A 144,179-nucleotide genomic window follows, 5' to 3' on the forward strand; every position below is an offset into this window, starting at 1 on the left:
GTAAGTAGTTACTTGACACTTCTAAGACAGCTTTCAGTGACCAGGGCCATTTGGCCAGGAGTGAAGGAGGGGGATAAAATCGTCTTAATAAACTCCTAATTAGTGCTTATTAATAGTTAGTAATTTAGTTGTTAAGTTTAGGTCTTGGGTAGGATTAAGGTTGAGAATATGATCATGAAAACACAATGCCCTACAAATGCTCAGTTAATTGTTCTGTAAAAGTCTTAATTCTTAAGTTTTACCCATTAAACACATAAAAACAATCAGCTGTTTCCTTATTGAATAATAGCTCATATGCAATTATTAGTTATGCCGTGGCTCTAGTTGATAAATGAATGAAGGGGTTTAAGAGGATGCAATAGATTGGAGGGGTCTAATTATCCTTGAGCTGATGGTGGCCCTCCAGAGGTCAATAGACTAGATGGGTCGTTTGATTAGACACATGATGCAGAGACCACTAAATATCCAACAATGTTTAGGGGCCATGCGGAAAATCAACAAAGCCAGTGAGTTCACGAGGGCGCGTTTTATGCATGCTTAACATTAATCTTGATCTTCATGATGGCACACTGGTGATGTATTTTAAAGCTACGGTCACATTTATTGATTTTATGGCATAAACAAGAGCAGGACAGCATTTGAAGAATGTCCAAAAAGTCCATATCTGGCTTATTCTGCAAAACTCAGCGTTAAGTCTCAGATGATTCTTTTAAAAGCCTGTACAAGAATAGTTCACCCAAAAATGAAAATATGAAAATGTACTCACCCTCAAGCCATCTAACATGTAGAGGTTTTTTTTTCTTCATGGGGACAGATTTGGAGAAATTTAGCATTAAATGACTTGCTCACCAATGGATCCTCTGCAGTGAATGGGTGCCGTCAGAATGAGAAACAAACAGCTGATAAAAACATCACAATAACCCACAAGTATTCCACACCACTTCAGTCCAACAATTAACAGCAGATTTGGCTGATTTCTTTTTTTCTTTTTCTTTTTTAGATTAGTATGCAGACAGACAGCAGCTGCAGTAATTGTTCATGTATTTAATGTGTTCGTAGTGTGTATGTTTTCATTTGCTGTGGGTTGGAGTTGCTGTAAACGTAATAGATGCTGATGCTCTGTAAAGCACACCACACACATCTCACCTTTCACAGCATTTTCTTACACCTATCATATTCCATGATTATCTCTACATTTGAACATAACCACAGTTCATCTGTTTCTCTAGCTCTCTGTTTCTGCACAACATGTGAGTCCACACATGGCTCTATGTGTCGACCGTGAAGCCGTCTCTGTCCTCACGCTCCATTAGCCTCGGCCGGTGACAGCTTCCTGTGCAAAGCAGAAGGCTGGAAACCATGGGTGTCACATTGTTTTAAAAAGTCCTGCAGAGTGGGGTGGGTATTTGCAGATGTGCTGATTTTGCTGTTATAAACTGGAGACAGATTGGCTCTTGAGTATTAAGTAATGCACAGACAACTGAATGTAATGTTTATTGCTTTGATAAACAGTTAGATCTAGAGTTCAGTCTGTACTAGAGAATTCACTCACTCCCAAATCAAATTTGAACATTCCAATTAAAAAAAAGAAGAAAAAAAAAGAAAAAAAAAACATTTTATGTCTAGCATTTTTAATTTGACTGCTTTGTCGCAACATCTGTCATCTGCTAGTCTTGGAGTTTGTAGGTCAGTAAATAAATCATTTTGATCAGCAGTCAAGTGACTGTGAATACACAACACAAGTTTTATGAGCTCATTAGTTTAAGTTGTCTAGTAACAGAGTCCAATATTTCTCTCTTAATTCCATTAACAAAAATCACAACATTTCAGTGGTGGAAATGACATTTGTTTGACTTATTTGTCTTGCTAAGGCTAATTTCATAGTATTTTGTGCATCAAGGTAGTATTTTATAAAAGCTATTATTTTATTTTAATATTTTAAATGCAAACAAATTAATAATATTTTGACTAGGATTCAATATCTCCCATAAAATGTCATGAATAAAAATATAATTTCCATCACATCTCAAATCACCACTCATTTTGTGTTGGAAATGACTTTACTCCCTTGTCTTGAACAAGGCATACTGTATTTCATAGCTAGTATCTTGTATGTTTTCCTAAATAGAAAAACTATTAAATAATATTTTAACTTGTCTGGTACTATTTTTCAATATTTCCCCCCTAAAATCTCATGATATATATCACTATTCTTTCTGTGGTGGAATTTTTTGGATTGTTGTTAATTATAATTATTGTATGTATTATGCTAGTATTTTATAAGTTGCAATATTTTTATTCTTAATAAATAAATAAACAACAAACAATGCGATTTGAATATGTCTATATTGTTTAATGTTAATTGTCATGAACAAATCACCATTCTCTGGGAGAAATTATAATTGTACAAACTTACAGCTTGAATGAAAATGATGCAGTTTTTTCATTTTATTTTATTTTTTTGCTAAAAAGTGATTTTACCTCTATTTTTCTTCACACAGTCAAACTCATTCCCTATCACAATTTAACATCCATATTTCTTAATATCAAGTTAATTTTAACGTATCAAGTTCTTTACTGAATTGTACAAGTCCACTAACTTTTGATAACAAAAGCTTAATTAGGGGTAATATTTAAAAAGGTGAAGTGACATTCAGCCAAGTATGGTGACCCATACTCAGAATTTGTGCTCTGCATTTAACCCATCTGAAATGCACACACACAGAGCAGTGAACACACACACACTGTGAACACACACCCGGAGCAGTGGGCAGCCATTTATGCTGCGGCGCCCGGGGAGCAGTTGGGGTTCGATGCCTTGCTCAAGGACACCTAAGTCGTGGTATTGAAGGTGGAGAGAGAGCTGTTCATGCACTCCCCCCACCCACAATTCCGTCCGGCCCGAGACTAGAACCCACACCCCTTCGATTGGGAGTCCAACCCTCTAACCATTAGGCCACGACTTCCCAATTAAGGCAATTAAATTGCTTTTTTATATAATATAATCATATGACATAAAACTCATTCTTGTAGCTCAAACAGTAGAGCAAATTCATGATTTTATTCATGGACTAATAAAGTCATAATAAAGACTAACATTGAATGCACTAACATTGAATGCACTTTGGATCAATGCATGTGATAGATGCATACGGTAAATGTATCTGTAGTTGAAGTTAGGGACACTTGTAGACTATGTTTCCACTGTAAGCGCTTTTGCATTGGTTGTATTCCTTTTCTCTGCTTCCTGTTGATTATCAGCATCATCCTTTGCTTGTTTGTGTTTGTTAGATATCAGTCCCCTCCAAAAGACCCACCGGACACAGAATGACAGCTGGAGGAAGAGCCGTTTTTGGGCCCGATGGAGAGGAATACAGTAGAGCAAATCATTTTACCCAGAACCCCCTCATGGAGCCCTGCACTCTGACAGGCGAGCACGCTCATTTTAACCTCACGCAAACACTGCGCTTATTCTGAATGTATCTCCACGACTGAGGGAGTCTGAGTGCGTGGCTCTTTCTGACAGCTGGTAGGAAGGGGAGGGAGTGTTAAATGGCTGCCACGGCGGATCCGGTGCCTGCTGAGCAGAACCATATTTTGGCATTTACTTGTCAGGCATATACAAACACAGATAACCTGGACAGAAATGGCAAAAGTTTGTTTGTCTGGAATTAATATATATATATGCTGTTGGCTGCATGATTTTATATTTTGTCTATTGCGTTATCTTTCCATTCATTATCTTATATCCATTCTATATATATATAAACATCTCATCCACGAATGCTTACATTTGAGTTCAGAAAATAAATGGATGACTGACCTTCATGACTCTGCTTTTGTAAGATCATGGGAGATAGTTTAGCTATGAAACTCATTTTTCCAAACTAACCTGCCAGTGGCTATTTTATACTGTAACTCATACTGTACGTCCATTGGCCTTTTGCCACCTTTCTTAATGACTGGTAGCTTTCCAACGCCAGCTTTATGGGTGGCCGGTGATGCAGCTCAAGCAACATCCTTATTAGTACAATAAGGTTAATTAGTGTGCGATGCTATTGAGCAAATTCCATTTTCTGTTTTAACCTTGGAGGATTTTTCATGCAGCTCACAAAACGAACGTGTCACACTGATGGCTGAATACCAGAGCTGAATTAGTCAGTGCAAAGGTATAATCATAAATCTGATTTTAAATTACTAGAGAGGTTCGTAATAAAAAAATAAAAATAATAATAATACAGCTGCATCTCAAAAAAATTTGAATGTTGGTGTGAACAAACTATAAGCCTTATTTATTTATTTATTTATTTATTTATTTATTTTATTATTTGTGCTGAGTAGATTATTTTATGTGGCTGAATGAAAGCAGATGCAATGATCAGCCTTTGTGATGCTTGAAGAATCATAAATGCAATTAAGGTTATTGGCATATGTATTGAAATACATATATCACTGTAAAACAGCCAGATTTCACTTCAGTCTTTGTGAATACAGCAACTTCATTATGCAGTACATAACAGTTCGGTCAAGTTTGCTATGAATAATATGCACTTTGTAGCTACAAAACAAATATTTAAAAAGTCATGCTGTATATCCTTTACATTTGGATTTAACAGTTTTACTTTATAGTGTTACAGCTATCAAGATATTTCTTTTAGCTGGTATGCATCAAATTAAAACATATTTCAGAGATGCTCACTTACAGGTTAGGTTTCTACAATTCAAATAAACACACATATATATTACATCACTTGCTCACCAATGGATCCTCTACAGTGGGTAGAGGATGGGTGCCATCAGAATGAGAGTCCAAACAAGTGATAAAAACATCACAATAATCCACAAGTGATCCACACCACTCCAGACCATCAGTCAACACCTTCTGAAGTCAAAAGTTGTTTACAAAAAAAAAAAAAAAAAAAAAAATCCATCAAGGCATTTTAACTTTAAACAGTCACTTCTAGCAAAATACAAATCCATAACCCATAATAATGTTTTCTCCAGTATTCATCCTCTTTTGTCCTCTCACATCAAAATCATGTTTAGAACTGTAAACGGTGCTTGATCTGCTCATATTTCTCTCCTGATTCAGACAAGATGACTTTTTCACTGGAAAAGCAATATTATGGAGAGAGGAATCAACAACATGCATTTTTTCACTTCACAAGACATTAATTGATGGACTGGAGTGGTGTGGATTACTTGTGAATTATTGTGATGTTTTAATCAGCTGTTTGGAATCTCATTCTGATGGCACCCATTCACTGCAGAAGATCCATTGGTGAGCAAGTGATGTAATGCTACATTTCTCCAAATCTGTTCTGATGAAGAAACAAACTCATCTACATCTTGGATGGCCTGAAGGTGAGTGCAAATTCATTTTAGGTTATTTTGTCTAATTTGTATCCCCCTGCTGTAAATTATGTTCTTGTTCTTCTCAAACAGCTCTAGTTGTGCATAACACCCATTAAGATGTGGATTTGACACTCGTTTGCATTTGTTTTCCATGCATCACCACAGTATGTCCTGAGCTCATCATCACAACAAATATCAGCCTTCTGTGAGGATGAATGCAGGAACAACAGATGCACAACACAAACACTCGGTTCCACTGAGGACTGAACCTGCTGTCGCCTTATTGTCCTTGATCATCTGTATCCTCAATAGCGATGGACAGATTCCCTCAGCGTCCAGCCTGTTGCTGAGTGCTGGAATTGGTGTGATTGGTGCTTCCCAGCTGTATTTTCTGGAGCCAAATGCGGCATATTACAGATATGAGCTCAAGTGTCCATTATCTCTAATTAGATGGACCGTACAGGGCAGATACAGACAGCCACTTTGAAAATTATGCTGTTGTCCCTGATGCAGAATGACATTAGGCGGTTATATTCTCTTGAACTGTTTCATAAGGTGAGAAGGATGTTTTATTTAATGTGGCTGACAAACAGAGATGAACTGTTTACGTAAACTACTGAACCCTTTAAAGATGCTCTCCCAATATTTAGCTTGCTTGCATGTCGATTAGTTGCTTCTAAAAAGGTTTTTATAATGAAGGATTGTCAGATAAATACCTTTTATGTTACAGCTGGGCAGTCTTTGTGAATCCAGACCTCCTGCTCTGTTTTGCAGGCTGATGTCACAACTTATAAAGGTCTTAGTGTTGTTTGGCAATCGTTTTCATCCTTCCAGACTGATGCATCCTTGTTCATGCTCTCAGCAGTTTGGTGAAATCTACAGTGGCCACAAATTGTATTCGGACACACGTTCTGTTTAAACTGTTTAAAAGAAGCATTGCAGAATAAATGCTATAAGGATCTTTAAACCTTACATTTATGCCTCTAAGTCATACTGAATCATGCGTAGCCATACAGTATATAAATGCAACTACGGCATGTTAATATTTTATGCCGTCATTTCAAAGACGCGCTCAAGAATACTTAGCCTCACTATTTACAGGCAAATACTATGAATGGGCGATGCATGTCTCCTTTTCCCACCAGAAGAGGGCAATCCGATGCATAGCACTTGCAAAAGAAGGTTAAGCAATGACTGCACCAGTGCTGAGTGCGATCACACTCGCACATTCCTCTTAAAACCTTCTTCTGTTTTTGATAGATGCTCGGGGAAAGAAAAGCGCCCTGGATGTGGCTTACAGCAGCAGCTTTGAGCTCCTGTGAGATCAGCAGATATCTGGAACACATCTCTGTTTACAGGACATAAGAAAGATGTTTGCATGCATCGCTTGGCTTTCTTTATAGCTGCGCACCTTGGCGAACATCCGATGGGGCGCTTTTGCGCAAATCTCTCCAAACTTTCCAACCTAGCGGAGGATATTTTGATGAGAAGGATATAGCTGATACGCACACGTACACTCTGGAAATGTTCTTTTATGGACATTCTCGCTAAGTATACCCTTAATGTTTCTCTTTTTCGCTGGAAAGAGCTCTTAGGATTTCTCCGTTGTTCACTTGGACATGTTGCGCAGCGGCGCAGCTGCGGGATTGAAATAACGCTGCTGTTGCCGGAGTTTTCCGAACCTCGCCAACATCTCGGGCACCGCAGCTTTGGGCAGGTGCTCCTTTCTGAGTGTGTTTGAAGACGGTGCCATGCGGAAACTGGAATCACACATCGAAAGGCTGTAAAAACCTCCTGGAAACGCGGCATTTATGCAGAGATGGGTACGTTTCCGTTGATTTGCACGAGTCGAAATTAATCCGTAGGTTGGTTTTCTGTGGTGTGTTGGCTCCTTGGATATAGTTAGGATATAAGGTGTATCGAAACCATAAGATCGCTTCTTAAAATGTTGTGGGATTTATTAGTGCGCTGCATGTGTCAAAATGAATGAAGCATCTTTGAGTCTGTTCTTGATAGCGTGCAACTTTCAACACGCATACCTCCAGACATCATATTGAAGGTTTTTTTTTTCTTTCTTTTTCTTCTTCAGTTTATTATATTTTGCATGAGTGTGTTATGATCAACAGGCTGTCTTTTTATTTGATGTTTTGGAGCCCTGGTTGCATTCTCTGGTGCTCGTAGATTCTTCTAACTCGCATATTTTGGAGAGAATCTGTGCTGCCTCATGTGTGCTTTCAGATTTTAGGAATCAGACATATGCATAGACATAGACATATGCATCGCATTTCCATAGTTCACTATAGGACCCAAATATTTGTGCATTTTGTGAAGGACAGGTAAAACCTGCAGTTATGCATCCAGAATGTGGTCTTGCATCCTTCAAGAAAAATAAAATAAAATAAAAAATCCAGATTTTGATTCATGCTTCAGAGCAAATGATACTGACATAGTGGAAAGCTGTGATTTACTGTTTTGTGATGAATGATTTTATGCAATCATTCCTGTTGCTTGGAGTGCAGAGGTCTTATTGTAGTCTCTTCACTGTTACTTGTTTTGCTGGCCCCTTTTCCTGTTGAAATTTGAGGAAAGAGGGGATATCGTTCCAAGTGATGCCTTTAAAATCATTCTGTAATAATTGAGATTTCAGATGGTTGTCCCCATCATAAATAATCATAATATGAACATAAATAACTCCCTGCCCCTTTTCCTTTTCCAGTGATTGCCCTGTGTATGGAAAAGTCGTTCATTCAAGTATGGCTTAAGGAGATGATGCTGGAAGTATGTAAGAGTGAATAGATGAAACAAATGTGATGCTTGTGTTCAGAATAAAGGTACTGTGATCATAATGGCTGGGTGTCGCACTGCCTTTGTGGCTGTTTACTGAGCAGATGATGTAGGAGGATGTTCACTTCTGTGCCTCACAGGTGTGCTGTTCACTCGACTCATTCTGGTGACATTTCACATGCTGGCTGTTAAGAATAACCCTTGACAAAATAATAAAAGATGTAAATGTTTAGGTGAACCTCACCATGAAAAGACCAGTTGCATGAAACAAAAAAAAAAAAAAAAAAAAAAAAAAATATATATATATATATATATATATATATATATATATATATATATATATATATATATATATATATATATATATATAGTACTTTAGGCTAGTGATGATGCATAAAAATGTCAGAATAAATAAAAAATATAATGGATTTTTTTCTTAATCCTTTTTATTTTATTAATTTAGTAACTAGTTATTAAATATTAAATTCAGTAATCAAAAAAAATATTTTTATGCTTATTTTAATTGTATAGTTTATTGAAATATTTTCTTTCTTTTTTCCACTTGATTTTTGGTTGAAACATGGCTTATGCACACACACACGCACGCATGCATACATGCACACACACACACACACACACACACACACAAACATATATATATATATATATATATATATATATATATACATTCATGAGATTAACTTATTTATGTAATTATATTTCTTCATTTATTTTTGTTTATATGTCATCTGCACTGCAAATGCTTTGTGTGGAAGTGAAATCCATGCCATAATATTTACCAGAATTGAACTGTCATGTCATGTAGCATGTTGCCGAATCTGTCACTCGGTGAAGATGATACCATTGTCCCACACTGGCATGCTCAAACAAGCTGTAAAGAAATATGATAATAGCACAGCATGAAGAACAACTACTTACTGTCATACTCCTGTTAAGTACCTCAGAAAGAATAAGACCCGGAGATAATTCCTCAGTCCCCCTCCTCTCGTTCTCACTACCTGTCTTGCATCACGGCAACACACCGAAAGACGTCTGGACACATCAAGTGTCCCTTATTAAATGGCTAAGAGCTTTTCCAGGTAATAGAGTGGAGAGGGTGTCAAAACAGATAACTGGGGACAGAGACGGAAAACATGTCAGTGAATGAGAAATAGCTGCAGGAAGTAGCCGTATCTGTTGGATTCTCAGTTATGAGAATTAGAAATTAAAATGTAGGTAATGGAAATATCATTATGTTTGATATTTGATATTTAGAAATAATAATGTAAATGTGAAATCTCTTTTGTGACTGTTGCACGTAGGCTTCTCTTTGAATGTGATGGGATTAGCTCAGAGCTGTTCAGTTTTGTGTCAGATTATCTTTGCGTGAGATTAGCACTGCTATTTTGGGATTATGCTTTTCCTGCTCAAACAGAAACAAATCACAGATGGGATTAATGTTCAAAAAGTTGTCCACCGTTACAGTGATCTTTTCTGCAGGGCTTTGGTGATCCTATATATGCTTTAAATTATGCTTGTGGTTTATTGTATGCACTATTCAGTGAAATTAATTGCATGAGGAAGTACATCATCATTGCATAAAAATAAAGAGAAAAATTGTGGTTTTCAGGTCCGCTCTGAAAATAGCAGATTATTAATTACAATAGTAATTGTTTTGGAGGAATGAAAACAGACATAAGTGAGTTAGCTGTTGCCATACAGTAGGAATATCAAGCTTTAAAGTCAATGTGAATAGGTGCATCATTTGTCGTTGGGAGAATTTGATGGGAATGCTTGTGTTTGACTTTTGATCACTTTTATATCTTAAGATGTTGAGACATAAAAGAGACAAATGTGAGATTACGGAGTTCTCTTTTTCTCTGCCAGAGACACAAAAAGTCTCTTTTTGCTCACCATTCCATCATTTTGCTGTGTAGAAAAAACAATTGCGATATTAAAAGGGATCTAATTTAGATTTTTCTTTCCCATGGGTATCTAGCATCCAGTCTGTATGATTGCTTTTACCACAAGAAAAGCTTTGCAGAAACTACAGTACTGACACCTGGATGCAGACGTGTTTTAATGTTGGTGGCATGATGAATGAGTTTTGAGATCAAGGGCTGGTTTACACGCACTATTTGACTGCATCTTGGCTGCCATTCCTTTATCGTGATGAATTGGATGTAGGAAGGTGGGGGAGGCCAAGATGCACTTATGTTATCATACATCTATGCAGAGGAAGACAAATTAAATGCAGGTTTTCAGGTCAGGTCTTTTTTGTACTTAAAGCGTGACTCATGAGGGTGACTCCAGCCGTTATGCAGTGAGAGTTAATTAAAACTTTGAGAATTTGCATGCGAACTCTATTGGGTTGTACAGTTGCTGCTTGTGTCCTTGCGTACTTTTGCATAACTTCATGTGATCTTGCCCAAGGTGTTCTGTGTGGCTGGTAATATTGCAGAGGCTAAATTGATTGACCCATCTCTCTTTTTCTAATTAGGCTGTTCTGGCCTTCCCAAGTGGCGTGTGGATCATTTTAAGCTTTACATTAACCTTAAAAGGGTGTTCTGGGTGGTCCATGAGATGGACCATGGTTTATAGATGGTTTATAACCGATTACATATAATAGTACATAGTAGTCAGATTCCAAAATGTTAGATAAATTAGATTATAATTACCTGTGATCAGACTACAGTTACTTTTTTTTATTGATTATATGTTATACACATGCTATTGCTATGTATATATATAGTACTTTAGGCTAGTGATGATGCATAAAAATGTCAGAATAAATAAAAAATATAATGGATTTTTTTCTTAATCCTTTTTATTTTATTAATTTAGTAACTAGTTATTAAATATTAAATTCAGTAATCAGAAATATGTATTTTTATGCTTACTTTAATTTTATAGTTTATTGAAATATTTTATTTCTTTTTCTCCACTTGATTTTTGGTTGAAACATGGCTTATGCACACACGCACGCACACACACACACACACACACACACACACACATATATATATATATATATATATATATATATATATATATATATATACATACATTCATTACATTCATGAGATTAACTTATTTATGTAATTATATTTCTTCACCCTTAAAAGGGTGTTCTGGGTGGTCCATGAGATCATGGTTTATAGATGGTTTATAACCGATTACATGTAATAGTACATAGTAGTCAGATTCCATAATTTAAGTACTTGTAATTATTGCAGGTAAACAGGTGTAATATTATATTATTTTATTAATTATTATTATTTAAAGGTTTTATTTTGATTTTTATAATAATAAAAAAAGACTTTAATTTAAAATGTTTATGATTTAATTAATTATAAGCTTCTCATTAAACTCACAAACTCCAGTTTGGGAAACTTTGATGTGATATTTAATGGACTTAATAACAACAAATTGAGTATTTCTCTATTTCTTTCTCTTTGTATTATTTTTATCAATATGGTACAATATTATCCTATTTATATCAATATAAAAAAAACAAGTGAGGTCAAAAGTAATCTAAAATGTTTCAAGTAGTAGTCTGAATATATGACCTGAAATGTGCAACTGAAACTGTTTGAATCTGTGAGTTCTTATTGAACTATTACCTTTGCTTGTGTGTGTGTTTGTCTTTGACCGAAACGTTGCTATTCTTTTTTGTTTTTGAATAAAGGTAGCGTAACAGTGTGCAGATATTTTTTCTATTTTCTGAAATGTGTAATGTAATGAATTACAATACCTACTACATTTTATTTTATTTTATTTTCATAAATGTAATTTGAAATCAGTAACAGATTACAGTTTGTAATCAATGCAGCACTGCTTGTTCAGTGACAAGCACCTCAGTTTCTTTGAAAAATGTACACATCTAGTTTAGGTAATTGTCCTAATGTCTTTAGGACATATGTCTTTCATATGAGCAAATGACCTTCATTGCCTTGTGTCTAGAGAAGCGCATCTGGAGGTAAAGCTACTTATCTTGTCCAGCTGTAAAGTTTTTATAAAGCTCTGTGCTCAAAACAGGCTATATTGTACTGAATGAAGCACTGTATTCTCATATTTTGGATTTACAAGCAGTGGTAACATGGACTTTTCTAGGAAAATTTTTTAATTTACTGAAAAGTAGGCCTTAAATTGTATAACTATAAATTGTGGCTACTTTGCACTGTAACACATTTACTCTTCACAAGAAAATTAGGGACTGTGTTTTTCTCTCATTATTTTAAATGAATTCAAAGGCAATTTGCAATGCCACACTGAACCGATTGTCCTGTAGATAACGTTGTTCAGCCAGCCTACGCTCTGTCTTCAAGACTATTAGATTAGCCCTTTCCATTCGATTGACCTACACAAAATCTTTCAGTTAGATCTAGATCTGGCGCTGGTAAACAGTGGTTGGGTCGGAAGATTCAAATGCATTGCTGCTCACCACTGTACATTTATACAATTACTTTTATATTTACTCAACAGTTGTAAAATGATTAAAGGTTCAGATGGTAAGCCTTTGTGCTGGCCACTCAAGATAAACCAATAATTTCCTCTTTTTGCTCCAAGAACAGCAGACAAAGGGCTGTTATCAATTTTGGCACACACTTAGCTCAAAAAAAGGGGAAAAAAAAGCCTTATCTCTGCCCAAACTGAGGAAAAAGCTCAATCAGATAACAGCATAAAGAGACACTGAGCCAGCCAATGAGGAAATGGACAGTTTTGCTGTCCTACATTGATTGGAAAAGATGTTTTCATTGATAAAAAAAAAAAAAAAGCCTGACTCATGCACTATATTCAAAATCTTTTGAAGTCATTTGATCGGTTTGTGTAATGAAAAGACCTAGATTTATATAATTATTCACTAATTATCTTCTTCTCCAGTGAGCTGTTAACCTCTACATCTGGCTCATTGAGTCAGTTAGTAGAGCTGAAGAACCAGTCCTACTTGTGAATTAATCAATTGAATCCCAAATTATTCAGATCATTTAGACGGATTTGGATTAACTGATTCATCAGACTCAAAATAATGATTCGCTCATGAATTGTGACATCACTGCTTCTGTCATAAACTCAGCAAAGAGAGCCAGGATTATTAGGGAGGTTATTTTTTATATGTGAATTTACCCAAACTAAAGTTTTTTGTATTGCACAATCAAGCACAATTGATCAGAGTTTGTATTATATAGCAATATTAGATTCCTCTTTTTTTTCATTTAGAAAACAAAACAGTCACAATCAGACATCTGGGCATCACTCGTCTCTCTCTCTCTCTCTCTCTCTCTCTCTTCTGTATGGTTGTGATACTTGCATCTCTAATTTTCATCTGTAGCTTATCTTGCTTTATCCAAAGATTTTCATGTTCTTTTTTTATAGTATGTTTTGATTTCATACAGTGAACCATGACAGATATTATTTTAAGTCAACAGTCTGGTTTCTTTACCTGTTTATTGGTTCCAATGTGTAATTACAGTTGTTAAAGAAACCTTATGGGAGATGTTTTTGCTCCCTTATTTGAATAGTTACTCTTGCTTAATGAGTTATTTTGGTTGCTAAGGTAAAGGTCTATATTTGCTTTCATTTTTAATTACAGTACATGAACTAGGAAAATCAACTGACATCTGCATATTTTATGAATGCCAAATACTGTTTTAGAGCAAAATTGTGTATAGTAATCCCATTAATGGAAAATGACGAGAAGGTAATAAAAATTCTGACTAAAAAGAATAGGTTCATACTTTCCTCTGTCATACAAGATTGTATTAAGTAAACATTGGCTATGTAATTTGATAACCTACTTTGTGCAAACTGTGCAGCGGGACTAATTAAGTATGTTAAGTAATTTTTTTGTAAAAAAAGCGCTATACAAATAAACTTGAATTGAATACTAATCCTTCTCAGTTATCATCAGTTTTTGACTAAATGCAAAGGACTAGGATTCAGCATTGACCGAATCATGGCTTATCCCTTCTTTCTCTTTGTGTTTAATGCAGGATCCCTGGTGAGATCCCGTTGGCTGATGATCCCCCTGCTCGTGCAGGCCTGGCTCTTGGCTTCCCAAGGCAGAGTCCGAGAGAAACCATGTCCCCGAAGCTGCCGCTGCGATGGCAAAATAGTGTATTGTGAGTCAAATGCCTTCCGTGATGTGCCAAAGAATGTTTCCGTGGGATGCCAGGGCCTCTCTCTGCGTTACAACAGCTTGGTGAACCTCAGGGCTGGTCAGTTTGCCGGCCTCAGTCAGTTGGTCTGGCTGTACCTAGACCACAATTACATCAATGCAGTGGACAAACAAGCCTTTCAGGGTGTTCGAAGACTAAAGGAGTTGATCCTCAGCTCCAACAAGATCACACATTTGGAAAACAGCACATTCCATTCAATCCCCAACCTACGCAATCTGGACCTCTCCTACAACAAACTTCAAGTCCTGCAGCTTAATCAGTTCCAAGGCTTGCGCAAACTGTTGAGTCTCCACATCAGATCAAATTCCCTCAAGACGGTTCCCATGCGAGTCTTTCAGGATTGCCGAAACCTTGAGTTCCTTGATTTGGGCTACAATCGACTGCGAAGTCTTACCCGTAACGCATTTGCGGGACTTCTCAAACTGACTGAGTTACACTTGGAGCACAACCAATTCTCAAAGATCAATTTTTCTCATTTCCCAAGGCTGAACAACCTTCGCGCTTTGTATCTGCAGTGGAATCGGATAAAGTCAATAACCCAGGGAATTACATGGACCTGGACCTCTTTGCAAAAACTGGATCTTTCTGGAAATGACCTGCAGGTGTTGGATTCAAGCATCTTCCAGTGTCTCCCTAACTTGCAGACTCTTAATCTGGACTCCAATAAGCTAAGCAACGTGTCTCAAGATGCCATATCAGCTTGGATCTCTCTTACTACCATCAGTCTTGCAGGTAATATTTGGGAATGTAGCCCCAGCTTATGTCCCCTTGTAGCTTGGCTGAGAAACTTCAAGGGGAACAAGGAGACCACCATGATTTGTGCTGCACCAAAGGAGGTTCAGGGTGAAAAAGTAATTGAAGCTGTTGACACACATGGAATCTGCAAGATGACCCCCACCCCTTACCAGCCACTCTCCTCAACTGTAAGCTCCCCATCCAAACCTGGACATTTCCCCCACCCTACCATGTTCAGGGTGAATGAGAAAATAGCACGCAACAACCCTGTTGCGCCTTCCCTGACGGCTGCATCCCCATCTGTCCCTGAGCAGGATTTTGAGCATGTTTCATTCCACAAGATAATTGCTGGCAGCGTTGCCCTCTTCCTGTCCGTGGCCATGATCTTGCTAGTGATCTATGTCTCTTGGAAGCGTTATCCCAGCAGCATGAAGCAACTGCAGCAGCATTCTATGGTGAGAAAACGCCGGAAAAAGGCACGGGAGACAGAGCGCACCCTCAGCTCTCCGCTCCAGGAATATTATGTGGACTACAAACCCACAAACTCTGAGACCATGGACGTACTGGTCAATGGGACAGGACCCTGTACCTACACCATTTCCGGCTCCCGAGAATGTGAGGTATGATCCGTCGCCCTCCTAAAATCCATTACCACTGCGGGGAATAAGAGGTAAATGTCCAGTCAATGTGAGGCGAAAAATTGTGTTGTCCCTCCCCCTCCCCTTTCTGCTGCTAGCTGTTCTAATGGGTAGGAAACATGGGTCAGTGCATGGCAACTTGAGTCATATGTTCTCAGGCTTGTAATCAAAGCTTTGTTTCCTCCTTTTACCTCAGGTATAGTAAGATAAAACATACTTGAGACAAAAACACCTTGTTATATATCAAACAGCAGCACCGGTTTGGGGATTTTTACTCTCTGCTGGCTTAAAGCAAAACATAAAGCAATGCTTTTAAAATACACCACTGATTGGTTACAAAAGAAATTGTGTAGTTTCAAATACTGGGTCAAGTATCTGTGCATTGCTCCTTTCCTATCCCCTGTGATTTTGCGTTATTATCAACATGCAACACCCCAGGCAATTGGCTGTTGAGTCAAATGGATTGCGGAGGCTTGCTTGTTTAAAGGAAATTGACCGAAAAAAAAGACATTGATGAAATGTGAGTGCTAATATTTTGGCCTGGTTCCCATATAAATATTTGCCTCATCTTGGATTTAAGGAAGCAGCGACTGGATTATTGAGGGGTTGGAGAGATTTCCCTTAATCATGCACTTAGTCAGACAAACCACCAATTCAGGACGTAATTAAAGGTACACATTGCTGATCCTTGTACGTAATCCTGCCACATGGCTACTCTTAGCTGCTAGCAATTGCATCCTATAATTTATGCAGTGTTATAGGTTGTTCCCATGAAATATGATAAGGCCCACGTCCAGATATAGAGGAGCTTGAGAAAATAAGTGTACAGCCTTTTGCCACAAAGCAGCTACTCAGGTCAAGTCAAAGTACACATAAACTATTGTACACATACAATACAAATTAAATTTCTATTCAGTCTGTAGAACAGCAAAAGCAACATCAATCTTCATGGTAGAAATATATGCAGTTCAGTTTTCACAGGTCTAATTATTTATGACTTTTAGCAAAGGTCATCTTGAGTTTTGTCTCCATCACATTGCCGGAAGTGTTAAAACAAGTGTGAGATCCATAGGGAGTCTAACTTAAGGACAGCCATTGTTTAGTTATGTTTTGTTGATTCAGTGGATTGTTGGTAAATCCACATGGCAGTTATATCCCCATTGTAAGTAATGATCAAGCCCACGGGATGTGTTTCAACAGCTTTCAAAAATGCTTTCAGCTTTACACAGTAAGTGATAACAGGAAGTATGTCCTTTGAAACAAGGTCAGAATAAATAATTATTGAGGTGAATAAATGAAATTCACAAATGGATAGAATTTACAAGTGGTTTGACTAAGAGGCTTAGCAATTTGTTTGGAACTTCTGTGGCAATTGCCTTTGCTTTCGCACCAGTAAAAGGTAATATTTAATTTTAGTGGTTTAATCTGCATTGTAAACAAGGTGCTGTGCTTTTCTGCTTGTGTACTGTTCCCGTGTTGATTCATTTGCTTTATGGTCTTTCTGTTGTTATCGTCCATCATGTCCTTTGCCCCCTTTTGTTGCTCCTGTTGTTGTGTCTTTTGACAGTTACCAATTTTTCTCAGTAAATGTAGAGCTGAACCCTGCATTTTATCAACTAACACTGTGTAAAACAGTGATATTGAGTAATATGTGTGTATGACTTTATGTGAAATGTGTTTTCCCTGTTGCTATGGACACAAAAGTGAAAGCATAACATTTAAAGTAAATGATTATGCGTTCTATGTAATGGTAGGATATTTTTGGGTTGATTTTAAGTCTAATCACTAAATCTTTTTTTTTCTGGTGCTAGCGTAGCATGCTAAACTACAGAGAATATGTGAAATGCACTATACACTTTTTGCAGGCTTTTATCAAGCATCAAACTGAACTTCCCACTTATAGTTTAAAATAAGATCTATTCACATTGACAGACACAGATGCTTCCTTTTTTAGTAAATCTGGCTGAATCCTGGTAATTTTAGCACATTATAGCTACAGTGTAATATTTTATATAATTGGTATGTAAATGTGTTTCCCCCTCACTCTTCAGTATTTGACGGTGTCCTTGTTTTGTCGGAATATATCTTTAGCTACAAGGTTTTATAGTCTGCCTGACTCGCCATCTCTCTCTTTAATCGTATAGTTGCTTTCCTGCTTGAATTAGATGAGTCCCTGACAGCTTTCTGTTGACAAGGCAGAACTGCAGGAAGTCCAGGCAGTGGGCCATTACTGAAGCCCCTTGATGTTGTGAGCAGTCAGGCTAGCGATATTTACAGCAAGAAGGACAGTGATTCTATCTCAGAAAATTGGAAGTGTCAAAGAGCAAGATCAGAGACATAAAGCTATGGCTGTCAGAAAGCAATTTTTATTGAACGGTGATAACCTGTGACCTCCTGTGACCGTGGTCAGTGGAATTGCTCATACGCACATATCTGCAGAAGAGAAGAGGTATAGAATAACATTGGGCTGATAATACAGTGCGATTGTGGACCGGACTGTTTTCTACACTCACAACAATTAAATGGATGGAAAATAACAGATGAAGGCTCTTTTTTGTTTTGAAATGGATGCTTTGCACAGTCAGTATTTGGAAATATGAGATTTCACGTCTTAATGATGACCGAATTTTCATTTTCGGGTACAGCTCCTCTGCAGAAATGCTGGGAAATTCCTTTGACACTTTTGTTAATGATGTAAGTTTCATAAGTAACTAACTAGGAGCAGCTTCAGCTATGAACTCTTTGACCAGATCCAAAAAAAAAAAAAAAAAAAAAAGCGAGGATGTAGAAATAGTTTGACTCTACAACTTCCTATCTGTCATTGCAGATAAATTTGTGATTCGTTGGTAACACTGCTGTGAAGTCCCTGCTTAATAATTGTGACTGTGTTTTGGTATTCCACCAGAATAAGAGCTACTGTAAAAAGCCAATGTGATTTGGCAGCATTGTTTCAGCGTATTAAAATGAACAACAGCTTTCCTGAAACTACAAATGTCCTCTTTAGCAGAGCAGGGCCCTCCCAGAGCTCTCTGTTGGGTCAGCTCCTTTCGCTCCAAATGGCGAAGCCTTCGTCCTTGAGTTCTGGATGTCTTCCCAGTGTTTCTGGCCCAAGCAGCGGTGCTTCACCTTTTCCACCACGACTGTCCTCAGTCTACCCATCTTAACATGGATGTTTTATACAAACACAGAGCTGGGACTTAGAGATTAATGTGTGTGTTTTCTCTATGTGGTGGTACAGTACATCTCTGTTTCAAGGACTTTATGAATATTCAGTCTAATTATATGATTCTGCAGGGATTTCAGGCAACGAAACAGTTCTCTTCCAAGACTTACCTAGGAAGCTTCCTAAAGAGCTTGAGTGTGTGTGTGTGTGTGTGTGCGTATGTTTGTGTGCACACTGCCAGTCAAATTTTTGAATAATTATGTTTTTTTATATTTTATATAATTTCTTATGTGTAATAAAGCTGCATTTATTTGATAAAATATACAGAAAAAATGGAATATTGTGAAATATTATTATAATTTAAAGTAACTGATTTCTAATTGAATATATTTTAAAATGTAATTTATTCCTGTGATCAAAGCTGAATTTTCAGCATTATTAGTTCAGTCTTCAGTGTCACATGAAACTGATTTAAAAATGGAGCTACACACACACACACACACACACAAACACAGTATGTGCATACAAAAGGACTATAAAGCTATTTGTGTGTGCTATCCTTAGAGTATGGTGATGTTAAATTAGCAACATGCTACTACCAAACTAGTGTCCTGCATGTTGTGCACACAAAAATGTTTCAGATCATACATTTTTATGGTTTCAATTTAGTCAGACATCTGCTTGGGCAGGCAGTAGACAGCAGGACAGCTCGTGAGGTTTTGGAACAGAGCTGATGTGTATTTGTAATAAAAGTGACATTCTCAGGGAAGAGATGGCATGTGAATGAATAAAGAGTATGTTCACTCACTTGACATCTGGGATGCAGTGCTAAATGAGCATATGTCAGCTACAAACAGTCCTTTATGAACACAAAGTCAGAGCGATCCTGCTGCAGTGAAAAAGTTGGAAGGAAGCATCTGAACAGATGTCTTAAATTTCATGAACTTTAAATGTATAAAACTAAGCCGCAAGGTAACAAAATATAACCTGGAGGCAATGCAGTTTGGGTTGTTAGTGTCTTGTTAAATGAAACAGGCCAGTGAAGGATGCTGAAGGCTTTCCTGTGAATTGGAAGAACAAATTGCTAAGAAATCGAAAGCAGAATCATTTAGGACTTAGTCACTGACCTTGATTGTATGATTAATGCAGGGTACAAACAGTCATAAAGCATCTTTAGGTCAAATGTGTGTCTGTATGTTATACTGTAAGTTGGTGGAATGTAGGGCAGGACCAGGATTTGTTTGGATTATTTGATTTTAATTGATTTGATTTTTTGTATTATTATTTATTATTATTTTATTATTTTAGTGTAGCTTTTACTGATAAATTGTGTTCAATACGGCCAGAAACATTTATTATTAAAGTCAGTTGTGCTCTTTATAAGCTTTATAATAGTTACTTTTTTTCATACTTTTTGGTCTTTTAAATTATGGGGTTTTAGATGATTTGTAGTAGTCTGAAATCATTTCTCACAGGTTTAGTCTGATTTTAAGTAAAACAAATTTTACTTCCATTTCTGTGTGGGGGAAAAAATGGCCAGGATTTAATACAATTCAGTAGGAATTGATTGGATTGTAAATGCCTCAAAATGACTTGAGTTGAAGAGGTTGAATGTATACTTTTAAAAGTGGAGTATGACATTATATTTTGATGGAAACAAGGGGGATTTTATTATTATTATTATTATTATTTTTTATTATTATTGAAACAGCATGCACTGATGAACCATTCATAATATAAGACTAAAAATGTGAATTAAGGATGCAAATGGAGACCATTTTGTTGGCTTTCGTGATGTAATTACATGTTATGAGTACATTGCTTTGATCCCATTCTCAATTAATGGTCTTGATGGGCTGGGAAGAGTAGATAGCATTGTGAATATTTAATTTAGTGCAAATCTATATTATAGATTGAACTGGTTTACTTCAAAATAGCAAGGAAAACCTGTTTTTCTATTATGTGACCCCTTTTAAAGACCCATTAATGCACAAGGGACATGATAAGAAGTAAATGCACCCCCCTCCCATGCTGCTGCTTCTCTCCTGCGGCTGTCCTGGTTTTGGCAGTGTTTTTGGAGTGTGATAAACAGTGCGAGACACACACATGCACACGCACACACCAAGCAGACAGTGTGGTGGAGCTGCACCCTTGTCTGCCTGTGCTGTCTTTGCTGGCAGAGAGGCACGCAGCTGTGTGGAGGGCATCACGTTAGCCTTCATTGTTGCAGTTGAGTGTAAAAGCTTTGTTTTGGCTGGCCACATGGCTCAGGTGCCTTTATTGAGCGTGGGATTGAATCCAGACCCCAGCTGCACGAGTAAAGCAACTCAAGAGCAACCGATCCGTTTTTTAGCATGGTTTGATGGAAATTAGTTAGTTATATCCTGATTAGAGAATAACTATTCAGCAGTAATCTTCTAACTACGCTTCAACTTCAAGATAAAGAGTACATGTTGTTAAAATATTGCTCATCGTTCATTATAGTTAATTTTAGAACTGTACTGTAAATTGTTACTGAAATACTGTAGTCTTTAACCAAGAAACTATTTTAATGTCATATAACAAGAGCTACAACTGGTCAAAATCAACATTTACTTTTCATAATACATTGAAATGAAAGCTGATGAACTATTATCATTATAATGAATTTTTCATAAAACATATGCATGGATACCATAAAATACATAAAAGATACATCAAGTACTGGATCTGGATCTGGCTTGTTCTGGTACAAATGCAGTTCTGGTTCTCTTCATATAACACATCTTTCTTGGACTCTTTGCTCAAATGCTCTGAAATGTCATTTTCCCTCTTATATCAGCACCACATTCGTTTCTCTCTGCTGAGGTCCACTGGGTTGATTGACAGGAAGGTGATTTCATTTTAATTTAGGGCCCAAACCCCCAGTTGATCCAGTTCTGACCAGAGTAAGTCAAGCGCTAACCGCCTCTCGCGCTGCTAACCGCGGCGAGTCTTGACATGTTTCAGCTTGCACTCATTCTCTGGTTGCACAGTGTCTGTAAGATTGAATGCATCAGATATTTATGAAAGAGAATATGTATGTGTGATAAAGACAACTTGATGACAATATTATTAATTCATGCAGTGATTTTTCTATTGAGTAATATTTCATTTTGCTTCCTTAAAGAAACATCTCTCTCAGTGACTTAAGAGGCACATGATTATATCATGAACCATCAAACGCACTTTCAAGCCAATGCAGAAACCAGCACAAATGTGATAAAGATGTTTCTCGGTAATATCATCAATTATTTAACATCTAGGCAGCCGTCAAATGGGATGCAACGTGTTAGGAGTTTTTGGTGAGAAAGTGGAGCGTCTATCAATCTGGACTTTCTTTTGGGAATGCATCATGGGCCCAATGAACATGAGACCCTAATAGAATTTCCTCTGGCTAGAATAACTAATATCTCCATGTTTTTTACATCTTCTCCTTTTTTTCTGAGATCCAGCAGCCTTACGCCTCCTTAAGGGGCCGTTAAAACCTAATAAAATATATTTTTTTTATCCTGTGTGGTTGAAGCAACTCTCCCTAGTCTTGCTCTAAAATGAAGGAATTGGTGGGGTTTTCTGCCCCGGAAATGAGACGATTAAAGTTTGAACAGCACTTATGCATGCTTGACTGTCAGATAGACTGACTTCTTGTCATTGGTTCAACCTTTCCACTTTCTTCAGCCCACCTGTTCCTGATCCCACGTCTTCTAGCTGTAAAAAAAAAAAAAAAAACATCATTTTGTGGCTCAGAACCACTGTCGAATGTCAACGAGTGATGAGTCACTTTGCACCCGAGCACGTTTAATGATGCGGCCCGAAGAAGGGCAGCTAGACTCACTGCAAGAGTCACTTCTGCCTTTTATTCCTTTGTTTCTTCTCGTTTTTTTTTTTTTTTTAGGTGAGTCCTACAAATCTCCTGTTCCCTTTCTTCCATTTCTGTCCTTCTTTCCCCTCAGTCAGAGAGAGTGATTCTTAGATTTGTCTCTGAATTATTTAACTAGTTCAGCTTTTCAAGTTTTTATCCACTTTTCTTCAGGAATTTATGTATTTTAATCAGATCTTTGCACAAATGTTGTAGTAGGAGTATGTGTTGACCTTTAAAGTTAAAAGTTATCTTCCATCAGAACCTAACACAAAACATCTCTGGACTTTTATTTTATTTTATTTTATTTTATTTTATTTTATTTATTTTTTACATACATTGGTGAATTGTGTACAGTAAGACCAATAACATTTATTATTAAAGTTAATTTTTAAACTGACTTTGTATTTAATTTAATTTAATTTAATTTAATTTAATTTAATTTAATTTAATTTAATTGTATTATTATTATTATTATTATTATTATTATTATTGTTATTATTATTATTATTATTATTATAGCATACACAGATGAACTATATACAGTAACACCAAAAACATTTATTATTAAAGTCAGTTTTGGTCTTTATAATATTGATGTGCATTATTTTATTTTATTTTATTTTATTTTATACTATTTTATTTTTGCATACAGTGATAAATTGTGTATTTTTATTTATGCATTTATTTACCAGGCAGTATAGTATCTGGAATACAGACAGTAGCATTTTATTATTTTAATTTTATTTTTAAAAGAGCTTGGATTTTTCAGTCATTATAGCATCAGAAATGGACCCTTTTGACTTTTTCAATGCACATTTCTATTCATATTGTATATGTTTGAATTTAAGATGCTGTCAGCTAATTTCAAAGGAAGCAGAAGGAATGTGGATGAACGGCCCAAATTTAGGTGTTTTGTTTTTCATCTACAAAAATATTCTCACTTTAATTAGATCTGTCCAAGACACAAAGCAAAAATCTGATGAAGCGCCTGACGTTCGCTTTAAGCCCGAAGCACAAAAGGATAATTACCTGGCCTACTTTGCTCAAACCTGTGTTCCTTCTGAGCGCTCCGTGAGCATTTTGCATGCTGTAAACGCCTCACTTGTTTTTAAGTGCTGCCAAGCATTCTGACAAAACAATTCAACGTCTGCTCCACTTCATCTTTGTGCATATCCAGAGGTGAGGGAGCCCGGGCCGATACTTCACTTGCTCTCATTGTGCCGCTTCTTGATGTGGAGCAGCAATGCACTGGATATCATGAGGGCCTGAAAGTGGAGACAAGAGGCAAAGCTCTTCATTACACTGAGTTTTGGTCACCATTGTTTAAACCGCATGAGAGCCTGTTGTGCTCTGTGGAAACAAACAAATCACAGCTGCCACAAACCTCACCTAAAATTCTTGTGATTTATTGTAAAAATGCTTAGTGTTCAAAAAGTGATGGCCAATATGCTTTACTAATATAGTTTTATGAAATATAAAAAAAATATATTTGTTTATCCCAGCATGTACCCTTAACGTGACGACTAATATATTTTCATACCACTATTTTTTGACTATTAGTTGCATACATATGTAGATGTTTATTGGATTTATTGGTGTGCATCTTATCATTTTCCCTCGTGGCATTGCTAATAAGATATTGCACATATATAAATTTCCATTTAATTTTCTTTTCCCTTTGTATTTATTATATATTTTGGTAAATGTAGTACACAGTAAGCCATGCTCACAGAAAATGTGCAGACTATGAATACTATAATTTATACTGCAGAAAAAGTATGCATTCTGAACACATGAGCATTATATATATATATATATATATATATATATATATATATATATATATATATATATATATATATATATATATATATATATACAACAGAGCAATTTTAAGTGTGATGAAGTAACATCAGTCGAAATATTTAATCTTTTTACAGCAAGGTAGCATGCTGTTGTTTGAAATGTTTATTGTTATTGTGATTCACAAAGACAGTTGACATTATACATTATATGCTGGACAATATTCATAAAGCAGTACCCTAGTATCCCACTCCAAACGCAGCCAGTGACCCCAGAAAACACTCGACACAATCACACTGAGCACTTTCTTGCTCGCTGTTTTCAAACACATCTTAGAAAGATGAAGGCCATTAATTTCCATCCCTTTGGTGTATAAGAGGACACCATGCAGTGTATCACTTAATTCGTCGAATTCACACCACAGGCATCTTTTCAGAGGATTTTTTTAGGCTTTTATTCCTCTGTTTGGGGAGGATTCAAAGTTTTGGTGACAGGCCGGCTTTAAGGGATGCTGTCTGGCGTCCTTCTCAGTGAACTGATTCCTCCTGGCAGCTGGGAGAACATCAGTGCCAGCGCAGACAATGCAGTACAGATCACCAAGTGCTGCCTCGGAGATAACGGGGTGCTCGATCAGTTACTGTGGTTACCAGATCCCCTCAGCCAGAGGGTGTATTTAAGAATGAGTGTGTCGGTTCTTGAGAGGACATGTCAGCGCTGAGAATTCCTACAGTACATGTCACCATATCATTTGTGAGATTGCTTGACAGCCTGCATGATAAATATGAATTTGCTAAAGGAAAACCCTTCGAGTAGAAACCAGGGCAATTCATAGAAAATAAAACAGGAGACTATTTTACATACATTGAGGTTCATGTACATTCATATTAAATTCATAAACCTTTATATACAGGAGCCCTGTGTGTGTAAACAAAAATGTTGTCTTATGTGTCCATATTTAAAGATGTGTATTCAGTATAATATATATTTAATATCTAAAATATATTTTGTTAGTATATAAAATATATATATATATATATAATATATATATATATATATATATATATATATAATATATATATATATATATAATATATATATATATATATATATATATATATATATATATATATATATATATATATATATATATATATATATATATTAAAATATCAAATATTTGTATGCACATCAAAATCTGAATAAATATGTTTTTATAATTTTATAGATTTAAGTAAAATATCTGCAAACATTTTATGATGTTATTTTGGTGTGATAATACTTTAGAAATATCACTGCTATTGATTGGTTTAAAAGCTGACATGCAAGGCTGCTGAAACGTTGAATTAATTGTGTTTGATGGAGTGTTTGACAGATAGGGGTATAATGTATACTGTATGTTATATACATTTTCTCATCATCTTTTAATTGTGTGATGCACTTTACAAACCCTGATGTTTCTCCTTTACATATTTTACAATGCTAGTCTGTAATAGTTTTTGGGGTGTGTAGAGTGTACACTACAGTTGCATACTATACAGGTGCCTTTATGACACTCTTCCAAGGAGATTTAGGTTGCACAGAAATACATTTCTAAACAGTGAATGTCTTCAAGTGGTCTGAGAAGACCATAGGCCATTGCATCTCAAATGTTAATTTGGCCTCATGCGTATCCCACTGAAAGATGTATATATATTTAGTTTTAGTTTTAGCAGACATTGATTCTCGTGCAATAGCTCCATGAAGTTTGCACCATCCATTCTTCCTTCCACTTTAACAAGATGTCCAGTCCCTGCTGATGAAAGCCTCCCCACAGCAGGATGCTAACAGCTCCATACTTCATTGTACGGATGCTGTTTTTCTGTGTGGGCAGCACTGCAGTTTCACTGCACATATAGCTTTGAGTTTGTGGCTAAAATAAGCTCTATCCTGGCCTCATCGGAGCACAGATCTTTTCCCACAGTGCAGTTCGGTCACTGTTATGCTTTCCGGTAAACACTATAGGTGCTTTCACAAACTCCTTTCTGAGCAATGGCTTCTTTTCTGTCCTTCATATAGAGAAGTATTCTACGGAGCTGTATATGGTTGACTGGTCACCGTCATCCGTTCAGTTTCAGTCTCTCTGAAGCTTCTCTCACAACTCTGATTTTTATGCACTCAGTGAGGTTAGAGAGACAGCTAAGAATACGGTTGTGTTGATGGAGCAAACACTCCCTGACAAGCAAACTCTCTTTGTACCCATTTTTTTTTTTGTCAACTTTTAAGCATTTACTCATTTTACAACATAAATAATGACATTTTTATACAGAGTTTTTATCTAGAAAATGCTACTGTAGTTTTAGTAATTATAAACAAGTTGAGATCTTGTTAAAGCTGTCTTGTTTAATTACTGTAACTTCTGCAACACAAATGGCATATTACAGGTATTCATGATTTTAACATATAATCTTGCATTCTATTTTTAGCTGCATTACTTCAAATATTTATTTTGCAAAATAAATATAATGGATATAAACAATTAAAAAAAAACATATGTGTGTATATATATATATATATATATATATATATATATATATATATATATATATATATATATATATATATATATATATATATATACAGTATTGTTCAAAATAATAGCAGTACAATGTGACTAACCAGAATAATCAAGGTTTTTAGTATATTTTTTATTGCTACGTGGCAAACAAGTTACCAGTAGGTTCAGTAGATTCTCAGAAAACAAATGAGACCCAGCATTCATGATATGCACGCTCTTAAGGCTGTGCAATTGGGCAATTAGTTGAAAGGGGTGTGTTCAAAAAAATAGCAGTGTCTACCTTTGACTGTACAAACTCAAAACTATTTTGTACAAACATTTTTTTTTTTTTTTCTGGGATTTAGCAATCCTGTGAATCACTAAACTAATATTTAGTTGTATGACCACAGTTTTTTAAAACTGCTTGACATCTGTGTGGCATGGAGTCAACCAACTTGTGGCACCTCTCAGCTGTTATTCCACTCCATGATTCTTTAACAACATTCCACAATTCATTCACATTTCTTGGTTTTGCTTCAGAAACAGCATTTTTGATATCACCCCACAAGTTCTCAATTGGATTAAGGTCTGGAGATTGGGCTGGCCACTCCATAACATTAATTTTGTTGGTTTGGAACCAAGACTTTGCCCGTTTACTAGTGTGTTTTGGGTCATTGTCTTGTTGAAACAACCATTTCAAGGGCATGTCCTCTTCAGCATAGGGCAACATGACCTCTTCAAGTATTTTAACATATGCAAACTGATCCATGATCCCTGGTATGCGATAAATAGGCCCAACACCATAGTAGAAGAAACATGCCCATATCATGATGCTTGCACCTCCATGCTTCACTGTCTTCACTGTGTACTGTGGCTTGAATTCAGAGTTTGGGGGTCGTCTCACAAACTGCCTGTGGCCCTTGGACCCAAAAAGAACAATTTTACTCTCATCAGTCCACAAAATGTTCCTCCATTTCTCTTTAGGCGAGTTGATGTGTTCTTTGGCAAATTGTAACCTCTTCTGCACATGCCTTTTTTTTAACAGAGGGACTTTGCGGGGGATTCTTGAAAATAGATTAGCTTCACACAGACTTCTTCTAACTGTCACAGTACTTACAGGTAACTCCAGACTGTCTTTGATCATCCTGGAGGTGATCATTGGCTGAGCCTTTGCCATTCTGGTTATTCTTCTATCCATTTTGATGGTTGTCTTCCGTTTTCTTCCACGTCTCTCTGGTTTTGCTCTCCATTTTAAGGCATTGGAGATCATTTTAGCTGAACAGCCTATCATTTTTTGCACCTCTTTATAGGTTTTCCCCTCTCTAATCAACTTTTTAATCAAAGTACGCTGTTCTTCTGAACAATGTCGTGAACGACCCATTTTCCTCAGCTTTCAAATGCATGTTCAACAAGTGTTGGCTTCATCCTTAAATAGGGGCCACCTGATTCACACCTGTTTCTTCACAAAATTGATGACCTCAGTGATTGAATGCCACACTGCTATTTTTTTGAACACACCCCTTTCAACTAATTCAACTAATTGCCCAATTGCACAGCCTTAAGAGCGTGCATATCATGAATGCTGGGTCTCATTTGTTTTCTGAGAATCTACTGAACCTACTGGTAACTTGTTTGCCACGTAGCAATAAAAAAATATACGAAAAACCTTGATTATTCTGGTTAGTCACATTGTACTGCTATTATTTTGAACAATACTGTATATATATATATATATATATATATATATATATATATATATATATATGTATGTGTGTATGTATACACACACAATGTGTGTGGGTGGGTAATAAATATAATTGTTTAATTTTATTTAACTTTAGATTTTTTTTGTTATTTCATTTTTGGAATGTTTGTGGAATTACACAATAAATCCTTCAAAATGCAAGAGAAAAATGAATTTAAAGGATTTGTAAAATGCTACATTGAGGCATTAGGTTTTAAAAAAAAACTAAATTTCACTGAGACTATTCTCTGCTGATAACAGTTGAGTTGAGACCAGGGTGCAAGAAGAAATGAAACAGGTTGCTGCCAAGTGTAAAAGTAAAAAGACTTCAAAGTCTTGTGAAAAGGATACCCAGAAGTGCTATATTACGGTAAAAGCAATTTAGTAAGGGATAGGACATACTTACAGCCAATCTGCCAGCAGCTGCTGTGTATATAGAGAGAGACTCAAACCTGCCTTTGAATTTTGACCTTTTCTTCATTCTCGACTATCTAGAGGGACAGTAAGAGCACTCGCCAGAGAAATCTGCTTAAAAATATAAAAATGATGCTATATATCTGAAGAGAGTGGCAGGTGGCAACAGTTTAACCCTTGAAAATTAAGATTCTTCAGTGATGTATCCATTTTTGGAGATTAATGAACACTGGTTGCAATTTAAATTTTTCATTTTAAGAATAAGAGTCGATGTCATACACTTTTTAATTTTGGTTCCAAACAACCAGATGAATGTGAACACTAACGGCATTTTCCGGTCATTATAGACCACACAGCATAATGGAAAATGCAAATGCAAAAGCAAGCGGTAGAAAAGAGAATGCAACTAAAAGATGGACCAAAGAAGAGTAATAGATATGCGAGAAAAACCCAGGGATGAGAGACACAGGCTGACGGGACGGCGAATCGATATCACATGTTCGGTAAAACATTCCCTACACAGATAAATCAGGATCTGAGATTATACAAGAGCAGAGAGTAGAAGCTTTTCATCAATTGTAGATCAGGATCTGGTATTGATCTCCACGGCTGTGCTGCATGTTTGACACCGGCTGACTCTCTCTGCCTTGTGCAATTCATTTAGTGTTCCCTGCATCCCGCTCAGCTGATTGAAAATGCGTTAAATACAAGATTGAAGGAGAGCCGGCTGATTTAGTTCTTTTCTGCCAATGGCATTCGAAGCATCTGAGCCTTTTGCCAATCAGGTTTTGATTATGGATTGTTTAAGCAGATGCACAAAAGTAAATATCCTTATTAGAGCAACGCCGCATACGTCCATCACATCAAAGATTGAACAATGAGCTTTCATGCTGAGAGGAGAAAGGGCTGATTGTCGTTCAGTTTGAGTAAATGATCAATGCTTTCAGACATTCATTGTAAACTGAGGGTGTATTTATGCCGGAAGCCGTGACGGTTCAAACTGCCCATCTTAATTAGGCCATAGGTGGACATCTCTGTCCGAAGCAGTTTACACTCTGATCACATTGCAAGCCTGTCATGTCAGATTTGTCCACTAGTCAGACTAGTGACAGTGTAGTCAGGGTCAAGACCGAGTCAATGCACAACATCCTGTCACTATTAGCCTCAACAGGAGTGATGAATGAATAACAGCCCATTTCACATTCAACTTTGATGGTACATGTTCCCTTTGGTTTGCATTTCCATTTCTTTTAAGCATATCAGAATGCAGTGTATATCCATTCATTTTTGTCTGTATGGTGTTACTTGTTCATTTATTGATTTATCTTTCATTTATTTTTTATTTATTTTTTTATAATATAGTTTCCATTTTTAAATGAAAATGTATTATATATCCCACTATTTATTTATTCATTAATTTCTTCCTTCTTTATTTGACTTTTTTTTTTTCTTTTTTCGACGGGATAAAAGTGACAGAACTCGAATGATCGACTGATTCCAATATTATGCCGTATTTTTCAGGATAATGCAACAATTTACAATGGCAATTTAAAACTATTTACATTTTATGATCTATCAACATTTTTATATCAGGCATCTGCAAACAAACAAATATGCCGAAGGTTTACTCTGGACAAACATAATGTTCTAAAGCTTGGTAATCAGAAGTGTTTTTTAAACACTGAAATTCGTAGTTTTATCATTAGAACTCAACAAACCTCCTATATTGCAATTCAAATGAATTTTTTGAAAGAGTGTTTGGGCTTTAATTTATTTAAGATAAATGGCAATTGGATTAGTGTGTAATATATTGCACAGATACACACACACACACACACACACACACAAACACACACACACACACACACCTCGTCCCTCTTCTGCCCCAGGCCCCACTGAACTATTTCACCCCCCCACCCCTCGCCTCCACTAACATACGATGACATGCTCCAGTCACTTTGTGCAGAATTGGTCTGCTCACTACCTCATTCAGCATGGAACTGACGTCATTCTACCACCTCGTCAGTCAGTTTAAATAAAATAACTGCTCTTGAGCAATTTAATCAGACTGAATAAGCTTTTTTGCACTAAAAATCTTTTTATCTGCACTATTTGTTCACTTCACTGGCTTGCACTCTATCTACCATGTGCCTTGCTCTGCTTTATTTAACTTCATTTTTAATTTTATGACGTGTTTTTTAGATTCCCTTATTGTATAGTTGTTTCTTATATTTTATATTTGATTTAGATTTTTAGGCTCTACTGTTAGTGTTATCTGTATGCACAGGGGGTCTGAGAGTAACGCAATTTCGATTCTCTGTGTGTGTGTACTGTACATGTGGAATCAGAAAAGGTTTTATTGCCAAGTGTTTGCAAATGCAAGGAATATGTTTTAGTGACAAAAGACAACAACAACTCTCAGATAATAAAAGATAAAGATTATGTGAATAAAATACACACATGTATGTGGCTGTGTGTGTGTGTGTGTGTGTGTGTGTGTGTGTGTGTGTGTGTGTGTGTGTGTGTGTGTGTGTGTGTGTGTGTGTGTGTGTGCGTGTGTGTGTGTGTGTGTGCTCTTAATTTTGTGACATATAAGTACACAACTCTGTATAATGACATGGGTATGACACTGGTATTACAAGGAGAGGGTGACTTATGAGGACATAACCCATGTCCCCATGTTTCAAAACATTTATAAATCATACAGAATGAGTTTTTTTTTGAGAAAATAAAAATGCACAAAGTTTCCTGTGAGGGTTAGGGTTAGGTGTAGGGTTGCTGTAGGGCCATAGAATATACAGTTTGTACAGTATAAAAACCATTACACCTATGGGATGTCCCAACTTTTCACAACCACAAACGTGTGTGTGTGTGCACACATTTATCTATCTCTGGGGTACTCAAACCCAAATACACAACGACTCATAAGGATCTACATTTAATCATACAGAATGAGTTTTTTGAGAATGTAAAAATGCAGATGGTTTACTGTGAGGGGTAGCGTTAGGTGTAGGGCTATATAATGTACGGTTTGTACAGTATACAAACCATTATGCCTATGGAGACACAAGGATAGTAAACCTGTGTGTCTGTTTCTATCAGCCAATCACTGTTGAGTCATGACATCATCGTCCTGCAGCTACAGAGTACTTAGTCACATGACATCCACGGCTCAGCTTACTGGCTCAAAAACAGCAATCAAGAACTGAAGTGAGTGTGCTACGATAGCAAAGTTCAGATTGTGTTCCACCATTAAGATGAATGGTTATACTAACTCTCCTGGTATTATAGACCTCCTTTCTATTATTTATGTGTTTCAGAGTCTGAACAGTGGGTTTGTTTACCATGGTAATTGAAGTTTTTCTATTAGGATTCCTCAAGCATAATTGCTGAATAAAGGAAGAGAGCTACTGTTATAGTCTAAATTGAATATTGAAAAACACATCTTTCTGTAAGGCCAGAGGAATGGAAACATATGTGTCTGATATCATTTAATGTGGTGCTTCAAATTCCAATTCTGCAGCAGTGACTTTCATTGTCAAACTCGTTTATATATCGTCTGGCCTTCTGCAAGCCTTCCCTCTGCGAATAGCAACACACACGTGTAATAACAGCACCGGAGCCTCATGTAGAGACCCATGAAGCCTCTGGTGTTTTATTAGTGTTTTAAAATGCACAGTTTCCCCTCACATTTGCTTATTGTTGGCGTAGAGAGGCTGATTTTATGAAATCGAGTCCCAGATCCGCCATGATCCTGGGTGTCTCATGAGGCGCTGCACTTTTCATTGTTTGCCTGGAGTACCATTTTCGAGATATTCCTTTCTGCTAGCTATTCCAATTGACGGAAAAGGAGACCCCAGGGCGTCATATTCATTTTGCTTGTGAAACGATACTTGCATTTTTAACCAGCCAGTGGAGCAAACATCTGCATAACTGCAAACTTGGAGTATTGCTTTCAAGTGGCTGGGAAACAAAGACAGTCTTTCAAGGAACTTGCTTTTTGTAGACGAATCATGAAAAATCAGCCTTATTCAGACTTTGCAGAAAAGAAACCTCCGAAAATGAAAATGAAAATCCGAACGACTCTCTTTCAATGAAAAGCGCGTTTACATAAACTAATTGTTGTCAATCCAAATAAATTCAGTCCAATTGCCGAGTCTGAAAGCTTTGTTAATTTGAAACTAGATTTTGAAATCTGATTCATATATTCATTTATATGTGAATTACATGCATTTCAAACAAAACTTCAGTGCATGCAGTCACAATTTTCAGAACAAGAAAGCCAAAGAAATAATGCCACTGGAGCTACTGTGAGTGCTTAATTCTTCATGCAGTTTATTTATTAATACTACAATTTTAAATATATAATAAAACATAACATTTGAATCATGTTTCAAATATTTTGATATTGTCTTTTAACAGACTCGATCATGGTCCTTTTTAGCATTTTTATATTTGAATTTGAAACATTTGTAAAATAATATTAAAATAATTTCAAATTTGTGAATATTTAAATAAAATATATTTATATATATATATATATATATATATATATATATATATATATATATATATATACACACACACACACACACGCACACACACACACACACACCATACACACCATTATGGCATATATTGCAAGAAACTACACCAATTTACTTCAGTGGCCAATTAAAAATGTTGAAATATAAATATTTTATTCCAGTATTATAAACCAGTTTTATTTTGGAATCCAACTGAGAAGATAAAATTATTTACAATTATTTACAATTTTATTACTATTTTTATTGATAAGATTATTTCAGGTCCGCATACATGTCATCCAGGCATGTTCACATGAAGCTTTTCAATCCAAATGAGCCAACAATATGTATTTTTCAGGTCCATGTAAATGTAGCTCTTGTGGATGCAAATGAGGCTCCTGATAAATTGTAGCAAACTCGTATTTTTCTTGCAGAGGCAGTGCTCTGAAACGTTATAAATAACCACCAGTCGCATTAGGTGCCACGTCAACCCCCCCAAAAGTCTATTATGAACCAAGGCCATCAGCAAAGGTAGCTGATCTGTTGTATACTTGTTCCACCTCGTCCATCCATCTTTTTTTCTCCCTCCTCTCCAACGGTCATCAACCAGGACCTGTTGAGATGCAGCGATTGTCTTTGCGGTGCTTTTCTGTGATGGGAGATTGAAAGACATCATCCCAAAGAAGAGCGTAGGAGGGTTTCTCATTAGCCAGCTGGCTGGAGACGGCAGACCCTGAGGTGGCACCCCGGGCTGTGATTCCACCTCTTTTATTCATTCTCTCTTAAGAGATGTGCGTTTTTTATATTCTCAAGCTCAGTCTCCACTTCTGCTGTCCTAATCCCTATCAAAGGCCTCTCTGGTCTCTAGTCAGAAGAGGGCTAGTGGACAGCATTCTCACCTACATTTGGTCTGATCATAGGGAGAGTGAGCGCTAAGTGTGAGTCCAGTGGCAGGTATGTTCACACACAGTCGACGGCCACCATGGTGCTTTTTGAAAATCCACTGAGATATGCCTGACTCATCCCTGTCATCTCCACAATATTGGCTGATGTAAAAGCCAATGTCAAGCCTTAAATACATCAAAAGTGCTGCATTCTATACTTTATTGATTTAATTATTTATTTATTTAACCTCTGTTCCTCATTCTAATCTTTTGTAACATTTATTTGTTTGATTGTTTATCATCATTCTACTATTTTGTAATATGCATTTATTTATTATCATATGTTCCTCATTCTAAACTTTTGTAGCATTTATTTGTTTATGATCATTCAATTTTTTTTAAATATTTATTTATTTATTTATTTACATTTATCAAAGGTGCTGCATTCTTTTTCTATACAATTTGTTTTATTTTAAATTATTTTGTCAAAGAGCTTCATTCTATACTTATGTAGCACCTCCGGAGTGCATTATTTTTCTAATACAACGGCCCGTCGTCAATTATTCCTTATATATAATGTTCTTTTATAGAAAATCCATCTTGATTTAAGATTTATATATATATATATATATATATATATATATATATATATATATATATATATATATATATATATATATATATATATATATATATATATTTGTACTTGAAATAAGAAAAAAAAATATTAAGAAAATCATTTTTCAGCATGCATGAATTAATGAAGTATTTAAACATTGCTTGTGCATTAAAAATGGGAAGGAGACAAAAAAAAAAAAAAAAAACCTCTGGTTTTACAAAATAAAACCTGCTACCAACTAGGTTAGGTTCATAGAGTAAGTTAGCATGGTAACTGACTCAGAGTGTAAGTTACCTCACTTTCAGAAACAGGCTTGACTTACCCTGCTTTCTCATGTTTGTCTGAAATGCAAAACCCAGAGTTTCCGTCATTTCAGGGTTAACATACTCAGAGTTTTCACTTAACCTCCTTCCTGAAACAGGCCCCTGTATGACCCACTTTCTTCTGTGGAAGATTCAGTGAAATTCAATGTTGTTTGGACACCAAGGTTCTTCAAAATATCTTCTTTTCTGCTTCACTTATGGGTTTGGAGCAACATGAGAGTGAGTAACTAATGACAGATTTATTTATTTTTTGTGATGAACGATCCCTTTCGGACATTTAAGATCATCTCAGTATCAATCCAATACCAGAAATCCAAAGAAGTGTTTGTGAGATTGGGAGCATCTTAAAGAAGACTGTTCATGAAACACTTTTATGATCTGAGCTGTTGTGTCCTGCCAAAAGCAGCTCAATGTGCTGCGTACACAGTTTATACTGAATTCACACCGTGCTCACGCATTCGATCAAAGACTCATTCTAGCAGTGAGGTTCAGTGGTGTTTTGTTTGTTTGTCTTTGGCAGGAACCTCCGTATCCCCGCGAGAGCCCCCGAGATAAAGATTTGTACGACAATGATAGACGCTCATCCAGCTGTGTAAACATTAAAGTGACAGCATAAATTATGAGGATGTAAACAGGTAATTGAATTGTCTTGAATAAATCAACAGGGATCGATAAAAACCCCCGCTCTGATTTTTGAGCAAAGGATTTTGAATGCTTTGCTCAAGAAAACAAGAAGAATGTGTCATGTGCCAGTCCAATCACGTTCCACCTTCCACAGATCATGTTAACGGTGAATTATGTCATCATTTACCCATCCTCGCTTCACTTGAAACTCTTGTGAAAACTCTTTTTGCCCTTTGGAACATAAAAGGAGTTATTAAAATGTAATTTCTGCTTATCCATACAAAGAAACTACATGACAATCACTGGCTGTCTAGTTTGGATATTTACGGCATAAATCCTTATTATTTTTTAGCTTTGAAGTAACAAGTACCATATTTTTTGGACTATAAGTCGCACCTGAGTATAAGTCGCATCAGTCCAAAAATACGTCATGATGAGGAAAAAAACATATATAAGTCGCACTGGACTATAAGTCGCATTTATTTAGAACCAAGAGAAAACTTTACCGTCTACAGCCACGAGAGGGCGCTCTATGCTCCACAGTTGTAGACTACAGGAGCACTGAGCAGCATAGAGCGCCCTCTGGTGGCTGGAGACGGTAATGTTTCCTATTGGTTCATTTCTCTAGTTCATGTCAAATTAATTTTGATAAATAAGTCGCACCTGACTACAAGTCGCAGGACCAGCCAAACTATGAAAAAAAGTGCGATTTATAGTCCAGAAAATATGGTAAATTGCATATGAAGGCCAGAATTAATGATTTTCTTTTTTGTAAAATTTAGTTGATTGAAAAAAACAACAACAACAAAAACAGGGCTGTTTTATCGATCGTATCTTATCTCACCAAAAACTGTTGCATGACCCTGATGATAAAGGTGAGGACAAATGTGTGTGCATCCCAAAGTAGCTAATCGGCTGTAATAAGCTTCATTGCGTTATTGGACATTGCTCATGCTGGTAGGGGTCAGATTTTTGAGTCAATATATCCCCAAAGCTTGTTCGGTAACTCTTGAGCACATTCGATTGAAATCTATTGTCGCTGATTGGCACGGCACTTCTCCACCAAGACGTAATGGGAGCAAGGGAGAGCCAAGGCTAAGAGGCTAATTGGTTGTTCTCAAGTGATTGATGTCAATGTTGCTCAGCAATGCCAAATTAGCAAAGCTCAAGGTGAGCCGAGTGCAGGCAAGGACCCACAAACAGGCAAATAATGGCCTTGGTGCTCATAAAAATGTGCACAGACACCAGATGCCACTCAAAGGGCTGTCAGACACCCCTCTGCTGATTGATGGCAAAGAGAGAACTTTTGATTTAGGCACGGGGGCTCTCGGTGGGCTGGATTGATTTCATCGTGGGGAGACAGGTGGCAGTTTCGAACACACTTTAATCAGAAAAGCCTCAGGTGGGGCTCAAGTCTGCTCTGTTCAGTTGCTTCGCCGTTGACTTTCCCTCCAAAAATCAAGAGGGGGACCTAGAGCTACAGTTGTCACCCCATATTTCCTGGCGTAGCTTCCTATAGCAGCTGTCATTCAAGCTCCCCTCTGAATTTTTGGAAAGCTCATCTTTATTATCCGTGTCAACCCACTGTTTCCAGTTTCCAGTCGTGGTCCACAACAGAGAGACGACCGGAAAGCTGCACCGCAGCAGATGTGCAGGGCTCTGAACTGGGTTTTTTCCTCCTATGACTGAAGATTACACACTATTGCGACTGTTTTTGGGGTAAAAACAGCAGTCTGGGATGCTATTTGGAGCACTGCACATATGTCGAGCGAGTTGTGCTCTCAGTGAGTTAAAAAAGCACCTAGTTTCTGTTTGCATTTTCACACTGCATATGCTGTTTGTCAACTATAGCCCTATTCAGACGGTAATAGTTTCTCCTGTAGAAATACATGTACATGGCACCTTAGTGATAAAACTCATGGATTCGGATGGCGATTGATTTTTTTACTATGAAGAATCAAGTTCTGTGATCCTACGAACAAAGGAACGTCTACAAAATGTCTAAAAAATGTCAAATGCCTGGAATAATTAGAATAATGAGAATAAATTCATATTTAATATTATCCTATTCATTATTTGATTAGAAACTCTCCTGTTAAAAAAAAATCTGAAAATAGAATTGCTAGTTTATAAATGGTTTTCCGTCTTGCATTTTATCTTTTAAAATGATGGATGTTTTAAAAAAAATGTGGAGATTAGCAGAAATAACTTAATGCAACCTCTTTTTTACAGGTAATGTACAGGTAAACATATAGCTGCTTGGTTTGCATTTTTATGTATATAACTGCATTGCATGCATGTTGCTGCCATAATGACCAATTTCAAATGTTTACATGCTTTTCTTTACTTTCTTCTTTTTGTTCTTAACAGTTTGTTCTTGTAAATACTTTCCACAATTTCAGTGATAAGTATGCATGCAAATTAGAGCCAAGTACAACAGTTGCCTCATGGTGTTTGGAGGTCAAAAATGTAAATTTAAATATTGAATTTTGAATCAGTTTCTTCTCGTAAACTCAGAAATGTGGATTCGGATGACAATTAAATTGGCACACAACCTTGGCGTTTGTCAAAAAACATTAGGCAATTTGGCAAGGGATTTTTACAAAGAAAAGTGGGAGAAAAAAACAGACATTCTGGATTCGCATGGCAATAAAATCACAGACTAGCCCCTGTAAATGTTTAAAATAGCATTTGTATATATATATATATATATATATATATATATATATATATATATATATATATATATATATATATATATATATATATATATTTCATCTAGATAGATAGATAGATAGATAGATGAAAACTGCAATCTGGGCTGTGTTTGCTTTCCAATTTCCCCCTGAGCATCTGAATGAAGGCGTAAACACGAAAAGCAGCAGGAACTTCTGACGTCTTTTGCCAGGAGTGAAAGAATAAACTGGCTCATATTTCTCATTAGAAATGGAAGAACAAATATTATGGTGTTTGTTTAATAAACTATGAAGGAAGAGGTCCGCTGGTGCTCAAAAGCTATAAAAAAATGTGTGAAATTAATTTGAACTAATTGAATAGCCTGGAGTACCTGCACTGAATCCAAGGAATCCAACAGGTGACTGACTCTATTAGGAAAAACAAGTCTTGGGGGATTCAGACTGGGTGTTTTTCACAGATGATTGCCTTTTCATATGTACCCCTGCAATACTTTCCATAAATCAGTCCAATTCTAGGACGCTGACTTTAAAGTGCGTTGGTTAGTGGAGGAAATTGGAACAGGAAAAGTAGAAACAGATAGCAAACAGCATTTTCTGATTCAAACAGTTTTATCTCACATTGAGTTCAAATCAGGATCTGCATCTGACGATTAAATGTGTGGGTTTTAGTTATATATAGAAGATTTTGAACCTCTACGATTTTTAACAATAAAAACAACAAGAAAGGCTTTGTATTGTGGCACAGAGGTGGCATAAGTGCATTTATTCAGCCTTCTCAATTGCAAACAATAAAGTCGACATCCATGTTTGGATTTATTACATTTTGTCACTGTGAAGGTCTGATGGCAGATTTAGTCGCAGCACATAAAGAAACACTGACTGGCTTTATTACACTTTCATTTGGGGAAGTCGTGGCCTAGTGGTTAGAGAGTTTCACTCCTAACCCTAGGGTTGTGGGTTTGAGTCTCGGGCCAGCAATACACGACTTACGTGCTCATGAGCAAGGCACCGAACCCAAAACTGCTCCCTGGGCACTGCAGCATAAATGGCTGCCCACTGCTCCGGGTGTGTGTTCACTGCTGTGTGTGTGTGCACTTTGGATGGGTTAAATTCAGAGCATGAATTCTGAGTATGGGTCACGTCACTTTCATTTGAGCACAATATCTTAATGTAGATCACTAAACTCCAGCTCAAAATGTTCAGCTCATCAGCCTTTTCTTTTTTTTTTTACAGAAAGAGTGCATGCGAATGGTAGCCAGGTTGCGCATATAAAACACAGGGAAGAAAATGTGTCCTATTAAGAGAAAAGCTCTGATAGGGAGATTTAAACTATGACATCTGGCAGCCCCATGAATGAAAACTCAAGAGGATATATATTTTCTTAATCTATTTTTCAGTCTCAGAATTTTTAATCAACGATATTGAATTTTTATATAGTCACAGTAAAAATTTAATGCAGCATTTTAAAGGTTTTCAGTTAATATTTTTATGAAATTTGGTCATAGTGATTGTGGGCTTAGTTATGTAGTGTTTCCTGCCCCTTTAATAAGAAGGTTTGTGATGTTCTGAGTGTCTATGTATAGGGAATTCAGCATTAAATGAGAGAAGCAAGAATATGGGAAAAATATGAAGGCAAGATTTAAGGGCCGGCACTGATATTGGCCCCTAATGAAAGCAGCACACTGTTACTGAGATCCAGGGTCTGCTTTGAGAATTGACTATCTGTCTGTGAGTACCAGTAAATTAGAAACCTCACCAGGAGAGAGCAGTTATAACTCTCTGTTTTGCTTTTTCTGTCTCACTCCCTGTCTCTCTTGGCCACACTCGTCTCACAGACATAAACTCTTCCTTCATTCTGTCTGGACTTGGCCTCTCTGGTTAATCATGGCACACAGACACTGGCTTTGGCCCAGTCTCTCTGAAGGTCAGGCCCAGTGAATCAGCGATTGAAGTTTGCTGGCTGATGATGGCAATGCTAGAGAGCAGCTCTGCACTGTAACGGCAGCTTGGCGGACCAGCGGCCGTCACACAGTGGCCCGCCGTAAACATGTCACACGCTGAGCATGCTGGGATGAGCCCTCGTGTGCTGCTGGGTTATTGGATTGGCCCGGAGAGCACAGCTGTGAAATAAAGATTGGCATTGTGCTGCTGTCTGGTCCTTACTTCTTTACATTTTTTTTTTTTTCTTACATTCTTTAACACTTTGTATTCATTTTCATTATTGTGTCAGCAGTGAAATAGCTTTGATACAATCTATATAATGCTTCACAGATAAGTAATTAATATACATTGAAATAGGAATATACTGTAGATACAGAAATACAGGAAAATCAAAAAATATTTTGAAATATTATTACAATAAGTTTTCTATATGAATATACTTTTAAATATAATTGATTTCTGTGATCAATGCTGTATTTTCAGCATCATTACTCCAGTCTTCAGTGTCACATGGCCCTTCAGAAATCATTATTATATACTGATTTGCTGCTTAAGAAACATTTCTTCTTATTATCTTTTTATTATCTTGTCTTATTATTCTTATTATATGTGTTGCTTAAATTTTTTTGTGGAAACTGCAATAAAAAAAAAAATGTCAAGACATTTTAAACAATTGGGAAATCTAAATATCATTTTTTATTTGAAATATAATTTTTTTGTGACATTATAAATGTATTTACTGTCAATTTTGGTCAATTTAATCCTTGCTGAATAAAAGTCGTAATTTCTATAGAGAGAGAACAAATTAAATAAATAATAACTTGCTGTCCCCAAACTTTTGAGTTGAAGCGTGTATATATTAAAAATACAAAATGCATTTCACACACACACACAGACACAAACTACTAATCTGTGATATGTAATATTAAAGATTTGTTTAACGTATTTCTTCATTCTTCATTCCTTTCCATTGACTTTCTGATTCTTTAATCATTTGGTTAATCATTATGTAATGTTAAAATGTTTGTTCATATCATTATATATTGAAAGTTACATATAAAGTGTTTCTGAAAACCTGAAAAAAACTAAAAAAACTAAAATAAATCTTTCATTATGCAATTATTAAAACAACAAGGCCATGTGTCAAAGTGATTTTGAATAAGACAACTAAAATTACTTATCCAATCAGAGTCAGAAATCAGAGACATTTCTAAAAAGTCTTTGTATTAATAAACTTATATAATGTATAACAGCCATAGAGATCATATGTCATTTTTATATTATCTATTTGAGTATTCTTTCTGTCTTTCTTCTTAAACACAAAGGAAATGATAGGAAAAGGCCCACATCGCTACAAACATGAGCACATGTCAGAATCCTTTAATCCACAGAACCCTGATCATGTCTAGACAGCATTTACATCAGTCTTCTTTAATTGTGTATTCAGTGAATGTTGTCATTCTGATGGGATGTGATGTAGTTGATTCAAGGTTGAGCTGAAATGCCTTTCACCAGCTTGACTCACAATCAACATTTGTTGCCACATTTAGGGCCTTCATTCTAGCAATGCATGTTTCACACAGGTAATCTTCTCTTTCTTATTCAGAAAGTGTTTAAATCCAGTTTGCCTGACTGCTGTAGGAAGCTCAGACGCTCTGCTTGGATGTTATTAGTCTTCACACTTTTTGCTTGACAGCTGCCAATATCTTATGTGTTTTCAGTCAAATATTCTGCATATTGAGTGCAGCTTTGCCTGTTGCTTATCACCAATCGCTGAGACGTGCTTGAGTCTTTGTTTACAGATAAACCCATGTGCTCTGCGCAGCATAACCTTGAATTCTTACACAAACCCGGAGTGAATCTGCCAGAGAGAAAGGACATCATGTGTTTCCATGGTATTTTAGCGAGCTGAGCTTTAAAACTGTCCTGATATTTCCCGATTCCTCATATTTTTCTTCCAAGTGCTTCGCGGCAGAGCATAAGCAATAGCAATTAGTTTGGGGACTGGCAGAGAAAAAAAGCCATAAACATATTTGAGCTCAGAAGTGCAAATGGACGGCCTCTCTGAAATGCAAAGTTAGATCCCAAGATAGATCGGTTTACCGGCATTCAGCTCCTCAGCCGCAACAAATATGCTTTTTCTTTATTTTCTCCCCTCAAGGCATTATCTACCTGTTCGTTCTGTTTCAACGTAGTTTAGACCAAAAGAAAGTGATCGACGGCTTTGTTTTCCACCTGGAATCTGCAAAGCTTTCAGACGTTTCTCGGTCACAGCAGCTTTATATCTGTCAGAGGTAGCAGAGGATTTACATGAGCTCGACAAATACGCAAAGCCACCGTTTTTAACCCTGGAGACAAGCCTGATTTGTAGTAGACACTTTTTCTTTAGCTTAATAAATCTATAGTGACAACTACAGCTCACACAGTGAAATGTAAAGCGTGACGAACGATCTCGTTTAAAGCACATATACCAGGTTCTTAGGAAAGTGATATTAGTATTCATATTGGCTTGTAATAGGCTTTGATTTAAAAGTGTTTAAATACAAAAGGCTTCACTACTTTTATTAATGAAAGATTATGCAAAGATTATGCATAAATTATCCAATCCTGACATTTTTGGCTTTTTGTCCCAAAAAAATATCCAAATGAATTTTAACTCAGAAATTGAAAACAGGATGTATACAAATCCTTGTCTGTATGAATTTCATTGGCATATACATGTATAATGCATATGCATATTGTTCTATCTATCTATCTATCTATCTATCTATCTATCTATCTATCTATCTATCTATCTATCTATCTATCTATCTATCTATCTATCTATCTATTTGTCTATATATCTGTCCGCCTGTCTGTCTGTCTATCCATCTGTCTTATCATGAATAGTTTGACATTATTTAATTAATGTCCACAAAAATATCTAAATTAATTTTAACTCAAAAATTTAAAGCATGTTCATCTTAGAAGAGGTTTTACATTGTTTTTCTGTATGTATTACATTTTTTAATACATTCATAGAGCCTGACAAAAAATAAATATGTGTCATGTCTTTGACCCACCAAACTAATATATATGTTAAAATAATTTAAAAAAGCTGTACAAAGGTGTAGAGAAATATAATCTCCATCCTGTTCCTGCTTCTCCGTCCTCCCAGCAGTCACATTCTGAGCAGCAGCACATAAAATGGAGCTCTGTGCTCATGCTGTGCTGTCAGACAAGACTTGATCTACAGGCAGCCATCTTTAGAAAAGCAGGATGGCAGATATGCAACAGCAGGCTGACGTCTGGCATGCTGAAACCCAACCGATAAAAAAGAGAAATCACAAATGAGATCTCTTTAATATGTCAATTTTATTTCCAAAAACCACAATAAGGTCGGTTCAGGGGCAGATGGAGAATTCTGCTTAATTATTCTTTTTCTCCAATCTTTCTCCTGAGAGAAAAGACCCCAGTAACCTCACATCTATCTATCTATCTATCTATCTATCTATCTATCTATCTATCTATCTATCTATCTATCTATCTATCTATCTATCTATCTATCTATCTATCTGTTTGATTCACTAGACTACACAATCATAAGGAAGACAGCTGATCTGACAGTTGTCCTGCAGACAATCATTGACACTCTTCACAAGCAGGGTAAGCCACAAACATTCATTGCCAAAGAAGCTGGCTGATCACAGAGTGCTGTATCTAAGCATGTTAACAGAAAGTTGAGTGGAAGGAAAAAGTGTGGAAGAAACAGATGCACAACCAACCGAGAGAACCACAGCGTTATGAGTCAAGCAAAATCAATTCAAGGAAGGGGGGAGAAGCTCATAGCCCAAGTTGCTTGAAGTCCAGTGTTAAAGGTTCAGTTCACCCATAAAGGAAAATTATGTCATTTATGACTCACCCTCACCCTTCAAGACATAATTTTCCATTTTGGGTGAACTATCCCTTTAAGTTTCCACAGTCTGTGATGAATTGGGGTGCAATGTCATCTGCTGGTGTTGGTCCATTGTGTTTTTTGAAAACCAAAGTCACTGCACCAGAAATTTTGGAGCACTTAATGCTTCCTTCTTCTGACCAGTTTTTTGCAGATGCTGATTTCATTTTCCAGCAAGATTTCCCACAACATTCTAATTTATATAGATTGATCTATAAATCAACCTATGTATCTTTCTATCATTCTAAAACTGAACCTGACGTACTTCATCACATTTTAATTCTACCGTTAAACACATTTACAGTGTGATGTACAGTAGACAATAAGGAAAACCGTGCATTGATCTTTTGCTCAGAGTTGCCTTGTGAACACCAGAGATGTGATCCATCTAAAAACCTTCATCCTCTGTGATAAAGAGCCAGTGCAGCAGGCCTTCTGACATTTCCAGGGGTGGAGAGGTGATAGGCCCTTTCTATGAGTTATTTTTACAATGATGCTGCATCCATCAATTTCTTGGGAATGAATCAAATCAAATAAGTGCTGTGTGGGCAAGAAGCAGCGTGCAGTGTGGAGGGTGCATGGCGCATGCTGATGAAAGAGAGAGAGAGAGAGAGAGAGAGACATGCCATAGATGCACTTCCTGAATTAGACATGAGAACGGCTGCCATATTTCCAGGTAAAAAGAAAAAGACTCTGCTCTCCATCCTGGTGGTGACAGACCACCTTTCTACGTACATAAGAGGATATATAGGTTTGTTACTGATATTCTTGATGTAGCATACTATTTCTTATTGTTTGCCACAGGGAGTTATTTGCAAGTTATGGCATGTCTCCTACAATTTATTTGAACATAGTTTTAGATGACGCTCATGTCTGCTTTGCATAAAATCATACTGAGGAGCACTAGAAACCACTGACATATTATAAGTATTTACTATACATTTCAAGCATGCATCACATGCTCACTGGTTCTCAGTCCTAATGTGTTTGTGACGCTGTGATGTGACATGAAAACAAAAATGATCCGATGAGTATTTATGTGATACAAAAGAATCAAATGCAACATGTAACATCTTTAATTTTGAGTGCAAACAAATTTGGTTTTTACCAAGGACTTGTTTCATTTTAATGCAAGTTGACTGATTTAAATCAAATGTAATGCAGTAAATGAATCATAAATACAATGCAATAATTAGCAGTGATTGATTTTTGGAGTCAAAGCAGCAGTGATAGTGTTTGCATTGATATTCTTCTGCTTTGCATTGATTGTTCTCCGGCATATTGATCATACAGTATGTGGATGTGCATGCATTTTTAATGATCAGATAAGTCGAACTGAACGTGCTACAGAAGTATGCAAGTGATCTCAGTTAGAAAGCTTCAGGTGAATGGTATTTTTCGATATTACAAAGAAAAGGCCATTTGATCCGTGTTCTTGTATCATATAGAGTTCTAACGGCTGATTGATTTCAAACTTGGCATCTGCCTGCTGAAGTTTTGTGAATTTCCGTTAACGAGAATGCATGAGCTCCACGGAGCTTTTGAACCCTTTAAAGGGATCATCTTCTGAAGTCACAGTCACCTACGTACATATAGGTTTTCAACCCGTTACATCAGCTTACGTAAATTACCTTCACAGCTTTGAAAGACCAGTTTTACCAGTAGTGCTGAAGCCAGAACGGCAGCACCTAAATGAATGAAGCACGCTCTGTAGAACCCCAGGCTGGGTTTGGAATAGGATACTACCATACTACTTGTACTATTTTTGCAGTATTGTGCACAGAGACCTATTTTGCAAATATTATGAAAAATAGATTTGGAATTTAGCTTCACTTACAGTATGCAAATTGTGTGAAATCTTTCTAAAACCTGATACTGTATTTTTGCCACAATAACCAGTACACAAACAGAGCTCTTTGAGTGGAACACGGTCCCACAATGCAATGTGCTCAGCTTAAACTTTCAGTGTGTGTTTACACTTAAATTATTTGGTGACATATAACTATATAATGTATTACAATTGATCACAATTTTTCAAGAGATCATACAGTACAATGCATTATACGGTAAGGTGCATTAAAAGGCATAATTAATGCATTCAAACTTTAGGTAGTATAAACATTTTAGGTAGGATATGGGGTAATCAAATAAAAACATTTCCAGGTCTCATTTTACCTCTAAATTAAATTAATTACTTTACTTTACTCTACTTTACTTTAGTTTAGTTTACTTTACTTAATTCATATTTAATTTACAATTAAGATTTTTTTTTTAAATATTTATATTTTATATATTTTATATTTTATAGGACTGATTTATATTTTTACATTTTCTTGATGGTTATACATCACCAATAGTCTTATTATTTAACTAATTAGTATTATTGTTATTCTTTTTTATTATTTAATTTTAAATCAGCATAAATATATTGTTTTATTATTGTTTAATCATTTTATTATTATTTTTTTTATCACACCCCATTAGAAACTAGGCTCTGTTGTCTTCAAATTTTCAGTTCCTTTCTTGTAATTTTGCATTAAATATGACCTGGACAGATTTTCATGAGATTCACCCTTATCCAGAGCAGTATGCAGCACTTTAGAGTTTCATTAGGAACATCTTACCCTGTCTTTAGACTAGTTGAAGTGTCATAACCCTCCTCTATCCCTGTCTGTTCCTATCAGCGCCGCTAGGCATCTGAAGGGTTCGGGTCACTCTAGAGAAGGGTGAGAGGTGAGGATACCTACTAACCATCTTGGCTTTTCTATAAATGAGATCCCTGCCCTCCATTTTCCACCCAAGGGCCCTGAAATGTGGCCACCATGAGGCTGGCTGGGAGAAATGGCCACCAGGTTGCCAGTGACGTTCCGTGGGCAAAAGGTTCAATTACTTCGGTTGTCGTAGAGCAATAAATGATAAATTAAGTGGCTGGCACCGGCTACTGCTGTGAGGAGCGTGCACTGGAATACTAATGTCTGACTGGGTCTAAAGATGCTGGAGGAGGGAGATAGACAGAGAGAGAAGCTCGCTGAAGCCTCAGCTGATAGACAAAACAAGACATTTCAGCAGTCGAGACCAAACTTTAGGGAGCCATATGTGCGTAATTCAGCGCTGTGGAAATAAACTGCTGGGTTTGTTGCACAGATGATATTAATATCCTTCTCATTGAGTTCTTCATTGAAAATTCACATCATTTACAGATTCTAGGCATTTACAAGACGAGCACAGAATAGTATGTAGAGTATGTTCACAAAAATAATGCCAAACATTTCATACACAAAGGTGATCTGGAAGCTGGTTTCTGCTTGTTGCGGGTTTTTATCTCACATTCTGTAATTAACAGTTTACATCTCAGAATTGTGACTAACAAGGTCAGAATAGTGTGATATAAACTTGCAATTCTGAGAAAACAATCAATTATGAATTTATATCTTGCAGTTCTGAAAACAAGTCCGAATTTGAAGACAAAAAGTCATTATTAACCTTTAATAATATATACTGCATAGTCTGACCTAATAAGCATGTTTGATTCAGCTGATCTCAAAAATTTCTCAACTAAAGAAATGCTGACTGGACTGTAAATAAGGGCATACTTGCACAAGAAAGCACAATACATGTCATTTATTGTCCACTTTTCTCATATTTATTTTTGTGCCTTTTCAATGGCTTTTCCATTTCACTGTCTTTGCATTTCCCAAACAAATGCCCCATTACCTCCCCAATCAAAATCTCAGCACTTCAAATGAAGATTACAAAACACAAAATAATAACATTTAAATCTCCAACAGCAGCACAGAGACCAAAGACATTTATGACCTTACGTCATAAGAATATATATAAATGACTACTAAAAAATTGTATGACAACAATGTGTTTTTGATTATTTTCTAATTGATTTTTATTTCAACTCCTTTTGCTATTCGTGATTATTAGTATTATTATTATTTAAATACATTTGTGAATTTAGGTAATAATATATACATATATATATATATACACACACACACACACATACTTTTAAATCAGCATATGCATGCTTAATAAAATAAAGTTTTTAATGTTTTAACATACAATAGCTAAAATCCTGTTTAATCTTTAGGTTAAGAAGGTTAAAAATGCTCATGATAAACTAAATGACAACAATTGGTGGTGCGCAAAGCCTTTTTATAACATAATAAGTGGACTAAATGTTAATCAGTAATATTGATAAAAGGATAAAGTAAATTAAATGCTTCCTTATGATAGCTTTATGACTAAACTGAAGTGTTAAAAAGTCACTTTTCCCAAATCGCATCGGCAGTCTTAAAACTAACTTCCATTTAGAATCCCATTATTTGTTTTCACACCAGAAAACAAAATGTATTCTCGGTTTTGGCATAGGTCCCCAGAGCTTTCTTTCTTTTCACATTTCTCGTTTTATAATGAGTTTCCTGAGGAAGTGCTGGCGTGGATATCCTGGCATCGTGATTCTTTATGAGAGCTGAGACATATCATTGATTGACTGTCAACAGACAGACGCTTCTCGCCCCTTAAGTCATAGCCACATCAATGAATCAATGTTTTACCTAAGTGAATGCTGGAGCATTAGCTGCAGATCAAAGACCTCATAATCAGCCTAGTTATGTAGAAGGGGAATAATCACTTTACTAACCTCATGCTTTGACTGGTTTTCTTTGTATGTCTGTTCTAGAGAAAATTGTGTTGATTTACCAAAAACAACCTTTAAGCAAAGTAAAGTCACTGTATTACACAGCTTATCGTGGCTTATACTAGTGCTGCTTGCTAGACATGTGAGACTGAAGATAGAAACCATGTATTTTATATTAAAATAATACTTCAAAAAGCTGCTGGAGCAAGAAGGATGATCTCTCGAGGACAATATGAGGCAATTCCTGTTGCTAGCCCATCTCACTACCTACCCGAGCGAGGCTCTCTGCATTTTCTATAGCACAAGCCTTTCGAAGATAGTCCTCAGGAGGAATTCACCGCATTCGTGAAGTGGACTCTGGCGAGAAACGGGTCACCTCTCACGCAATAAAAGATCTCACCAGGTCCACTCTGGACCCAGAGCATAGCCCACCATCTCCCCGATGTGCGGAGCGCCTGCCCGAGCCCACCACTGATGGAGAGCAAGAGCCCGCCGCAACTGGCGAGCCATCATCACACAGAGCAACAGCAGGCTCCTGATCCCCAGTTAAGCCCAGGGTGGGGTCCTGATCCCCAATTAAACCCAGGAGGGGCTCCTGATCCCCAGAGCTCGCCTCAGGACGGGCTCCTGAGCCCCAGAGCTCACTCCAGTGTCAGCTCCAGCCCCAGAGCTCTCCCCAGCGTCGGCTCCAGCTACAGAGCTCACTCCAGTGCCTTCTCCTACAAGGTGTCCTCCAATACCTGCTCCTAGAAGATGTCCTCCAGTGCCTGCTCCTAGAATGTGTCCTCCTGTGGCTGCTACTCCGAAATGCCCGAACCCCCCCTCCTGCTTTCTCCACACTGTCATCTCGCAGCCCCTCTGCTCGCCTTCAGCCCACCATCATTGCAATGCAAGCTCCGCTGGACTGTCATCCTCTAGCGTCGCCGTTGTTGGCATCTCCCTCACCTATGCCTCTAAGGCCTGGACTCTGCCTTGGCCTGTTGACCTGTCGGTTCCACCATGGCTCCTAGCTCCCTCCTCTCCGCCATGGCCCGGCAGTCCACAAGCTCTGCCTGGCTCCCGCATCCCTCCAGCTCTTCCATCCTACACCTCAGGACTCCACTCTTCTGGCTTCGCCTTATTCCTCCATCCCTCCAGCTCCGTCAGGCTCCTTCATCCCCTAGGCTCCACGTCAGTCCTCTGTTGCTCTGACTCCACTGTAGCCTTCCGGATCCATATCTCTGCATCAGTTGCCAGAGCCATCTGTTCCGCCTAGGCCCTCCGGATCCTCCCCGTCACTTTGGCTCTTTGGCCATCCTCCTCCACCTGCTCTGTTGCCATGGGTCGGCCCCCTGGAGTCAGCGGCCATTCCTCCTCCATGGCTCCTCCCACTGTCGGCTCCACCTTGGGCCGTTATGGCTGTGGCCTGGGTCCTGCTGGACTCCTCCTGCTCCAGATTCCTCCTGTCTCCTCCCTGGCTCCTTCCTCCGTCGTCTCCTCCCTGGCTCCTTCCTCCATGGACCCTGTCTGCTGGTCCCCTCCCAGGAGTCCATCCTCCACAGGAACCTCCTCCCAAGTTCCACACCTGTTGTTTCTATGGTGTGAGGATTCACCTACCGGGAGAGGGGAGTAATGTCACACTGGACTCTTTATGTGTGTTTTTGCCCGTGATCAAGTTTCTGACTCCCTTGTTTGGTGTGATTAGTTCCCAGGTGTGTCTTGTTTCTTCCCCGTGTGTTCCATGTCCCTAAAGTTATATCATGCATCTGTCTGCCCTTCGTTTTCTTCGTTATCTTATCACTTACGTGTGTCTTCCTCAGTGTTCCATGTTGGATATCCCCTGTGTCGCATTTAATAAAGTCTTATCTCAATTATACTCAACTCCGTGTTCCTTCTGGCAACGTAACATGACAATAGGGTTGATTCAGAATATCTGAATATAATTTTTATTCATTAATTAATTTCTTTATTTTATGTAATGTATATTTATGTAATGTATGTATAATGTGTGTATTTATTAGAGGTGGGCATAGATTAATTTTTTTAATCTAGATTACTCTCACTGTGATCTTGAAATTAATCTAGATTAGTCTAGATTAATCTAGATTAAAATGGCTCATTCGAATTCTGCCGAAAGCATTCAAAATATGTGTGTTACCCAAATAAAATTGACAAACAGTAAGTCTTTCAGAAGGGGTATATCAAGCTAGGTGGTGCATTAGAAAAGGGACTCATCTCATGTTTCCAAAATGCATCACAAAGTGCTTGAAAAAGATGTAAACTAATTCCACATTGCACAAGATGCAAACAACATTACGCCTGTTTCACACCAATGTTTAAGTTTTTTTCAAGTATTAGGTGTCACAGTACAGAAACCAAATAATTAAATGTAAAATAGCACTGGATAGTCTTCAATGTAAAAATGACACATACAATCAAACCTACATTTATTCAGACACCTTCAACATTTCTCACATTATTACAGTTTTGCTATATATATATCAAAAATTATACCTGGTGTCTGAATAATTTTTGGTTTGACTGATAAAACTACAAAGTAATTCAGTCAAGAGCAGTGAGTGATTTTCTTTCATTTTCTTGGATTAACATTACAGCAGCCAGTAGCTAAATTAGGCGCGGTCACTTTAAGAGACCATGAATGCATCCAATATAATACACATCCCATTTTTTCCCTCAACTGTTTACTTTCACTTTATAAATAACTGACAGTTTTTTTGAGCATAATTTCCAAGGTGGATATTTTGACATATTTTGTATGTATTTGTCGGCACAAGAGCTGGCTAGAATAGCCATGACATTATTAATATGTGATAATTTACTGCCCAAAGTAAAGTAGTTCTTCTTTTATTGTTGTCACCTTGTATAGGCAACCAAGTGACACTGGTTCCCTCTCACAATAGTTAGTTACATGAAGATCCTTCTAGCAACCATCCAGATCATTGCATAGCAACACTCTGGCATCTAGGCAGCATGTTTTGCCTGGTTTTGCACTATTTAGAACCATCGTAATGTCTCATTCTGTAAAAGCATGTTTACAATTAGAACAGCTGGGTTAGCAAGTATGACAGGTTTTTTCTTTTTTTTTTCATCAAATAGCATTGAATGATGTCTTGAGTGTGACATTTGTCTTCCGTATCTGCTTAAGAGCTGCCAGCACTAATTATGACAAGAGCTGTCTTCTCAAACAATTCTTCTCTGTCTGTAGCGAGATGTTAAGGCTAATTTCCCATTCTGCAGGTACTCGTGCATTTAAAATTACATTGTCAGAGGAAAAACTCATCACCTTTTTCCTCCTCTGCAATGCTGTTATTTGTACCTTCACAGATTCATAAACAGCGTCATGAAAATTACAAGTGATTGGAAACCAGAGCCCATGGTGCTTCTATTTGAAGGATCAATCCCTGAGATTGATAGTATGGAGGACACATTAATCAAATGCACTGTAGGACCTCTGCACAATGATAAATAAAGCCCACACCCGGCTATCAATCTACTTACCAGAGCTCTAAACGCTGGTAGGTGGACGTGGGCCAACGAATACAACATTTGCATGGAAATCCATTTACAAAAGAAAAAATAAGGCATTTACACTTTGTCACTTGCATTCTAATCAGTCATGAGTCTCAGGTGTACAGAGATGATTTTTTAATTTTTTTTAATTATTATTATTATTATAAATAATACTATTGTTAATCAATGATGCATTAAAGGGATAGTTTGCCCAAAATAAGTATAATTTTCTGTACAGTTGATGGTAGTCATTAGTGAAGCGCGGGTCGTCTCATAACCCACGGGTCACTAAATTATTATTATTATTATTTTTTTTTTATCCACTTATGTTGCATGGAATTTAATGGTGGAAATTTTTGATTCTTTCAAGAGATTTGTTGATTTTCAGTTCGTTCACCAAAATGATTCATTCACTGATTCGTTCAGTGACCCTTTCTTCATATTGCACAAATACGCCAGCAGTTGGTGAAAAAGAGTGTCTTACGTGTTATGTCTTAAGTCAAAGACCGTATTTACAGTGACTAAAACCAATTTGGCTTTATTAAAATGTGTGCATGATCGCATTAAATAAATAGTCTAAATAAATTAATCAGATTAACAAAGCACAGGTTTTATCGGGGATTAAACTTGGAGTTATGATCTGTATTCCAAATACATCAAGAAATTTCATAAAAGCGGGTCGGGGTTTTTTCCAACCATCACTAGTAGTCATCACTGTCCATAGTATGGAAAAAAATAAAATAGAACATATAGAATGCTATAGCCATAGAAGTCATTGGCTACCGTCAAATGTTTAGTTACCAGCATTCTTCAAAATATCTTCTTTTGTGTCCAACTGAAGAAAGAAACTCACACAGGTTTGAAACAACAGGCTGAGTAATTGATGGCAAAATGTTAATTTTTTTGGGTGAAATATCACTTAAAATTGATCAAATGTGACAGTCAAGACATATAATGTTACAAAAGATTCCAATTACAAGTAAATTCTATTTATTTGAACTTTCTATTCATCAAAGAATACTGAAAAAAAGTATCACAGTTTCAATAAAAATAATTGTTTTCAACATTAATTATAATGATGAGAAATGTTTCTTGAGCAGCAAATTGACAGAATTGTGCAAAAAACACATGACACATAATGGTACAATGTAGATAATCTATATTCTACATATGCATAAGTTGAATGCATATGAAAGTCACCCAAAATTCACTGCAATTGAAAAAGTCTACAAAACACACCAAAAAAAATCAAGTGCAAAATATTAAAACAGTTTTACTGAAGATGTTGCTTTTCATTTTTCACTTTCATAGTGTGCAGGAATTATTTTTGGATTATTATGGTTTACACACTTAGGACCAGATTTAGTAAACAGCATAAATTAGTGTGAAACCACAATCCCTTAAAAGCACCAATGGGAGTGTAGACTCTGTGGTTGATCTACTAACAGTGTGCAAATTAAAGAACACAGTAAGATTAATCATTTCCATAATGACCGACAAAATGTACCAAGAGCAACACAAATTAATTAATCAGGTGAGTATAATTTATTAACAACAGAGAAATGAGTAAGACATGCTTTTTTGGGCATTAAATAATGGTACAAATACCAGTAAACTAATTATTATAAATCTAAGCAAATCACTTTGCCTCCCATTGATTCTGTATCTGAAAGAGAAACTCTCACAAATGCATATGCAATAAGTTCAGACGCAAAAAAAAATTCTGTCTCTGTGCTTTTTCATTGCTTATGTTTCACTGTGCGCATTTAGGAAATCCTAACAGTAGTTTTTTAATGGCAAAAGAGTGTTTTGTGTGCTGGTGCAAACTGTAGTAAATACTGTATGGCCCCATGTGCATATCAAATTAAAAATGTACTAATTGATTACATTTTTTATGGACTTTACTTTTCATGCACAGTGAATTTTCGGTGAGCTGGAGTAATAATGGCTGCTGAAAATTCAGCATTGCCATCACAGGAATAAATTACATTTTAACATATATTCATAGAGAAAACAGTTCTTTTAAACAGCAAACAATATTCAAATTTTTACTGTATTTATTGTATTTTTTTAATCAAATAATAGCAGCCTTGGCGAGCATAAGTGTTCTTTCAAATCATACTGACGCCAAACTTTTCAAAAGTAATGCATTTTTTTGTCATTTCCGTTATCCAAACAGTAAAAAGCCTAAGAGTCTAAGTGAAAACATCCCTCAAAAACCAACAACCAAGAAGAAAAACACTGTTCCATAAGTGTCTAATCCAGCGACAATACTCAGAACTCTCATGTTGAGAGTGATGGAGAACAATGCACAATAAGCTGTCTGTAGCTAAGGCCTCGTAATCAATTTTGGCTCCAAGGGAGAGTTGCGTACGTCTGGTGATGGAGTGAAGTAGATGGTCCTGAGAGAGCTTCTGGCAAAGCTGATCCTCACTGAAGACATCCCATCCCTCACCTCTGATAGAAACGGCTTTAACATGGTGTAGAACCAGCGCCTGTGGGATTCTCCTGGCGCGGTTGGTTTGATGAATTTTTCAGCCTTTTTTCTATCTTGCCATCGACTGTCATTTATTAACAAGTCCCCCAGGTTAAGTGCTCTTGTCGTTGTTGTTGTTTCTGTGCTGTGTGTTTGTGGTTTGTTCTAGACATTGATCACTTTGTAGCTCATCCTCGTCTGTGTTTGGGTGAGAATTATTGAAAGGCTGTTTATCAGATTGCATTGGGTATGTATTTTATTGCTTACAGTCATGCTTTTTGCGATTGATTTATTTGCTAATTAGTTGGATTTTACTCACATGTACTGTAAAATGCATCTAGGAATATGTCTGTACATTATTCAAGCTAGATAATCTGTATTTTAGATCTATCTATTGTCATAGCAACACTCTAGCAACTATCCAAACCAACCTAGCAACCACCCAGGGTATCCTAGCAATCACATAGCAACACATTAAAAACACCCTGTGTACCCTAGCAACACCCTAGCAACCATCCCGGGTACCCTAGCAACCGCATAGCAACAACCTAGCAACCATTCCAGGGTACACTAGCAACCACATAGCAATACCTTAGCAACTATCCTGGGTACCCTAGCAACTGCATGGCTCACCTTAGAGACCATTCTGGATACTAGGGATGCACGATAATATCGGCACAATATCGGTATCGCCCGATAAAAGCTTAAAATGACCATCATTGGTATCGGCCGATATGAATATTTCTGCCGATGAGCCAAACCGATATTCTCCAAGTGAAATAATTGACCTGTTTTTCAGGTGTGAATGTCTGTCTACATTTGTAAAATAATACATTTATGGTAGAACAGTACAGAAGAGATACATGGATTTCTCTTCAGTAAAATTAAAGTTTAAATATATCAGGCGAAAATGTTTATATATATCGGTATCGGTATCGGCATCGGCCAAAATTATTTTGAAAATATCGGCATATCGAATATCGGCCAAAATCCAATATCGTGCATCCCTACTGGATACCCTGGCAACCTCATAGCAACACCCTAGCAACTATCCTGAGTATCCTAGCAACCATCCTGGGTACCCTAGCAACCGCATAGCAACACCATAACAACTGCATAGCAACACCCTAACAACCACTCCGGGTACCCTAGCAACCTGATAGCAACACCCTAGCAACTATCCTGAGTATCCTAGCAACCATCCTGGGTACCCTAGCAACTGCAAGGCAACAATTTAGCATCCACTCCGGGTACCCTAGCAACTATCCTGGGTACCCTAGCAACCGCATAGCAACACCAGAACAACTGCATAGCAACACCCTAACAACCACTCCGGGTACCCTAGCAACCTGATAGCAACACCCTAGCAACCATCCTGGGTACCCTAGAAACCACATAGCAATACCTTAGCAACCACTCCGGATATCTCAGCAACCGCGTAGCAATTAACTAACTTAACTTAAAATTTTATTTAAAACTTTTTAAACTTTTTAAACTTTCTGGCCAGGCTTTCTCAAGCCAACTTAAAGTTTGTCTTGATGAACTTTTTCTATCTAGTTATTAAATAATGTCTCTATATTGAAGAGGGGAAAAGCACAACAAATAAAAACGCTTAACAAAATTGCAAAATATTTAACAAATTAAAATGTTGTCAATGAAAACACAGTTTAATCATATGCTGTGGGAATCAGGCTTTCTTGCATTGTAGAAACAACTGACCATATGGGCATTTGGATATCTCCACATCCAGAGGGTCACCATGCATGGCGTTATATGTTTTCAAACAGTGACAGTTATGGCCAAAGACATGAATGCTCAGCCAAACGGAGATATCCAACACAATCCCACTGAGAACTATTCCGCTAAACCGACACGAGCCCCTGTGAAAGACTATAATTTACTTACTATAAATGGCTTTATACGAAAGCATCTGTTAAATGACAGCTTGCTATTTACTTTCTTACTAAATCTGAGCATGAACATATTTAACAGTGCTTGTATATAATTAGATTTATGGATAACAGATGGTAAAGCATTTTTGACCCACATATGGGAAATAAGGGTATTACTACTCCAAATGAAGTTCATTTTTTACCATAAAAATCTAAGGTCAAAACAAATAGCTCATATGATCAGAATATATATTTTTTTTATTTTAGCACATTTTCCAAAGTGACTTACAATTGAGGGATACAGTACAACAAGCAATGCAGCCTATACGGAGATGAAATTGTTAAAATATCTGTTCCTCTGTATATTAGTATTACAGTGCAGTATATGTAATTGTATGTTTGTTAAATTTAGGGTTAAAAATAAAGCTTCCATTTAGGACCAAGCACAATTTATTCTCTATTCCTTTAGAAAATATAGTATTTACTGGTGCTTTAAAGAGTATATATATATGTTGTGCTTATAATTTGTTTTTGTTTTTTTATTATTTTTTTTTTTTTTTTTTGTTCTTTTAAAATGTATATTGCTGTATATTGCTTTTATTAAGTTTTATTTTAGTTATGGTATTTTTTTTTATTAAGTTAAATTACATTAAAATGGAAAAATGTTACCTTAGCAAAAAGCTTATAAAAACAAACAAACAAAAAAAAAGTTTATTTCATCTCGAGAAACTTTATGATTATAGTTTAAGTTTACTGGTTGCTTGAAACATATTTTGGTAAAATCATTAATCTGTTCCAATGAAATTTTAATTTGAGCACTTGTTCTGTAATGTGATTAACATATGTAACTGTACTAATTTGCATACTACATATATAACTTGAAATATTTGTGACTCTTGCATTGAAATTCATAAGCAATATGAATACCTTGTCTCTTCCACTGTATGGGAAATAAACCAGAATTACTTATATTTGACACGGCAATAATTATCACGAAATGGGTGTTTTCCTGAGCACTGTTTCTCAGACTAGCTAGAAAAGCAGCTCTGCTGTGTGGTCCGGAGGGAGATGCCCCAAGCACACAATCAATTTCACCTCCTCCTTCATTTGGAGGGCTTTGTGTGTGATTTCAGGCTGTTAGATTATTTCCCGTGTCCCATGCTGCAGACCTGTGGCAAGGGCAAACAGTGCGCTCATTTTACGCAAATGAGATCTTCACCCGTTCTTTTCTGTGGCTGGGTCCAGATGTGAGGCTTTTTCTGTCTCTTTGCCTTTCCGGGCCATGATTAGGTTAATGCATTAGCTGTTATTAGACCGTTTATAAACCTGGAAAGTGTCAAAGCAATTTTACGTTCTGTAATTTAATTAGATGCGACTCAGTTAATGCATATGGAAATGAAACGCGGTCCACTGTATGACTTTTCATAATCAGAGAATTAATGTAATCCATCAGTAAATATAGTGTAAATATGAATCAGAAGCCGCTGGGGAGACGTGGGTGGCTCTCATAGTCCTCACTCCTGCAGTGACTTACATACGTATCACTTATATTACCTTCTTCGTCTTCTTCGTCTTTTATTACAGTTCCTTCATGTAGTATATTTTTATCTATTTAAAATTAATAAGCATATATATATATATATATATATATATATATATATATATATTAATTTATACATATTAATTATTATTTACAATTTTTATTCATTTTGTTATGTGATAATTATTATTATTAGTAGTAGTAGTATTACTATTATCTATTTTGGTTTTAGTTTGTTGTAATTTTCCTTTTCTTTTCTTTTCTTTTTTAAATATAACAACATTTTAAACCTAAATACTATATTAGGTTTAATTTATTTAATTTCAGTTTAGTTTATTATTATTATTATTATTATTATTATTATTTATGTATTTATTTATTTATTTATTTACTTATTTATTTATTCTTCGAAATTTTGCCATGTGCTTTTGTCATTACTATTTTTCTTAACTATTGACTATTTACATTTAATGTATTTATTTATTTATTTATTTTTTTTTATTTTTTTTATTTTTTATTTTTTTTTTTTTTTTTTTTGTAACTTTATCTTTCTTAACTTTATCTTTTTTCTCTGGGTTTCTATCTGGGTTACGTTTTTATTTACGTTTTAGTTCAATATTTATATTCTTGTTAATATGTCTATTATTTATCTGTATAATTGTTTTAACTTTATTTAAATGAACAGAAGCTTTTAATAGTTTTAGTTACCAATAATAGCTCCTTGTAGTATCACTATTGCTATTGCTTATATTTGGGTTCGTGATTTGAGAGAATTTTGGCACATACCAGTAATTCTTAAAGGGGGGGTGAAATGCTCGTTTTCACTCAATATCCTGTTAATCTTGAGTACCTATAGAGTAGTACTGCATCCTTCATAACTCCAAAAAGTCTTTTGTTTTATTATATTCATAAGAGAAAAATAGTCTGTAACGATTTTTCCCGGAAAAACACGAGCCGCTGGAGGCGTGGCGTGTGGGCGGAGCTAAAGAATCACGAGCGCCAGTAAGCTTTTGCGTTGAGAGCATTTGGAAACTGTGACATTACCGTGAGGAAAAACACATCCAAAACAAACCATGGCTAACAGTCAGATTCAGCCGTTTATTTATGATCCAGAATCAGATCCAGAGGCTGAAATTTAACAAGAGCAGCAGCAGCAACAACCTCTCTTAGCGGTTTTGGAAAATGACTAAGTTCCACTTTATGTCGTCTATTTTTTTTTTTTTTTTTTTTTTTTTAAGCTGTACATGTGGAAAGTGCAGTTTGATGACAACATCGCATGTTGTTTACTTGATGTGCTTACGCGCCGATAGCTAAGTTAACAACACAGAGATATTTGAAGCAGTTTTACTCACCGCCTGCGGTTCCAACACACGATCGTGACCCTTTTTCGTTGGGACTGCATTATTCTTAAGAAATAAATGATGTGCAAATCCAGCGTCAAACTGGGCCTTGTTTGTAAAACAAGCATCTTCGAAATGCAGGTAACAAACAAAAACACTTGCACAACTCCGTTGATGCTTTGTAAAAATAAACTCCATCCACTGGTCCCTTAATGCTGTTTTTTTTTTTTTTTGGTAATCTGTGCAGGGTTGTCTTGCCCTGGCAACCAAAAACACACTTCTTTTGTGACATTTCGCGACGCTCTCGCTCTGATCAGTGAAGTCTGTTGTGCTCTCAGTGCTCTGCTATACGGGAGCGCGCGCTCTTCCGGCAGAAGTGCCCTTAGGACCCATATAAGGAAATTCCGCTCCATCTAACGTCACACAGAGCCATACTCGAAAAAAACTTTCCGAAACTTGTGACAAACTTTGTTCCAAAAATATTCCTTCAAACGTGCAACTTAATTTTTGAAACTTTGTCCATGTTTAGCATGGGAATCCAACTCAGTATGCATGAAATAGCATTCCACCCCCCCTTTAAACATGAACGATATATCCCGTTGTGCACCATGTTTATGAGTTCGGTCTTCCTTTATCCCATATGACGTTTTCCTCATAAGATCTAACTTGTGTTTAGCATCTTAATTCTGTTGCTTTTTAAACTAATCTCAAGGATCCCACCAAAGCTTCATACACTGGCTCAGACATTATAAATCTCATTTAAATTCAGAGGTGGTCTTATTAAAGCGCACATCCAGGGTTATTTCAAATCCTAAATTTACCACTTACAACATTTTTAAACTTTCTTTACAAGTTTGTAAAGCCCTTGACAAATCCTGCTTTTAGAAATTCAGATTTGTCCTCTTAAAATGAATTTAAAACCCCATAAAGCCTCTGCCACATAAATCCCCAGCTGAAATTCATTTAAGATATGATTAAAGATGTGACATGCTCTCTAACTCATGTTTTATGTTTGTTGTTCATCCTCAAAGGTCAGATCTTAATGACATTGAGTGTCGGCGGCAGGTTACCGGTCGAGATTTGAATGCTTTTTTATGGAAAAGAGCACATGGAAACATGCAACGGATGAGAAAAATCTCCTATAAACGCTATTTATGACCACTAGAGAGGGAAAGAAATAAGAAAGATGACATTCGGGATGGTGTTTAATCAGCCAAAGAAACAGTGCAGGGTAATTTGTTTTCACAGAGGAAAAGCGCAATCGATTATTCTGACGCTCTTTTCCCTTCAAGTCTTCTCGTCTTAAGCTTGTTAAGGCTACGGTTGTATTTTATGTGCACGTGCACCGCTAATACATCCAATAATTTTTTTCATTATAAATGTAATGGATTAAATGCATTAAAGCTACTCGAGAGTCATTCAAAATCCTCCATTAGACGTCTGCTATGGGCTAAACAGTCTGTGAAATCTGCTCAGTTTTGTGGAGTCTCATTAAGTACTAATCATAGCGTGCAATGGCGATATCGCTGATATGTGCGGCCTACAATACCACTGGTCTGATAAATGCACGTGTGTGTTTTCTTACTTGCTTCCAGCAGTGCAGAATCTCGATCAAAGCCAGATTCCAAGTAATCAAACTGCCGTCATTCTTTACGCCACGGTTAACCCTTTATAATGGACCCATAATCCCACTCCAAAACCCATTTCAAGTATAAATCTTCAATGCGCTGGTGGAAACTGGGGGGAAGTTGCATGTTCAGCGTTAATATCAGATGGTCAGATGGTGAGCAGCCGGAGTGATGCAGGGATGTGTAATATTTCATAGCAGTCAGCTCCTAAGCTTCATGTATGATTCAGGATTTTGTGGCATTTGGATTGAAATATTTAAGAGTGAGATGTAAACAGCGAGAGCTTGAAAAACACGGATGGGAGTCTGAGGAAAAGACGTCTGAGACGAATACAGTGCAGTAATTTAATGTGAAGAGGAGAACTGCTGGACAGTGTGATTCTTTAAAGCTTCACAGGTGCAAAAACACACGGGTAAATACATGCACCTGTATATGCATGGTATTTAAACCTGTAAATGAGCATTTCATTGCATAAGCTGTGTCCAGTGCAGGGTTTTTATAGTTAACATGGAAAATTATCTGAGATCGCTATTGGCACCTCCTCTTCCCCGTTTCACAATTTAAACACTTGCAACATATAGAAATGTTTCAAAGGATAGATTTACTTTTTTAAGTGTTGAAATTACTCACCAACAAACATATGTACAACATCAAATCTATTTTCACACTACACTCTTAGGTAAATATTGGTTGTCATGTAAATGTGCAGTAGCCTAGTTCAGCATAAGTTAGTTAGCAATGAACATTTTTCAGATTTTCAGTATACAGTTTCCAGTTCCTTACACGTTCATTATAAATTGATTTGTATCCAGCTTACTTTCTCTAGAGCCTTGATGACCATTTCTCTCCTGCTGCCAATCACTAATAAACAAATAAAAACATTGCTTCGTATTCACTCCACGTCAACATTATTTTTGTGGGTGTTTCAATAAATGAATATTAATAATTGATACTAAATAATAGAAGTGTTTTTTCTTCAATAAAATGTCAATGTCCTTTATAAAAAAAACATTTAAGTTAGCGAAGTCAAAGCACTTTTTAAATGCCCAGAAACTGTCCTTTAGTAAAATTAAAATAGAAAATAGAAGAAAAAATACTTTTTCAAACAATATATATTTAAAAACATTTGTAAAAAATACTTTAAAAAAATCTCAGTGAGACTAAAACAACACTGAATGAGTGCAGCTGAATGTAAATCAGTAAATGAATGCTCACATGTCCTTTACAGCTGTAGATAATCTTTAGCATTTTGCCAATCAACTCTGATTTGAGTTCCGGATTTAGGACTTTTTAGGATTATTATGCATGAGCTGAGAAGTGTGGTTGGGGTATGTCCTGAACCTGTGCTACTTCAGTAAAAAGTTATGTTAACTGTGAATCATTACAATCATTGGTGTACAAGCAAATTAATTGCAAACAAATGGCAAGTAGCACAGTGAATTAAAAATGAAATGTTAATGGAACCAAGGTATCCCCAAAAAGTTAGATGCTGAGATATCACGTAGTGTTTGAAAGAAAGAAAGAAAGAAAGAAAGAAAGAAAGAAAGAAAGAAAGAAAGTGACTGCTTCTTAGAAGTTAAGACTCTTTAATTAATCTATTTACTATTCCATATTTCTCATATTTATGTGGTCTAATATGTAATTGATTAAGCTTTTGTAATGCCTACTTAAATCAGTGTACTGTATTAAAAAAAAAGGTGTAGAAATAATTTTTACTCAGAAATAGGTGGTAAATCGCAAATTAGAAAGAAAAGGAAAGTAACATTTTGAAGTAGAAAGACAGAAATAGTATGTTCTTGTCAAACATACTCTAATCTTTGTTAGTTTTATGACTGCAGACTGAACATCTTTATGGCAACAGTTTTTCATTTTTTTTTTTTATTATTATTATTATTATCTATTTTTGTTTCTTGATGTCGTTATTATTATTATCTATTTTTGTTTCTTGATGTCATTATTTGGAAGAAGATAGATCACAAACCACTAGCTTCTAGGCTGAGTCACCTTTTCCCATCCAGATCAGCAGAGGATTTGGACTGCTTGTGTTGTAACAGATGGTGAACCGACAGCTAGACACCCGTTAGACAATCGAGGAAAAACCAGAGCCTCCTGTTCCCATGGATATTGGCATAGGATGCAGAAGGGCTCATAGTAATAGCGGGGAGTTAGCCAGCAGCCAGGTACGCTATAGACAAACAGCGCACCAAAGCCAAGTCTCCCGTCTCGGCTAACGCGGAGCTCAGAAGATAACCAGCGGAAAGCAACAGCAAAGGTGCTCTTTGAGGAGATTTCTCACATTACAGAAGCCAGCGAGGATAGCAGTTTGCAAAAAGTTACACAGAAAACAGTCTTAGAAAAACAACCTGTCCTAAACTTGCAGGAGCTTCCGGAAATGTAACATTGTAACCACAGCTTCCAACAATATTCTATAGTTACCTTAGAAACGTTAATCAATTGGCATTAGCAACCACTGTCATTTAAAAAAAAAAAAAACTTATATTGTTTGAAAGATTATTTGGCCCTACGCAATTCCTTGCTCGGTCTATAGGAAGCCCTGCTTGTTCTTACATACTTTTCCCGTACTTTTTCCCCTGATTTGATTTTTCTCAGTGTCGTGAGTCATGTTGGCACTTATTTTGGTTTGGTTTAAGGTTTAGTGCTCTCTACTGCAGAATTTTTTGAAAACCCTTCAGAGAAAACGAACGCTTTTCTGCTGCAGTGCAAACTTCATAACCAAGGCTTTCTGTTTCTGTATCTGTAACTCACCTACACCTTTCTGCCATTTCTGTGCTTTCAGCCATGTCCTCTTCTGATGTCATCTTATGTAATTTCTTACATAACAAATCCTCCGCCTCTCCCCCATCCCTCAATCCCATTTTTGACAGTGTAATTCTGCTCCTGCAGCCTCAGATTTGGATGTAATTGTTTCAATCACAATGTATGAATAATTTATTCCCTAAAATTACTAATTTATCAGGGAGAACTTTGATTTCCCCAAACCAAATCTCCAATACTGTCTGTATGTCTGTCTTTCTTTCTCCAAACACCTGTCCTTCCCTTCCCATGCCAGTGGACACATCTGTAACTGATATGCAGGACTGCAGGTAGTATTTTAGTTCAGGAACATCTGAGGATTCACAATTCCAAATGTTTAGTGGTCATTTGTCAAAAAGTTGGTATGACTTGCATGACTGACTGCTAGCTAAAGAGATCCTCGTCCAAATGTCCAAAAATAAGCATTCTGGCATCATATACTCACTCTCATGCCATTCCAAACCTATGTGACCTTCTGTGAAACATAAAAGATTATGTTATGAACAATATTCAGAGATCTATTATTTGCAAGGAAAGTGGAAAGTGTGTTTTATTTTTATTTTATTTTTTTGCCAAGTAAGGACAAATATGCAGCATAATGACTCAAGCCATTTTCCACTTATAATCTACATCAGATCGATCTCAAATCTTCTGATTATGTGTTTAAAGAAAGAAAGATAGATTAGGGTACACTTAAAAAAAAATGTCAAGCTTTAAAATAAAAATAAAAAAGCAATATTGCAGTGGTCCATATGCCTTGTGCACTGAATTCCAAATTTAAGTCATTTTCACCTATAATCTAAATTTAATCTACATTGATGACAAAACTTTTTTATGGGTGAAATTTTTTTGGGTGAATTGCCATTGATGAACCAGTGATGTGCACTGACATGCATTGTTAGAGCACCTGACCAACTGCATTGCCATTATGTAGAATAATAATAGTGTGCTGCAGCTTAGGCTGTAAAGCATCTTGTGAACTGTTGGTGCGTTGGATTTGTCAGTCACAATCCTTGTATATCATTGCAGTGCTGGAAGGCAGTGTGTCTGGATGTGACACCAGGCTCACGGTGTCAAGAAGCAGTAGCTTTTAGCTCCCGAAACATAACGAGAATTTTCAGCAGTGGTTCTCTGGAGTATCGCACTCTGAGCGCTTCACCTCTAATGCAGGTTGATGTACACATGCTGAATCTTCACTGGAGCCCACTTGAGCTTTGGGCGAAAGAACAGCTTGATTTATGACCGGTCGCGAGCGCTGTCATGTCAGATGTGCCGCAGAGTTCGCAACGGCGCACTAACTTAACTGATTATGGCTCTTAGTAGACGCTTGGCCTTGGGCGAACCCCTGCCGGAGCGAGGAGCTGGATGGGTGTGTGTTCTTGAGTAGGTGGATTTTGAGCATTTCATGATGTAACCGTGCATGTGTTTGCATTTGAACGTCACCCAGTGCAGCGTGTACGTAGGAGGAAAATGTATCCCGAAAGGTAATGTTCCAGAAACTAGTGTTGTCCATTCTCCCAACTGTGAAATTCATTTTGAAATCATTTTAATTAGAGTCGCAAATTATGCAGACGGTAAAGCAGCACGTTGTGCATCATTGGGTTTTACAGCGCACAACTCTAGTCCACAACTAGAAAATGGGTCGTTTTAAATTTTAATATTTCTGATTTTCTTACCATGCTCTTGCATAGAGTTGGGAAAATGAGGCAGGAGTATGGCATATATTTTCAGATTTTCTAAGATGTCTTTACTACACTTAAAGGGTTAGTTCACCCAAAAATGAAATAAATAATATTTGAGCTGTTTTTTTTTTGTTTGTTTGTTTTTATGTATTTTTTTATACAAAACTAGCCTATGATCTGTCACTTCTGAAAACAAATGCAAAATCTATGCTAACAGAAATAATAATGAGAACGAGATGGAATCCAAGATGCTGCATTAGTAATTTTAAAGAGCCACACAGATGGGAAATCAAAAATGAGCTGTATTACAGTGTATGATGTAGCTGTCCATCAGTGTAAACAATGTGCAAAGTAATTAAACCAAAAAGTACACGATTTATAAAGTTATTGGCTTCTAAAGTAAGGAGTTGACTCTGAATCGCTGAAACGAGTCGTTATAGATTTCAAATATTTTGCCCATCTCTATGTACGTCACTAGGAACACTTTGCATAATAATCTCCGCCTACCATCTTGGGAGAAACGGAACTCTGAACTGCCCCCCCCCCCCCCTGTCTGCAGCCTGTCTGCGCTGATCGTCATGTACAAACACGTCATTAAAATGAAGTGTAACTCTGTGAATACTCAACAAAGAGACATGAGAGAGATATCTATAGAAAGCTTTCTGAACGCGCTTATCAGATTCAAACTGAAGCGCACGGCTTGAATACACCCACACAGAAGAAAAAGCAGCGAGACTGTTCAAGTTTTTTTATTTTACTGTTTGCTTCGCGATGAGAGAAATAAGACATAATTCACCCCAAACAGATGCTAACGCATAGTTAACCGTGGAGGTGTGTGCGGAACAACCAATCAAACCTGACTATGTTAGTTGACCAATCAGAACACAGTATGCTACCAAAAGGTGGGGTTTAAGGAAACTGAATCTTTTGAACAGCTTCGCGTGAACCGTTTGGGGATCTCTGAGAATTGAGGTAATTTTAAAATGATATTTTGACAAAATGACAATGTTTTTTAACCTTGGATGGATTTAAACCTAATTTACAGGACTTATAAACAGTGATAGGAAGCTTAGAATTTTCATCTTACTGGCTCTTTAAGTAAAATAATAACTTAACTAAAAAGTAAGTTAAGTTAATAAAAGTAATTTTTGACCAAGAACACCAAATTAGTTAAAGGATTTTCTGAATAAATCTTTTTAAGACAAAACTAGCTGCATATTTTAAGAAACAGCATTGAACAACCTGATCTAATGGCAATTTATACGTATTTTAAGAGGTGACTAATTCATAGAAATTCATAGGAAGGACCACCTCTAACCCTGCCCATAAACATACCCCTCACAGAAATCATACAAAATCATACAAGTAAGCTTGGACGAATTAGTATAAATTAGTGATTTCATAAAATATGTATGTATTGGTTGTGAGATAGTGTTTCATTAAAGCTGGGGGGGAGGGGTGTTGAGAAAAATATTTAATCCAACATTCTGTGTTAATATAGCATAATAAGATATTTAAAAGCAATTTTTTAAACCAGAAACTTTTGACCAGGAACACCAAATTAGGTAATAGATTTTCAGAAAAAAAAATTCAAATTTAAGGACTAAACTAGCTGAATATTTTAAGATAGAGCATCACCTAAAAGTCTTCTGTGAACTGTCGGCATTGTAAATCATATTTTTTAAAGTATAAGTGATAGTGTGACACAGTGTTAATTTTGACAGCAAATTCGGATTTAGTCTTAGTCTTAGTCTTTTGAATAACACACCATTTAGTTTTAGTCACATTTTAGTCATCTGAAATGTTTTAGTCTTAGTCTAGTTTTAGTCGACTAAATATCATAAGAGTTTTAGTCTTAGTCTAGTCTTAAGTCTTTTAGTCTTAGTCTAGTTTTTTTTTAGTAGAACAAAGTCAACTTAGTTGACTTGACTAAATGTTTCCATCAGTCTGTTATGGAATGGTATTTATAAAATAAACATAAGGCCTGCTCTCAATGAAAAATATACATGCTCTCTGAAAAAGATATGCATTCGTCCTGAATGATATGCAATGCATATGACATTCTTTCAAGATGAAGTACAGTATTATTGAAATAGACAACCACCTATATTATATTTGTATTGTATGTTCATTGTATTTCTTTATTTGTGCTATTTACACAAAGTTTACATTTTTTTAAGTTTGTTTTTGTTCATTTAAAATAGCACTGCATAGTCTTCACTGTAAAATAAAATACACAATCAAACCAAAATGTATGCAGACACCTTCAACGTTTCTTACAATATCATAGTTTATTTGCTGTAGTTTAGAAATTGGTAATAAAATATGACAATAACTCAGGGTTAAACTGTGTCAGAACAACAAATTCATCTTGATAATGTCTGATGCAATGCTAAATTTGGTTCAGTCTGTGGTGTGAAAAGGTTGCATTAGAAATTAAAGAAATTAACACTTAAGCAAAACATGCTCAGGTCCCTAATAATTTTTTTTTTATTTTTTTATTTTTTAGTCACTAGTAAAACAATATAATCTATTCTATCTGATTTTCGGATTGACTTTGGATAAATTCTTGTTAAATCTACAAAGTAATTCAATCAAGAGCAGTGAGTGATTTACTTTCATTTTCATACATTAAAGACACTGACAGCAGAGCTAGTAAATTAGGCGCGGTCACTTTAAGAGACAAATGCATCCATTATAAAGATACGCATGCGATTTCTTTCCAACGCTTTACTTTCACTGAAGACATAACTACCGACTTTGTCGAACACACTTTCCAAGACGGGTATTTCGACATATTTAGTATGTATTTGTTGTCGGTACAAAAGCAAGAAGACTTTGAGACGCGTCTCTGCTTGCTCCCTGAACACCAGAACACCACGCTGCTGAATTGAGCTCTTTCACTTTTCGCTCTTTTTCTTATGTTTATTTAAAATGCGATTTGTATTTGTTCGTTCAGGGTGCAGGAGGACGCAAACGTCCTGAAAGAGAGCTCGGTTCAGTGTTACGTGAGTAACCAGCTGCTCTGCTCAGTTCAACTTTCCCGCATCGCGGGGCTGAAGCCAACTTGATGTGTTGAATGCTTGGAGCACGTTATAAAACGTATTCTTAAAATACACATTTCTGTTTTAATAAGTGCTCATATTAAAACATAGCATTACACATAAGTAGGTACAAAAATAATCAGTGATACATTTACGGCCCCATAAAAATTTGGGTCGCAATGGCAGTCACGTTTTTCGTCATCATATCTGACTTTTTATTTAGTTTTTATTTAGTTTTCGTCCGTGAAAAAGGTTAGTTGACGAATATTTTTCGTCATAGTCTTCGTCAACGAAATTAACACTGGTGTGACAGTGCTGAACTGAAGGCCAGAGCGACATATCGCACTCTAATCCATTACTCCAGCCACTTGGCCCTCCGATGAAATGAAGGTCAGCGTGTATTATAAAATCCCCCATCAGTAAAATGGATGCTTCACATCTCAGAGTGCTGTAGTGTCAGCGCTGGGGAAAGCACCATAGGTCTTTGCTGTGTTACGCTTCTCAGTGCAGCCCATCTCAGTAAACATCTTTTTTATTCCAGTAGTGGTGGCTGCCATTCAATGTTTATGAGTCTTTTGGTGGAATGAGTAATTCACATCAGGTAGGACAGGTATGGCAGAGGTCTGCAACTTTAGCCCGGGGTAAAGGGAAACAACAGCATGGGATATGGAAATGTGATGTGGAGAGCAAAACCTGCTGCAGAATTAATGCAGAACATCTCCAAAGCAATATGAGCTCAGCAGTCAAGACTTTGGGGTTTTGAAGTCTTATTTGAAATAAAGCTGCATATGTGGTTGCACTCCTTATTGAGGATTTGGCAACCCAAGGGTCACTAGAGGTCCAATTAAATAGAATAAAATATGCAAAATACCCATCACATTGGGGGGGGGGGGGCTACTTCAATAATCTAAGAATCTAACTACAGTTTTATTTACAAGTTGATCCAAAAATAATTAGCATGATGAAACATAAGCATGCATCTTTCAAAACCAATGTAAAGCAGCGGCAATGTTTTTAAATGACACTGCTAAAGTCTTGTGGATCGTTGCCGAGATTATACTATGTGGTTCCCATTGCTGGGTAGTAACTGATTATATGAAATCTGGATTACATAATCAGATTCGAAAAATTAAGTACATGTAATTGTGATTATTATGTTTTAAAAATCTGATTAGTAACATGTAACATGATTACATGTCATTATTTTTTACCTAAAATATTTAACTGAATACCCCTAAAATTTATGTAAATATTTCAGTACTTTAAAAAATTATAAATTTAAAAAGTATTTTTATGTCAACATAGTGCATCCATCCACTTGAAATCTACAGTACGTGATTAGGCCAAAAGTAATCATAAAGTAGTCAGAATGTGTTACCTAAAACGTGTAATCTAACAGATTAATAACATGTTACTACAGTTAAACTGAAGTTTCCTTCATGAAATTTCTAATCTGTAACTGACTGCAATTTGTAAGTAATCTATGCAGTTCACATCACTTAGCAAAAAACTGCACTGCTGATAAGAGACCAGCTTGCTAAAAAAAAAAACATAATTATTTTTTCTGCATTCATTTGAAGTGAAATATCCATCACTTCCCAGGCCATGACAGAAGTGTAGAAGTGACCCTGTCTCCCACTGCGGACTGTCAGAAATGGACCTGGCTGAAAATGTCAAGCAGAACTGCAGGATCTTGGACTCCAGAAGGTCCATGAACGGTGTGCTAATATCATGCTGGTGGCACTCCAGGTCAAAGACAGTCTGTTTCGATCCTTCCTCTATCTGCGCTCCAGTCAGAAGTTGCTGATGTTATTTTGCTCGTCTTTGACAAAGCAGCCCTCAGATCATCCTCCCGGTGGAGTGCGATAAAACAGTTGTCTCTTGTCTCTCCGGTCCGCCGCTATGACAGAAGCAAAGCCTAATCTCAGTCTTAAGGAAGCTGTCAATTTGACCGTGGTCCCCTTATCTCTTTCTGTTCTCCTTTGATACAGTCTGATACGTGGCCTTGTCCCCCTCCGCTATCTCTGCAGTGTCAGCCTAGGTTTGAACTCAGCGGAGAGTGTCCTGCACGGCTGTCCAAGCAAATTATTAATTGAAAGTGATCTGGCATCTTGTCACTCTCGACTCCCCTTCTGTTCATGTGTCTGACTGATGTTGACGCTCAATGTTGTCTGGCACACATAATGGAGTTTTGGCTCGTGTTTGAAGTGCCGGTAATCATGCACTGATGTACAAGACGAGGAGTTTTTAAGGTCACTGGCTGGAATAATGAAACACTGTTTAATTGAGAGGGATGCATTATGTCAGCTCTTCATCTGTGACCAAGGCTGTATTTACAACCCAAGGCAAGTAATATCACTGAGCCTTAGTTCTCAGTTAGCTAATATTTGAATTTATTATATTGGCTTACAATTTATTGCTTTGCAATTGTATTTATGTATATAATTAATTAATTAATTAATTATTTATTTAGTATTGCATCATTTTAGTGTCTGTTTTTCATATTTGTTTTATTTAATTGCATTGCATTATATTTTTCATTGTTGTGTTTGTTTGTTAGTTTTTTGCTTTACTTTGCATTGCATAATTCTAGGTTTTGTTTTTAATTATAACTTTTAATTATTTTATTGCAATACATTGCATCATTTTAGATATTTATTTATTTATTTATTTAATTGCAGTGTATTCATTTTATTTTTTGTTTAGATTTTATTTTATTAAAATTTATTTTGATGGATTGCATAATATTATATTGAAAAATATATTGAAAAATTAAATTATAGTATTTCATTGTACTATATTACATACTTATATTTTTATTATATTTTCTGTTATATATATATATATATATATATATATATATATATATATATATATATATATATATATATAAATATATATATATATATATATATATATATATATATATATATTTTTTTTTTTTTTTTTTTTTTGCATTACATTTTTACAAACATAGCTTTTTCATGGATTTACTCTGCACTAGGTTTTGTTTTTTTATTATAATGTTTAGTTAATTTATTTTATTGCAATGCATTACATAATTGTATTTTGTGTTTAGATTCAGTTTTATTCACAATTATTTTGGTAGCACTTTATTTTACAGTCCTGTTCCCATGTACATACTATGTACTTATTATAGTAACTACAATAACTATGTAATAACTTGGTACTAACCCTGAACCTACCTCTAAACCTAACCCTACCCCATGTAGTTACCTTGTATTACCAGAACTTTCTTGGATATATACACTGTAAGTACACTATAAGTGCATGTTAGTACACGTACTGTAAAATAAAGTGCAACCATTATTTTTATGGATTACATAAATATATTTAAAAACAATAAGTAATTTGATAATATTATTTCACTGCATTGTACTACATAATTTTCATTTAAATTATTATTTTTTGTTGTTATTTACATTTATTTACTTTTATTCTTTTATTTATTTATAATTATTAGATTGTAATGGTGATCTTAAAAGAAGGTTTAAAGAATCTAAATGAAGCTTTTTCACAAGTAAAATATTTTTTTGAGGCAGGGCATCAGAAAGTTAAAATTGTCTTTGAAGTGAGATATGAGCCAAAGAGAAGTGTATAAGGGAAAGATTTGCACCTGAAGACAAGAATGAAGACCGAAGACGTATTTATAACCCAAGACATGTGCATTTGCCCATTTAAAATATCACTGAGGCTTATTTCTCCAGATTTTTTCAAAATCGAATTGACTTTCTTCACACGTACACATATTTCAATTAATCTTTGGCCTTCCATCTTTGAAATAATTTCTTTTGTCAGGGCTTATTTGGACTCTATTGTTGTAACAGCTTTGTTTTATGTTTATCAGCTGCTCTTTTTAGCAGGAAAACTTCAGTGATTATGAAAATAATAGTGTATCATTTTTCAGCTTCCACTGCAATTAATACTCTATCACCACATAATAACAATAACAATACTTGCTGATGAAAAAACATAAAGCTTTGCATAATTCATATTTATCGAGACGTTTTCTAATGACCTACATCAGAAGTGTTTTTTTTTTTTGTTTTTTTTGTTTTTTTTTTCTTGGGGTTTCAATTAATAAGAAAATAAGGTCAGAGGAGATCTTTTGTGTTCACTTCATCATAGTGAAACTAGTTTGGGAACAAATGCAAGTTGAGCTCCTATAAATTGGTTTGAACAGTTGGAATAAATCCCCAAGGACAGGAGTAGAAAATGAGAAACTGAGAAGCCATATGAACGTCATTGTTGCTTTAAAGAAAGAAATAAGCCAAAGAGAAGCGGAGAAGAGTAGAGGGAAAGATTTGACACTGGAAATAAGATCTAACCCAAATCAAGCCATTTGCACTTGGCTGTAACAAATCTTTAAAAATGTATGAATATGGGTTGAGCTACTGTGTACAGACTCGAAAAACTAATAATACATTGATTTATAATTGATGAAGCTTGAAAACAAATGCAGAGTTATTAATTAATCAAAGGATTGTGTTTAGATACATTATTTAGTTGATCTTCTACTCACAATTTTAGAGATGATATTTTAACTGTACATGAAAGTTTGTTTTAAGTGCATACATTTATGAGCAGGGACAAAAAGTAACTTTTTGGTTCACCTTCCAAGGATGAATGAATGGAAAACATTTAATGGCCACAAATATGTCTTACTGACCATGAAAGTTATTATTATTAGTATTATTATTATTATTATTATTATTATTATTATTATTATTATTATTATTATTATTTAACAATTAAATAAATAAGCAAATAGACAGACAGAACATTTGATTTTTAGTTCAGTTCAGTTTATTTTATATTTCCCAATGTTTTTACTGTGTTTTTGATCAAATAATGCAGCCTTGGTGAACAACAGGTGGACAAAGTAGAATTTATTCAAAAACATACTGACATCAAATATTTGATGGTATTTTCTTAACTAATAATACTTTATAAATCAATGTCAACCCATATGCATAGACAGTGTAATAGTAATAATATATATATATGCTGTGTATGATATGATATATACTGTTTGTTTGTATGTATGTGTGTGTGTGTGTGTCTTTTATAACAAATATAAACATATATTTCTCTCCATTTGACAGTTAAATTTGTTAGCTGTTTTTCTTTCATATGTGAGTCATTTATAAAATGACTCAGTCTCCAACTCTGTCAATCTGCACGCCACAAAAATGAGATTTTGCTCCATATATGTTTGTTTTTGTGACTTAATGTGACAAAATATGCATATATATCCACATTTCTGGAGAAAACGAAGACCTTTAATCATCTTGATTGCAGAACTTAATCATGCAAGTGGTAGATATAATAGTAGACTTGTTTGTACTGCTTGATTTGATTCAATCAAATTGTTTATACCCGCGTGAGCGTGTGTTCATTTTGGAGCCTATTCATAAGTCAGACTGACGCACTGCTACACTGGTGTTGATAGCAGGCAGAGCATCAGGAATCTCAACAGAGAAACACACAGATATGTCTATCCAGAAGGATGTGTCATACAGTACACCGGCAGATTTGATGTTTGCTGTCGTGTTGACCTTTCTGTGGATCATATCTGCACGAAGGGACTGCCGGTCTGGGTTGAAAGAGTGGGAATGACAGATTCGAGCATCATACGGCTGAGGTTAATTAGTTAATCTGATTCAGCTTGTTTCCCTTGACGTCCAGAGCCTCTCTAAAGACCAAACCACATCTGTGGCAGAAGAGAAACAGTAGCTGTGTTTAGTGAGAGTGAGATGGGTCGGTATGATTGACAGGTGAAGCGACCAACCACGGTTTGTTTTGGACTGTGTGGGCAGGAAGTTTTTAACCCTTATTAGAGCTGAAGATCTTTGCCCGAACCCGATGTGACCCGTCGGGACCCGACGGGTTCGGTCGGGTTCGGGCTTAATTTCTATCATCTTACGCGGGCTCGGGCCGGGCTCCGGTTTGCGCTCCGGTTTGCGAGGTAAACGAGCGGCCATGTGATGTGTTTCGATTAGCACGAGAAAGATGCGAAAATGAATGCTGAGCAGGTGTAACGGAGGCTTGCCTCTGGTGATTACGTTTTGGTTGCACCAGCAACTAAAGCAAAGTCTGAGGTGTGGAAAAGTTTTGACCATGTTTATAATGAGAATAATGAGTGAATAATGACGCACCATCAGTGAGCGCAGGAAGACATATACAGTGGATTCATTAATTTTCCTCCACAAAAAACATGTAGACCTAGCCTAATCTCTGTGAGTAAAGGTTTTTCAAATGATAACTATATATTCATTGAGTCTTAAATGCATAATGTTGACAGAGTATTAACGCTAATGTTGGCATTATTCTTTTATTAAATAAAGCAAATCCGGCGGAGCCTTTATCTTAATTTTGTTATTGCCAAATACCCATCTTAATTTAAAATTAATTTTTTTTTAAATGACTCGTTTTTATTGGTGCGTTGGTCTATTTATAGGTTAAATGAGCCTTTGTCTAGAATGCTGAGATGTTACGATGTCACAGAGGACTTATTTTATTTCTTTATTCCAACTTCCAAGTGGTCTAGTCTACGTTAGTTATGAGTAAATTATGTTAAAACATGAATAAAATTACTCATTGTTGACAAAAGGCAAAAGAGCTGTGTGTGTGCGCACATTTAAATAATGTCGGGCTATAAACGGGTTCGGCTTTAAAAAAGCTGTCAATCAAAATTTACTTGTCGGGCTCGGGCCGAAACCTGTCGGGCTCGGGTCCTGTCGGGCCTAACTTTTAAGGCCCGATTACAGCTCTAACCCTTATGACTCTTTTATTTCAGTCCGTCAATGCCGACCACATCCGGTGTTGTCCAGTTGTGAATAGCCTGACAGAATAAATGTCCCACTTCTTCATCTAAATTAGTCTGCACTGTAGCCCCGTCTTAGATTAGAGGGAGGATGATGCATTGAATAAAGCGAACATTGATCAAAGGTGCATGTCTTTTCCATGCAACTTGAGACATTTATCAGCGTTAATGATTTGCGTGTGTGTCAGTGATATGAATATTATCAATTAATTAAAGGGAATGGTTAATTATTAATGCTGGTAATGACTAAAAAATACAATATTAGTGCTGGTTGTGCAACTATGGAAGGAATAGATTTTTGTAAGGAAAATTCAGGACCATTTTATGATATTATTTTATGATAATAGGGAGTTTCTAAACACTGATACAAGTCATTGGTTCTTATGTTTGTGGGTGGAGTGGTTCTTTTAGAATTACTGCTATTACTATTATTTAATGTTCCTTCAACCCTCGACGCTTCATGCAGAGCTTCTCAAGCTACAGCCGTATTGATTCGACTCGACACAAACAGCTCTAGAGAGGAGATGAACTTTATAGAAACCACCAATGTCTGAAAGTATTTTGTAACTGGTTTCTGTAACACTGTCTGCATAATTTCCTGCCGATGTCAAACTTTTCTTCTAGTTGTATTGAAATAAAAGAGTTTGAAGTGATATATATAGTCCAGACTTTGAACATTTATTGAAACTAAACAACAAAAATGATTTGTTCAGTTATCTCCGGGAGACCTATTATATATATTGTTAGAATATACTTGTTTATTATTTTGAAAACTAGTATATTTAAGATGCATTAAGCACTGGGCTGTGGTTCTGACACATAAAGCCTAACATTTAGAGCATTTAGACTGTCACACCTTCTTCCAGTCGCTGGTATTGTGGCCTGTGTGTACCGTGGGATTGAGTTGGACACGAGCTGTGTATGAAGCGGTGGTGTGAACGCTGAGCTCAGTACAGGTGTGTTTCCTCCGTGAGCTTCCTTCAGGCTGTGCTTTAGATCGCTGCAGTGAAACGCCGACGGGCAGAACAGCAGCTGACGGCGTGAGGATGACCAGATGTGCCTCATATGTCAAATACAGTGCACGCTACTCAAACAGAAGATACAGTCAAGCATGCAGTGATTTTCAATGTGTGTTGTATGTTTCTTAAGGAAATGCTCATTTGCTTGTGTTTTGTTTACCGTAAAAATCAAAGAAAAAAAGACAATGTTTGATCTTTGCACGAAAAGGGTCACATTACGCATTATTTCTAACATTTTATTTCCCACGTATATCAGTTGCAATTTACTTGCCGTGACCATTTCCCACCATTACTTTGACTCAAACTGTTTTTGCTACTGTTTTTACAAATAGGCGTTAATATGAACATGTACAGTATGAGGTCATATGGTTGTGACTTTAATAGGCCTCCAAAAGTTAACTAAACAATCCATTTTTGTTTTAATAAATGCTCAATGTCAAGATTACTGTATGTATCACCTCAAACCCTTTTATTTCAAAATGACAACAAATCTCACATCAGCAGGAAATTATGCAGACAGTGTTACCGAAGCCATTTACCAAGCTCTTTCTATCAGACATCGCTGGTTTCTATAAAGTTCATCTCCTCTCTAGAGCTGTTAGTGTCAAGTCGAATCAATAAGGCTGTAGTTTGAGAAGCTCTGCATGAAGCGTCGAGGGTTGAAAAAACATTACATAATAATAGCAGTTATTATAAACTGACCATTCCACCCACAAGCAACAGAACTTATATCCTGTGTTTTCTTGAAAACTTTATACTATCATAAAATAAATGTTCCTTTTTTCTAATTATAAATATGTATAGTTTTCAGTTTTGCACAGATGTTTAGCACATAGGATACTTTTTTTTACACCTTATACCTTATTTGGGCCATTATAAATAAATTGACAGTATTTTATGTATGAAGGTGCAATAATACTTTTAATATCATCAATGTCATATTATACTGTATACAGAGAAAGGTGACACTTAATCTCAGTTAATATAACTTTTACTAATTCATTATTACAATTAATTCATGGACCTGAGCGAATATGAACTAACAATGGAAAATTGTATTTTTAACATTAACAAAGTTTAAATAAATACCGTAGCAAATATATGTCAATGCATTATGTAAAAAATATGTATAATTTTCAGTGTTGCACAAACACTAATATCTAGGGTTGCCAGTTATTATTATTATTTTTTAAGTTTGACTATAACAAAATGTATTGAGGTTTATTTCAGAAAAAGAATGGCATGGTTGCTTTTAAATGGCCTTTTAAACCACTTGCCGATGATAGGAGTAACAAAATGCATTAATATGATTTGATATTTTGATATCAGACATTTCAAAGTAGCTTAATAATGTTTGGTGTCACTATATGCAGTAAATATTTGTGTAGATGCTTCATTCATTATTGGGGCTTAAATGTAAAGGTGAAATGGAGTTCAGTAGCTTGTTCTCTATGGCTCTTTAAACAGCATCCATTAAATGATGCCAAGGGGAAAATGCAGCCGATTGTTTTCTTGATGGCTTGTCAGATGCTGCTTTTCCATGCATGTGGCTTGTTTGGAGGTGGATGTAATGGTAGCATGACTCATGTGCCACATCGCATAGGTCATAATTATCTAATGTGCCACTGACGTAATGTATGTGTGTTTTGAGAAGGAGCTCAATTTGTCCATCATTCTCTCAGTGTTGTACACACAAGCTTTTTGTTCACCGTAATCTCACAGCAGCTCATCCATCCATCCATCCATCCATCCATCCATATCACACAGCCCATCCTACTCTCATATCACAATCCACTCCAGCGGCCCATTCTTCTGTGCTAATATCATGACACAAGGACATCTGGCCGCTTCATCTTCTCCTTCATCAGCTTCAGTATTATGAAGGGGGTTCTTCACCCGTCCAGCAGAAACAGCTGCATGAGGCTTTACTATAGAAATTGGGGATTGTGTAGGTCTTAAAAAGATCTTAATTAATCCTTTCACAATTTTAGGCCCTAAAAAGGTAGAGCAGAAAGTCTTATAGTCATAGTCATGGCATTAAATGTTTGATGCATTGCAAAAAAATATATATTATATTTATATATATTATATATATTAAAAATATATATTATATGTATGCTATCCAATACAAATGTCTAAACACCCTTTGAAAGTAAATACTATTAAATGAATTGGTGCTTAAAACAAGAATAATTATCTGTCAGTGGGGCACGGAAAATCTTTTTCCTTTGATTTTAGATTTGACTTAGATTTTTCTGAGCCCGCTGGCAGATACTTGTTTTTGTTTTAATCATAAACTCACTTCATTTTGATCTAAATAAGATTGATAAGATTGACTTCTTATATTATGTCGTTTTATCCCTTAATGTATCTTCATTTAAGAAAATTTAGACATTTGCTCACTTGCTATTCTTTTTCTTAATTTTCTATATTATAATTATATATTTTTTCATATATTTTATATATATAGTCAAGCTTTTAAAACTTTTGTTTGTTTTTTATAAAATAAGAATATTTGTTAAAATGTAAATGTTATTCATAAACATAAAACTAAACAAAATAATAAAATATGCCAAGGGAACATTTATTTTATTCATTTAGTTTACCTTGATACACAAAAATAACGAAAACTGAAATAAAAGTAATAAAAAAGGCAAACACACAACAAAGTGCTAAAATAACAAAAATTCCAATGAAAACAGAAATGATAAAACATAAAAACTAATGCAAAATATTAAAGACTAATTCAGAATATAATAAATCTCAATATTATAAAATGACACAGGTTGGAAGCTATATTTTTTAAGCATTGTTGCTAACTGTCTGCTCTCTAAGCATATTTCCCTTTAAAATATATAAATATATATATACATAAATATATATATATATATATATATATATATATATATATATATATATATATATATATTAATATACATACATAAACTCTCCAGTTTCTGGATATATATATATATATATATATATATATATATATATATATATATATATATATATATATATATATATATATATATATAGTGTTAAATGTACCTTCTTAAACTCTGCAGAAACTGGATTTGGCTGTGTGTAGTAGAACAGACTCTTCTGAGTCTCAGCTCGATATCGTCTGTTCATTATGAAGCACAGCTGACCTGCCGCTGGCCTCCTTCAGGCTCCAGATAGGGCTTTTATTGACGCTTCATGCACGGTAATAACTTCTTCTCTTATTTGCGTCAGCTTGGTTCAAATTTCACACAGCGCCTCAACAATCGTCCGTCTCTTGACTTTGTTGTACAACCTTTTTGTGCCCTTTAGAGAGCATTTGACCATGTGTGCATCACAGCGACTGCCATATCTCCTCCTGACTCAAAGCTGAACCCTGTTTGTTTTGATCTGTACCCAGTGTCTGTCAATTCACGTTCCTGGTCATATAGTGAATGATTCGATGGTGCATGATGTTCAAAAAAATTAAAAACTGTAATTTGCTTTGCCTTAGAAATGACTTTCCTTTTTTTCTATTTGAGTATTTTGCTTCACCTGTATGATACATAAATACATACATACACAATGTGCATACTGTACATACTACCTAACTTGACTAATATCATAATAAGCCTTATTTTACATTAATAATTACATTGTAATATTTTAAAAATAAATATGTGTATAAAATAAAGTGCTTTGAGATTAAAGTCATGAGGAAATTATCATCAAAGTCAAGTGGAACTTTCCTTCACTGAAATAAAATATAATTAAATATCATAATTGTGATATATTTATAATTAAAATCATCCAATATACTCATGATTTTGTGATTTGTATTATTATTCAGTATTATTTATTGCTTTATTCTGTATTATTTAAATATTTGATATTATTCCTAACAATTTAATTCTAGTAATTATATGACTAATCTCATAATGCGAACTTTTTTCAAGCATTTTTAACAATTTAAATAATCACTTTATTATTTTTAAACAGTATGCCTTGTGAAAAGTGCTTTACAAAATAAAATTTAACTGAACTGAATAATCTGGTAATGTTCAAAACTTTTAGTTTGTTTATTATCGTAATATTATGGCTTTTAATCTCCTAATTTTGCATCTTTACTTTTGCAACATTATTATTTTAACCCTCACACTATTTACAATTATTATTATCTGTCTTTCTTTCTTTCTTTCTTTCTTTCTTTCTTTCTTTCTTTCTTTCTTTCTAAAGATGTAAGTCAGTAAATGGGTTGTGGCTGTAAACACTGTTTCCCGTCAGCTTGAAGCCTAGTGAGTTTTGAATGACTTTGTTTGGAGTCCCTGCTGTTGTAATCGAACAGGAAGTGTCTTCCATTAGAGGATCAGCTCTTAAATAGCTGAGCGCAGTGGGTAAAGCAGGCTTGGAGAGGGATCCTGGCGTGAAAATCCTGCGTAAATATTGCGGTTTGCATGAAGGATAAATACATTAGTATATAAGCTTCCATAAGCCTCCTTAGAGCACACTCCATTAACGCAGCCAAGCAGGAAGCAAGAGAGGCTGGTGGTGGTTCAGGACCTGCTCCTCTCTCCTCATCCTCCTCAAACCTTCACCTGCCACTAATTTCAATGAGATTCACTGCCATAGATTTAGACATACAGTCTTCAGTCTGCTGTCATCACCATGGAAACTGAGGAGGAAAGCGGTGTCCTGAAGCGTGTCATGATATCGACATGAAAGAACCCAGAGTGACACCCAGATTTTGAGAAAGTAAAAATGCACAAAGTTTCCTGTGAGGGTTAGGGTTAGGTGTAGGGTTGGTGTAGGGCCATAGAATATACAGTTTGTACAGTATAAATATATGATTCTAGGGTCACTGGACATTTGAGGCTTAAATGAAAGTGGGGAAATATTAAAATGTAAGGCATTTTCTGATACATGTTGAAACGTTTAATAAAAGAAGGAAGTCATGCTAATCATGTACATATTTGCATATTACTGGAGCTCAAGTTTAGAGGTCATTCTCAGCCTCAGATACAGCCAAAGGTCAGATGTCACATGTTTTACCCACTAGAAAAATATGAAAATTATTTGGTCTATTAAAATATCTTAATGGTTTAACATTTAAAAGCAAAGAAATTAAGACAGAAATATTAGTGTTGTAATTATAATAATAATAATAATAATAATAATAATAATAATAATAATAATAATAATAATAATCTAATTTCTTATTATTTTATTTGCTTGTTTACAGTACAATAGTATTTTTGCAATGGTAATACAGTTTTTATTGATCTGTTTAATTTTTAGACTTGAAATGATGAAAAAAAAGAAAATATGTATGAGTATTTTTATTAATAAATTATTTTTTATTGTATACAGTGCAATCATAATTTGAAACAGTAATACATTTATTAAATGTAAAATAAAAATAATAATATTAATAAATATGCCATATATTTATATATAAATATACACACACACTTTGAGTCGTGAAATTAATCAGACAGATTGTTATGTGACACATGAAGGACTTTGTATGTTATTAATTCAACCCACACGATGTCTGGCATAATGTAAGATCAGAAATCTGAAGATGTTAGGGCTCTTTTCCATTCCGTTTGTGTGAAGCAAGCTGCGGTTTTGGCAAGGTAGCATCTAGATTGATGGGAGAAAGCATCATGTTTTTTTCTCGACAGCTGTCTCTTCTGCTTGAAAGAGAAATGGTGATGGTTTCTAGCAGCTTTCATTTCTGCAGGCCACCATGTTTGAATTAATTCTGATTAGGTCCTGCTATGGCAGGAGTTAGCCATGCATTACAATGAAATCCCAGCAATGATGGAGCCAGCACAGGAAATTTCCAAAACAACCATTCAATTACACACCAATCACTCTCGAATCTCACTCCATAGATGAATACACCTGCATACTTCTCAACCCACTACTCAACTGATATGATGTTCCTACAGGAGCTCATTTAAAATATTTTATGATAAAGATTGGCTACCAATGATCCTTGAGCCCTGTGCTGATCTCATCCCACCGCAGAAATCATTTCCAGCTGCTGAATTGTGAGAGGAATTTCATAAAAACACTTCAGTATTAGAGAGGGGTTGATATTGACTCAGAGGCTTAGGCTCGCAGGAGAAAGCCTGAAGCTTGTTGAGATCCTCCACCACTTCAAAGATGTAAGTTTGACCAGGTTAATGCTCGGGTTTCAACTGTCAGTTCCCGGGAGAGATAGAAATCAAGCAAAGTTCCCCTGCGGGTGTTCTGAATGTACTGTTTAATTAACAGAGCAAAGAAACTGTATTAATGTCTATAGTATGTTGCAATCACATGATTGGACCAATGCTTTATTGCTTAGTTTACCTTGGTAGCCCCACTATTATTTCACACTTTCATCTTAAATTATTAATTGGTAAATTTGTGGTCAGATTTTTTATTTATTTTTTATTTATTTTTTTTTTATGATCAATTTGAATATGTTCTAAAAATGTAATTTATTTCTGTGATGTAAAGTTCAATTTTCATTAACACACGATCCTTCAGAAATCATTGTAATATGCTGATTTGCTGCTAAACAAACATTTCTGAATATTATCAATGTTGAAAACAGTTGTGCTCCTTCATATTTTTTTTTATAGCAACCATGATAGAAATAAAAATAGAAGTAGAAATAGAAATATCTTGTTACATTATAAATGTCTTTACTGACACCTTTGATCAATTTAATGCATTATTAAATTATATTTAAAAAAATATTACTTGAGTGATATTGCATTCAGTTATTAGATTTGTAATATTATGGAGTCCTAGAACGAAGAGCTCTTTTTGATGTTGTGTGACTTTAAACATGATAAAATAAACTGAAAATTATCACATCATAACAACTTAACATTATACAGATCATAACAGGTGTGTCTTATTTCTGAAAGAATGTGTTTTATTAAAGAAGTTTATGCAGAGGTTGTCAGCATGTCCTATGAACACTTTATACACATGAATATAGCCAAAATACATTTCTGACAGCTCAAAAACACTAAAGTACTTCCACTCGCAGCATGAGGTGATCCTGTGTGCTTCTTCAAAGCGCCCGCATACAAGCCTCCTACATGTGTTTCTCCTCCATGTGCTTCTGTGAATGTAAACAGAATCTTTGTGTTTTGGAACATAACCAGTTGATTTCAGCATATTGTATTAGTGATGTGTGGGTCGTCTCATAACCCACGGGCCCCGCGGGCAACCCGCGGATCGGGACGGGGCGGGTTAAGAAATTGGAACTTTAATTGGGGCGGGTCACTAAAAACAAATTTTAAAAAAAATAAATTTATGTTCCGCGGAATTTAGAGGTGGAAATTTAGTTTCTTTCAAGAGATTTGTTTATTTTCAGTGATTCGTTCAGATTCGTTCACTGATTTGTTCTGTGACCATTTCTTCATATTACACAAATATGCCACAGCAGGTGGCGAAAAAGAGTGTCTTGTGTTATGTCTTAAGTCAACGAATGTATTTACTTGTGACAAAAACTGATTTGGCTTTATTAAAGTGTGTGTATGATCTCATTAAATAAATAGTCTAAATAAGTTGTTCCGATTAACAAAGCACAAGGTTTTCTTGCATAATTAAACATTTTAATTGTTTGGTCATACAGTTCATTTATTATATATTCACATTAATAAATCGGGGATTAAACATGGAGTTATGTTCTGTATGCTAAATACGAAAACAAGCGTATGAGCACCTATAACTGCGCTTTGTATCTGCTGATTGCTGATCGAGATTTACATGCTTGGCCGACTGACCCTGTATACTCTCATTCATTTCGTTCTCGAACGAGATGTATCAGTTCATTCAACTCGTTCACCTACGAGAAGATCGTCTTTTGTTCACTACATTCAACAAATCACATGGTCCGTCACATCTTGAGTAACTCTTTGACAGGATGAAACAGTTCACAGAGCTGTTCACGAGCTGCGCATGTGCTGCTAATAGCTCCGCGCTCGCGTGCTGCTGTGGAGGGAGGAACTTCAGTGAACGAGTCAATGGATTCGGTGAACGAGAACGATTCGTTCACCTAAAATATTCATTCAGGTACGAACCATCACTAGTTTAATTCCCTATAGCCTATATTAAATATTTGGAATATATATTTTCATATTTTATTAGGTTCTTTGATAAGGTCAAAATATGCAGGTCTAAGCAACAACGTAACTTCCGTGATGTCCCCGATGCACGGGGCGGGTCAAGAAATGATACTTTATTTGCAGGGCGGGCTGGGGCGAGCCAAATAATTTCAGAGAAGTGGGACCCACGGGTTTGAAAATAACTCGACCCACGCAACACTACACCTGCCATATTCCATCACTTTAATATGGTGCACTGCAGGATGACGCTGTAGTGGAGATTTTCTGTGAAATTATTAAGGATATGGGCCTAAATTATTTGTCAATGCTAAAAGGAAATCATTAAAAGACTCTTATAGCATCTTATAAATGATACAGCTCCATACCACTCTCATCCTAAACCAACTGATATTTTGAAAAAAACAAATGCATGCCAACATAATTCAAACAACAGATTATATTTTTTTTTACACAAATGTTTCTGGTCAGTATTGAAATTTCAATTTAAAATTTTATTAAAAATGCTATATCCGCAGTGTTATTAGATCATGTTTTCAACCTTTTTTTCCAAACTGCGACAAGCTGGTTTTTTTTTACAGAATGCGATATATCCACTCAACCAATCACAGCAAACAATTCCACACACTCTAGAGAGTAACAACCAATCACAGCACACCGTGCGCACTCAGACAGTAATGCTTTGTTCTAATCATTCTAATATGATGATTTGCTGCTCAAGAAACATTTCTGAGTATTATCAATGCTGACGGTTGTGCTGCTCAATAATATATATATATATATATATATATATTGTTACGTCCTCTGGACTTAATTGTTATTATCTGTCTTTGTTGTGGTGATATTTGTTGTGTAGTTTCCCTCCTTTCTCTCTTTATCTCTTCCCTCTACGCAGTGTTAATTGGATGCAGCTGCAGGTGATTATGTGGAGGATGGAGCATGCTTAAAAGCTGAGGAGGATGGCACTGAGGACGGAGCGTTGGTCATGCGACATGTGGGTTGTCGGATGACGTGGTTGGTTCGGCGTTGTGAGCTCGCTGTGTATGCGCGTTGTAGAGCTCCACGGTATTGGCCGCTGCCATTCTGCCCGCCGTCTCCTGCCCCAGACATTCATCGCACTGGTTGTCCTGATGGTAGCTGCTAAGCGGTTGCTGTTCGAGTGAGAGTTCTTTGTTCTTATGTTTGCTTTAATGTAATTTTTGTTTGTTTGTTTTGGAAGCCGTAGGGAGGAGGTTGCCATTTGTTTTATGATCCCTTGTTTTCTCCTGTTTTTGGACAGCTAGGGAGTAAAGGGGAGACTGATGTATTTTGTTTTGGGTTTTGGTTTTGTTAGGTAAGTTAATGTTTAATCAGGTCTTAGTTAGTTCCTCTTTTGTTTGTTATTTTGGCTATAAACCCCTCCTGAAGATTCACACTTCCTGTTATGTTACTTTGTGAATTAAAAACTTTTTCTCTTGACTATACTCTCGCTCCGTTGTGTTTGTGTCAGCTGGGACAGGAGAGGGGCGGGCTTAGTCTAAATTCTTTATTTTAACTTTGTCCGGAATCCCCGACCCTAGACTGGGGGGAGGACGTGACAATTGGGGGCTCGTCCAGCCGTTTTGATAATTGGTACTTCGTCCGGTTATTATAACATTTGGTGTTTGTTTGGCCGTTCGCTCGTCTTTTTGTAGTAATTCCTATGGCTGTGACACCATAGCAATTGAGGGCTTGTTGTTCATGGTGATTTGTTATGGTTGTTTGTTTGAATCGTTATCTGTCGTTAAAGCCTTTTTGCTTGGCTGTTTTGATCTTTTGGATAGGGGAGGAAGTTCATACGGTTTAGGATGGATTTCGATTTAGTTAAGTTCACTCTTTCACCCACATTAGGAGAATTTGAACGGTGTAGGAAAGTAGACCTGATACAGATAGCAGATTTCTTTAATATAACTGTTTCTAAAGCGGGAAGGAAGCAGGTTGTTAAGGAGGAGTTGTACGCTAAGTTAGTGGAGAATGGTATTTTGCCTGAACGTTCCATAGCTGGAGGTTCGGAGGCAGAGACTGGTGGAGAGGTATTTGACGATGTATATTCGGGGAATGGTAAAAAGCCTTCTCAAGTAGATCCAATGGTAACTGTTCGCTTAAGAGAGTTAGATCTTGAGTTAAAGAAACAGGAATATGAAACGCAACTGCTTCGACTGAAAGAGTTGGAGATAACAGCTGATCGAGATGTTAAGCTGCGTAAATTGGACCTGGAAGCTCAGATGTGTAAGAGACCAGTTCCGTCACCACGCTCCAGGCTGCTGGCTTCCGGTAGCTCTGAGATGGATCAACCCGACTTTGACATTAGTAGGTATGTCAAACTCGTTCTGCCATTCCGTGAGACTGAGGTCGATTCGTACTTCGTGGCCTTCGAACGTGTTGCGGTTAACTTGAAATGGCCTAGAGAGATGTGGGCATTATTATTGCAGTGTAATCTCGTTGGCAAAGCGCAAGAGGTTTTTGCAGCCCTGCCAATTGAGGATTCACTGAATTATGATGTTGTGAAAGTGGCTGTATTACGTGCTTACGAGTTGGTACCGGAGGCGTATCGACAGAGATTCAGGGCATGTTCAAAAGCAGCCAAGCAAACCTTTGTGGAGTTTGCGCGTGAGAAGAGAGTGTTATTCGAGAAATGGTGCGCTTCTACTAAGATTACGACTCTTGAGGGTTTGCAAGAGTTGATCTTACTCGAAGATTTTAAGAGCTGTCTGCCCGAAAGTATTGTGGTACATTTGAACGAGCAGAGAGTATTTAAACTTGCTGATGCAGCAATACATGCAGATGAATTCGTGCTCACTCATAAGACTGTATTCCCGGTTATGCGTGCTCATACAGCACCCTTCATTGCGGATGTAGGGAGAGAGAAAAGGATGTCAAGGGGTAATTTTGTTAGGGCTGACGATGAAGCAAATACATTAAAACGTCCTGACAAAAAAAGAGCTTGTTTTTATTGCCTTGATCCTAGCCATCTTATCACAAATTGTAAAGCCTGGCAGCAAAAAGCTAGTAAGTCTAAAGGGGTAGCATTTATTTCTGTGTCTGGAGAGCCACCGCATTCTAGCCCTAATGTGTTTGAATCATTTTTGCAAACTTGTTTAGTTTCGCTTTCGGATGATTCTGAGGCAAGGCCTATAGTCATGCTGCGAGATACAGGGTCTGCACAGTCACTGATATTGGAGAGTGCACTGCCTTTTTCGAGTGCGTCATATACAGGCGATGATGTACTCATCCGAGGTATTGAGATGGGCTGTACTCCTGTGCCGTTGCATGTAGTCCATTTAAAATCTGACCTCATTTCGGGTCCTGTTAACATTGGTGTGCAGCCACAGTTACCTGTGGAGGGCGTGAGTATGATCTTGGGTAATGATTTGGCTGGAGCTAAAGTTTTTCCATTCCCGATTGTGTCAGCGAAGCCTGATGTTAGGGAGCAGGTAGCTGCTCTGTCACAATTCTCCACTGTTTTCTCGGCATGTGCTGTAACACGTGCTCAAAAGAAATTTGACGATGTAGTGGATCTGTCAAGTTCCTTTTTAGCTGCACTGCCTGAGGCCGCAGAATGTAAATTGCTTGTTAAACCCCAACCATTACCGTGTGATGAGAATTCCAGCGCAAACGAAACCTCCTTAAAAGTGGGAAGGGAACAGTTAATCGCTGCGCAAAAATCTGATTCAACTCTGCTTAAATGCATCAGTGCGGCTGTTGATAGAACTCGAGCTTCAGATGCTTTGGTGGGTTACTTTTGGGATGAAGATGTGTTGATGCGCTGGTGGAAGCCGTCAACCCCAGGAAGTGATCGTGTATATCAGATTGTTCTTCCTACTGGTTATCGTTTGCAAATTATGAAGCTAGCTCATGAACATATTTGTTCAGGTCACCTTGGTGTTACAAAAACGTATGACCGCATTGCTAGATATTTTTTCTGGCCAAGTTTGAAGTCTTCCGTGTCTGCGTTCGTTCGGTCTTGTCATATTTGTCAACTTGTGGGCAAACCTAATCAAGTGATTCCGCATGCGCCACTCAAACCTATTCCTGTCATAGGGGAGCCGTTTGAGAGACTTATTTTGGATTGTGTTGGCCCCTTGCCAAAGGCTAAGTCTGGTCATCAGTACGTTCTTACTATAATGTGCGCAGCCACCCGCTACCCCGAGGCTGTGCCATTGCGCTCTATAAAAGCGAAAGTGGTGGTTAAGGAGCTGGTAAAGTTTTGCTCTCTGTTCGGGTTACCTAGAGTAATTCAGACCGACCAGGGAACAAATTTCACTTCACGTTTGTTTGAACAGCTGGTAGATGAATTACAGGTGGAACATCAGATGTCGAGTGCGTATCACCCTGAATCGCAAGGTGCGCTCGAGCGTTTTCATCAGACGCTAAAATCAATGTTGCGCACTTATTGCGTTGAAACGAATAAAGAGTGGGTGGATGGACTACCTTTGCTAATGTTTGCAATAAGGAGTACCAAACAAGAATCCTTGGGATTTAGTCCAGCCGAACTTGTGTTTGGACACACTGTTCGTGGACCCTTGAAATTGTTAAGTGAACAGTTTCTTGCTAAAGATCTTCCTCGTGTACCGATCCTTGAATATGTTAGTACGTTTCGTGAACAACTTCATGGTGTTTGGGAAGTTGCTAAACAGCATCTTGCTGAGAGTCAAATTAAAATGAAGTGTAGACACGATAGAACAAGTGTTGTTCGTGACTTTCAGGCAGGTGACTCTGTGCTTGCCCTTCTGCCTGTGCCTAATTCTCCCATGCATGCTCGTTTTGCTGGTCCATATAAAATCGAGAAAAAACTGAGCGATACTAACTACGCAGTTTTAACTCCAGATCGACGACGCAAAAGTAGAGTTTGCCATGTGAATATGTTAAAAGCATATGTTGCCAGAGATGTGCCTGAAGTCAACCCTTCTGCTGGAATTGTGAATACTACGAATGTTGTTGAACCATCTCTCATTGGTGCACTAGAGACAGGTGAGGTGACTGGCAAGGATGCTCAAGCATCTTGTGGGAGGTTTTCGAATTCTTCTATCTTAGCCACCTTGACATCCCACCTTTCGTATTTGTCTAAGAATCAGCGTGATGATGTTATTGAACTGATTCACAAGCATTCTACACTGTTTGGTGATGTTCCTTCGCAGACAAATGTGTTAATGCATGATATTGAAGTGGGTCAGAGTACGCCGATCAAACAGCACCCATATCGAGTTAATCCACATAAACGTCAAGCAATGAAAGATGAAGTCAAGTATCTAGTGAGTAACGGTTTTGCTGTACCCAGTCAGAGTCCGTGGAGCTCTCCCTGTCTACTTGTGCCAAAGTCTGATGGCTCGTTTCGATTCTGCACGGATTTTCGCAGAATAAATGAGGTTACTAAGGCTGATTCTTTTCCTCTCCCTAGGATGGAGGACTGTGTTGATCGTGTGGGTTCATCACGCTATGTCACTAAACTCGACCTTTTAAAAGGATATTGGCAGGTGCCATTAACAGCACGCGCTTCTGAAATTTCTGCGTTTGTTACACCTGACACATTCATGCAGTACACGGTCATGGCTTTCGGGATGCGTAATGCACCTGCCACATTCCAAAGGTTGATGCATCTTGTGTTGTCAGATGTGCAAAACTGCGAAGTCTATTTAGATGACGTGGTAATATATAGTCTGACATGGGAAGACCATTTAAGCACCCTTGGTTCAGTTATGGAGCGATTGGCTAAAGCATCTTTGACACTTAACCTCAGTAAATGTGAATTTGCTAAGGCAGTAGTGACTTACCTTGGTAAATTGGTCGGACAAGGTCAGGTTAAACCGGTTCAGGCTAAGATTGAAGCCATTGTGAAATTCCCTTCACCTATTAATAAACGCGATTTGCGGCGTTTCTTGGGAATGACTGGGTACTACCGAGGTTTCTGTCGGAATTTTGCCTCTGTAGTTGCACCTCTTACTGGCTTGCTGAGCACGGAACGTAAATTTGTGTGGAATGAAACCTGTGAAACCGCTTTTTGCTCTGCTAAGGATCTGTTATGCAATGCTCCAGTTCTCCAGGCTCCGAATTTTGCTGTTTCTTTTAGTCTGCAGGTGGATGCGAGTGCTAATGGTGCTGGCGCGGTGCTGATACAAGCTGATGATGCTGGGATCGAACATCCAGTGAGCTATTTCTCGAAGAAGTTCAACAGGTGTCAAAGGAATTATAGCACCATAGAGAAAGAGGCTCTAGCTCTATTGTTGGCTATTCAGCATTTTGAAGTGTACCTAAGCTCCGGTGATCACATAGTGGTGTACACAGACCACAACCCTCTGATATTTTTAGCTCGTATGTCTAACACTAACCAACGCCTCATGAGATGGGCACTCTTTTTGCAAGAGTTTAATTTAGACATCCGTTATAAGAAAGGTACAGAGAATATTGTAGCCGATGCATTGTCCCGGGTTTATACCGACGATAGTTAGATGGCCTATTGAAAACTGCATGGGTTGCTACCTTTTGTCTTTACTACAAATCGGGTTTTGTAGTTAAGGGTGGGGGTGTTACGTCCTCTGGACTTAATTGTTATTATCTGTCTTTGTTGTGGTGATATTTGTTGTGTAGTTTCCCTCCTTTCTCTCTTTATCTCTTCCCTCTACGCAGTGTTAATTGGATGCAGCTGCAGGTGATTATGTGGAGGATGGAGCATGCTTAAAAGCTGAGGAGGATGGCACTGAGGACGGAGCGTCGGTCATGCGACATGTGGGTTGTCGGATGACGTGGTTGGTTCGGCGTTGTGAGCTCGCTGTGTATGCGCGTTGTAGAGCTCCACGGTATTGGCCGCTGCCATTCTGCCCGCCGTCTCCTGCCCCAGACATTCATCGCACTGGTTGTCCTGATGGTAGCTGCTAAGCGGTTGCTGTTCGAGTGAGAGTTCTTTGTTCTTATGTTTGCTTTAATGTAATTTTTGTTTGTTTGTTTTGGAAGCCGTAGGGAGGAGGTTGCCATTTGTTTTATGATCCCTTGTTTTCTCCTGTTTTTGGACAGCTAGGGAGTAAAGGGGAGACTGATGTATTTTGTTTTGGGTTTTGGTTTTGTTAGGTAAGTTAATGTTTAATCAGGTCTTAGTTAGTTCCTCTTTTGTTTGTTATTTTGGCTATAAACCCCTCCTGAAGATTCACGCTTCCTGTTATGTTACTTTGTGAATTAAAAACTTTTTCTCTTGACTATACTCTCGCTCCGTTGTGTTTGTGTCAGCTGGGACAGGAGAGGGGCGGGCTTAGTCTAAATTCTTTATTTTAACTTTGTCCGGAATCCCCGACCCTAGACTGGGGGGAGGACGTGACAATATATATATATATATATTTTTTTTTTTTTTTTTGCTGGAATCTTTCTCAACAAAAAAAAAATGAAATAAAAACTAAAATTACATTGTCACTCAGTTTGACAAAATGGTCATCTTCGGTATTTTGCAGACAAAGAAGACATTTTAAAAACATGTCCCGCAAACCTTTTAAGAAGTACGTCTTAGACTATCTCTGTACATTGAATACTTGTACAATGGGCGATGTGATTATCTAAGCTAGATCAGAGATTGCTTGCTCTTCTTCAAGTGCTGTGAAAACCAGACGGCTGGAATGTAAAGAAAACCCATCAGTCTGTCCACAAAGGCGGTAATGCTGCTCCAGTGACACTACAGATATTAAATAGTTTTGTGCAGCCGGCATTTGTAAAGCACTTCTGTGCTAAGTTACACGTGTAAAGCAGCCTTTCAACCCCAGCCATCATTTTAAAATACTATAATCACCAGCTCCAAAGGGCTGTTTAACATGATTCAATACAAAATGCCCTTTTCAAAGGAAGCCACGTCTTATCTGTAACACAGTGATCGAGCATTTAGCAAGCAAAAGCCGGAAACACCCCTCCCCCCATTTCTAAAGCATTGCCCAGCTGAAAGTACTTCAAAACCAAGTGTCGAACTAGAATAACAAGCAATATATATTTGTCCTCACTTACAAATTTTTTTTTAAGGGGGGTAATAAAAAAGAATTCAGGGATGAAAGGTATCGGAGGAAAGTGTGTTCCTTGCAGTCCTCTGCTGAACCTTTGTAAGCTTTGATGTTGGAAACATGGCTTTTTCCTTCTCATTTTATGCATGAATGTGGTGTAGTGACAGTCAGTGCTCTTTCGGATGGAACTGGGCCTATTGCATTATCAGTGTTGCTTTGACATTAATGGAGATTCTGTTGGCTGGATTTCTGTGCCCTGTGGTCGAAGCATTATGTTGCATTAAGTTGTGATTTGACTTGCTAAAGCTAGTTGCTAATGCATTGGAAAAGGAATGGCCTCCATTTGCTTAAAGCATTTGGATTTAGCAGTGATGGAAATGATGAGGCTGTGTAAAAAATAAATAAAAAATATGCTGTATTATTTGTATTATCATTCACTTATAGTTTTTGATTCATATTTTAAATCAGTTTTTATATTTTCCATTTTAATTTTAGCTAAAGTATTTAGTTCAGTGATTTTGCTATGTAGCCTTTTTGGTTTTGTAATTTTTAGTAATTTTATATATTATATATTTATATATATATATATATATATATATATATATATATTAAGTAATGCTATTTCATGCATACTGAGTTTTTTACGCTGTTAGAGAGCTGGATTCCCATGTTAAACATGGACAGTTTTTCAAAAATTAAGTTGTATGTTTGAAGGAGTATTTTTGTTCCAAAAATACCTCTTCCGGTTTGTCACAAGTTTCGGAAAGTTTTTTTCGAGTATGGCTCTGTGTGACGTTAGATGGAGCGGAATTTCCTTATATGGGCCCTAAGGGCACTTCTGCCGGAAAAAACTGCTTCAAATATCTCTGTGTTGTTAACTTAGCTATCGGCACGTAAGCACATCAAGTAAACAACACGCGATGTTGTCATCAAGCTGCACTTTCCACATGTACAGCTTAAAAAAATAAAGAAATAAGAAAAAAACAAAAGACGACATAAAGTGGAACTTAGTCATTTTCCAAAACCACTAAGCAAATATATACAGTTTCAGTACATACCACATAGAGACGTCGTTGCTGATGCTGCTCTTGTTAAATTTCAGCCTCTGGATCTGATTCTGGATCATAAATATATGCTTAATCTGACTGTTAGCCATGGTTTGTTTTGGATGATGTTTTTTCCTCAAGGTAATGTCAAAGCTTCCAAACGCTCTCAACGCAAAAGCTTACTCGCGCTTGTGATTCTTTAGCTCCGCCCACACGTCACGCCTCCAGCGACTCGTGTTTTTCTGGGAAAAATCAGTACAGACTATCTTTTTCTTATAAATATAATAAAACTAAAGACGTTTTGGAGTTATGAAGGATGCAGTACTACTCTATAGGTTCTCAAGATTAACAGGATATTGAGTGAAAACGAGCATTTCACCCCCCCCCCCCCCCTCCCCCCTTTAATCAAATTAAGATAATGTAATTTCAGTTGGCTTTGTAAACTTTGTGAAAATTGAAGAGTGGTATTCTAATGTTGAGCGTTCATATATTCATACATAACCTGGGATTAGGTCTCACTAACAGAAATGCTTCACTTTATTGGCTGTTTCTTTAACTAGGGCCACTTTTGGTTCTGTAAGCTTTTAGAAAATGCAGTCACTTAAAACACCCTTTTATTTAATTTATTGAAATTTCCATGATTATGTCTAACAGTGGACATACGTGCAATTGTAGATTCTTTTTCCCTTATCTCTTGTCTTTTTAAACCAACAATTATAGTTCACTCAAAAATGAAATGAAATTTGATTTAATGACATATATAAGTTATCATAACTTTTTGATCAGATAATTTTTTACAGTGTCCGAACAAATTTGGAGAAATTTAGCATTACATCACATGCTCACCAATGGATCCTCTGCAGTGAATGTGAGCTGTCAGAATGAGGGGCTTTTTACACTACAACGTTTTCAGCCAAAAACGGAAAACTTTTTATGCATTTTGCCTGTTCATTTACACAACAATGGTATTTCAGGGACTGAAACTGAATCTTTTTTTAAACCAGGTTTCAAGTTTTTGAAAACGCCACCATTATCGTTTCCATGTAAACACCCAAAACAAGAACCTTTGAAAACAGTGATGTCATGCGTGTGCATAGTATGTGTTAGGTATGTAGACATGCACAATAGGTGTCGATTTTAAAGTGACGTGACATACTGCCAAGTGGTGACCCATACTCAGAATTCGTGCTCTGCATTTAACCCATCCAAAGTACACACACACACACACCGTGAATACACACCCAGACCAGTGGGCAGCCATTTATGCTGCGGCGCCCGGGGAGCAGTTTTGGGTTCAGTGCCTTGCTCAAGGGCACCTAAGTCATGGTATTGCTGGCCCGAGACTCAAACCCACAGCCCTAGAGTTAGGAGTCAAACTCTCTAACCACTAGGCAAGCACAAACAAACATACACAGCAATGGCTAAGTACATATACTGTTGTTGCTACTCAAGAGTTTGCTAACGCTTCTTAAGCAAAGTGGAGACACATCATATACAACATATAGTCGTCACTTCACTACAGTTACTGTTTACTAAGAAGGTGACAGTGCCAACTATGGCTTGCCATACGTGATACAGCATTTGTGCCTGTTTTCGTGGATATGTGTAAACACAAATCATTTTGAAAACGTTGTCGTGTATGCGTGAAACTTTTGTGTATATTTCTCTCCTTATTCAGAGGAGATTACTTTTTTTTTCAATTTTATGAATCGTTATATTTTAAGAATAAAATAATATTCTATTGATTATTAATATTTATATATTTTAAATGTCATGCATGCTGTTATTTCTATTATTTAAAGCATTGGAGGCCACATAAGCACTGAGAGTCTGAGTGCAAATAATGGTGTCCGAGCGATATCTCCATTACTCTTGAGATGCTTGTTGAGTCTGGGGCGAGATCCGCTGATGCATCCCGCTGAGTCTCCTTATGCTATTTTTTTTGTTGTTGTTGCAATCAGCTGCCTTCATACATGCATCAACACTTTAACAGCATTTAAGCAGAGTTAAAGGTTCTCGTTGCTGTTTTTTAGCAGTTTGTAATGTGGTGTTAGCTCTCAGGTTCACCCAGGACATCTCGTTCTTGAGTAACAGCACACAGTTGTCCCGTCTGTACGGAAATGTGAACGGCGAGAGCTTGGCATGTGTTTTCTGCTTGCCTGGGGTTTGTGTTCTATTCTTGTGCCAAGAACCTTGTTTTGATCATGTCAGAAACTTCAAGAAACTACTTTCCGGGACATGCATGAAGACAGCCTGCCATTAAATAGTTACTCTAAAAGAATAATGTGTGTTTATGGAAAATAAGGCACACTCGAGTACAACATTATTATCCCTGCAAAATTGGTTTCGAGATTTATTGATTTGCTTCACAAGGGCCCTTCAAAGATAAAACATACATGACAGACAGCTACGCCGATTTCTTGAATGCTGAGTGTTATTCATTGGTTATTATTAATTGACATGCAGAGATGATGTCAAGCTTTAGTGCTGGAGGTTTAGAAGGAAATAAAACACAACAGCATCCAAATAAATAGAATGATATTAGTTTAAAGAGACTAAACAGTCAAGAAATAGCCATCCTAAAAGGATAGTTTGCCCAAAAAGGAAAAATTATGTCATGGTTTACTCACCTTTATGTCATTTGAAACCTGCATTAGATTATTTCCTCCGCTAAACACAAACCAAACAGTTGACGATAGCCACTGGCTTACATACTGTTTTTTTTTTTTTTTTTCATGCTATGGAAGTTAATGGCTACTGGCAACATTTAATTTACCAACATTGTTCAGAATATTTATTTTCAAAATATCTTATTTGGTTAACAGCATTATTCAAAATATCTTAAAATATATATTCTTTATTGACCAACATTCTTTCACAATAACTTTGATTCCCAACATTCTTCAAAATAACTGTTGGTTACCAACATTCCTTAAAATATCTTCTTTTAAAAGGTATTTTGTTTCCAACATTCCTCAAAATGTTCTTTTGATTGCCAACATTCTTCAACATATCGTCTTTTAAAATATCTTCTTTAGTTACCAACTTTTCAATATATATATACATATAAATGAAGATAAAAGCACAAACAGCTATTTAGTGATATCCACAATCTCTGTGACATTTAATGACTCATATTTTGATATAGGAATGTGACTGAATAATGCATTAATGTTAACATTTGTTTGACTGTCAGCCATGTGTCACTGTAAACACTTCTGTATCCTCAACCAGTCCAGAAAGGATAAAAATGTTATATCAGTAATGTTTTTAACTGTTAGTCATAGCCTAATGTTTATGCATTCACATCAGTTTTTCATGTAGAAATGGGCAAACATTAGAGAAAGTTGAGCCAATGGAAGATTTCCCAGCTTTGTAATCTGATTTTATATTTGTATTGGTGAGCAAATACATACCGGTTTTGCAAGAAACATGCCCATTGCTTAGTAAATATGTATGGATAGTAAATTATAGTTTAGTCAGATTACATATCTAAATATCTTAAAGATTCCATTGAATTAAAAGTGAAGTTTTGTGGATTTAGTACATTGAGATTAGCTGTAAGAACATCTGTATGAAAGAAAATAATTTCACAGGTTCTTTAATGTCCTATTTGCAAGCAACAGAACCAGAAAAGAAAAAAAAAACACACAGAAAAAACACTTTATCTCAAAGTTTGCCACAATTTGTCACAATTTTATGTTTGTCACAAAGTTTGCATCCATCATAATCTGACTAGATTCTCTGTGTTGACATACAGTGTTTGCAAAATCTTCATTCAGTTTTTGACTGCAATAGGAAGAGGTTTACCTACAGATGTGGTTTCCCAAAACAAGTTGAAACATTCCATAAAGTGTCCACGACTTCTTGGATTAAAGAATCCAAGTGAATGTGAAATGCAAAAAAAAAAAAAATTCTAAATATTCTTCTGGGTCTTCCCACACCATTTTTGCCGTGACCTTGTATGAAACCTAAAATCATGCAGAGAGGTGTGCTATTACTTTTCTAAGTAACTTAACTTGATTTTCACCTGGCAGACGATAAAACAGACCCAAAACAATGTTCAGTTAGTCATATCGAGGAGTACTGGCTTATAACTGAGTACATGTAATCTGGATTACATAATAATCAGATTACAAAAATGCAGTATCTGTAATTAGATCATTTCAAGTTTTAAAATGCTTATAATCAGATAACAGCTACCTTTTTAATGGATTGCATAATTACTAACACAATGCCAGTAAATTATTTATAATTTGTTAATTCAAGTTAATCCACCATTTATATACATGAGACTAATAACTATTCACTAAATACAGTAGCTGTGAAAAATTACGGCTTCATTACTGTTTATCCAGTGACCTTCACTAATTATTAATATTGGAGAAAAATCTTTTAAAACTGCAAGACTTTGGCCATGTAATGTCATGTTTCTATGTTTATTAAATTAATGTAGGATTTCCCAAGCTTTTTTGGTACTAATGTGCCTCTGAGATTTCAATAATTTAACAACATATTTGCATAGTCACGGTCACATTGGTCACACATTGACAAATTAAATTTTTACCATTTTATGATTTCATTAATTTGTAGCTTTTTGTTGTTGTTATTGTTTGTTGTTGTTTTTTTGTTTGTTTTTTTACGAGCCAAAGTTTGAGAAACCCTGCTGTAATATAATGTTCAATGCATTTCATGATATTGATAACAAAGAAATATATTTTCTTTCTTTTAGTTTTTTTGTCAGTATGGTAGGAAATAATCACATTCAAGTCTAAGTGATAAACGAGTCAGGTCAAAAATAATCTAAAAGTGATCAAATGTGTCATCCAGACAGTTATTAAAAAATATTCTTGATGCATGAGAATGTTTGAGCATGTTTTAAAATCGTATCATGTAATTTGTAATCAGTAACAGACTACAATCTGTAAGCAATCAACCAGCACCGATCATATCTAGAGAAGAGAATCTAGATTTTATTCTTGATGAATGAGAACATTTGATCATTTTTGTTTAAGTTGTGGAGGCTTTCATTAACCAGAATTGCTTTGAATGTCAGGACCAGAGCACAAACCCTCTCTTTGTTTTAGTGCATATGTGTAGAGTCTATAAAACATTAGTGTGAATGCAAAATGTCATGAATGGGCAATGGAACTTTTATGAATTTCAAAAGTACATTCTTAGAGCTGAACAATATGAGAAACGCACACAAGAACCTCTTTTACTGTAGAGCAGTGTTATGCTATGGACAAATTGTATTATATCTGTCATGTTTTATGCAGATAAAAAAGTTCTTGCATCAGTCAGCCCCTGCAAACCTGAAGGCAAGATGTTTAATAAATAATTCACAAGTGCTTTTTATATATAAAGGTCTGTGCTCTGTTCATTGGTTATAGGTCATCAGTAATATATTTCTAGGGTCTGTGTACGCGTTCATTATTTTGTAAGAGGTCGAACTGAATGTTCCCCTCTCCAGCACTGAATAAATCACAGCCGCCCACCCTCGATTCACCCAAAAGTTAATTCCCCTCTAGCCCACCCAACGATAGGAATGATTTCACCAAGAGAGTCTTTGAAATATAGTTGCACCATAACAATAACAGCCACCAAGAGCTGCTTAATGAAATATTTATCAGGGATTTGTGGATTGAGGCTATTTTAATTACCATTCGCTAAAGAGGCATCTCTGTAGATTTATGAAATGGCTGCGTCTTGCCAGTCAGCGTTTGTCGGTGTCATTTGCATCGGGCTGTATGGCAGGGTGTGTGTCCTCATGCATGCTGTAAACACTGAAGTGTGTGTGTGTGTGTGAGTGTGTGTCTGTGCAATGGTTGTGCAACATTTGGAATTCAATTGAGAATGACATTTAAATTACAATTCAGTTCATGAATTTGATTGAGGTAGAAAGCAGGAGGTAGAATTACAGTTTGAGTTTAAATGTGCAAGGATGCAGGATTCACTAACACCGCACAGATTCTGCCTGAATGAGCGTTTGGATTTTTGAAATGGATTATTTAATTTGAAGGGATCCTGAAATATGAGGATGACAGCGTGTGTCGTGGGAACAGCATGCGGTCAAGCAGGGCTGTGCTCTGGTGACACTGGCGAACTGTAAATGGGATGAACGGCATTACAGGGAGATAAACCTGCCCATCTGATGGATTAAAACCACTTTGACGTTTCAAATCAAATTGTGCATTAAAAAGCAGCCATGTCAGCAATAATGCAGTGCATGTTGTTTAGCAGGACATAGCTGTTTACCTCCATGAATGTCCTAAAGGCCGGTTTACTGCACCACAAGGTGAAGCAAGCACATAAACTGCACAATATTCATTGCAGTTAACAGACAACGGATGATATTATCTGGTACAAGTTTTTAGAGTCTGATGTTCTTTCAATGCAATGCAACCTAAAAGCAGAAAGATGGGAAAAACATTTTCGATGTTTCTTATAATCTTGTGGCGAATAAGAGGAAAAGCTTACTAAAGGGCTTTTGGTATTGGAAGAGACTGTATCTGTCTGTGCTGAATAATAGATTGAAACGGTTGTTAAATGTGATTTTGCCAGAGGTTGAAGGCTTGTCAGAAACTTGTTAACTGTCAGCTGCCAAATGATGTTTTTATGTGTGATAACTCCCGACTATCTTGTGAAGTTCAATGACTGGTGTTAAATGAAGGAGGACAGGGTTAACAGATGTTGTTACATGATTATACAAAGAAATTGCAAATGTGATAAGAAATCATTAATACATTTTTGGTTTGTAAAGTGTGTGTGTGTGTGTGTGTGTGTGTGTGTGTGTGAGAGAGAGAGAGAGAGAGAGAGAGAGAGAGAGTAAGGGCTCTATTAACTGAATTAATGCAAAACGTTTCTCTCTCTCTCTCTCTCTCTCTCTCTATATATATATATATATATATATATATATATATATATAATTAATTAATTAAAAAATGTATTACAAATATTAATTATGCAATTAATTAACTTAATTACAAACAAATAATATTTAAATGTATAACTTTTTTTTTACATTTAAATGTATTTAAATGTATGAATTTTTACAAATGTAAAAAGTTTATAAAGTTTTATTTTTATATAAATCCTATTAAATACTTGCATACAGAATCTTGTCTCATTCCAAACTATAAAAACCCATGTATGACCCATAAAATCTGATTAAATTGGTACAGACCATATGCATGCATTTCATATAATGATAAATTGTCATTTCTTTTGCATTCTCTTCCAGATCTTTACAGATATTCATCATTCAGTGCTTTACAATCGATTGCTGTTCCTCTAATAATCAGTGAACCTTAGGGCACGCTATACATATTCATCATATAAATGAGACCCCCCAGCAGCAGCCTGCTTTACATTTTAGGTGTAAGTTATTTATCTTCTCATTATCTCATGTTATTGCCTAGCAACAAGGGAGCTATTGCTGCATGTGTTTTATGGTCAGCACTGAACTCATATAGTGACTCTAATCTGAATTGCATACTAATATACTAGTTCTTCTAGAAATGGACATAGTTTGGGAATTTAGATACCTGAGTGATATACCGCATTTGCCAACATGTGCAGTACACAGCCAGAGCACACACTGCACTGCACTATATATATGTATTAAATAATAGGATCATGTGACAACAATGCTATTTGTTTAGCACTTTTTCAATTCTGCATTTCTTTTTCATATACAATCTACAATATAGACAACCCATATTTTTGATTCATCCTGATTTCAGTGCCACAAAATGTTAATAATAGTTACATGGCAAGTGTAATACTTCATTTTAGGGGATTGTTTAATATGACCAATAGTAAGAGTGGTGCTTGCTGTAGCAGACAGCACTAAATAAATGTTGAGGTGTATTGCAAAACAGGGTTATTTAAATCAAAGCAACGCAGTAGAATTTCAGATTTAATAGTCATTTTAGATGAAAACTCATCAAAGTTAGACCATCATGGTCTCTAGTCATATGAACTAGATGACAAAAAATAGACAGTAACTTAAAAAAAATAAAACTACTTTAACTGGCCTTTGCACAATACGAGGTATTGACAAACCCAAGCAAGTAAAACGGAAAATATGAGTCTGGAATCAATTTACTGAGGGACATGAAAGTCAAACAATACATATGAAATGTTCATTTGATGTACTTTTCCTCTGCCTTCATATCATCTCAGAACAAATGCATCAGTAAAATAAATAAATCAGCTTTCATCAACTACCATAGTGGGAAAAACAACAAAAAACTAAATCTTTCCATACGCTGTCACCTGCATCTTGGCTAATAAACTGTATAACAAGATCTGCAGGTACAGCTTATTCTTGCTATCTTGGTGTATTCTTCTGAGATTTCTGAAATATTGGAATATATTTCTCTTCATCTGCTTAGGAAATAACAAAAAGCCACTTAAAATTATTGAACCATCTGTCTGATTAATATAAGAAGCAAAATCAGGAGACTGTCAGTGAAGAATAAAGCAAACAGACCCCACATTTTCATTCTGCTGGCATGCCGTGTGTATACATGACATGCTCTCTCTGGGGCTTTGGCAAATGTGGGCACTTCTTTGTTTTGTTTCACAGACTTACTCATTCACCGCCTGAATATTTAAACACGGTGGGAACATTGATGCAGCCACTGCCTGCGAGTTTCAAAGCAATGCTTTTCTGTCATCATTTGAAACTAAAAATCATGTTCCAATCCCATATGACTTTCTTCTGTTGTTATATCTTAATGTATTTTCCCACTGGTCTTTTCTGTGCATAAGACTGGAGAACTAAAGTGAAGGTCAGGTTTTCTTCACACAAAGCCAATATATGACTTCAGAAAAAAATATAGTGTACAAGGTTTTTTTTTTTTTTTTTTTGTTGACAGAATGGCCACTCTATACCTTTGTTGTAAGAAAAATACACTGTTGACATTCTGCCTAACATCTCTCTTTGTGCTGCATGAAAAAAAAAGTGAAGTGAAAGACATGAGGGTGAGTAAATAATGAACCATAAATGCCTGATCTGACTCCTAAAAAAAAAAAAAAAAAAAAAATTCTGTATCCTAAAGTGTCCAGTGAATTCACTCTAAATTGTTTGATTATATATAAAAAAAAAAAAACTAATATTTTATTTTAATTAAAAAAATAATAATAACAACAATAACAATGACAATAGTAATAATAATAATATATATATAAATAAATATATATATATATATATATATATATATGTGTGTGTGTGTGTGTGTGTGTGTGTGTGTGTGTGTGTGTGTGTGTGTATTTAATAAGAATATTAAATGTTATAAAAATGATATGAATTCACTCGTTTAAATATTTATAATTATTATTATTATCATTATTACTAAATACTAACTTCATAAAATTAGTTATGTATACATACAATCATATGAATAAATGATTGTAAATGATGCCTACATTACGGAACAAAAAAATATATATATTTTTCCAATAATAATGGTAATTATGATCATAATAATTTATGTTGTTGTTGGAAATATGTTGAATTAATTTTGAACACTGCAGTTTAAGTAAATCATGTCAGATTTTCCAGTTTTGAGTGAAATATTCCCCTCCAGAAACCTGCAGTGATGTGGGTATATGGAGATATGAGCTACCGTACATACAGTACAGTCCCACTATCAGATCCGGCTCGAGGCCAGTGGAGGGTTGATGTATCTGAACACACATTTTTGCCCATCTGTTCTCCAGTGTGCAGAAAACACACACAAGAGATAGTGATATCATATGCTATCTTGCTCCAGACAAGAACAGAATGCTTTTTGATTTTTTCTTCCTGACCTATTGTTAGGAAAATCTTCCTCTTTTAGGATTTTTTTTTTTTTTAAAGAGGATTCAAAAGCACTGTGAAAATATTTCCTCACACAAAGTTTCCGTTTAGATTCAGGTGACTTAAAATAGTGCGCATCGTAATATGAATTATTTTGATATGCTGTTATGATGCTTTTGAATATTTATTCATTATAATTTTATGCAAATTGTATGCATTTGAGTACAATTCCTCAACATCCACCTTTTGTATTCCATGAAAGGAAAAACATTATGGTGAATAAAGGATGACTGCATTATAAATCTTATTCAATGCAACTGGTCAAAACTTTGCAATAATTAAGAGATTTTATAATATATTCAAATGGAAATGGTTATTTTACACTGTAGTAATATTCTGTTTACTGTAGTTTGATCAAATAAATGCAGCCGTGGTGAGCAGAAGAGAGAGATGTGTCAGCGTGACAGAAGAAGAAAAGAAAAACACACTTTAATGTCGCGATCATCACTTTAATGTCATTGTGCAACACAATTAATTCAATTTCCTGAGCTATTAGCTTTAGATTGCTTATCAAACTGCTCATTCAGATCGTTTCCCACTGCGCTGCATCAAGGGTCAGGCCACAGCTGAACGCTTTTCCCATGGTGAGGATAGAAAGAGAGACAGCGAACATACGCCTAAGTGATTAAGAGAAATGCTGAAGGAAAAAGACGTTGGTAATAAAGGACGGGCTAAAAAGGCAGAAACGAATCTGAGACAGGTTGCACGTGCCGTGCTCCATTTCTCCCGCAGATGCCACGCTGGCATATTAACGGTGTGCAGTAGCATCCCTTTGTCAGTGGGATAATTCAGCGTGTGGCCGCGCTGTGCCTGTCCACCACGGCACGGCCTGCTATTAGAATCACTGGCCATCATGTGTCCCAGCATGCAGCGTGGCATACTAATGACTCAGACAGGGCCGTCTGACACTGTGGAGATGAGCGCTCTCAATGAATGAAGGTGCTTTCAGGGTGAAGCTTGCGTTATCTGAAAGGGAATATCAGCCCAAACACGGACATCTGCTCAGAAGTAGAAAATATTTGACAGAGACTATACACAGACTATGTTTGAAATGGAAAAATAGCACACTGCTTATTCTGCAGTATGTGTGCTGAATGCTATTTTTATGAGTGCTTGCTAAGGGAGGTGTGCAGTGCTGGGTAGTAACTGAATGCATGCAATCTGGGTTAAGTAATCACATTACAAAAATCACATACTTGTAATTAGAGTATATTTAATTTTAAAATGCTCATAGTCAAATTAGAGTTACTTTTTGTTTGGATTACATGATAGTAAAAGGCCTAGTAATCGACACAGCTCTGGAGATGTGTTTTCTTTTATTTAAGTGATCACTCATGCACGCTCTCAGACAATAAGGTACAAAATCTGTCAACTGGGTTGGGGTAGGACACTTTCCAAAGGTACAGTAGTACTATTTAGGTAATATTATGTACAGCACAGTTATTAATATGGAATGTTGGGTAGATTACTTACAAATTAATTGATTACTTGACTACTTTTTTTTAAATTTGAGATTACTTTGAGATTACTTTTGATCTAACTCACATAGACTTGAATGTGATTATTGTCTGCCATATTGATAAAAAAGAAAAAAAGAAGAAAAAAAACATTATTGTTGAATTAATGAAATATCATGGGGACTTAAGTACATAATTTTGGTATAAAAAAAAGCTTGGCAATCCCTAAATTATATGAACAAACATTAATAAACATGAAAACATGACATTACATGGCCAAAGTCTTCCAGGCTTGCATATTTTTTTCCAGACTTCCAAAATAATAATCAGTTGAAGTATGAGGAAGATAGTTTTTCACACCTATTTAGTAACTTGCATAAAAGGTAATCTGATTATGAGCATTTTAAAATGAAATGTAATCTAATAGCAAGTACTTTGCATGATTGCATAATCCAGATTTAATTTACTACCCAGCACTGTTAATATGAACCTTTAAGCTACTAATATGCTATTTTTAGAGGTGAATAATGAACAGAAGTGTACCTTTTGAAAAGGAACTGCTCGAGTGACAGCTTTGTTTCTGACACAAAGCATAATAACATCTTACTTGTTTCTTAGTCATTTTGTTCTGCTGATTCCAAAAATAGTGACTCTTTAGATCAGGCATGTCACACTTTCTTATGAAATATGATGCATTTTTAGCATTTTTGCTTTTGACAATCATTTGCATGGTAAAGACGTCATGTATTATCCCTGAATCAGCAAAAAACTGCAACAAAGACATGATTCACATCTTCCCCTGAGTAAGACTACAACTATTTGTTTAATTATCAGCTGATTTTTTTTTTTACCAGTATTAGTGATTCTGATGACATTATTTTATACCAAATCCTGATTTCCTTTGCAGACTGTAAATTTAATACATTTTAAATACTATTTTTGTCATTAGTAAAGCCTTTTTTCTCATGATTTGTTTCATTGTTTTTTTTACATTTAATAGCTTTTGTTATTTAAATACATGCATTTCATAAAGCTGATATAGTACAATTTAAAAAAGAAATCTTCATTCTTATAAAGGTTTTTTATTTCTTTTTTATGCATGGCTGTGTAATTAGAGAGCAGCCAATGATATTTGAATAGATGCATGCAGCTGAAGTAGCTCTTCCAACATTTATCACTTGCAATGCTGAAAACTTAAATGCAACAGCCTGATAAGGGCAGCGTTGAAGAGAGGAAGTAATTACTGAAAATCTTTGAGTTAATCAATTCATTTTTCACGAGACATTTTCCAAGAAAACCCAGTAAAACCATCCAGCAAATGCCTCACTATTGGCAATCATTTTCTTAATGATCACGAAAGTGCCTTTTTGAGTCACTGTGTGTGCGGCTTCATACGACAGCAAAGGTTCAGATATTGGAAATGCCAGATTCTCAGACATAATTCTCACCCACTATTCGTTTTTTCCAACTTAAAAGAGTTTACCAAAGCAATGTAAGCAATATTCAGCTGGTTATGTGGTTTCACGGAGGCATCAAATGAAGAGGGAATCACCCTTATGCAGAATCAGTTTATAGACATGACTTTAAATAGATGAGTCACATCTATTTCCATTTATAAAACGTTCAAATACTGAGTGTTTGAGATTGTTTGATGGCTAAATTCCATATTGAAAAGGAACCATCATTTTTAGGGTTTATAAAAAATAAAAAAAAGGAATGCATCATGTTGAATCAATCAGGCTCTCAAAAAAAAAAGAAAACTGAAAATATATTCAAACTGTGTATACATGATAACTCCATTTTGATAACATTTAAACAAAAAGCAAAATCAGATATTATTTATGATATATTAAAGCAATTTGTGACTTTATAAGTCACTCAAAAAGACAGTCACTTATTCGTTCCTGAATGGATCAGTGTCTTTGATCAAATCGACTGATTGAATTCAGAACTACATATGTTTCTGACATATACAAATATGGTCAAATAGAAAGAGTAGCATCTTAGTATGAATTCAGCTGAATGAAGCAGTGTCTTTGAAAAAATCAGTTGAATGAAAACATTAATTGATTCACCCATCATCACTGGATTATTCGAAAATAAAGACCACTACATGACTAAATAAAAAAGTAAATAATTAAATTTCTAATAATGTAATGATGCTGATTTTATACACACACACACACACACACACACACACACACACACATATATATATATATATATATATATATATATATATATATATATATATTTATATAGTACAGACATTTATTCCTGTGATGCAAAGCTGAATTTTCAGCATCATTACTCCAGCCTTCAGTGTCACATGTAACATCCAGTCTATATATATATATATATATATATATATATATATATAATTGTTGTTTTTAAAGTTGTAGTCTTTTTTTCCATTTTTATTAGTTTTTGTTTTTTAATGTCTCTACAATTTTTTATTGTTATAATAATATTTTTGACTTTATTTTAGTTAATGTTTTTATTTATTTCAAGTAATGAAAATGTTTTTTTTAATGATTTTAGTTTCAGTTTTCATGAACAATAACATATCATATATACTGTAGCTTTAGTCTAAAAGCTTTTTTCCAGCAATGATATCAATATAAGACTGCAGTCATATCACTCCTAGTAGTAAGCAGTAGGATTCCATCCAGACATAACCTATATTTGTTGTGCGTTCAGTTCTTCAATAGAAACGCAATAGAAAGCACAGTGGATATGCACTCCAGAGCTGTGTATTGTGAAGACGAGGAGTTTCTAAGGCTCGTGATCCTGTGCATCAGCTGCACTTAGCTCTTAACACAGAGCGCTGGCAGGAGCCCAGACGCAAACCGCTATGAGTCACATCTTTAAAAGCTCTGACCGCAGCAGCAAAAAGTAAAAGCTCCCAATATATGTGATTAAAAAGGGATGGACAATGGGTCGGCGAAGCCAAAAAGCCTTTTATTTTTAAAATATTCATCACTCCTAAGCATATTTAATCCTGTTTTCAGAAGGAAAGGGAGCAGAAGGGGTGTTTGTGAAGGAAACAACACCCTAGTCAAACACTTCAGTGGGAATGTGATCAGAAATGCTGTTTTATGTACGGTATACACATTTTTTTTCTGATAACCATTGTTCCCATTGCACTTGTATGTTGGTTTAGAAAGAAAGGGGAATGGTAAAACTTTAATCCCATTTACATTTATAGATAATTAATTGCTAAACTGGATACTAAATGACTCGCTCAAGCAGTCCATCAAACAGAGAAACAGGATTGACAAGGCTGTACGAATGGATTTTATATCTAGCAAAGGTCGATCTCTAACTCGAAGTCCTCGTTCCCAGAAGAATGTGACTCCACTGCACGGAGATGAATCTGACCTTGTGGATTTTATTAATCTGAACCTATGGAAACAATGAGATGCGATTAGATGCATGCAAACGCGGTAGCATTCAAAACACACGTGAAAGCCTTGGAGAACATACAAAAAGACACTTTTGTTAAATTGCCAGAATACGGTCATAATTGAGGCACATAAAAGGACTTGCAAAACAAGGAAATTAGCAAGAGATTACGTGTTTGAAATGCTGCTTGAAGTCTAGAGGGGTCCTCTCTCAACACAGTTGTAAACATGCGAAAAGTGGCAATTTGTTCAATACAATAGTGCCATACGCTCATTTAAATGCTTCTAAGACAACATTTTCACTTATTTATTTCCATCCAAGTAATTAAGCAAACTGAGCCTTGAAGTCGTTCTACAGGCCCTTAATGTGGGACCCCCTACTTGGCAGATTTGCATAATCGTTTTCTTCATTTAGAGGTTGCAGTGGCCCTGAAAGGTATTTGAACACGTAAGTTACACTTAAAACTGTATGAATATCATTGAATTAGACACAAACATTGTTTAAATAAAATTTAAATAAATTAATAACAATAGACAAAACATTTCAGTAGCACAAGCACATTTTCAAGTTAATAAATGTATATATATATATATATATTACTTAATATCTTCATATTTATTAATCATTAAATCTTAAATAATGCATTTATTAAATATCATATATATATATATAGATAGATATTTTTTTTTTCTTCACTGTGGCCTACGCACCTGCCCACAACCATCCAGGTGTTTGCAAGGTTGTTGTTGATGTTTGTTTGTTTTTTTAGGTTGGAAATGTCAAAACAATAGATCAGGTTTTCAAACAAAAAGCATTGAGTGACTATGTTCGTTGTTAGTTAATTTAATTGTGTGCACCTGTGCTTCCTCTGACTTCATACATCCATCAAAAATCACCAAACAGCAGCTGATTCAAAGACAATGAGCAAACATAAGGAGAAGTGAAGTTAGTGAAGAGGCTTTAAAAAATACACCTTGCCCTCATTTTGAAAAATAGATCTATTGATTTATCATTTTATGTGAAGTCTTGGTAAGTATGCTTTTAACTCCACATGTGCTTCCATTGTGGACACTTCATGCCCCCTTTTAATATTTTATGTAAATATGATTTATTAAAAATGACCTGAAAACACACAGACAATGTCTGTCTTTCCTCACACTAATGCACTGTATTCAGTTTTAAGTGTTTAAACACTTTTTGGGGCCACTCTACAAATGCCGTATGCTGAATGAATCAGGATGGGAAATGGAAGTAAACGCACAAATGGAGTGCTATTACAGACACACACTCTTCTGCCCACTTCCTAAAGTCAATTTCATGAACATATCTCAGTCACCATCATTGAAACTGGGAGGCAGGGCCATATTTAATCTGACAAGTGTTCATCGTAAATCGATCTGTCTTCTGTTGGGTAATGCAGCACAATCCAATTGCGGGCTGATGGAACATGCAGCATGTCTCTGGCCGATGCTTTTTCACTCTGCAGTGTTTGCATGGTGTTTGCATCCACGGGTTTAACGCAATCGCTTTAGAGAGTTCACAGATGGCCGAGGTGCTGCTAATCAATCGCAGCAGATTGTGTTTCAGTTCTCCTAGCTCTGGAAAGGCGCTCCTCTGTCTTTCTTAATTGCTCAGAGGAACCTGTTCCTGTGATGTCATTGAAGACATTTCAAAGTGTAATTGACAAAAGCATTAGATCAGTCCCTGTTTACATTAGCTTGTGCATCATTAGATATGCCATACCAATCAGTGCATTGCTTGTAGCATTTATCATTACGTTTTCTTTCAGAAATGAGTTCATTTGTGATGATGCTTATTTTTTTAATTATTTTTTTAATATACATATAGTAATATACTGTATATAATTTATTTTAGTACCAATGATATACTGTTATAGTTTTTGTATATTTTTTATTTTTGTAATATTTTAATAGATTTTATTTTAGATAGTATTAGTTGTAGTAGCAATTTTATTGTTTATTTATTTATTTTTTATATGTTATAATATCATATAAATATGGGGGAAGTCGTGGCCTAATGGTTACAGGGTCGGACTCCCAATCGAAGGGTTGTGAGTTCTAGTCTCGGGCCGGACGGAATTGTGGTTGGGGGGAGTGCATGTACAGTTCTCTCTCCACCCTCAATACCATGACTTAGGTGCCCTTGAGCAAGGCATCGAACCCCCAACTGCTCCCCGAGCGCCGCAGCATAAATGGCTGCCCACTGCTCCGGGTGTGTGTGTGTGTGTGTGTGTGTGTGTGTGTGTTCACTGCTCACTGTGTGTGCATTTCGGATGGGTTAAATGCAGAGCACAAATTCTGAGTATGGGTCACCATACTTGGCTGAATGTCACTTCACTATCACTATATATATATATAATGCTGTCTGAAGAAAGGCATGCTTATGGCATCATTTTGTTATGTTAATATTATAGTATTTTATTGTATTTAACTATAACATCTACTATTAATAAAAATAATAATAATTAAAATTTTCTAAATTAAAAGTAATAAATGTAGTAAATAATAATATTGTTCATGTTTTTTATCAGTCAATTTATTTACAGTTTTAGTAAATTTGTTGTGACTGTCATTTTTATTATTCTTATATTTATTTAGCAATATTTCTATATAGTTTTTATTAAGTTTTAGTTTTCAGTTTTAGTTAATTTGATTCTTTTTAACTCTTTTAAGTTTTTTTTTTTTTTTTTACTATTTTAACGTAAGCTAAATGAAAATCAGAAACATTGCCTTTGGCAAAATTGTTGAATATTATTACAATTTACGGTTGTCTATTTGAATATATTGCAAAGCTGACAGCATCATGTGCAGTTGGTTGTTTCTCAAACGTACCTGCTAATCTCACGAATTATTGCTGGGTGTGCTTCCTTTAAAACAGTCAGGAGCTGATATTACTTAATTAGCACATAATTATATACAATTCAAAGAAGCAGTGAGGCAGAGGTTGGGATGGTGGAAGCCAGACGCACAGTATCAGCAAAATGGCTGTAATGCAATAAGTGCTCTCCACTTAATGGAGTCAAGCCCTCTATTAAAGAGAATAAAAGCAGTAGTATGTAAGCTCTTCCTCTCTAGAGCCCGGGACTGCATATAAATCAGCTCTACAACCGCTGTCATGTGTAGATGTTGCTTATGAAGATGTGAGCTTCACACATGTATGTCCGTGTGTGTGCTAAACCCTGTTTGTGTCATGCTTTCTGTGCTTTAAATGTCAAACGTACTGCAGTTTGGCTCACTATCCTTGATTTCCCAGCAACAACACACACACACACACACAGATACTTAGGGAAGAATGGGAAGGGTCTGCCAAATCCTCAGCAGTAACTTTTATATAATTCGCAGTACACTTCACAAATGGTCTAATGTAAGGATCCTGTTTGTGGACTTCAGCTCCGCTTTAAACACCATCATCCCCGATCCCCTCCTGATTAAACTGACACAGCTCTCTGTAAGTGGTAAAATGGCTCATTCGTCAGCCCTGGCTACTCTAATGATGAACTCTAAATGATGTTATCACATTCTGCATTCTGAAGGTACTAATTACAACCAAATTAGACTCAAAGGAGGAAGGGTTTCTTTTGTGAAGGTTGTTGAAGGGAAAAAATCTAAATGTGGATGTGATGTTAATTGCTGAAACCGTAACACCCTTTCAGTCTGATCTTCTGATCTGGATGCCATGTTTAATATTATTAGCATTCCCTACCATCCTCCACCTGGCAGATGTGTTTCCTCTGATTTGTGAATGCTAGTTGTATTGGCACCGTTCAGGAGAGCGAGCGGGTGGCCAGTTTACCAATCTCATTCCATTTGCTGTGTGTTAAACTTTTGATTGGCCTCTTGCTACAAATGGAGAATGTATTTATGGGGTTGATTGCAGAGCTCTTATGAGAGAGGGGAACTCATTTGCAGTCCACTGAAAATACATTTCACACACTTTAGAATGGTTTTATCCGTGTGCACTGCACTCGTTTGGACACTGACACTTTTTAAGGGTTCACACTAAGGCTCAGATCTGTATCCATTTTTTCCTGATGATTTGCAATCTTTCAAGACATGATTATGACATGAATACACTGCCAAAAAGCCAGAATGTATATAATAACATCCAATGTACCACCAGTAATTGTAATTGTATGTGTGTGTGTGTGTGTGTGTGTGTGTGTGTGTGTGTGTGTGTGTGTGTGTGTTTGTGTGATTTAAACTTTTTGAATATTTTTCAATATCGATGACATTTATTATTGGTTTACATATTTCTGTATTATTATATATATCTACTTAATAGTCATCTCTGTGTGTGTGTGTGAGAGAGAGAGAGATTTTGATGTATGTATTAGTCTTGTCCTTTATAATAACAATATTATAAGTAGTAGTAGTAGTAGTTACATATTTAATAATAAAAATAATAATAATAATTAATATAATTGTAGTATTCTAGTTTTATATATATATATATATATATATATATATATATATATATATATATATATATATATATATATATATATATATATATATATATATAGCACTGCTGCACAAAACCAGTCTTAAGTCTCTGGGGTGTATTTTTAGCAATAGACAAAAAAACATTTTATGGGGCAAAATTATAGATTTTTCTTTTATGCCAAAAATCTTTAGGTTATTAAGAAAGATCATGTTCCATGAAGATATTTTGTTAATTTCCTACCGTAAATATATCTAAACTTAATGTATGATTGGTATTACTATTAGTATTAGTTATAATAATATATATATATAAATGATTGCATTGGAATGACTGATGAAATTATTCATTAAAAACCTCCAACACTGAAGACAAGACACAGCTGTCATCCTTGATCCTACAGCAAATCTCTCTCTGAAATCCAGCATTAATGCTAACCATCTTCCTCTCTGTGTTTTCTCTCTCTCAGGCCCCTCAACAGATGGGCACATTGGCATTCTACAGGTACGAGCAGCCCATCGTGGACTACTGCCAGGCTCACCAGCCTATGCACATGAACAGGGGCTTTGAGCCCCCATCCCAAGCCCTGGAGGGGCTGGGGGCACGAGAACGCTGCGTCGTCCCATCCGCTGGCCTCCTTCCTTCCGTGCCTGCAGCCCCTTTGTCAGACATCCGCACCCTACCGCAGTGAGCCGGAGATGGACTGCTCTCCTCAGCAAACGTTCCCGGGGGCCGTACGCTCTACCCCCAACATGAACTCATGGCCAGACCGAATCACAGATATATGGGAGCGTGATGGACTACAATCTCTCAGGAGAGGACTCTGTCTTTGTCATGAACTGGGTTAAAAGACTCGTGGGTTTGTCATTTTCAAGAATCATCATTGTAGTGTACGGTCAATGTATTTGGAATAATCAAACATGATGTTATTGTCAGGCAAAAAAAAAGAAAAATCTGATATTTCAGGCTTTTTGTGATCTCAACCCTTTAAATTCTAATGTCTCAAATGAAAGAAACAGTTAAAGTTTAAAGATAAAGTTTTAGTGACTCAACAGCACGCATGCTCATAAGGATCGGTGTTGTCCCATAACCAGAAGTAATTAAACGAAAAACAGCATCCCTTAAATGGATTCGAGAAACCATCGGAATTTCTGAGCATTAAAATCTCTTTCTAATAAGGCATTTCTGAAGGACTCCAGCCCCGTGAAGTCAGCGATAATTGCTTTATATAAAATTGCACAAATTTAATTCCTCAAGGTGAGCTGGCGCATTTGAATTGTAAATGATAATATGACCCTCACTTGACAGCTTCTCTATTGTGAATCTTTAAAGCGGTTCTTGATCGTTCGGTGTTACGATGAAAGAACCCATCATGCCATGCCGGTTTTACTCGGAAAATCGTTGACAGCTGTGAGATCATTTATCAGTGCTGTTTTACACAGACCATGGTTTTCATATTGGGTTTCCTATCAGGTTTCCGATGTTAACACCGAGATCAGAAATTTACACTGAACTGTTTTTTGTGATTCAGTCAAAGAGAATGTTGTTTTCCCTCCAAAATGATGTCACTTCCTGGAGGATGGTGTCAAGCATTTTACAAATAACTAACAGAACAGAAAGCGAAGATGCAATTACAATTTTTAGAGGACATGAAAATGTCCAGCATAGCAGGAATGACCCACATTTGTTCTTGAAGCCTATTGGCTGTATCCTATATTAGGGTCACTATACTTCCTCTTTTTTTATTTCTAAGTTGCCTAAAATGGTTTTGTTTTGCTTTTGTTTTCATGCTTGCTGAATGTATAGACGGAAAAGTAGTTTGACCAATAGTGTGCAGGCATTGTACGTCATCGACCAATCGTGGCTCCCGAGAGGCGGGATCTACAGGTAACAGTCAAAGCAATGCAAATACGCGTCCATATAGCATATGAAGACTGTAGAGAGCACGTCAATTGGTAAACAAAGCCAAAACCTGCATATTTTAGGCAATTTAAAAATCCCATCCAGGAAAAAGAGGACATATGGTCACCCGAAGTGGACGTATGTTGTGGTGTACTACGTTAGTACCATAAACTCTACCATTATCATCTTGCACCTCTGTTCTGGTAACATCATTTGTTGGGCATCGTGCCGTATTTCAGGGGTTCCCGGTTGCTCCATTAAATGACATGGAAATGGATTACTTTTCTGTTTTGCCACAACTCACATTCCAGCTGGAACTGTACAAATAAAGACAGTGGGAGTGACTTAGAGATGCTATTAAGTGAGAGAAACACTTCCCAGACTGGACTACCTGTCTTGTACATATTATGTAAATTAAAACAAGGATGTCTTTGCTTCTACAGAAACACAATCTTGTTACTTAGAAGAGGAGCCTTATCTTTAATCCAGGAGGAAGCGTACATGCATTGGGTGTGAGTGTGTTAGTGTGGATGCATGAAAGTGTGAATGGAAAAAGAAAGAGAAGACGGCTGTGTTAGAATATTAGCCTGTTATTTGAAAAGAACTCTGGTTTTAAAAAACAAAAATGTATTTCCTTTGTGATTTTTCATGATTGCAACATATGTTCGATGCATCTGTCAGGTGGGACGGTGCGTCAAACACCTGTCGTCCAATAATGATTACAGTGATTTTCCAACCAAATGTTTTTATACCAGTATTTATTTGGGAGGAAAAAAGATGATAAGCAGTATATACTTTTTATGTTTTATGTTCTCCCAGCCCCTTCAATGCAATACTTGCCTCTGGGGAGCAGAATGATCTGTTTCTGTTCTGATGCCAAGATTGTGATGATTATTTTAAGCATTTGACTGTGTTTCCCTGTATCTTAGCAATGAGGTCAAAACATTTCATTTTGTCTATTGAACAGTTATAAAGCGTAAATTTGTTTTTTAATATGTCTGACTCTCTCTTATTTTCTATTGACCTATAGTACCATGCATAACATGCTATTGTAGACACAAAGTAAAAGACTTAGATTTCATCCAGTGCATTTTAGATATTTTTATTCATTCACTCGTTCCATTGAGAAAAGGAAGAAAAATACAACTAGCAAATTAATAAAGCAACCTAAAACTGCACCAATCCATGACGTTAAGGAAGCAGAACTACGCTGCAGTAGCTAAAATTAAGAGTCGGTGATGAATGGTAATGTATTCATCATGTTCAATATGACATTTCATCTATTACAGTTCATTATAGCATGTGCATCCATCGAAACCTTTTCTTTGTACTGTCAGATTGATCACCTTCAATCACAGACGCTTGTACTCGCTCAATTTGACATTTGGGCTCTCATCCTGAGACTTTAAATTCTCAAATTCTTCGCCCATTAAGTTTTATTCCTCAGTCGTCAATGGTGCAAAGCGGCCATGAGCAAAGAGAATGGGAGAGAATAGAGCCCATGATGTAAAGATGTTTAATGCCTTTACAGCAGCACACTAACAAATATCTTTTGTACTGTACATGCAGCAAGCGCCTCGTCCCTGTTGACTATTAAATTTCAATTTGCTTCTGCTTCATCCCCGGGACCTAGTTTTGAAGAGAAAGCAGACAAAAGTTCCTGCTGCAGCAGAAATTGCTTCATCGGCGTCTTTCCCAGCCGTTTGGATAAACACGTACATTATTACAATGGTGCCAAACTGAGTTTCTTTCCTCTTCCAGCTCACAGCGTCTCACGGGTGGCCCTATGTTTATGTTTGTTTATGACATCACAAACTGCCTCCTAAATATTCATTTTAGATTATGCACATAATTTCAGTAATTATATTTTGAATAATTTTCATACATTTAATGTATTGTGGAATATTTAATTCGATAACTTCCATCCTGATAACTTCCTAAAAAATCCCAAAATATATATTTTCAAGATGTTTTCCCCATTTTGTGTACTTGTTCTTCCTTTCAACTTCTATTATCCAAATACACATTTTTAACATTAACACTAAATTTCAAGGTAAGAAACTTCCATGCAGTTGCTAAAAGCTGCCATACAATTTTTTTTTTTACAAAATAATTATTTTTTCTACTAAATATAGCTGTTTATGGTAACCGAGACACACAAATACATCTTCTACCTACAAGATATAAAAATAGAATATATTTTTATATAAAATATAATAATAATAATATATCATACATAGTTTTTACTTTTGTATAAAAAAAGACAATTCATATGGCATTTTCAAACATATTTTAGATATATTTCAAAATATACAAAGAATGGCCACACAAATTATTATTATTTTTCCATTTACTTGTTTGCATTAATAATACGCATTATTAAATAATTAAAAATCTAGTTTTGATCTCTAGCTTAAATGTAGGCAAAAAGATTGTAAATATATTTTCTTGCTCCGAAATACATTTTTAAATCTATTTTGGTATACAAAGATTGAACTAATATATAGATATATTCAATTTCACAAAATATATATTTGGTCCAAAAAAGATGATATACTGTTTATATATTGTTTTATGCGTTAGCCATAGATAGGACAAGATCAAAGTTGATCTGTTCAGTTTTCTCTGTTCTCACATGACATGAAGCTTGGGAAAAAACAAGGCTTTCTCCTTTGTGAATTTATTCAGCAGGATTTTCACACCAGTTTGCATTGCTCACACACAACTAGATTCAAACACTCAGTGGGTGTTTTTTTTTTTTTTTTCTTTTACTGATCATGATTTTATTATCTTATGGTGCTTTCATCTCCGCATAAAAATGCTGATTGATATCAAAGATATTGCCGTAAATAATTGGTGTGATTCATGTTTATCATTTCTTGATTAAGACCCACAGCTCCGTGCAAAGCATAAAGCAAGAGTAATTATTCTCTATGAAAGCTACCGATTTAAACTCTGTCCAACACTGTCTGTGATGCTGTGGTATCAGTGGAGATGATCACAAGCCAAATGAAGCTGATACAATAGTCAAATCTGTTTTGTCCCGGATGTCTCTGAAACCACATTGCAGTTTTACAAAATTAGGCCTTTCTTTCATTCCAACCTGGTGCACCTGTTTAGAAGGGAGTTTGTCTGTAAAATGTTCTTGTAACGGCATTAAAAAGCGATGTTTGATGCAAATTATTAGCAGACAGAAAACTCAGGCATATTTGATCCCTTTGAACTACTTTCCAGAATCTTTCAATAAATGTTCCAACAAAAGTTCAAATAGTCAGTTATAGTTGACTACAGTGTTACTTTAGCATCATTGAGATGCTATCATATATATATCTGTCTAGTTCTTATTCATTTTAATTTTAATATTATTTATTTTAGTACTTAACGTTAACGATAAAAGAAAAATGAAAAATGATATCTTTTCAACTAGCTGAGATGAAATAAGTAAGAAATAAAAGTATTAAAAAATGATTTTGTTTTATGTTTATTTAATTTCAAATTATGATTTTATTTTTATTATTTTATTTTAGTTCTAAGTAGCAATGACCCTGGTTTACTCATGATATATTTATGGAACTCATCAGATTTCCTTGTACAGGAAAAAACCTCAGTGATTATGGTTCGTTATTTATTCATTTGTGTTTAACAGGCAGGTTAAGAAACGGCATGAGTTAAGTAAATAATGACCATTTTTTTCCTTCTTTGGGAGAACTATTCCCTTAACTTGTTGAAGTAGAATCAAAACATTCTTTATCCTGCTGTTCTCATCACATCCAAATTAAGCCTCAGCTGTTTTCCTTTGAGTTATAAAATTTAATGGGCACAGCTTTTTCACAAATGCTTTACTTGCTTTTCAGATACATTGACTACTTTTGCTATAAACGCAATAAGAAATAGTTTCATTCAGAGCCTTGGAACATTCCCGTTTTTACAATCAGTCAAGGTAATTATACGAAAAAACTTCAATTGGAAAGCTCAAATGATATAAATGAAGACGAGAGACTTTCTGCTACACGCTTGTGGCAGACATGTCCTATCATGTAATTGTGAGGCGAAAGCTATTTGAGTCTATATTATGCATATTACAAGATATTACGCAATATGAATGCAGCAGATATAATTTGCAGGCTAACTTGTTTCCAGGCTCTCTCTGTGAGATAAATTAGATGTTGAAGTTGATTCTCTTTTACATGGTGTCAAACATTGTCGGTTTCTCTAGTCGCACTTATAAATCTGAAATGTTTCTATAGGGAACAGATAGTCCATACTGATGCTATTCATCTAATCTGATACACATATACACATGTGACACGTTTCCTCTAGGGATGCATGGCGAACGTAATATTATTATGAACATGTCAAAGTCACAAGGACATTTTCTAAGAATAATTCAAGGACGCTGGAGGTAAGATGGCTCAACAACCCCTGGATATTTCTTAAAGAGGTTCCTCCTGCCAGAGGTTTGCATCAGGACCACGTATGTTCCAGGCAGATGGGGCAAGTGCTGCTTTGGCAGTGAAAAACTGAGATGTTCTGGATTACAGGTGTGTGATGTAAGTTGCCAATGTGCATATATTCCAGAAAAATAAAGGGGTAAATGCATTTCCAGGATAATTAGGGGAATGTAACCTGGGAACAGTTGATTGACCATGTTGTTCCAAACCTGTGACTGACGTTCTTCTGTGGAACACAAAATGACAGATTTTCAATATCTAGCACATAATGCTCTGTAACAAAAACAGTTTTATAAAAATAGTTCATATGGCTTATATGCACCGTATTCCCAGTCTTCCAGTCATGTCAATCCTTATGCATCACAGTATCTCCGTAAACTTACATTTGGGTCTGTTTCTCACCAAAATAATTTTACAATGCTTGGAATATAGTGCATATGAATTTATATTAACTGAATTATTATTATTATTATTTTTTTTTTTTTTGGAACATTACTTTATACTGAAGAAAAGATTAACATACAAAAGTTTGATAAAAAAAGGTTACAAAAACATTTCTTACAGTTTTCTATTAAGTTTATTCTCACCCAATATAACTTATTTAAACGTTTATTTTTAAGAATGTAATAATGTCCAGATTTCTTGCCGTGATTTTAACATTAATTAAAGGTTACAAAAACATTTCTTACAGTTTTCTATTTTCTATACTTTGTTTTCACTAAAATATGACGTTATTTGAATGCCTGCTTTTCATATTCTAAGATGTTTTCTTGTTTTGATTAGAATGTTATTTAAAGTTCTCTCAGTATTATAAGAACATATATCAAACATAAATATGTTATAAGAACACTTCATAAACATTACTGTAAGAATGATTTATCCTAAGATTGTTAAAAAAATAAAAAATTAAAAAATTAAAAAACGGTGTGAGAACATTTCCAGTTGGCTCAGGTGCTGCTTTATGTTTCTGCTACAACTATAAGTTAATTGTCTTTACTGTCACTTTTGATCAAATTTAGTGTAATTAATAAAAGTAATTTTAAAAAAAAACTGCAAACATTTGACCATGTATATGAAGATACATAAGAATTTTGTCTTTTCTGTTTCAGGGGAAAAAAACAAATAACATCATGTGTGTTTGAAACAACATGAGTAAATGATGACTGATTTTTTTTTTTTTTTTTTTTTTTTTGGATGAACTACCTTTATCCCAAACAGCTGTTGAGAGCCACTGAAGATGCAGCAGTTGGAGTCTGATGGGTTCAGAGCTCAGTGCACATCTACAGATTGACTAATGGCTCGGATCAGCTCGGGTGGATGGTGCTCGGTTTTTTTTAGTTGGTGTACTGCAATGGAAGTCAGCTGTCTCTTCCCAAGTCTCTTCGTGCTTCATGGTTGGGTACGAGGTCTTGTCACAGCCAGCTGTGAGGACGGGACACCAGGCAGGGCGACTCTGATTTCCCCAGGGAAACTGAAGGAAAAAAGACAGAGTGAGAGTGCTGTGCCACCTCTCCGATTACTCTGCAGGGCAGGAGACAGACAGGATGTGGACCTACAGAATGGCACTGGTCCTACTTCCATCAGGTTTATTTTTAAACTTGTCTGAACAGGCTCATGTCCTCTTTCAAAGGCTCCTCGTTCTGTCCGAGTCACTGTCTGGAAAAGTGGAAAAGTCTCATGTAAGTTGTGGACAGCATTTAGTCTCAAAAAAAAAAAAATTAAGCAACTGTTGTTTTGACACTACAAATTTTCAGTGTGACATTATTTTAGGACATCTGTTTATTTGCCTGACAAAAATTATGGTATACTGATATACTGAAAAAAAGTACCTTTTAGGTACTAAGATGTACAATTTAGGTACAAATGTGTACCTTTCAGGTATCAACATGAACTCTTTAGGTACAAAGTTGTGCCTTTTTGAAAAGGTACCACATACACTATCAATATCTGCTGCTGTCATTAATGCTAATCAACCAATCATGTTGACAAAGGTTCATTTATATTTAATTGATATAGTGAACAGTATGCGAAAGGGAAAGTAAAGTGGCATGTGGCCAAATATGGAGACCCATATTCAGAATGTGTGTTCTGCATTTAACCCATCCAATGGCTTACACCCAGCAGTGAACACACACAGAGCAATATCTAATATCTAATCTGTGTATTCATTCTTATTTATATTTAGTTAGGCTGGTAGGTTTTTTTTTTTTTTTTTTGGTATCTAAGAAGTACTTGAATAAATGGAAAGCAAAACAAGACCCTGTGTCTGGAGTGATACTGTATGACACACAAAATAACTCGACTTGATGAGTCAATAGATATTTTCCTGGAAACAAACTACTTCATGTTTTTCGAGATGAATTGATTTTCTTTCCCACAACATAAAAAGCACACTTTGAAACTTTCAAAAGTGAGAAGGTATTAAAGATGACGGGCCTAATGGAGAAATGTTTTAAACACAGCTTTTCACAGAACAAATGACAGAGTCTAGCATATGTTTTAGAAATGCCCCAATAAAAGTCGTCATCTCTTTCACACACAATGCATCTTGAGATGTAGTTGTGTAAATGCTAGAAAGAAGGTTTACCCATGATCCATTAGTTGGACAAACAGAACATCCTGTTCGAAATTACACTATTATTTAAACTAATGCTGCTGTATAGATAATCTTTTATTATTTTATTATCTATTTTTTAAGTAATTGAATTTTTATATCAGAATATCTCACAATTTCTCAAAACAACTTTTTATTTCTCACAAAATGATAGAATTCCAAGATTTAAGTTGCAACTGAGAGAAGAAAACTCAGAATTGTGTTATATAAACTCAAAACTGCAAGAAAAAAAAACAGGATTCTTATTTTCTTTCTTGCAATTCCAAATTTTCAATATGCAATTCGTTTTTTTTTTTTTAAAGAATTGCCATGGAATAAAAAAACTAATTTTCTTTGATTTTTTATTTCACAATTCAGATTGTTTTTCTCATAATGTACACACGCTTATTTCTCACAATTCCAGTTTTCTCAGAATTTAGATTATATTGCGATTCTGAATTTGTATCTTGCAATTGCAAGTTTAAATCTCATAATTCTGACTTCTCAGAACTGTGATCTATATTCTGAATTGTGAGATATAAATGAAGAATTACAATAAATAAATAAATAAATGTCTGATTTCTGGGTAAAGTCGCACATTTTATTATTATTTTTTAATCATGTGGCAGAAACAAGCTTCCATAACATATACCTTAAAATTATATTATTATTGCTATGAAATAGCTTCATGATCATATTTCTGTAATAGTTTGTTTTATCACTGTATATAGTTTTGTGATGGTGATATTAAACATGATTTTACTGCTGTGCTCTGCATGAAACTCAAGCTCATAAGAGATTAACCTAAAAAAATCTTTCCTCCATAGAGACAAGCAGCCCTTCAGGTAAAGGATGTGCCATGCACAAGGAAACAATGCTCCAGTTTAATAGCGAAGCTCATTGATAATATTGAAGAATATAACCTATCATGGTCAAAGCAGAGCTCGTAGAGAAAGAGGTCAAATCTATTTTGAAGAAGTGTTTGGCACCACGGGACGTCATTCTGGATACATGACAGAAAATCTGTCTCTTTATCTCTCTCGTCTGTCGCATTCATTCGAGAACTTGCATTGCATTAATCTTAATGAAGCTCTATGTGGACCGCGTCTCGCTGGTGCAGATACGAGGTGTCCTTGGCAGAGCGGGCAGCAGTCACTCACTTTATTATGCTAACTTTCCTCCATTGTGGCTCTTATCTGGAGATGGCCACTGATGCTCGATGACCTTCCTCGAGTCCTAAATCAGATTGCAGAGTATAGCATCAAAAAAACACTCACTAACCCCATCAGCTGAAGAGAGCCGTGCTGTAGCTCCTCTGTTAAAGCATGGCAAGAATCACCAAAATGAAATAAAGCTGTGAAATTGTAATATTTTCTGGGCAGCCAAAGGTCTGAGGAGCCCCTTAGAGCCTCCATATCAAGGATCAGCAATTTCATCCATTTTAACCATGTGTTTAAAGGCATTTTTACCCCGTAATGAAAATTCTTTCATCATTTATTCACTCTCATGCAGTTCCAGACACATATAGTGAGAGGAAATCATGACCATCCCCTTACATTTATTCAGAAAATAGAGACGCTACAGGGAAGTATGTTTTTCACTCCAAAAAAAATCTGTTTTTGCTTTCAGGCTCTGTAATATCCATATTATAAAATGATTTCAGTCAATGTTTTTAATAGGCATTTTATCAAAAATGCTGTGTTTCAGCATTTTGCCACATGAAAAACTCCACAAAATTATATGACATTATTTTAGTGATATTTATTCATAAAATATACTGTTTTATACTGTATACATTTTGTGTGTGTGTGTGCTCTTGTTTTTGTGACATATCAGGACACAACTCTGTATAATGACATACATGACACAGGTATTACAAGGAGAGGGTGTCTTATGAGGACATAACCCATGTCCCCATTTTTCAAAATGCTTATAAATCATACAGAATTAGTTTTTTGGAGAAAGTAAAAATGCAAAAAGATTACTGTGAGGGTTAGGGTTAGGTGTAGGGTTGGTGAAGGGCGATAGAATATAAAAAACATTACGCCTTTTCACAAAAACAAACGTGTGTGTGTGTGTGTGTGTGTTTCTTCAGTGGGGACTTAAACCTGAACACACATCAACTCATCAATATAAATATTGATTCTTGGTAGCAGAATATAGCAGTAATTTACAACAATGAACATATCTGTACCTCATCCATAATGACATACAGTAATGTTCCTTTTTTCATTAACTTAAATTGCAATGTCAGCCTTTTGAAAAACATTTGGTATTTCTGAAAATCTCACAAAACACTCTCTCTCACACACACACACACACATAAATGACAAATCAATTACTGGTCCCCAGGGGATTATGGGTTCCTCCTGAGGCTAATTGAAAAGCAGATGACATGATATGAGGAAAGAGAAAATGAGAGCAGGAAGAGGACATTAGCACGTTAGGTACAGTGTTTGTGCTGAGGGTTTATTGTAATATCTGTGGTAGATCAACACAAGAGCACTTGCTAGTCCAGGAGGGAGCGAGACGCCCTCGCGCTCTCAGTTTACAAAGCCCTGCTAATGTCTGTTGGACAAAATGTGACACGAGACTCTTTGAAGTGCTGTGAAGAGCATGAATGCCAAAGCCTTTCCCCCGCTAATGTGAGCACATGGGGAGTCGTATGGCCATCTGTCATTTGGATGCCGCATGCTAGCAGTTTGAAATTTGCTTTGACACCAGGTTTGTAGTGGGTGATTTTCAAAGAAAGTGAAAGTCAATTTTAAAAGAGATAATAGAGTTTGCATTGAAAGAGAGCAGTATATATATTGAAAACGGTATATATGACTTCTAGGAATAGTTCACCCAAAAATGAATATTAGCTGAAAATGTGCTGTAAAATGTAACCCTCAGGCCATCCAAGATGTAGCTGAGGTCGTTTCTTCATCAGAACAGATTTGGAGAAATGTAGTAAAAGTGATTACATCACTTGTGCACCTTTGGATCCTCTGCAGTGAATGGGTGCCATCAGAATGATAGCCAAACATCTGATAAAAACATCACAATAATCCACAAGTGATCCACACCACTCCAGTCCAGTCCAGCAATTAACATCTTGTGAAGAGAAAAGCTGCGTGTTTGTAAGAAACACATCCACCAACAAGACATTTTTAACTTCAAACTTACAAATTCAAGTCATCAGTCCATAATATTTGCTTTCTCCAGTAAAAAATAAATAAATAAATAATAATATATATATATTTTTAGAAATCAGGAGAGAAATCTGGACAGATCAAGCACCATCTGCAAAGCAGTCTAAAACAGTTCTAAAAATATATGTGTATGGATTTTGATGTGAAAATTCACTAGAGGAAGCATTATTATTAGTTATAGACTGGTATTTTGGCCAGAAGAAATGGTCTAAAGTTAAAAATGTCTTGATGTATTTGTTTCTTACAAACACTCACAACATCTTAATTGCTGGACTGGAGTGGTGTGGATTACTTGTGGATTATTGTGATGTTTTTATCATCTGTTTGGACTCTTATTCTGACGGCACCCATTCACTGCAGATGATCCATTGATGATCAAGTGATGCCATTTCTCCAAATCTCTTCTGGTTAAGAAACTAAGGCCCCATTTACACTGCATGGTTCAAGTGACCCAATTCTGATTTTATCCTCTCATATGGCACAGATCTGATATGACCAGTGAACGCGTAAGCAGGAAAAAACCACATGGATTCCGATGTTCTCAGATCGGATTCAGGCCTCATTCATATGTGGTAATAAATCGGATATGAATTGGATACGTGCATTTACGTGTGCCATGTAAGCAGACAAATCGGATATTCCCCAGTAAAGAGTCAACTCAGGTGGACACCACCAACTGAGATCACGTGACTTATTATAGGTGCAAAATTCTCCCATGCTGCAACAAGGGCTTCTCTTTATCATCCGCTGTACGAGACCAATGTTTTGCTGATTTTTTTGTTGACTTTTCAAAATATTGTGTAAAGAAAAATACTGTATAATTTTATTTGCATCTGCACCCATTGTATTTCGTGCGGTTTTACTTCCTTTTCCGGGTCAGAACGTCTACGTTTGGTAGTTTCAGCGGTGTACAGTGTAAATGCAAAATCTGATACGGGACATTTTTAAAAGATGTAAGCGTGTCATCAAAAAAAAAAATCGGATTTGGGCATCAAGACCTGCAGTGTAAATGCAGCCTTACTCATCTACATCTTGGCCTGAGGGTGAGTAAATATTTAAAATTATTATTAAAAAAATTATTTAAGCAGCTTGGTACAGTAGGTGCAGTTTTATGTGTATTTCCTGTGCTGATGCATTTCCCATTGAAACGGGAAAATAAGGAGACATATCAAAGCCAGCAGACTTGGTTTACTTTTGCAACTATGAAATATTTGCTGGTGCGTGGCAGTTAACATCATTCTCATTTCATGTTTGTCTCAATTAGTTAATGCTGGTAGTTGTTGGAAGTATTGTACGTATCCGACTGTGAAGAGTAAATTCCTTTATTGATGACCTATGCACATTTTGACAAAAATGTTTATGTTACATAAAAAAATTGCAATTTATGCATTGAGCAGATGCTTTTAGCTAAAGTGACTTATAGGAGCATAATTAAAATATGTAATTTGTCACAAAGTCAACATTGTTCACTGTAAACAATCGCATATTAAGGAGGAGGAGAAAAGAGGTTGTCAAGATGAAGGCTAAAGGGATGACCCTTTCATCCACTGCAAGAAAAGTTGGTCATTCTAAATATATGATTTCTTGAATATTGCAGGTTTACAGTGAAACTAATTCATTGAAGTCCCCCAAAAAAGGCTGTTCATCCACATAAGACAAATGAGACTCTTAATGGGGAATCGGTTCAACACTGCAGCAGCAGCTGGAATTGCTTGCCAGTTCAGCGCTGAACAAATGTAAAGATCCGTCTCGGCATGTTTAAGAGAAGTCGGACTGAAAGCACACTTTGTGATCAGTGATAAAGTCTCATCAGCAGAGAGAATCAAAGGCTAGACTCACCTTTGCTGAGGAGCATGTCGTGTGGAGAGATAAATCAAAAATAATAATTAAATGATTACTTATATTATTCATTAAATATAAAAGTATTATTTTATTATTATTAATTGCAATAGTTCCATTGATAACACCACCACCAACTATTATTATTATTATTATTATTGCAAGCAAAGTGTGAATGAAAAACATTTATTTTATGGTTATAGATATTTGACCATTGAACATTGTTTTTCCAAGTATAGTGAAAATAATTCATATTTCCCACTCTGTTGCCCTTGATGTCACAGCTCCGAAAAAAATTACATTTTTTCCTGCAGGTCACATGGAATTTAAAGCTCATGTGATTGGCTCAAAGCTACCTGGCTGCAGACAGAAGTCCCTATGGTCAAATCCCTGTGCCAGCGAAGCAACTGTCAAGATGGATGGGAATGCCAACGGATTGCTTTCTCCAGGTTTTACGGACCTCTTTGGTTTGAACAAGCTTCCAGTGCACGCACATCATGTCCTTCTCCATCCATTATCTGCTCTCTGCCAGCAATCCATAGATACTAATGAAATGTATCTCTAATTAATGTAGCGCATTAGCCCGTATCTGAGCCTTGATGGAAGTACCAGATAAAAGTTTGCTTAAGCAATAATGAGATTCAGAGAAATTCCAGATAGTATTTATTTCTTGTTAGATGCTCTGGTCCCCGTGGCGAGAGCAATAACATATCAGTACCTAATCTACAATCTGAGACGCAATTTACATAATCGCACCTAAAAGGCTTACTTATGCACGATGTCAGTGATTTATTGGCAGAACGAATTTACAACATCCTCAAAAACAAATGAAAGGCTCATTTTCATAACGGAGCCTCTATTCTCAATCCATACAAATGCTGAAGCAATGCACCGGGAGGAAAGGCCGTAAATCCAGAAGTGAATCCATGATGAGTGAGATATACGCTCCTCCCATAATTGCAATATCAGTGTCTAATTATGAACTGTAATCATGCAGTTAAATGGCTGCTAGCTCGCTCCACCTGAAAACATGGCACAACTTCTCTGTTCTAAGTCTATCTACTGGAGATCTAATTAAAGTTTAAGTTACTATCACTCAATTAAAATTACCATGACGGAAGACTTCAATCAACCTCGGGTTTAGGAACCAAGAGCATGTTTGACATAACGGTGGTGGATTCATGCAAAAGGACATTTTAAACCAATAATGACCGTCTTTTGTGATATTAAATGGAAATTAGCATTGCATTAATTTAAAGGAATAGTCTATCAGAAAAAAATACATTTACTTAACAATATACTCACCCTCAGGCCATCCAACTACAATGTTTTTGACTTTAAACCATTGCTTCAGGCTAAAATGGAGTGCTCTACCCATAATATTGGTTTCTTTAGTTAAATAAGTCTGATCTGAATCTGTAGGGAAATATGCTCACTTCAAGCTATTTACAAGCCAAAACAGTCCAAAACTCTAAACAAATATGTCTGTGGATTTTGATGTGAGAGGAAAACAGGAGATGGACTTTTTCCACTGGAGGAAGCGTTATTACGGATAACACAATATTTTGGCCAGAGGGCGACATTTTAAAATTAAAGGACTTTATGAATGTTTTTTTTTTTTTTTCTACAAACATGTTGCTGTTAATAGATGAACTGGACTGAATTATTTGTGTTTTATTGTGATGTAATCTCGTACATAAACTGTACTATGATGTTGTGCACTGGTGTTTTGCTTTAAGAAATGTAAAGTTTCTTCCACGTGTATTGTGCAGACAGAAAAGATGGACTCTAAAGAAAGTGAAAATTCTTGAAGCCATTCAGTCTATGAGAATTAAAAATAACTTAATCTCACATTTTTGTTTCTCAAGGCGAAGAAAGAAAAACAGTTCAATGAAAGCTAAACATTACTATCATGTTTCATTTGGCTGTAAACAAATGCCTGGCATATCTTCATTTCTAAATAAATTATTCAGTTCACAAACCGGCCTGAATTTTGGAGCTAGTATAATTTTGTGGACTAACATTTTCTGCAGGATGAAAGTGGCTATATATGAAAAGATAGATTATAAATTGAATTAATTCCGCATGCACTAAACAATCATGCAATTATTGCAAATGCAACAAATGGCAGAGCGGCCGGGAGATTTCTGATTGAAAGATGGAGCTTGTGAAAATAGTAACTCACACATTGGATTGAGATCCGTGGATTTGGACTGAGATCCGTGGATGTGGCAATTTGAAATCAGATCAAATCATGAGGCTGCCTTTCGCCACTATTGTTACACATCACACGTGCACTTGTGCTCAACCACTGAAACCGTTTCAAAGAGAAGACTCAAGTGTTTACAATGGATCAAATCAATGAAAAAACTCAATTGTGAGGCTGAGGTTACTTTGTAAATGCTTCTGTGATCTCTCCATTAAAAATCTCACTTAAAAGGATTGGAATCAATTGTTTCCACGACAAGATACATATCAACATTAAGAAATATACAGTATATGATCCCATTTACATTTGTAACTGATTCATTGGTAAAATGCTAGTTAATATCACGTTGGACTAAAATCTCCTGACTTTGCTCACAGAGGGTATAAAAACATACAACAAAAAAAAAAACTTGTGGGGTTCCTGGTCAAAAATGACTGGCCTGTATTCTATGGACTGAATCTTTTAGCAACTTGTTTTCTTTCATTTAGCAAAGGTTTTGCATTTGTTTTGGTACTGGTTGATCATCCGCATCCACAAATAATGCTTTTTTTAATGCTCAAAACCTGTGCTAAGAAAACAAGTTGACAAAGAGATTTAAATGAGAGTTTTACATGCAATTTTTGACTAGGAACACCAAATTAGGTGAACAAATTCAGCACAGCACAGGGGTTAAATTCACCTAAAAAGAAAATTGATTAAATTATATTTTTGTGTTTGCAGAAAGAAAGAACATCATACAGGTTTGGAACAACAAAGTTGAGTAAATTACAACATTTTAAATTTTTGGATGAACTATTTCCTAAAATTTGGCATAAAGTTAATACATGGCTTCAAATGGTGTTTGGACTAATTTTATGGTGCTTTTTAAAACTTTTATTCTGCCTTGTATGGAAAAATAGCTTCATGAAAGAAAGTAAATGACAGACTTTTGATTTTGCACTAATTAATTGATTTAACTCAGATCAAAGCTTCAAATAAATGAGGTCAAAGTAAATCTACACACTTTCAAACATGTTCAGATCCCTGCATGAAATGGTAATAAAACTCACCTGACACCTACTGTTTTAAAAAAGGATGTTAATCAATGGTCCAAAACTGCACATTGTGCATGCTCCTTTACATCTTAATTCACCAAATGCTCACTTCTAAGTCTCAGAATCCACTCGGCAGGTTTCATCTTGACCTCTTTTTAGCATGCCGAGAGATCTGCCTGGGGAACAGCCTCCCAAATTATTGGCTCAACTTTACAGGAGTTTTTAAACACGCAGGCTTTGGATGACTGGTCCCGCCAGCACCTATTTTGCATCGCTAATCACCTGCTAAGCATTTTTGCTGTGTGTAGGGCATCAGGCAATTAAATGGAGGCAGGTGTTAATTGATCTCTGAAAACAGGGAGGTTGGAGACTGTGGCTGCCAAACCTTTGTTGGTCTGCGAGGCCGGGCTTTGATCTGACAGTTGATTTGCAACATCAAAGCTTGTTATCAGCACGCTCATTAGCATACAGACATCTTGACCTATTGTTAACAAAAATAGTATGGCGAGCAGGGTCACGCAATATTCATAATTAAAGAATTGGTTTCTGTAGCTCAAGTGGTAGATCATTGCGTTATAGCAAGTCCAAGATTGGGGGTTTGAATCCCAGGGAACACATGTTAAGAGGAAATCGGTAGCCTGAATGCAATGTAAGTCGCTTTGGATAAAAAAGGAGGTGCAAAAAAACTATTTTGGAACATTTTATATACATATATTTGTATAATGTTCTTTTTGCCATGCTAAAAAAAAATGCTTCTTTTGAGAACTGTTAACTGAAATATTATTTTGAGATCCATTTTTCTTATATTTATGTATTTATATAATTGATATATTTAAATATTACACTTCTATTCAAAATTTTCAATTAGATATTTTTAAGAAAAAGAAATCAACAAAGATTAATTTACATTGTCAAAAAAAAAAATACTTATATATATAATATATATACTTATATATCTAAGTTTTTTTTTATTTATTTTTTATTTTTTACTTTCTATTATTTAAAGAATTCTGGAGAGGAAACAGCATCACAGTTTTTCACAAAATTATTAGGCAGCACAAGTGTTTCCAAAATTGATCATAAGAAATGTTTCTTGAGATAAATGCAGCCTTGGTGAATGCAGTTTAGTGAATTTAAAAGGCATTCTCAGTGTTGACTTATGACACAACCCTGAAGCTGAAGGCATTAACATGAGAAGATTCTTCTAGATTCACCCCTGAATCTCGACGGCCAGAATGATCGCACAAACAGCTTGACATTTGCTCTCCGCCATGCGGAAAGACTTAGAAATATTTTGTCTTTATACTCCTGCCAAACCCGAATTTATAAGATTTGAAATATAGGCATGAATAATAGATTCAGCTTAGATTAATTATGAAGACAAACATACTTCAGTTCAGAGTGTTAGTATGTTCCTCTTTGTAAAGACTGAAAGCAGAAGGAACACCAGATTTGTGCCAAGGTAAGTTCTTCATGCCAATTCCCATCATATAAAGTGTTTTACTCTGCTCTATTTTTAGAATTGTCCTTTTGGGAACCCAGTGCAAAACTGCACTAGAAGTGAAGAACTCCACAAAACAAGTTTAAATTAAATGAAACATTGTGATCTGTCATAAGATAAGTCATCATATATCTCCAGTTGCAAATCAAGACAAAATAACTGGCCATTTCATCTCGCTTTTTAGCTCTATGCCAATGTGACAGTATCATAACTCTCTTTTATCACATTCCAGAGTTTGTTGCATTATTGATGCCAAGCATTCTTTGGTTCCTGAAGGAAGGCCATTTTAAATCACTTAAACCAGTTTTGCGTACCGCCGCCTCGTCGAGTTTTCAGACGCAGTCTCTGATAAACTGCAGGTAAGGCATTGAGAAAAATGCGACACTGTTATTCTGATGAGGAGAAAGCACGGTTTCCACTCTCATAATTTATGGGCCTCCGGAGGGCAAACGCAGAAAAAACACAAACTCAGCGGTGTGAATTAAAGTGTGACTAAACAATTGCTGGATTTTCCAAGGTCATTCCAAAACGTGTCCAAAAAAAAAAAAAAAAAAAACAGGCCGACATGCATTTGTAACTGTAATAAAACTGGAAAATTAGTACCGACATGCTTGTGACTCCCCATCAAATCTGTGTTCAGGCGTCTCTTTCTAATAGTCATACACAGATAATGTGCTAAAACAATTACAGCAATGCATGTTTCAGAAACAAAAATTGACCACCCACAGAATTTATTCATTTTTTTACTCAAAATGTTCTACTATAAACATTTTTTTTTCTCTCACACAGGAAAAAGATTTTAGTAATATCACAACAGATCTCAAAATGCCTCAAGTGTGATTCCACTTATAAAAAATGGCCAGAAGACCATGATTTTAACATGTTTGACGTGTATCATGGTGATACTATGGTAACTTTGATGTTTGAGGCACCATGTAAACACCTGTAGTATTAGTATGATTAGCTATATTATTAAACAAATTAATACTTTTATCCAAGGACACAAGTGACAATAGATATTTATGTAAAAAAAAATATTATTTTAAATATTTGTTCTTATGAAATTTCTACTCAGCAACTGATAATGTATCCTTGGTGAGCACTTATGCATAAGAGACCTTACGTTTATGCCATCACTTCATTTAACTCAATAATACTAACATCTCACTCAGTGTTGATGGCCCCTAACACACAGTATGCTTGACAAAAATATATTTCTTCCAGCAGGCGATGCTGGGAGAACTGTGTAAATCTGATCTGATTAAAGGATGGAACCTGTGTGTCAACAGCTGTCCTGACCGTGACTGCCGTGAGTAACCCAGCTGTGCTTGGCACGCTAGCGGATATGTGTTAAAACACATTTTCTCCTTGATGTTTGTTCTCTGGAATGAATAGGAATACAGCAACTTAAACATTGTTCACTGGGATGAGATTTCAGTCATCATTACACACCTTTTGCTCTTTCAGCATGTGATGTTTCACCAGGACTAACAGAAATGAGCATTATGTGAACAGATTAGTGTTGGGAAACAATTAGAAAAGCATAACAGTGTTCCTGTAGTTGAACAGTAAAGCATGGATGGATTAGCAACATCTAGGTCATGGGTTTAATATGTATCATACAATGCAGTCTTAGTTGTTTTGGATGAGGCTTCGTATATTTCTTAGAAAATGCAGGGGAAATATTATTTTAATTTCAAATAACTGTTTTCTATTTGAATATATATATATATATATATATATATATATATATATATATATATATATATATATATTACAAAAATGAATTCCTGTGATTGAAAAGAAGCATTTATTTTATTTTATATTTTATATATATATAAAATGTGTGTGTGTGTGTGAGCTTGTTTATGTGGTTAACAAGGACACAAATTTGTATAATGACATAGGTATGACACAGGTATTAAAATGAGGAAGTGGTTCATTTTTAGTGTCCCAATAATTCAAAACGCTTATAAATCATACAGAATTAGTTATTTTGAAAATCCAAAAATGCACAAAGTTTCCTGTGAGGGTTAGGGTTAGGTGTAGGGTTGGAGTAGGGCAATAGAAAATACAGTTTGTACAGAATAAAACCCATTACACCTATGGAGAGTCCCCATAAACCACATATACCAACATGTGTGTGTGTGTGTGTGTGAGTGTGTGTGTGTTTGTGTCTGTGCGCGTGCGTGTAGTTGTGCAGCTTCATTTTATTTTTTTGTGGAAATCATAACTTTTATTTCTTTATTTGTTTATTTGTTTGTTTGTTTGTTCAAAGAACAGTATTTATTGTAAATAGAAATTGTTTTTCAAATAAATAAAAAAATCACTGTTGCTTTTGGTCAATTTAAAGAATCCTTGCTGAATGAAAGCATTATTAAACTCCAAACTTTTTTTCTGACATTTAACTATTTATGTATTCTTATTTATAAAATCTCTTTCTTGCCCACAACGAGTCCCAGCTGGTATCTTTTTCACATTTTCTAAGCTAATTTTGAATAAATATTTGAGAAAAAAAAAAGGCTAACGATGTTTAATGCAAACAATAATAGTTGCTCTTCTGTATATGTAAACACAAACAAAAATTCCTCTTGGGGAAAATGAACCAGAAGATATAAAAGGAGAATGATGTGATGTTTGTTTTTTCATTAAAGTGTTTTTGTATAACTGAACCATGTTATCTAAACTGTAAAGCTGTTTAAAGTGTCCTTTCGGTGATGCTATTACTGTATTTGGCAGATTAAATGGTTGTACATTTACAAGCTAAGTGACAAGTCAGAATTATTTTCTGTGCTTATCAACTGTGCCTCTCAATAAACCTGGTTCATTCCTTTCAGCAATGAGCACATTTGTACTCTACGGTCTGTAAGAGATGTGAGACAATGTGATGTCAGATATTTCTATCAGAAACCGTGTGTGCAGACCCTGCTAGCAAGCCTTGAACACAGCGCTTATAATATCCCGTCAAGCCAGAACCCGGAATCACGGCAGCTTTAAAAGTCATCTGTGTCATTCGGTGAAGCTTTGAATGGTGAGCTGTAGAGATGGCAATTTACTGCTTTCACCACACAACTTTTCAGCAAGGAAAGCCATTAAAACAGAACTCGGGCTCTGATCTCCGGCCTTGACTTTTTGCTGTAAACACAGCATTTCACTCTGGTACAGTTACAACTGACCCCATCTCTCTCTTTCTGCTACACTATTTTTTCTTCATACTGTTCCAATCTATTCGCTTCTGTAAGTAAAGATCAATCCTGAAGACGTACATGATGATCTACTTTTAAATGAATCACTGAGATTGTGACCAAGTGTGTCTTTGTTATGTCCATATTTGAATATATCAGCACATCTTTCTGTTTTTAAAGTAAACAAATTTAGCAATAAAGAAACATGGATGAGAGATAAAGTAGAGTGTGATCGGCCGATATTGAAAAGAGTTGTTAAAGCTGCAAAAGAGAACCGACTCGGACAATGACATGACAGGTGGATTTCTGTAAATGCGCTTGGAACGAGAAAACAGGAAGTATAGTTACGGGTGCGCACCTAAATGTTCAGATACACAAATAAAAATACCCAAGACGTGTCACTCGTATTAAATTACGTTTTTATTAACAAGATTCGGGAGGAGCACGTCAGATACTTAGCCTAATCGACACAGGTGGACCATAATCAAATAATCAATCCCACAATATAAATATCGCTGACTTATCCATTGATCCGTGATCCATTGATGGTTTATCAGCCTCCCTCCTCCACCCCATCTCCTCACTTCGAGTTCACTCTATGAATAGACGGGGAAGGGGGGTACTCTAGTTTCGGGCCATTCCCTAGCTCGGAGCCCATCCCTGGACAGCACGCCAAATACGCATACCATAACTCAACTAATTATATGTAAGCGTGAACTAGTGAAATGGTTAAAAATGCAACGTTCAGTATGGACACTCAGTAGAAGGAAGCCCCACTTTCTGAGTATAAAAAGCCAATCGGTAAAGTCAGCGTGTCACTAAAAGCGTGTCACTGCCGTTTGAAGTCCCGAGTCTATAGTAAAAGTCAGCGTTCAGAGATCTGTGCATGCACACTGGCTGGTCTAGCCTGAATAAAATGTTTTTTTTTTTTTTTATGCTATTTGAGCAAAAGTAAAATGTCAGTGATTTCAAATAGTGATTTCAAATATGAAATGTAATCATAAGCTTTTAGTTTTGCAGATTTTAATGATTCCTCATCCAAAGACATGACTTACCGTTAAGGGACTTTGAATAAAATGCCCACTTTTATGTCAAAGGTGAATGCAAACAGTTGGAGAACAAAGGATATGTTGAAGTACATTAGATCCATGATGTCTTAAAGTAATAGCAACATAAAAAGTTTTAATAAAAATCTATGTACAGATCAGTCTAATTGATACAGTGTTGTATTTTACATTTAATATTTCAGCTACTTTTTCAGTTTGAAAATGTTCATCTTTGTTCTATTCTATATATATATAATTATTATTATATTTACATTTTCTTGTAAAGCGCATCTGTCAGGTTCCAGAAGAAAACATGCCATTCATTTTCTATATAGGGAAATATATTTTTAACAGCAACTGATAAACTTTTAAATATAGACCTGTTGTGAGCTGTGATGTGATTAATAGATTGTATATGCTTATGTTGAACCAATTTGTTCACGATAATGAATAATTTTTTGCTTCAAATCAAAGTTTGTAATTTTGTGATTTATCTCAAAGCTGGTGGGTTTGGTTTATGGCTCATTGTGCTTTTAAAGACTTTTTAAAAATCTTAAAAATACACTGTGTAGCTTGTTATTTGTTTCTTTATTCTGAATGTTTACTTGTCTTCACTAAGCATGAGAACGTTTTACTAATGTTAACTTGTAGACCCTACAACTTTTACTGCTCAGTAACTTGTAAAACAGTCATATTATATATTATATATCATATAGCGCTTATATTTCATTGTTCTTTTTGTTTTTGATTGCTTCCACTGTCCTCATTTGTAAGTCGCTTTGGATAAAAGTGTCTGCTAAATGAATAAATGTAAATGTAAATGTAATATTAACCAACTTGAAAAACTATCATGATAAGTCCTGGTCCTTCCTTAATAATTTTGATATATTTTTGCCATATCGCCCATCCCTAATTCTGATTTCATCTATAATAACACAGGTATGAGCAAATTCATTGTAATGTGTTAATTATATAGAAATAAAATGATTGAGTATAAAATCTTGAGTCTCATTTAACGCAGATGGTGGGATTATATATGGCAGATAGCAAGAGTGGATCACAGAGAATAGCACATGACTCTGAATTGGGCATGTGATTTTGAAAGCCATATTAATGCATTCAGTATCTTGGCACTGTTTGTTCTCAGGAGAACAGCAGCAAAAATCGTAACAGTGTTCGGGTCTCCTCATGTTTGCCAAATGCACAGCGTCTAAAAATCAACAGACTCCTAAATAATTCAAAGATGGTTCCTGAGATCTTCTCTATGAAATATGCCGCATTGCAAATCTCAGAAAGTTCATTTAGGGCGAGTGTTCAATTATAAGATACCCAGCTGCGTGCGTCACTTTCTCAAAGACGAATGATTGGTAGATCTTTTGAAACTTGCAAACACAGAGAGAAAATGCTCAGGAGGATAAAAAGCTTTAAAGCATTTGGAAAGTGCATCTGTCAGTTCTCATATCTCTGTGTGCTGGTTTGGGACTGTAGCCTGGAAGTCATTTCTCAGTTAAACAATACATTTTTCCATTAAACATCTGAAGCCTCTCTTTTAGCTACCTTGTGACTTATGAGCAAAATGTTGGTAGTTTAGATCTATGGACATTTATACAACTGCATTGAAAGTCAAAGTCTGGCTTATTTAAGCAACAGAGAAGCCTTCAGCTATCATTATACTCACAATACAGCACTACCTTGAGCTTGCCATATGAAATAGTGGCTACATAACCTAAATATTAAGGACAATTGTTTATAAAACGTCATTTTATTAAGCTAATTTCTTCAGTGCCATCTATCTTCTAGATGATAAAATTCTTAAACCGAATGTTGCTATATTATACTGCTATACGGTATTGATAAAAGAACTGTGCATTGTGATTATTAGTAATATATTTAATTTCCTGTTGACCCCAAACATTTAACAAGATTTCTGTCTTTAAAAAGGCTTAAAAATGCATTGCAAGAGTTTTTGAGTCATTTTGCTTCTCAAGTCAATTTAAGAACTTTTTGACATATTTACTGGAAAACAAGATACAAATACAGATGAAGAACATCACTTTTTGCAGCAATTCAAGATTTATGGTTTTCTTTTTTTTCTTTTTTTTTGTAAACAGAATTGAAAATAAATAACGATCTGTTGTTTTATTTTCAAATTTTGAAGTTTTGAAGATATTTACATTTAGAGGCCATGTCGACATACGTAATTTGTTCTCTTCAATTTTTTTGTGAAAATAACTTGAAAAGGTCATAAAAAGTACATTTACTTTCAAAAACCTGCAGAGAAACCTAGTTTTTAAAGATGAACTTTTTCAAACAAATAACTATTAATGCAGTTCATGTACTGACAAATCTTTTTCTTCGCCCATAATCATGCCTGGATGGCATCCATGGATGTTTTTTACATTACCTGGGAAAATATTTGAGGAAAATTTCAAAAAATTAACCACAAACAATCATTTGGCTGGTCCTTTATGTAAACACACAAAAATCAAACTTTTTGCAGAAATGTGATGCTTGTATGTATTATAGGCATATTTTATCATATTCCTGTTGCTACTGTTTTAAGTGCTCTGCTTCACTAAATCACTTCATTCAGCAATGCATTTATATACTTTTGTCTAAAGCAACTTACATTGCATGCAAGATATGCAGTTGTCTAATTCATGCCTTTAATCTGACGTTTTTCAACTATGCTCAGATGTGCCATGATGCCAAAGATTTCCATATGAATTTAAGCGCAAATTATCGTTTTGTTTAAATTAAAAGATGATCTGGTGGGTGATGTGGCATGATCAATGGCTCTCTTTCAGTTTGTTTTCCTGTGCCTTTATTCTGATCCCATCACCTCAGATGTATTCTGAATCCGGAGAGAAAGAGAAGAAGGCGAGATTAAATATTCTGGATTTCTGCATGCCATAAATTGCTTTTTTTCAGGGAAATGGCGTAAGCAGATTTGATGGAGTCGCCCTGGCTGGGTGCACTTTTATTTGAGGCTCGGGCAAAATGCTGTGTGTTGATATAGATGGAGAGTGCTTTTAATGCACACACTAGTGCTAACAGTGAATAATAGACAAAATGGTAAACTAACTAGAATCTTTGCGAAGAAAGTTTGGAGGAGTGCTTCGTTATTTTATTCATACAAAGCGTCAATATTTTTTTTTTTCTTATTTTCCAGTAAAACTATTTAAACATTTTAGAAACATGATCAAGCTTTATGCTTGAAATCAAAGATATAGATAGATAGATAGATAGATAGATAGATAGATAGATAGATAGATAGATAGATAGATAGATAGATAGATAGATAGATAGATAGATAGATTTATTTATGCTGATATGGTTAGAAATTAATGTAATTAAGTTTTTTAAAAAAACTTTAAAATTAAAATAAAAAACAAGTAAAATTAAATATATTCTATATATTCTGTATCTAAAAATGTCTCTGGTGAGCACTGGAGTGCTGCTCCGCTCTTGCCATTAATGTGACCCTGCGAGGCAGTTTCTCCAGCCTGCAGTAACGCAGGGATGGTGGTCTGTTGAATTTTTTGGTCCCATGTGTGAAAGCGTGGTGTGGTCTCTCCCATCTGCTGGATGCAGCTCATTAGGATGCGATGGAGATCCCTTCCAAAACAAAACCGGTCTGCGCTCAGAGAATGGGGCTGGTGGTAAACACCAGAGCGACATGACAGCTTCACTCTCACTATCGATAAATCCTCTCGGCTTCAGCAGCCTGCGTGTGCACACCTGTAAGAGAGAGAGGAGGGGAATGCAAGCTGTCCCATGACTCAATGATAGCAGATGACCTGGAACCAGAACAACACTGAAAGATAATCAATCCAAACACTATCCTGATCCACCACATTACTGTTTTCATATCTCAGGAGAGGTTATTTGGAGCTTAATTCCTTTTTTATACTTTTTTAAATACTAGTACTACAACTAGTATTATATTATATTATATTATATTATATTATATTATATTATATTATATTATATTATATTATATTATACACATGTGAATTTTGTCTTAGATGTTACACCAAAAACTAAACAAAAACAGACATTTATAATTATATTTTATACAACACTTCTTTCTGGTCCTCAAATCTGATTGGCTCAGAATCCTTTCAGTATTGCCATGGGAACCGTTTCACCATTTGTATCAATCTGCTTGCAGCATTTCCCACAGTGATTTGTATTTTTCTGGATGTTTTTGGAGATGTGATCTCCAGGGCATCAGCGGCCATTCAGCACTCACGGATCCACCAAGAGCAGCATCATCTCAGCCAGTTCTGGAATTTGCCACTGGCTTTGATGTCTTTATAGTGGTTCTGTGACGGCTCGTAAGAGAGGAGGAAGCAATTGCAGGTAATTAGAATGGTAGTTTATTGATGGTAGAAAATACAGCGAAACTGAAGGATGAATGCACAATCCAGGATGTGGGCAATGGTGACGGAAGGTCTACAGTGGCGTGAGAAGTGCTGGATGGTGAAGTCGGTGGTGACGGTGTGGACGGTCAATGGATGAAACCAGGAAGTGACCGGAACACTCACACGAAGACGACAACACGAACACAATCCAGAACAATAACACGGGAGACGGTAATCCAACAGGGAGACTGCAACATGAGTGAGGATCTGACAACAGACAGAGAGCGAGGTGAGTATATGTAGCTGAGGGGTGATGAGGATCAGCTGGAGCGAGACAATCAACACCCAGGTGACCACAATCAACTAAACGAGCACATGGAGACAACGTAAGTACAAAAACAACCACAAAACATGACACGGAGGAAACACTGGATTTCCTACCGTGACAGTACCCTCTCCCCTAGGACGTCACCTGACGTTCCCAGCCTGCTTTACCTGTAGATTGTAATCATCTATAAGGTGGTGATCCAATATGTCCCGAGCAGGAACCCAGCTTCTCTCCTCCGGACCGTAACCCTCCCAATCCACCAAGTACTGAAATCCGCGTCCCCTCCGTCTAGAGTCCAGAATACGATTAACCGAATAGGTGGTTTCCCCATTAACGAGACGAGGCGGGGGGGGAACCGGGGCAGGCGGATTAAGACGGGAAGAAATCACCGATTTAATTTTGGACACATGGAACACGGGATGAATCCTCCTGTACGCCGGAGGAAGGCTAAGACGCACGGTTACCGGATTAATAATTTTGGTAATAGAAAACGGGCCAATAAATTTGGGAGCAAGTTTGTTAGAAACGGAACGCATAGGAATATTCTGGGTAGAAAGCCACACTCTTTGACCGACGACGTAACGGGGAGGCTTCGACCGGTGGCGATCGGCCTTAGCCTTGGTGCGCGACCTAGCCTGGAGCAGAGCTCTGCGAGCTCTGGTCCAGGTGCGGTGACACCTCTGGACTAGTGCGTGTGCGGAGGGGACCGAAACCTCGGATTCCGTACTGACAAAATTAGGTGGTTGGTACCCTAAACTACACTTAAATGGAGACATGCCCGTAGATGACACTGGCAAAGAATTGTGTGCGTACTCCACAATTGAGAGTTGCTGACACCAGGACGAAGGATTATTGGAAGCCAAACATCGCAAAACCCTTTCGACATCCTGATTGGCTCGCTCGGTTTGACCATTGCTCTGGGGATGGAACCCGGACGAAAGACTAACAGTCGCTCCTAACAATTTACAGAATTCTCGCCAAAATCTGGACACAAATTGGGGACCCCTGTCAGAAACCACGTCTGTCGGAAGGCCATGTATACGGAAGACGTGGTCAATGACAGCTACCGCTGTTTCCTTGGCTGATGGCAATTTGGGCAAGGGAATGAAATGAGTCGTCTTCGAGAACCGGTCCACTACGGTTAAAATCACCGTATTGCCCTTAGAGGGCGGGAGGGCGGTAATGAAATCTAGCGAGATGTGGGACCAGGGTCTCGAAGGGACAGACAGCGGTAAGAGTAACCCCTCTGGAGGTCGATTGGAAGTCTTCCCAATAGCGCAAACCGAACAAGCCAAGACGAAGTCGTGGACGTCACGAGCCATACCAGGCCACCAAAATCGTTGCATGACTAGAAACCTAGTTCTACTAACCCCTGGGTGACAAGCAACACTGGAACAATGACCCCACTGGAGAACGTCTGACCGTAACCCCTCCGGCACAAACAATCGGTTCGGTGGGCAACGAGCCGGGGGCGTTACCCCTTCTAAGGCAGTCAAAACCTTCGATTCGACCTCCCATCTGAGCGCGGAGATAATGATGGTCCCCGGTAAAATGGGCTCGGGAGTAGCAGTACGATCGGAACGCTCAAAAAGACGGGATAAAGCATCGGGTTTGATGTTTTTGGAACCCGGCCGGTAAGAAAGTGTAAAATCGAAACGACCGAAAAATAATGCCCACCGAGCCTGCCTGGAGTTAAGTCTTTTGGCGGTTCTAATGTATTCGAGATTCTTATGGTCCGTCCATACAATGAAGGGTACACCCGACCCTTCAAGCCAGTGACGCCATTCTTCCAGTGCAAGTTTGACTGCCAACAACTCTCGATTACCAATGTCATAATTAACCTCCGCAGGGGATAAACGGTGAGAATAATACGCGCAAGGATGAACCTTTTCGTCTGAGGATGCGCGCTGGGACAACACTGCTCCTACCCCCACCTCTGACGCGTCGACCTCCACTATGAATTGACGTGAGCGATCAGGGGTGACGAGAATGGGAGCCGAAACAAAGCAGCTCTTCAGTTTGGTAAACGCAGCCTCGGCTGCGTCTGACCACCTGAACGTCAATCTAGGGGAGGTCAAAGCGGTCAGAGGCGCGGCTAGTTGGCTGAAATTGCGAATGAAACGCCGGTAAAAATTGGCGAACCCCAGAAATCTCTGCAGGGCCTTGCGAGACTCTGGGGATGGCCAATCTGCCACAGCCTTAACCTTATCAGGGTCCATGCGAACACCCTCAGTCGAAATGATGTGTCCTAGAAAAGAAACAGACTGTGCATGAAAAACGCATTTCTCCGCCTTGACAAACAACCCATTCTCTAGCAACCGCAGAAGCACTCGTCGTACGTGTTGCACGTGTTCCTGGAGAGACGAAGAAAAAATCAATATGTCATCCAGGTAAACATATATAAATAGATCGACCATGTCTCGTAACACGTCATTAACGAGTGCTTGAAAGACTGCCGGCGAGTTGGTTAGCCCGAAGGGCATGACGCAATACTCAAAATGGCCTCTAGGGGTGTTAAAAGCAGTCTTCCACTCATCCCCCTCCCTGATGCGGACCAAATGATAAGCATTACGTAAGTCCAATTTAGTGAAAACAGACGCTCCCTGCAACCTCTCAAAAGCTGAAGACATAAGTGGTAAAGGATAGGTATTCTTTACCGTTATGTTGTTCAACCCTCGGTAGTCAATGCAAGGTCGCAAGGATCCGTCCTTCTTTCCCACAAAAAAGAACCCCGCCCCCGCTGGAGAAGAGGAAGGGCGGATGAACCCCGTTGCTAGAGAACTGGATATATATTTCTCCATGGCCGCCGTCTCTGGAATAGACAAGGAATATAACTTGCCCTTAGGCGGAGAAGTACCTGGCAATAACTCTATCGCACAGTCATAGGGACGATGAGGAGGAAGAGAATCAGCCCGAGACTTACTGAACACCTCCCTCAGGTCGTGGTACTCCGCGGGCACGTTAGCCAAATCCACTGCC

General features: G+C 36.3%; 1 protein-coding gene across 2 annotated transcripts; it reads left to right on the plus strand.

Moving 5' to 3' along the window:
• The first annotated feature begins 6,563 nt into the window (after nucleotides 1-6,563).
• LOC128018985 (leucine-rich repeat transmembrane neuronal protein 4) lies at nucleotides 6,564-116,448 on the plus strand. Of its 2 annotated transcripts, none has more exons than XM_052604918.1 (3): nucleotides 6,564-7,178; nucleotides 14,133-15,673; nucleotides 114,021-116,448. In XM_052604918.1, the coding sequence occupies exons 1-3, from the start codon at nucleotides 7,175-7,177 to the stop codon at nucleotides 114,240-114,242; spliced, it is 1,767 nt and encodes a 588-aa protein (XP_052460878.1). In that variant the 5' UTR covers nucleotides 6,564-7,174; the 3' UTR covers nucleotides 114,243-116,448. The 2 variants fall into 2 exon arrangements, with proteins under 2 accessions (XP_052460878.1, XP_052460880.1); XM_052604920.1 differs by having other exon boundaries at nucleotides 14,133-15,723; nucleotides 114,021-114,139.
• The last annotated feature ends 27,731 nt before the right edge of the window (nucleotides 116,449-144,179 follow it).

This window comes from Carassius gibelio, chromosome A8 (genome assembly GCF_023724105.1).
Source record: "Carassius gibelio isolate Cgi1373 ecotype wild population from Czech Republic chromosome A8, carGib1.2-hapl.c, whole genome shotgun sequence".
In the NCBI taxonomy this organism is placed as follows: domain Eukaryota; kingdom Metazoa; phylum Chordata; class Actinopteri; order Cypriniformes; family Cyprinidae; genus Carassius; species Carassius gibelio.

Excerpts from the sequence above, each read along its gene's own strand:
- LOC128018985 (XM_052604918.1), top strand. Across the intron at positions 15,674-114,020 it reads CCGGCTCCCGAGAATGTGAG|GCCCCTCAACAGATGGGCAC; the intron begins GTATGATCCGTC and ends TCTCTCTCTCAG.